The sequence below is a fragment of the Diabrotica undecimpunctata genome, chromosome 1, assembly GCF_040954645.1.
Source record: "Diabrotica undecimpunctata isolate CICGRU chromosome 1, icDiaUnde3, whole genome shotgun sequence".
NCBI classification, from domain to species: domain Eukaryota; kingdom Metazoa; phylum Arthropoda; class Insecta; order Coleoptera; family Chrysomelidae; genus Diabrotica; species Diabrotica undecimpunctata.
Window position 1 is genome coordinate 43257687 of NC_092803.1, and position 123448 is coordinate 43381134.

The 123448-nt window shown below is 32.8% G+C and overlaps 3 protein-coding genes across 3 annotated transcripts; all 3 read left to right on the top strand.

Moving 5' to 3' along the window:
- Positions 1-340: 340 nt before the first annotated feature.
- Positions 341-70359, top strand: Bcat (Branched chain amino acid transaminase). Its single transcript, XM_072541889.1, has 7 exons — positions 341-811; positions 35519-35662; positions 45840-46049; positions 59840-60070; positions 61106-61412; positions 64279-64433; positions 67706-70359. The coding sequence occupies exons 1-7, from the start codon at positions 788-790 to the stop codon at positions 67892-67894; spliced, it is 1260 nt and encodes a 419-aa protein (XP_072397990.1). The 5' UTR covers positions 341-787; the 3' UTR covers positions 67895-70359.
- A 4554-nt stretch (positions 70360-74913) lies between these two features.
- On the top strand, positions 74914-89127 carry LOC140448780 (bifunctional purine biosynthesis protein ATIC). Its single transcript, XM_072541897.1, has 8 exons — positions 74914-75072; positions 84057-84273; positions 84421-84696; positions 85092-85428; positions 85512-85760; positions 85882-86281; positions 88430-88590; positions 88944-89127. Exons 1-8 carry the CDS (start codon positions 75048-75050, stop codon positions 89061-89063), a joined length of 1785 nt encoding a protein of 594 aa, XP_072397998.1. The 5' UTR covers positions 74914-75047; the 3' UTR covers positions 89064-89127.
- Positions 89128-95086: 5959 nt separating this feature from the next.
- lwr (ubiquitin conjugating enzyme lesswright) lies at positions 95087-103931 on the top strand. The gene is made up of 3 exons (XM_072541901.1): positions 95087-95245; positions 99085-99353; positions 103619-103931. The coding sequence occupies exons 2-3, from the start codon at positions 99086-99088 to the stop codon at positions 103831-103833; spliced, it is 483 nt and encodes a 160-aa protein (XP_072398002.1). The 5' UTR covers positions 95087-95245; position 99085; the 3' UTR covers positions 103834-103931.
- Positions 103932-123448: the final 19517 nt, after the last annotated feature.

Below are 123448 nucleotides of genomic sequence, written 5' to 3' on the forward strand. Positions count from 1 at the left end.
ATAAACAGGGAAACCACCGATGAAGAATATTAAAACGAGGCACCAACATAACAACGGCTAGGATGACAGAATAGAAAAAACTGTGTCTCAATACAAGAACAAGAGAAGTAATGTTTATCAATGAAGATAAATCAATATTAGCAAAACATGATGTAGAATACAAGCTGTTTATATTAATTCTGACATAAGCATACAATACGTGCCTAGTGCTAAATACTTATACAATTACCAATAGTTCCAAAAACTGATTAACTAAAAAAACGCTAATAAAAACCAAATTAGTATTAAATGGTGTGACATTTCTTGTTCCTACTGAGTGTAATAGCAAAGCAAAGACCTGCGGTGCGAGATACTCCTTAACGACGATAAGGATAATGTATCGGAAAGGTCGTGATCCCCCATTATCATATTTCAACATTAAACAGTTTCACATCGAAATAAACTCAAGCCCGAATAACAATACCAATACGATTGCTATTCTACGTCCTCGAGCTTTTACCATTTCCAGTTGCATCACACGATCTACTCGCTGGTGTTTTGAAAAAAAAAAAGATAACATCCAGTACGCTTTGAACAATATCTATATAAATCCAAGCCGGAGTATAGGCGGCAGTATTTCAAAATCAACTGAGAGATAAACGGACTTTTTTATTTAACTAATCGTTTCGTTGGTGCGAAGACAGTTTAGGCAGGTTGAAGAGGATACCCAGTAGATTATTAAGTGCTATCAAAAAAGTGACTATTTTTAGTGTTTTATCGCTTTTTACTATTTCCAAATTTGGAAAAGATGGCCGTTATTTCATCAAAACAGGTAAAATATATATATAGTATTTTTACTACTTTTTGTTCTTCTTTAATTAGTTTAAGGAATTTAAGGAATTCTAATTGTTTGTCAATATTTACAACTTCTTTGATTTGTAGATTCATTTATTCTTTTTATATTTAAAGTATATTTTGAGGTAGGTACATCTGTAAGGGAAAAATATTAATGTAATTCCAAGGAGGTAGTGTGGATGCTAAAATGCATAATTTAAAGAAAAATTTAATTTAATAATATTTATTGTTTACTTATACTACCAGATATTTATTTATTTATTTGCTAGTGGTTGTTTAATTTTAGATAATTTACATTATTGAATATCTTTTATCGCTAGTATGCTGTATAACGCTACTTGGTGTATTATTGTATGCACAAACCTAGAAACTTTTAGAAAAATAAAATTAAAGTTGAATATGACAGTATGGATATGGAATAAGATCTCTAAAGCGTTGAGGCCAAAGAGTAGGATATCTTTAAAAATTATCAGTTGTCTCATGTTGCGCTTCATGTATTTTTCTTGATGTGGTCCACAACACACTAATCTAGTGTCTGTTTCCAAACGAAAATATTGTATTAGGCCTATTACAAAATTGATAACACATAAAACGTTTTTTTTATACTGCAACTAAATATTTTGTGTTTTTCTATTACCGAATCTTAGTAATAACATTCCTGGAACTGCAAAAATAGTGTATATACCGCCAAACTAAAGGGTTTCAATCAGTAAAACGGTTTTTGCATTCTCAGAATTTCTATTAGCGGCATTAGAGTTTCATACCGTTTTTTAATTGATTTAAATTCATACCGTTTAACCGAAAATTTTGTAACGATAGAAATCAAATTAGGAATAATTCTGGCAATCAAGTGCTATTTTGGGTTGCGTAAATATATGGAAAGTAGTAACTTAAACCAGAAACATGCACCATCCCTAAAGGCAGATGAAAAGCTCTTGCTCATATTCGAACGAAGAATTCTGAGAGGAATATTCGGTGGCATCTATGAAAACGGTATTTGGAGTAGGAAATATCCTCCTCCTCTATCTTTTCTCCTTCGTAAGGGTGTAGTGGCGACATGTAATTTGTTTGTTGTTTTGCTTCGGAGAATGAGTAACCGGTCATGTCCCTTATTTGGTCCGACCATCGTACTGGAGTTCTTCCTCTGGATCTTTTACCCGCTACGTTTCCTTCAACTATCATTTGCTCCATGCCTTCTCTTCTTCTAGTTATATGTCCAAAATATCTCAGTATTTTTTGGTTGATAGTTGTGATGAGTCTAGTTTTTATGTTAGGTTCTGCTAAAATTGAGTTATTTGTGTGATGGGCGGTCCATGGTATGCGCAGCATTCTACGGTAGACCCACATTTCAAATGTCATTATACGTTTTGAATCGGCTTTTTTTTATTGTCCAAGTTTCTGAATCATAGTTGGCGATAGGAAATATCAATGCTCGAACAAGGCGTAATTTTGTGTTTTTTTTTTGCGTGATTTTTCCAAATTTTTGTAAGTTTGGCTATTGCCGATCTGGCCATTGTGATGCGTCGACGGATCTTGTCTTCGCATCCTCCATTGTTAATAATAACGGAGCCTAAGTAATTAAATTGCCTGACCATTTCGTAACCTGCCATGTATCTTATCTCTGCTTGGTTGTTTCTGATTCTATCGATGACCATCAATTTGGTAATTTGGTTTTCTGCATATTTATTTTCAAATCATATTCCGTACTTACCGTGCCTAGCCTATTCATAATTTGTTCTAGTTCTTCTGGTGTTGATATACAGCAGTGTCATCAGCATAACGTAGGTTTTTGATTTTTCTTCCTCCTATCGTTGCTCCATCTTGCCATTCCTCAAAAACTTGACGCATAATATGTTCACTATATATATTGAATAGAATAGGGGATGTTATGAATCCCTGTCGAACTCCAGATTTTAATTTGAAATTTTTCGAAACCACATTATTAACTCTTATATTAGCAGTATTATTTACATATAGTTTTTGTAATAAATAGATTAGATGTTCTGGCGTACTCATTTCTCTAAGTATATGCCACATTTTATCCTATTTTACGGTATCGAAGGCCTTGGAATAGCCAACAAAGCATAAATATGTTTCTATGTTTAACTCTCGAGATTTTTCGATAATTTAACGAATATTAAGAATATGTTCTCTTGTTCCTCTACCTGGGACGAATCCGCATTGTTCTTGGGGAATTTGTGGTAAAGTAATTGATTTTAGTCTTTCATTGATGATGGTTAAAAGTACTTTGCTCGCGTGTGATGTCAATGCTACTGTAAGGTAATTACTGCAATTTGTCGGTGAACCTTTATTATATATGGGAGTAAACGTGAGTTTACCCCAGTCATTTCCGGTATTCCAGATCTCATTGCAAATTCTAAGCATTACTTCCGTCCCTAATTCTCCCATTTCTTTGAATGTTTCAGCTGTTATTCCATCTTCTACTTCTGCTTTTCTGAATTTTATTTTTTTTTAATTTCTGATTTCAATATTTGAGGTTCTTTTTCATAATTTCTTTTCTCTATATTATTGTCTGGGTAATTGTTAGAGAATAGTATTTCGCAATACTGTTTCCACACCGTCTGGGTTTATTATGGTATTTCCACTATTATCTTTGATGATCTGTATCTGTGGTTTGAATTCTCTCGCTAGATACTTGACTTTTGAGAAAAGTTCTCTAGTTGTATAAGTTATACACATATGTTTTTAATATAATTATTTTTATCCCTTCTGCACAAGTGTTTTATAGTTGTAGTTATGGTGCATATCTCTATTTCTTTTTGTTTTGAATTTGATGCGCCGTTTCTAAGTTTTCGTCTATCTTCTACAAGATTGAGAGTCTTCAGTCATCCAATGTTTTTTCCTAGCTGTTTGTCTTTGGGATTAGTATTGTTGAGGGTTTCAGTGATCCATTTCTTTGTGTATTCCAACATTTTGTCAGGGTCTCCGGTAGTCACTGGTAGGTCAGCTTCTGCTAATGCTTCTCTAAACTTTTCCGGGTGTTTTGGAATCAATTTTTGTCTTTTATTTGTGATTGTTTTACTGTGTAACCTAATGCCAAATTCTGCCTGTAACATTTTGTGGTCGGAACTACAGTCTGCAGCTGGTTTTGTCTTCACGTTGATTATTGAGCTCCTCCATCGTTTGGTGACAAGAATATAATCTATTTGGTTCTTGTATGGCCAGGCGTTTATCTCATTCATTTCGCTCGCCTAAGCCATGATCACCCATCGTTACTTTCAAATGGTCATCTATTTTAGTTTTTCCTATTTTTGCATTCCAATCTCCTATTATCATCATTGGTTCTTTTTTAGGAATGTTAGATATGGTTTCATGTATCAGGTGGTATGTTTCTTCTACTATATCTTCTGTCGCTTCGGATGTTGGCATATATACCTGTATAATATGCATTTTTGGCTGGTTTAGCGTTTAGAGTAATTTTGATTATTCGATCATTTACTGGAAGGTATTTATATACATATTTTGCCCAACGTTTTTGAATTAATATTGCTACGCCTTTTTGTCCTGATTTGTTAGCACCTGACATGAAAACTTTGTAGTGAGTGGCCTCCCAATATCCTTGGCCTTTTCAGTGTGTCTCAGATATCCCACAGATATCTATCTTCTCCTTGATTAGTTCATTTTCTAATATATATAATTTACCTGTCTGTAGCGGCCCCCTAACATTCCATGTTGTGATGCGGTGTTTTTTACGTAATTTTGAGTTTGATCTTCCAGTATCCCATTTCGCAGATATTGCCTGGTCGTCCACAATCACCCTGCCCGGTCGCTCATTTCACACCATTCGACTCGGAATCGATATGGCGCCGGTTGCTAGCCAGATTTCAGAGCACAGAATTTTCTTGCTTAGTAGTCATTTTATAACGCTCTCTGGGAATATAATCAGGTGGTTTCTCGTTGCCTGCCTGATCGCAGTAGAAGATATATCACAAATACAAAAAGATATCTGTTGGTAAAGACGTGATATCTCTCATAAAAATATGAAGATTAAGATGAGCAGAACATCTAGCAAGATCACAGTAGAACAATCCTCCTAGACAAATCCTTATGACACGGCCGGTGGGAAGTAGACGAAGAGGCAGGCCAAAGGTTAGATTGAGAGATGGTGTAGACGAAGATGCTAGAAAAATAGGTGTAGCAAACTGGCAACGCTTATCAACGGATAGGGTTGATTGGTGAAATAGACTTGGATAGGTCGAGGCTCTACTCTAGCGCTGTAGTATTATTGATGTTGATAATGATTTTCATTTTCGCTTTTTACAAAAATATTAGCATTATTTATTTGCATCAGATGGTTGAAAATATTAAATTTAAATTTGAAATATACTATTTATATCTATAATATTGCTTAAAATGTTTGTTACATAACAAACTTGAAAACATAAAGAGAGGTATAAAACAAGGACGTAGTTTCAACCTAGTGTGATGGGTTACCCAATGAGTACCCCCATTGGATGTGAACTGTGAAAAACATGTTTTTTTGGAGGGTTTAAAGGTGCTTCGCTTAATTTTTGAATGTCCTGAAGAACTCTTATATATATATATATATATATATATATATATATATATATATATATATATATATATATATATATATATATATATATATATAACCTATAAAAAACCTTGATTGAATCTCTTTTGAACTCTTTAAAATGGAGAAAAATCCAAAATCCCTAAAACACAATTTTTTGGATTTTTTTATAGATGGCACCATACGGAAAAATCGGAAAAAATTCAGACATATAGTTTTTGATCAAATACACAAAATTTCGGTAGTTTCATCTACTTCTAGTGAAAAGCAAATGGTTTCCTGAATCTCAGATTCAATAACGTTACTCAAAATGTAACTAATTGATTCTATTAATTCACTCTGGATTGTTTTAGATACACCGCTAAATGTCTTCGAATCAAAAAGTAAATTAGAAAATACCAAATGTACCTATTTCTTATCTGTATTTCATAGCATTTTCACGTTGGGCATTATCTAATGAAACATAGATATTTTGTTTTCCAAATAAATCTAATTTAATCTAGCTGTACCGCTGTATGTATGATCTTTCGAAATATCATGTTTCTGTAAAGCCCTCAATAATTCCTTTAAATTATCGTAAACAGATTCACACCACGGATTTTGATGTTTGCCCCTATTTATCGAAAATAAAATGCAAGGCCAACAGAAAAGTTTGTTTTTTGTTTCACTCCCGGTAAGCAATGAGTACTTGCTGTACCAATTATCTGAAAATGATCTATTACTTCCCTTACCCCCCGCACTAATATTTATAAGCCGGGACATTTTAGGCAAAGGACGCCACTTATTTTTAATATCAATTTTTTCTTCGTATGGAATAGATGAAAACCCATTTTGCAAAATATAATTTACAATATTAGATTTATCAATACTTACAGTTTCTCCCATAGCTTGCATTTTTTAGGTTAATTTACCTGAATTTTTTTACACTTTAATTAAAAAAACTTTTATATATCAAAAAACCCTTTAACCTTTAACTATTTACGGCAGTGGTAACGTATCACAGTATTACTTTAGAAAATAAAAATAAATCCCAGAAAGAAAAGCCAGTCCGTGCACTCAATATCACTTCACTACTTAAGTTATTAAGTACTTATCCAGCCCAAAATAACATTTCATCCTGCGCTCGAAAGGTATAGTTTGCGGCCAATCCAAATGAGGCATCGGCAAATTTAAATTTGCCGTACTTGGCAATTAAATGCGTAAGGAGAGAAATATATGTTTGGTTGCTCATCAACTAATATTCCGTTGATTTTTACATGTATATCGTCAAGCTTGGGATCAGCTTGCCGAAGCCCCGAAACGTGTCTTTTTAAGAATTTACACAGGCGGATGGATGTCTCGGATTTCGGATCCTTAATTTGAAAATTGTCTTACGCAGGGATCACTTAACGCTCAAATTGGAGGAATTCTTTTAAAACCCATGAATAAAATTTAATCTGATTAGATCTATAAGATATTTTTTTTTATTTCATAGAAACAAATGACATCTACTTATTAACTGCCACAATTTATTATCGAAATACTGATTAAATTAAATATTAAAAAAAATCTATAATATCTATAAAGGTGTGGGTCGGCACTGCCGACCCTGACCGACCGCCACTGCACTCAACCTACGCGTAACTACGGATCTGTAAAAAATAGACAAGTCTTGAAAGCCTCAAATCTGCGTGTGAATTTTTTGAAATTTTTAAATTTATGGAATCCCACCTAAAAAAAAATAAAAACAACAAATTGACGTTTTTGGGGGTAGGGGCTGGAAGGAGGTAGGTGATGGTAAAAAAAATAAAAAAATGGAATTCTGTTAGTGAGGGCATTTTGCCTATCTTAACGGGGGATACCCTTTAAAGAAATGGTGTTAACTTTTGTGAAATGAAAGGAATATATTTTATGATCTGATTGTATTAAGTATATTTGTTTGCAAATTTTAATTAAGTTAAATAGTCGAAGTCTGTGTATAAACCTAAGTTGTTGTCTTACTTTGAAACGTTTTGTATTAATTAAAGTTCCTAGTTTTTTTTTCCAGCAAACGTTTAGGTTTTGTTTGATAGCTATTGTTTTATTGTTGTCACTTTGATAGTAAACTGGTCAATAATGGGTAATTCAACACCGACTGATATGCTAAACCTTTGGAGATGATCGAAAGAGGAAATCTTACAGTGATGTTTCCAACATGTTTGGTAAATTAAAGCTGATTATCCATTCTACTGTGATCCATTAGAGAGAAACTGATAAATATGTTAGAAGACGAGGTCAAGGCAGAAAATATAGTGTTGCAAACATTCTGAAACATAGGTGAAACAACAATTAAAACAAGAAACGAACTGAAACAAGTTCGTGGAACCATAATATGTGAATTTACATAAACTCAATTAATGGAAGCGAAAGTGTAAAAGGACAGTTTAATTTGACTCATTCAGTTATGTACTTGCAGTCTTAATATACGATAAGTAGATCGTACATTACTTACATTCTGCAACATCTCATACTTTTCGACCCACATGTTAGAGGAAAGTTGCTCTTTATACAAGACAATGGTCAGCCGTACACGGCTAGTTGTATAACTGAGTTTATAAAAGAAGTGGAAAGAATGGCCAATAATTATTATAGGCCTGAAACTGCTGTGGCAGGAGCATAAGCCGTTCGTTTATATGAGCTTTTCTGATCAGACTTCCACGAAGGATCATCTGAATTTTTCTATATTTGGTGTTCTCTTTCTTCACAGATTGTTTTTGCTGGATTACTAATTCCCCACCAGCACAATCAATCCCTTGTTATCAATGCTAATCGATTTAAAACGCATTTACGCACTGTACATATCTCTTATTTCATTGCCTATCTGTTATGTATTTGGTTAACAAATATATGTTAACAATAGGCTTGGAACTGAAGGTCTTGAAAATGTTTATGTTGACCTAAAGTAGATTAAACTTAATCATATTGTTTTTAATATCAGAGTATCTACGTAAACTGAAAGTAAATATTTTCATTCAATTTGGGGGTGTGTTGAACATGTCAGCACTTTTATGATGTTTTCATTTTTTTATGAACCTTGGCGTTCAGTTTAGAATATTTTTGATAGATTACAACATTTTTAGTTATTTTACAACTTTTGATGTTTTTTGCTCATTTTTTCTAATTTATTTTTTTCTTGGTTTCTTATGTACATCTTACTTTTGTCTTATTTTACCCTTTTCTTTAATCCCGATACACCTTCAGTCTTAAGGATCTTTTCTTCACTGACCTTTTTATGAGAGGTGGATCTTAGTTAAGAAATTTAAAGTCATAATTGAAAATCACCAACACGACAGTAAAATACAAAAAAAGATGGTATAGTAGGCGGTACAGTAAACTGGGGCGAAGTTTCATATAGACTACAAGCCCATGGGGCATTTTTAAGGGGTCATTTACCCAGCATGATTCACATATAAATCAATACTAGAATATGTAATAACAACTTTAGAAGCTATGCCGTCAATTTTTATTGGTACAGGTGGCTACACTGGTAAGGTAAACTCACCAGTCGAGTGAGGAAGGATATTTTGGTCAAACATTTTTGTACGGCATTTATAACTTATTTAGGTAATACAAAAATAATGACCTGCGACCTAATGCCGTACAAAAATATTGGTATCAGTAGCAGGGGCAATATTTGATTTTCCCTGCTACTGATGTTTGATACCTTTGATGTTTGACCAAAATACCCCCCTTTGATTGAGAAGTTTACCTTACCTTTGTAGCCACCTGTACCGATAAAAATTGACCACGCAATTTTCAAAGTTATTATTACATATTGTAATATTAATTTATATGTGATTCATGCTGCGTCAAATGACCTCTTAAAATTTCACATGGGCTTGTAGTCTAATACTGTGTTTTCTGTATTTTCAAAATTTAAATAATATTTTTAAAATTTAATAAATTAATTTTATTATTTATTTATTTATTTATTATTTATATTTTAAACAAATTATATAATATTAAAATTATTCAATAAATTATTATGTTTGCTCCTAACGCCATCTGCTAACGTATTAACAAAGTATACGTTGTTTACTTCTGACAGACCTGTCAAATTTAGATGAAATATTAAATTAATAATAAAATATAAATAAATATCATTTAATAGTAAATATAATTATTATATAAGGTAAATAAGATGTTTAAAAATAATAATTGTATTTCTATGATAGTATTTTAAAACGAGAAATGTCATAAAAATTTAAACAGATAATTCAATATTGTTAATAATCGGATGACATTTATGACTTTTAAATTGATGACAATCGTTGCGAATCAAATGTTTTATTGACAGATATTCTTTTAATTGTTTACTTCTCATTTAATGTCTGCATTTTATTATTTATTTTTCATACAGTTTTTAATTTTATACCTGCTTATAATAAATATGTGATGACTGGAAATAAAGTCATCGAAAGTAGTGAATCGCTACAAAAAAATCGCTACAGTAAAAGCTTCGCTCCAAAAACATATTGTAAAGTTTGGGGTTTCTCTTTGATGTACATATATTTTTAAAATATATTATTGGATGATGAAATTGATGTAATTCTTAAATCAGAATTCGGGGAAACATGTCCTTTATTGATTTACACAATATTAATATTTAGAACAATACTAATTATAACCAAAATTTGATAACGTCTGTCTACCAAAGACAAACTATAGATAAACACATTTTTCAATTCATTTTGTATTATCCAAATTTTCGAGTTATTCCTTAAGATAGTGGTAAAGTCCATTTCGGCGTTCTTGCCGTGTTCGTTATTACATCATTTGAAATAAATAAATACATGTAGAAAAATAAATAAATTTAAATTTGAAAATTTCAATATACCTACAAGTTTAAATGTAAGTAATATCTTTTACAGTAGAAAATAGAAAATGTTTTTTGCTGTTGGTAGTTACAGTTGCCGCGGAAGATGAAAACCATCCTAGCTATATGATAAGGAAATTAAAATAGAATATGAAGCGGCCGGTCTAAAACTGAATATGGCAAAATGTGCATGTGGCTAAAGGTTCCAAACCAAAGCCAAAATAAAAAAAGTGAATATCTAATAGTAGGCAATAACCAAACACGCGATTTAGATGCAGAAAATAAAAGTATCAAAGGGTGTAAAAACCTGCAATTATTTGGGGGCAATTTTCAATAAAAAAAGGTTTAGTGAAGATCAAATCAGAGCAAGAATAAAATAGGGGTAAAGCAATGACATGAGTGTTAAACTCTTTTTTCTGGCAAAAGTTAATCGAAAAAGAATAAAAAAAAAACGTATTAATAGAAGTAGGTATTGTATAATGTGTTACATGGTTATGGTTAGGAGGTTTGGGATGTTACTAAAGCTAAGGTTGAGTTTACCGAAAGTACAAGCTGATTATAGCCACAAATGTCAAACATGGAACAAAAAATTTAGGTTTAGCAGTATTGGCATGTTTGTATAATGTATATGCTGTATGCTTCAAATATAAAGAGATAAAGCTTTAGAAGTATATTTTGATTATATTATGTTATGAATTCTGCAATTTTTGATTTATATAAAACAAGAATGAGTAAATATTTGTTTCTTTAGAGATTAATTGCAGGTAATTATTAGAAATTTTTTTTGATAGATTTTTTGATTGATTTTTCCCTAATCTTTGATAGATTAGGGAATATATTTGGCAATCGTCAAATCAGCAGTTGCCAGATTGCAACAGATGTTTGCAATTAATCTCGAAAGAGACAAATATTTACTCGCTATTGTTTCATATAAATTAAAAATTGCAGAATTCATAAAATAGTATAATCAAAATGTACTCTTTAAAAGCTTTCGCTCTTTATATTTGAAGCACACAACATATTATGGATTATAAAAAGTTCTCAACACTGCCAAACCCAAATATTTTATTTCATAGTAAACATAAGCTGCTATATTCAGCTTGTACTTTCGGTAAACTGAACCAAAAACAAACTTATGACGACGGAGACTGACGTTTTAAGACGTTTTAAGTTTTTATCCGCTAATTCGGTTGTGATTAATAGAAAGTCAGAGATACATCATCCACAATTATACATAATACATATACACTACACAATACATAAAAATATAATATTATATTCATTTGAAAAGTTGCATTAGGGTTGCACTTTTGAGAGGACGCAATTTTATTTTTTGATCTTGGGGAGGGGAGGGGGGGTTAGGTTAGGTTAAGAATAAGGTTAAGATCAAGTTTGTGATGTCGCCATCCGAGTCCCATGGCCGCAATCTTGGAAAGAGTATTCACGCTATATACCGTAAACTAGCAACCTTACAGAAAATTTTAAGCTACGTTATTTGTAGCAAATTAAATTTTCGACAACTTTATTCGTACCACTTTTATTCGTAAAATGGAAAATAAAAAAGTTATAGAAAAAATACTCAAAATTTTGTGAACAAATTTTCTTTTGTGCCTTATAACTTTTTTCTGGTTATTTGACAATACAAAAACATCAGAGAAATATCTACAGTTTTTCAACGAATAATTTTCACTACAAATTTGTTTAATTTCATTAATTTCTCTGGGTTTTACAGCACTCCAAAGTTGATCGGGTTCAATACTTTAAGAATACGATAAAAACGAACCATTAGTCTCAGCTTTTTATTATATATTTTTTATTTATCATTTTGTTAACATACCTATGTTATTATTAGTTTATTAACGCCCTTTTTTGACCGACTACATAAATTAATACGAAAGCTGCGCTCTTCATCTTTAAAAACCATTTTAATTTTTATCGATTGGACACTCTGATCAAAAGCTATCGAATTTTTACCGTCGAGTTGATACTTACAAATTTTATTTAAAAAATTGATTTTGCACACGTACACACATTTAAAATCGTCGGTCGCTTTAAGCGTTGTTTCTGAGAGAACGGTTCATTGTACAGAAAAAGTTTTGATGCATGTTTTGGTTCAACGTTAGATCAGCTACATTTCTTATTTGAAACATTTTTGTCTACGACGTACAGATTCTTGGTAAATCGATGTTTTCCGTTCCCCCTGCCCCTTCGAGGGGACGGGGGTAGGAGTGGCAAACTTGTTTGCATCTTTGGTGGAGTCTCAAAATTTACATTCTCAGCAAAATTCAGTTTGTTCGTATGATTTTTAGAGGTTCAGTGACATTTTCATTCCTGACGACTGCGCCTGGTATATTGTTTTCTAGGTATATATAAATCGTTGCAGGTATCACAATTTTACGAACCATATCTTGGTTACCGTTATTCCTAGAATATTTTGCAATATACTATTTTAAAGTATATTCTTTTTTATTTGGTAATACATATACCTAAATGTACAAGAAAAAAGTTAATAATGAGAAATTTTAAAAATAGCCGTAAAAGATAGCAAAAATCGTTTTGTCGAAAAGTAGAAAAAATAGAAAGTTTTGAATAACCGTATCTTGCTTAAAATTAGTCCCAGAACCGTCTAAATTAGACCATTTTAAAGATAATTGATTTTTATTTTAAGTAAATGCACCACTGCTTATACCTAAAACTGCGTAGAAAAAAGTAAAAAAGTAAGGAAAAATAGGAAAATGCCCAAAAAATTTAGTGAGTGGCAAACTTTGCAAAATGTTATCTGGGATACTTGAAATCCTAAATACTTTTACCAAATGTCATTTTGAAGAAGTTTTTTATCTGTAAAGCAATGCCTATACCTATAACTCAGTGGAAAAAAGTTATGGGGCAAAAAGAAAAATAGCGTGTCTGTTTTTTGCTTCGTTTTTTGAATATATTTTTGTCAAAAAAAAAACTATTTTTGACTTTAAGGTGACATTTGAACAGGAAATTTAATTTTGGACAAATTTTTTGTAGATTTAAATGATGTACGAAAACTACATAGAATTAATGTAAATGCACCCCTAGTGCAATTCACCCCTTTCTCAAAAACGCACCTCTTTAAATGGTAGCACTCTAACGGTATTTTTTTATATTTGGGGGTCAATTGGGTTAGGGTCCAATTAGCAATATTTTTTTGAACATGATAGCCTCTTAGAAACACAGATATAAAAGAAAATAATGACCATGATACGAAAACCTTAATTGATCACGAAGAATGAATTATTCTGTAGAAAGAAAGAAATTTAGTGGATCTGCGCATCGAAGATACATTATTTGTTTTCAAATGATAAATTGTTTCGAAACCAGCTTTTTAAAAGTATAATGCTTGTGTGGGAAAATTGCAAAATTTTAATCAAAACATAATTTTCCATAGTGTTGAATTTTAAATGACTTGAGGATCATTATCTAGTAAATTCATAATATTTTGAATTGTTAATATGCGCTAAATAATAACAATGAACAATTGGAATTTTATAAATCTAAGTCACTGAAAACTTCAATTGATGTACAATGTAATAGCTATCTTGATAAAGAGGCATGATACTGTCAAATTTAAGTTAAGTTTAAGTTAAGATAAGCAAAAATCGAAGTGAGGTTGAATAATTGCATTAAAAAAGTATAATTTTTTAGAAATATTTTTTAATATATAATTAAAATGCTCATTAAAAGTCAATAAATTATCCAATTGAAAAGCAAGGTACTTAATTATTGTGATGATTTCTATTTTATCACTGCCAATTTGAAGATTAATAGTATTTATATCAATATTTGAATATTTATATTTAGTTGTTATTATAAGATTGAATTTAGATTCTAAGATTGAATCAAAACATGCAAGTAGGGTGTCATCTGCAAACAAATTAAAGAAATCACATTTAACAAACAAGTTTATATCATTTAAATAGAATATGAACAAAAGGGGTCCTAAAACACTACCTTGAGGTATCCCAATATTAACACCAATTTCAGAAGAAGTAATATCAATCCTCACTTGTTGCTTTCTATCCAATAAGTAATATTTAAACCATTTAAGAACATTTTCTCCAATACCATAGCCTTCTAATTTAGTGAGAAGTATATTACGATCAATAGTTTCAAAATCTCTTTTTAAATCAAGAAATACTACCACCGCATAATTATCATTATCCAATTCAGACTTGAATTTACAAAGTGAAAGTTGTAGTGCAGTTTTACAGGAATGCTTTTCTAATCAGTCAGCTTTTCACACGAAACACTGACTCAGGTCAGGTGAATTCCTTAAGATTTCATTTTTATCAACGTGATCCATGACTTGATCATATATTACCAACTCTAATAATTTCTCAATGGGCGGAAGCTTAGACAAGGAAAGAGAGAGGACATGTAACACTCATTTAATAAACCTCCGAAAAGTGAAGCCAGTTTCGATGTGACCGCCATGTTTTGGAGCCTGTACGTTGCCCATTACTACCTCTGGCAGGGTTAACAGGTCTACTGATTTTTCAGAAGATCTACTGATTTCAACTTCAATTTACTGATTTACTGAAACATTATATCGATCTACTAAAAAATATGTAATGATCAAAATCATGTTCAAAAAGGAATCATTATGCCAGTGTTCAATTATAAATTTTGAAAAAAAATCTATTTATTGATATATATCCATTATTCTCAATCTATTGAAGAAATAAAATATGACCTGACAAACTTTCTGGTGTCGGTTTAGGCTACAGTCATTATTGTTCTGGAGCTATTTTCTTGTGGCATTTTAAAGTAATTACTATTTAAATGGGAATAAGCCACAATTAAAGGTTAAAGTACGTTTATTGGCGTTTCAATTTCCACTTCGGAAATTGTTCTCAAAATACAAACATTAGTGTGTAAAATACAATAATAAATACAATTAGTCAATTCCATACGATTACGTGTCCCCTCTCTTTCCTTGTCTAAGGGCAGAAGTATATTTGTAGGTCTAAATGAATCCGTCTTAATAGTATTATTAACATTTGGTATTTAAACAACTGTACTGATTTTTAATAAACTTTTAAATAAATTTTTATACATGACATATATAGCATTTTTAATATATTTATGACATATATAGCCGTACATTAGGATGGGACTAGTTGTAAATTAAAATATTCAAATTTAAAAATATATTTATAAAAATTTTTTTATAAAAATTGGTAGGTACCCCTTTTTGAAGCGGGGACCTACATATTCGTATTCAGCTAAAAATTTTACATAAGATACTCGTAGAATAGTTTTTTAACTATCCACCCTTCCATGAATACAAAAAGATACCCTGCTGCTGGACTACACATCTTTGTCTGGTGATTCTACTGTAATTTGTACGTTGTCAAATGTCGTAACTGAATTCTATATTTTCGTGTATGTTTTTTTCGTTCTTTAGAGAAGCATTTGTTAAAGTCTTAACATATCACTAATAATCCCTTATTATTTTGTTACAAATATTAATAAAACATAACAAATTTATTCTATTTATTTTCGATATATCTCAGCTCAAATAAAACGAGTTTTTTGTTTAGTCCGTTTTCAGTTGAGACTCCCAAAACAAGTTGTTTCTGTTGGTATCTAAACACACTTCGATATTATGTTACCGCCAATTCTGCTCTTCTCAATATAAAAAATTATCATTTTTACGACCACAACTGCTTCGCTAATTCGTTACAAAAAACAAATTTTTTGTCTACCTAGAACTAGGTCACTAATATTTATTTGTTCTCTGAACTCCTAAACGGGAGTCTAATAAATCTTTTAGTTTTATTGTTTTTATCATTATACAGTTTCTTCGTAAATTTATAGAAAAAGTGGCTTTTTAGAACCCACCGTTTGAGATATTTAAAGTTTGTTAAAACCGTTAAAAGTTGGTGGTTCTTTTCTTTAAAAGGTTGAATCAAAGTGGCATTCAGAGACCACCACCCACCGGTCCTCGTGCCGGACAGGTCACATTCAAGATTTGTCTCTCGGTTCTCACCCTCACCAGACTTCGTTCTCGTACCTGACAGTAGATACATCTCAAGATATGTGTAAAAATACACGCGCTCTACGTAAAGTTTCGTTCACATATCAGAAAATAGTTTAGTTTTAGTTAAATACTTTTGTAAACAACTATCTTTTGTAACTAAAGTGCAACATAAAATAAAGTGCCCTTAAATTCATCTAGCATTATTATTACCAGCTCGACTTTGAAATTGCTTCGTCGAAAATTGTTTCGACGAAGGATTATTTGATCATAGTCTACATACTTAGCCAGTTCCAACGTCTGGCTCGCTTCTTGTGTTGTAGAAAGGAGGCAATTCACGACAGCATTTTTCAAAAAAATGTTAACGAACAACTTTTTTAATTTTAAAAGTTTTTTGTCAATGCCAAACTAAGTATTCTCGAATAAAAAGATGTTGGTTAGGTTCTTTGTTGGCAATGTTTAAACGAATATATTTTCAAGTAGGTTTTATCCTAACGCCTTTTTGTGGTCGTTTCGATTTATTTTATGCATCTTTCTTGGGGGTGAACGACTCGTCTAATATAGGTTATTGTTGGGGTCATTATTACTAAAATCGTTACGTAATAATTTCAATATCTATAAATAGTGATATTTCTTATTTATACACTAATTTTTTATTGCTTATACCTTACTATCAAATTCTTTATCGCAAAAACAATGCTATTTTTGAATTATCATATGATTGTTGTAATTAAATTTCATCATTTAAATCATATGTCAAAAGTTCAACGAAATCTTTTACGTATGTAATAAAAACTGTTATCTAGATTTAGAATTACATAAATTGAAAAAATAGGAGCAAAATATTGATACAATGTTTCGGAATAAAATGTTTGTATCATTGTAAAACTGTTGTGTTTGTACAATAATGTAAATATTTGCACAAAATTATAGAATATCAAGCAAAAATTTTTGACTGTTTATGAATTTGTAACACTATTAACGTGTTTCTTCATGTATTTTCTGCATGTTAATAATTCCGACCAATATATTGTGCAAGTTTTCCGAAGTGGATATTTTGATTATCCCAATATATATTATTTTAAAATTATTTTTCATTAATTTTTTAACTTTACGTTAAAGGTAATGAAAATAACAACTATAATGTACCTAGTAGGATTTATAATAAAAAATACTGGTTCAACAGGTACAAACTACAAAAGGTATATCAGATCGCGTGGTATACTTTATATTTAAAAAGAAAAGAACGCATTTAAAAACCATAGAAGTGTACGCCCCAACAAGTACGTATGACAACGACGATATTGACAATTTTATGAAGAGATCATCATATCCCCAAAAAGAGAAGAAGGATTCGTTAAGGTTAATAATAAGAGACTTTAATGCCAAAACAGTAAAGAAAATTAAGTTCAGACGAAAGCAAAATGTTAAGCTTTTTGAGATGAATTCATTTTTTAACAAGAGATCTCAACGAAAATATATATGGTTAAGTCCCGATGGTAAAACCAAAAACGAGATTGATTACATCTTGTCAACATAAATCTATCCTTAAAGACCTAACTGTGCTAAAGCGTTTTTCTACAGGTAGCGATCATAGACTGATTCGAGCAAAGATAAGCATTATGAGCCATTTTGAGATTCAGAAAAAAAATCAAAAACAACCGGAGGTTTGACATGGAAACACTGACACTATAAAAATAAAAATATAAACAACAAATAACGAAAATATTACCAAAAAGAAAAAAATTGGAAAATCTTAACATTAATGACATAAACATTTATTCACTGACACGTTAATGAACATGGGAAAGGAAATAGCGCTTACCAAATCAAATGCAGAAATCTACATAACCCAAGAAACTAAAAATTTAATGATTAAAAGAATGTCTCCCCTAGAATAAGGAAAAAGACTGTATAATATAAAGAAGTAAAAAAAGGAAAGAAGAATATTAAATAAGTGATGGATTCGACCGTTACTTGATGGAAATTCATTTTATTTAACAATAAAACACTGAAAACTTTTGTTTTCAACATTTCCACAAACTTTATTTTAAATTATTATCACTACACCGGTTTCGGCCAGAGTTCCTTTCTCAAGTGATCTATTTTTGGTATGCGTTTACACTTTATAGTCTTTAACTGAATAAGTTGAGGAGGAAAGAACTGTTTATCCCAAGTTGGTTATTCAGAATTATGTCTGTATTTTTTAATTTGTTGATTTACATAGATTCTAATAAAGATAGCTTAAGGCCTTTATTTTGAATACGAAGAATTTGAAATTCTTCATTAAAAGAATGATTATGGTCTAGAAGGTGAAGTGCGTACGTAGAGTCTAGTTTTCTATTATTGAAATCCCTTTTATGTTCTGCTATACGTTTGATAAAAGTTCTACCAGTTTTACCGATGTCAGTTTTTGGGAAATCGCCACATTTAAGTTTGTATACACCGCTGTGTAATTGCTTTTTATTTTGGCTCTTGTTGTTCTTAATATATTTGCCTAAGTTGTTGTTTGTTCTTAAAGCTGGTGTTATTTCTTTCAGTGTTTTATTGTTAGAACAGAGGAAATAATAAAAAAAGGAGAAAGCAATAAAACAAAATAAGAATGTGAAATGTTTCAAACCACAATTCGGAACGACACATAGAAATAGTATAAACAACAAGTATGGGATAGAAGTACACAGCATAAAAGATATACAAATAATTTAAGATTATTATTCGAATCTCTACTATTTCAAACAAAAACCATCAGAAGAAATCTTCAGACAATTACAACTAAAAATAATGTCACCTTAGATCTACAACTGGAAATCAGTAAGATTGAAATTAAAAAAGCGCTGAAAGAAATGAAGCCCAATAATAACACATCTGAGGAAATAAAAAGGCGAATAATAATTGCAAACAGGTGTTATCATGGTCTATCAAAGTACTTAGCTAACAAACGTTTGTCTCAAAAAACTCGTATAAGGCTGTATAGAACACTGATAGTCCCCGTTCTCACATATGGATCAGAGGCATTTACGCTAACGAAAACAGATGAATCCGCTCTATCCATTTTTAAAAGAAAGATGCTACGCAAGATATTCGGAGCGGTCTGTGAGAACGGAATATGGAGGCGTAGATATAACTTTGAACTGCAGAATATCTACAAGCATACGTTTGGTGGTAAAGATATTACCACTATAATTAAGCGAAACCGCCTGCAGTGGGCAGGACATGTAGCCTGGGCCCCTGAGTCAAACATGATAAAAAAGATTCTAACAGCGCAACCCGCGAAAATGAGAAGACGGGGTAGACCAAAGCTGAGGTGGATGGACGGGATAACACAAGATGCCGAGAAGATCGGAGTCGGCAACAGGAAAATGCAAGCGAGGGACAGAATAGAATGGCGTAGAAAGCTTGAGAAGGTCGAGGCCCTCTAAGGGCTGTAGCACCAAGATGATGATGATGATGATGATGATGATGATGAAAGAAATGAAGAATAAAAAAACACCAGGCAAAGATAGCATTACCGTGCAGCTGTTACCGGTGACTCAAATTGGAGCTTCTTCCGCAACGGTCGAAAATGAATCTCGCAACTCAATTTCTAACGGAAAATAAAACGGATAGACAGAGTTGGCCTATTTATAGGAAGATATTTAAATAAAAAATTTACTGTTGGATTGGAGGGTGGTCTCAATTTTGAGGAAACTATTAGGCCGCTCGGAAAAAAAATGCATCTAACGAGACCTTGTAACTTCTACTAAAGAATATTTACTATATTTGTAATCAAAAATCCACCGATTAGAGCAAAAACAACCCCCAAAGGGCAATTCAGGTTTATTATGGTATTACCAAAGAATATAGACGCTTCATATTCTTTGGTATTACAGTAAGTGCCGCTGAACCTAACGGTTACTCAAAATAGATGAGTTTTAAACTATTTTCATGGGAAGTTATTTTTATGAATATAAATGTATGTATAGGGTGAAATACAATTTTGTTAATTTATAATAAAATAATGAAAATTTGACAGGCTATAATAACCGAATTTTTGACATGTGTTACAATATCTCATATATTCGAGGTGATCGAAGACATATTAAAAAAACTAGACTGGGAAAACTGTGATATTAATATAAACCGTCAATATCTAAACCATTTGCGATATGCTAGTATCTAAGCAGGCTTGCAAAAAGAGTTGAATAATGAATCAAGAAAAATAGGATTAAAGATGAAATGTGATAAAACTAAAACTATGCAACCAAAACGAAGACCTCAATATTACAGTAGAACAATCAAATTTAGAACAAGTGAATGAATATGTATACCTGAGGCGTATCAGAAAACTGAACAAGGAAAATCAGGAGGAAATTAAAAAAGAAGGAGATTGGCTTGGACAACATTTGGTAAACTCTCTTATATATCGGAGAATAAAAAATATCCTCAATATCGTAGGTCTTCGATCAGTCTGTACTATCTGTTCTTACATACAACTGTCAAACTTGGACATTTACCAAGAATAATATAGAAAACATATCTAAAACGCAAAGATCTATTGAAAGAGAGATGCTAAACATTGGCCTGTCAGATAGGAAAAGAAACAGGTGGATGTGTAATAGAACTAAAGTAAAAAACGTCTAAATTCAAGTAGCAAAACATTAAAATATTTAGAGCTGCATACCTTTGTAAGTTATTCTTTGAAATTTTCTCTGTGGATGTAAGCTCATTTAAATGTTTTTGAATGAACTGCTGATGTATATGGATTTATGCGCGAAAAGTCTTCAATAAAGGATGAAGTCGCAAAATCCTTTTGTTTTTCTTCTACAAATTGTATCCCACAAGTATCCTCTCATCATCCTATCTTCTCTCTCCCCTTAAGTACCCTTATGAATCACATATTATATATATATATATATATATATATATATATATATATATATATATATATATATTGTTATGATGTGTTTTTTGTTTGAATGATGAGCAATGAGTATTTTTAATATTATAATATATAGGGTTTTTATCGCGGTTCTCAAAGAATTAGCTTGGAAGTACTTTTTTAAATTATCTTTATTATAACTATTATGAAACACACATATATATCTAACTTAGCCAATGTAAATTTTAAATAAACTATCTTTAAATTGATATTCTTATAAAACTAATTAAATTCTATAGACAATCTACAATTTAAACAAAACTATCTTCAAAATAGAAATTGTTATGACACTAACTAAATTATATTAACAAAATTTTGTACCTTTCTTTCACTGAATGCCTAAATGAACTGTTTTCTACTATATATATAGATTCCAATCACCACTGAATGTCTTCGTACTTCAGTTATCCTTGTTTTTTTGTGAAATTACTTTTTTCAATTATCAGCTTCTACCAATTTAAGATATAGTTTTCTTCACCAGCATTTATACACCACCAACCAAACCAGCAAACAGCATTTATATTTATTCTTCTTTTCAATATACCAATATCCAATTATTATAAGTTGATTTATACTAATCTCCAACCATAATATAATTTAATTTCTTCCAATATACCTTTTTTTATCTTCAATAATTATTTGTGTATAATTATAAATGTGCATTAAATTATATGCATAATTTTTAATCTTCATTTAACTCACTATATTAAACATTTTGACTATTTGTACCTACTTGATTCACTGACTCCAACTAACTTTCATAATAAACTGCTTGACTTCTGACTAAAAAACTTAAAAAACTCTTCTGACTGCACTATCTAAAACTTTTCTGACTAAAAACTTTCAAAAACTGCCATAAACTCTTCTGACTGCACTATCTACAACTTTTCTGACTAAAAACTTTCAAAAACTGCCATAAACTCTTCTGACTGCACTATCTACAACTTTTCTGACTAAAAACTTTCAAAAACTGCCATCTTGAATCCAAATCACAGGTATTTATATCTTTTGGACATTCTAGAACCATCTCGTAAGAGATCATGTTCCAATTTGTTCTATTTCATACTTGTATGAATTTTCTGGAACAAACCATTTCGCAAACATGGCCATCTCCGGAGATCCAGAGAATTCCATTCTTTTCTATTAATAATTTTGTTTACATTTAGGCTTTTCAGATCAGAATATATAATTAAATTAGTAACTTAACATTCTAATTTAATAAAATACACATTTCAAACAATATATTATTATAACTCACTTTATATTCGTAAATATTCTTAAACGTCACTTCAGAGTATAAATATCTGTCAATCTCCGAGAGTATTTTTGGTTGCCTAAGCACATGGCTCACTTATATATATTTACAATATTAAAATACAACTTTTTACACTAATTATATGCTAATTTCTAAAAAATACCCTCACATAAATAATTTTTATTAAATTCTCTAGTATATAACTTATTTAAAACAACCAAATATCTAATATTATGTAGTATATAACTTATAAATTATTTTCTATAGACCCTAATCGTATCAATACCCCAAAATAATATTTAAAATAAATAATTTACTTATTATTTTTTTAAATATTAATTTTCTTATCCACATACCTTAGTAATTATAATAAATGAAATAATTTAATTTCCTATTTTAATTGTTCTATCAAATACATCCCTGTTCGCTGTCTATGTCAAAACAGAGAACAACAGATCACAGTTCGGCTATTCTATGGTCAAACTGTCATATCAAATGGAGAGAATAAAATATAACCTTAATTAAAAATATAATCGATATGGTGTTCTGTTTATTTATAGACAATATTTCCATTCACAAGGCTTTCATCTATATAAATCGTAAGTTTTACACTTTCCATATTATTTTTAGAAAGACATTTATAGTATTAATTCTGTATCTAACCCCAAATTATGATTTTTAGGGTACAAATTAATTTCCATATATACAAAATTCAACAAGTATGATGTCAAATTGATTCAAAATAATGAAATCTACCATCTATTTAACAAATCAAGTCTATTGAATAAAATGGATATATCAGTAAGCTGTTAGTGTTAAGTTTATAACCTAGATATATCACTACTTTTTGAAAAAATGTACATTTTTCTTGATTTATTTTAAGTCCAACTTTGTCTAATCTATTTATTATAATTTTTAGGTGTTTCTCATGATCTTCAGCCGTTTTAGAAAAAATTAATATATCATCAATGTAGTGAATTACAAAATGTTCATATTGATCCAAAATATCATGAAGACATCTACATAGAACACTGCAAGATGATTGAAGTCCAAATGGTACTAGTTTGAATTGATATACTACTCCATCTATCTGAAATCCTGTATACTGTCTACTTTTTCTTTCTAGAGGTATTAACCAAAAGCTATGCTGTAAATCAATTTTAGTGAAAAATGACATTCCTGTAATTCTCCCTAATATTCCATCTATACTCATTGGTGCTTCAAATTGCTTTTCAGTAATCTTATTAATATTCCTTGCATCCAAACATAACCTGATTTCACCTGATCTTTTTCGTACTACTACTATGGGGTTGATAAAATGTGTGTCTGCCTTCTCAATGATTCCATCTTCTAACATATCATTAATTGTTTTGTTTACTTCTTCTCTGTATTTATATGGTATTGGGTATGATTTTGTTTTAAAATCTTTTTCTTCTTTAACTTTTATACTATGGATATAATTTTGTGCAATTCTATTTTCTTTATTGACAAGTCCCTTGTGTTGCTGCAATATGGAAATGACTATTGATTTATATTCTTCAGGGCAATTTAAAACTTTTATCACATCTTCTTCTTTACAAATAAAATTATTCTTCATTATGTACTCATTATTCCTTGCTTCCAATTTTACGCACTCCGCCTCGTAGGCATCCATCTGCTTAAAATTTCCATTCCTTAAATATTCACTACAATAATTATTCTTTACATTCTTCTGGGACATTTCCCTATCATCAAAATACATTTCTTCTTCATAAACATCATTATTTTCTTTTAATAATATCCTATCAACTCTTATTCCTTCTTCTACCTCATCTTTCTGCATAAATTTAATTATTTGCCCTTCCAAAGTTACCATTTTTTCTTCATAATCTATCTTTACTTTCTTCTTTTCCAATTCATCATTTCCCATTAATATATCAACACATAAATCCTTGACAATAAATCCTTGCATATTAATTTCTTTATTAAGAATATTAATTTTAAAATTGGCTAGTTTATCAATTTCACCCAACTTCTTATTATTTGCACCAATAATTTTAATTTTTGGAATCTTTATTATATCTGATAGTTTTAATGTATTAAAAATAAAATTCTCCGAGACTAAAGTACTTTCTGAACCAGTATCTATCATAATTTTAATCATTTTATTTTTGGCCAAAGCATTTATATAAATTAAATTAATAGAGTCAATAATTTTATCCTCATCTAAAGAAATAAATTCAGAAGGTTTTTCATAATAGCAATGGCCTAACTTGTAATTCAGAAAGTTTACTGCACAAAATTTTGATTATTAGAATTGTCAGATTGTATCTGACCACTTGGATCTGATGTCCTATGTCTTTCCCTACTATGACTTCTACTCACATTCTCTTGCCTTGTACTATTTCGTTCCCTGTCTTTGCAGCTTCTATTCCTTCGAACACAATTTACCTGTCTGTTATAGTTAGGTCGCTCTGTATTTCTTCTATTATTAAAATCTTGTCTATTATTATTAGTACTGTTATTAAAATGTTGTCTATTATAACTAGTATTATTATTAAAGTTCTGTCTATTTGGATTACTGTTAGTATTATTAAAATTTTGTAAATTATTACCATACCTAGTATTAATGTTATATGATTGTCTATATTGTTGAATAGTTATTATTGTTTTTTCTGTTGTTATTATTACTTGTCATATTGCCTCTTTGTATTCTTTGAATAAAATTAATAAAACTATCTATTGTTTGAATATTTTGTACAGTTACGGTTTGCACAACATCAGCATCAAAATGTCTAGATACATTTAAGACTGTTTCATCCTCTCTAAGTGGTGGTTCTAAATATTTTGCAACTGTTATCAATTTCAATGCATAATCTACCATATTTGATTTTAAATTTTGATTATACTTTCCAAAATATAGAATTTCTCTAAACTTGGCTTGCTCTAATTCACCCCAATAATAATTTAAAAATTTATTTTCAAATGTTTGAAAATTATCTAAATCATTCTCAATACTAGCAAACCAAGTTGCTGCATTGTCATTTAATGTCATTCTAATATAATCTTTAATATCATTAATATTATTCACAAATCTTAATTTATGTTTTAAACTATTTATGTATACTCTAGGATGCAAATTTTTTATATTACCAGAGAATTTAATCCCAGTCTCATTTGTTAAATTTAAGTAAGGTCTCCCTATGTCTCTCATTTGTGAAATATCATCTATTCTCTGTTCCACATTTCTTATTTGATTACTATTTATCTGGATATTTTGTTGTATATCGTCTAATTTTTCTTCTGTGTTTCTCCTGTCTTCATTAATTTTTACTTCTAAGTTACATTTCTGTAACTCTATTTTCTGTTCTATATCTATTTTATTATCTTGAATAATCCTCTTTACTTCTGTCCTCTCATTGTCTATCCTTTTCTTGTAGTCATTCCGTATACTTTTTATTTCATTTGCTACTTTTTTCTCTGCAGCTTCAAGTTTTTTATCCATTTGTTTTTCCATTTGTTTTACAATTTTATTATTATTATCTTCTATTTTCTTTTCTAATTTTCTATAATTCTCTTCCAATTTCTGTTCCATTTTTTTCATGTCTTCTTTGACTTCTTGTGAATTCTGTTCCATTTTTTGTTCTATTTTTTTCATGTCTTCTTTGACTTCTTTTGAATTCTCTTCCAATTTTTTTATGTCTTCTTTGATTTCTTTTGAATTCTCTTCTATTGTCTTGTTCATCTGCATCATTAATGACATCAAAGCTGCCATATTGACATTTTCCTCTCTTTCTGGATTCATTTCTGCAGTATCTTGTGGAACTTGAACTAAACTCTCCTCTTGTATAGGTTGTGTTTCTACTTCCACATCTTCTTCATTCTTTTTGCTTCTTGTACCTTTCTTTCCTTGAGACATTTTGAGACTTTACTTGTTCAAATATAATTAATAATAAAATCTATTATTTTTCCTTTCTACTGATAATTAATTTAATTATATGAGAGCACTTATCTTCCCAAACTAATTCTTTTAAATAGAGAGCCACCGCGTTGGGTGCCAAATTGTTATGATGTGTTTTTTGTTTGAATGATGAGCAATGAGTATTTTTAATATTATAATATATAGGGTTTTTATCGCGGTTCTCAAAGAATTAGCTTGGAAGTACTTTTTTAAATTATCTTTATTATAACTATTATGAAACACACATATATATCTAACTTAGCCAATGTAAATTTTAAATAAACTATCTTTAAATTGATATTCTTATAAAACTAATTAAATTCTATAGACAATCTACAATTTAAACAAAACTATCTTCAAAATAGAAATTGTTATGACACTAACTAAATTATATTAACAAAATTTTGTACCTTTCTTTCACTGAATGCCTAAATGAACTGTTTTCTACTATATATATAGATTCCAATCACCACTGAATGTCTTCGTACTTCAGTTATCCTTGTTTTTTTGTGAAATTACTTTTTTCAATTATCAGCTTCTACCAATTTAAGATATAGTTTTCTTCACCAGCATTTATACACCACCAACCAAACCAGCAAACAGCATTTATATTTATTCTTCTTTTCAATATACCAATATCCAATTATTATAAGTTGATTTATACTAATCTCCAACCATAATATAATTTAATTTCTTCCAATATACCTTTTTTTATCTTCAATAATTATTTGTGTATAATTATAAATGTGCATTAAATTATATGCATAATTTTTAATCTTCATTTAACTCACTATATTAAACATTTTGACTATTTGTACCTACTTGATTCACTGACTCCAACTAACTTTCATAATAAACTGCTTGACTTCTGACTAAAAAACTTAAAAAACTCTTCTGACTGCACTATCTAAAACTTTTCTGACTAAAAACTTTCAAAAACTGCCATAAACTCTTCTGACTGCACTATCTACAACTTTTCTGACTAAAAACTTTCAAAAACTGCCATAAACTCTTCTGACTGCACTATCTACAACTTTTCTGACTAAAAACTTTCAAAAACTGCCATCTTGAATCCAAATCACAGGTATTTATATCTTTTGGACATTCTAGAACCATCTCGTAAGAGATCATGTTCCAATTTGTTCTATTTCATACTTGTATGAATTTTCTGGAACAAACCATTTCGCAAACATGGCCATCTCCGGAGATCCAGAGAATTCCATTCTTTTCTATTAATAATTTTGTTTACATTTAGGCTTTTCAGATCAGAATATATAATTAAATTAGTAACTTAACATTCTAATTTAATAAAATACACATTTCAAACAATATATTATTATAACTCACTTTATATTCGTAAATATTCTTAAACGTCACTTCAGAGTATAAATATCTGTCAATCTCCGAGAGTATTTTTGGTTGCCTAAGCACATGGCTCACTTATATATATTTACAATATTAAAATACAACTTTTTACACTAATTATATGCTAATTTCTAAAAAATACCCTCACATAAATAATTTTTATTAAATTCTCTAGTATATAACTTATTTAAAACAACCAAATATCTAATATTATGTAGTATATAACTTATAAATTATTTTCTATAGACCCTAATCGTATCAATATATATATATATTTTCTTTCAACGAAACTTTTTCTCAGAGGGGCTAATATCGATGAAGAGAAATATTCAGTAGCCAAATAGTTTCGTGAAGTTAAGCCCAAATGATTTTTTTGTGCGATATGGCGACAACAAAATATTTGATCATCTTTATAAAAGGGCTAAAAGTTTAGAAGAACTCAGACTGAAGACTATCAAAGTTTTGAGATCGATAACGCCACTTATATTGGAGAATGAAAGAGAATCAGTAGGTATTCGAGAGGCTAAAGGAGGCAGCATCTGTTAAGTTAACTTTTTTTATGGACAAGAGGTGGGAAATCTTCTAAACACTGTACCAAGCCGTGTTCCGGTAAGAATATCCTGGCGTGTGTTGGATTCAGGGTAGAAGGATCCATCCGCACGCAGTCCTCCAAGAGGAGTCATGCTCACAGATGCAACTATAGCTCCCTGCCTACCAACTAAAGTCCACCACCTCAACCGGACTACTCATGCAGTAGGTCCTCACCATACCGGTGCGTCACATATATAGCCCGTCTTTTCTCTCCCTCTCTCTCTCTCTTTCTTATATTTGCTGCCTCTAGTATTTACTTCTTTCTCACGATTTGAGTTACTGCCTCCAGTATTGCCTTGTGTTGGGTCTTTACCCTCATTGCTACCTGCATTATTGTATTTGCGCTTACCCTACTTACCTTCCTGTGCAATTCATTTCTGTCATAATTAAAAATTCTGCTATCGAATACACAGTGCTCGGTCGTATCAGCCACTCCACATTCTGCGCAGTTTCCATCCGCTAACTTCCCTATGCTTTCTAGGTAGGCCCTGAAAGAGCCATGACCTGTTATGAACCGGGTGAAAAAGTAGTTAGTGTCTCTGTCGCCGCATTTCATCCAGTCTCCAATATTTGAAATTAATACTCTCGTTCACGCCGCCCTATGCTCGTTTGTCCATTCTTCCTGCCACTCCATTATGCTGCTATTCCTAGCTACTATTTTCTCCTGCTCATCCTTCCCGTAGGTTTCCGTCCTTTCTTTCACCATCAGGTGGATGGCTAACATCCATGCGATCACTTGTATGGCCACCGTCGATGTTGTTCTGTATGTACATGTTACCCTTAGCAGTGTTTTTCTTTTTTAAGCACTTGTTGCATACCGGTGCCGCATAGAGTATAGTAGAGTAAACTACTTCCATTAAAATTCTCCTTTGGGCAGTCCCTGGTCGTCCGACATTGGGCAAAATCCTTGTCAGCGCCGAAGTTCTCTCCTCTGCCTTGCGAACCATGTAGGTACTTCACATGCTCACCAAAAGTGCGCCTCGTATCAAGGACTACCTCCAAATACAAGGTAGTTAGTCGAAGTGGAATTTAGTGGAATTTAAATTTGTTGCTAAATTAATGTTATCTAATAGTTTAAGTTTCATGTTACTACTATCTACTGGCAAACAATTAACAATAAACTTCATCTTCTCTAATAATTATTAGTAGCGACAGTAAACCTACCTACCGAAACAACAGGTGGGAGTGGATAGGTATACGATGCAGCGTTGCGAAATGTATTTCTTGTATACTCATATTTTGGCCTTCCAACCCTGTACATATTACATTACGCCATATTATTACTAACTTATTTGTTTTCTTGTAATCTATTTTCAGAAACAAATTTCTTATTGTTTTGATATAATTAACGACTTTCTTCGACCCGATAAACATGAGTAAACTGATAAGTTGATCGATTGCAGAATATCTTATGACGTCTTTTAATTATTTTTTTAAATAACCTCGCGCCAAATGATTTTTTCCGCCATCGGGTTAAGTTCAGTGTCACACCATTTGGTGCAATGAATGAATGAATTATAAATCGAATAAACGTTTACTTGAAAATGAAATACAAAGCAATGTATTCAAATTAGATTGATCGTAGCATTTTCATTTAAAAATTCGCTTCCCGAATAATAAACGAATAAGAAATTTGGATTATTACAACTTAAGTAAAATTCTTAGGTAGAGTATTTCAACGAACATAGACTTACTAAAAGATTCAAGATTTTTAAGATTCAAGAAGTTACATCTCGAAATAATAACGATGCAAGATATCCTAAACTTAACGATTATTGTACATCACCAATCCACTCTTGAGAAATAATAATTTTACCCAATTGACTTTTCTCGCATTCAAAATTTACCTTCAATGCCAATAAAAACAAACTGAAAATCGTTAATATCAAATTATAGAATCTGCATTTATTCAAGAAAGGGCATTTTCAAGAATGAGAGTTGTGGGTCCAATAGAGTTGTCTTTAATTTTAAAGCAATTTGCCGTAACTTATTGGTGACGTATTATGAATTGTAAAAAGAATGTGTTACATGAAGGATGTAGCATCACTCCATTTCCCTTTGAGCCAATAAATGTACTAAATGCATTATTTCCAAACCACTAGATAGGTCGCGCGAGACAGTTTCCTTGGCCTTCTCGGAGTAAGGCTTTCAACCTAGTGGATTATTATGGTTTTGGGGTTGACGTTGGACATATAGAACATATTCTCTGAGAAACACTTTTTATTGTTTAACTGAGTAAAAAAATATAGAAAAATATAAGATTACTCAATTACTTTTATAACTTTAATATTACATCTTAGCACGGAATACTTGATTCTCCAGTAAATAAAAAGTTAAAATTTTCTCAATAAAATCTGCAGTTAAAAAATACTCATTCATTATGAATAATTTGTTATGTTATTTGCTCTAAACTTCTACACGGTACTTTCAGGTAGTAATTTCCTTTTAGTTTCTCTTCCTTAAGGTCTTTTTATGAGCTTTACGTAAAAAAAGTCAGATGTCAAAGATTATTCAAAGTGATGCGATTTTTATTTTTATTATCGGCTACTAGGATCTTTCAGGCTCCTCGTTAGTATTCATGTCTTGTCTCTTTTAAAAGATATGTGTAATGGTCTTTGCACTCTCGTAAGGATATTATGGGTATATTTCTAATCTTTTTTGTATTCTTCCTGAGATTCTTGATTACTTTCTAGACTTCTGAAATACGTGTTTCTCTTATGGATCTTTCCATTTTAGCACTTTTACATGCATTTTTACTGTTGCTACCTGTTTCTTTACTTCTCTATTACACCTTTATAAATTTATGATCTTCATTGTAATTTGTCATTAGCCAAAGTTCATTGTGTTTTCCTCTGTATTCAACAGCTTGTTCATCCCTTAGAATGACACTCGGGTGTTACAATTCATTGGGGCTAAGAGGATTAACTCGTGTAATCAGAAGTCAGTCCACCGCGCCCCGATTCTTCTAAGACGCTCTTTTCCTGCTATCTCTGGTAACATCGAATCTGAAATTGCTTGATGGAGCCCCAAGTCTCCGCTTCAGCTACGCCCAGATCGACGACTTGGCGCTCGAGGACGTACGCCTCTCGTGCCCGAATTTAGAATTTTTTGTTAATTTTTTGGTGGTTTTCGCCTTTTTTTAATGGTTTTGTAATTTTTTTGGTGGCCGAAGCCGTTTTTTGTATTTTTTGTAATTTTTTTTGAGAAATGTCTGAAAAGAAATATCATTATTCATTGTTAAAATTGCCAGTGCTATATGCTGGGTAGTCTGCTGTTGATAGAGCTACAATTATCTACACTTTATATATTGGCCAGGATTTGCTGTTTTGGTCTTTCGTGCTTCCATTGGTGGAACGCATCATATCTTATTATCTCTCGAGTATCGGGCTTGGGTGGTCCTCTAGCTCAGCAAACTTTGTTCTCGGTTTTTCTTCCATCGTGTTTGTCACCCTTACTTGTTTCAATTCTCTGAACAAGAAACGTTCAGAAACGTATCGGGGTACGTTTACCGCTTCTCTGAAGCTATTATTATGTGCTGCTTGTATCCTTGTTTTTGTTTGATTTACTTATGTGTCCCTATGCGAGAGATGCATATGTTATTATTGGAAGTATGATGCTGTTAATCAGTCTTATTTTTATTTTTAGTCTTAATTTGCTTCTTGTTGTTGTTGTTTTTCGGATGGTTTGGTCCACATGTTACGTGAATAACGGCTTGCATTTTGCTTCTGAGTTGATGGCTATTTTCCTTTGGATACTACATTCTTTTATATTATCCAATGCTGCCTGTAAGTTATTTACAGCTACATCAATGTTTATGTGTTTAGCCGCAATTGCTGTATCATCTGCATAAAGACTGAGTAGTGTTCCTGGTGTTCTTGGAACATCGGCAGTGTATATTGTATACAGTAGAGGTTGCAGTACCGCTTCCTCTGGCACTCCGGACAGTGCACGGACAGGACTTGTCCTATCACTTCTATCCGAACCCTTAAGTTCTAGCCGCCCAAGTACGATGAAATTAGTCCTGTCGTAGCTCCGCTTTATCCATAGCTTTTTATTTTATATATCAGTCCTTCATGTCAGACTCTGTCAAAGACTTTGATTTGATGTTTGTAATTGAATATTACCTAAGCTACTAGTAGGTGATGGTCTAATATACATTCCGACCCTCTATATACACTCACATTATTAGTTTTAAGATTTGATGTTTGTTTGTGTTTAAAATAATCAATAATTGTTCGAATATTTCTTGTGGGTTAGACTTAGGCAAATATGCATTTTTTTCCGAAGTGGAAATTGAAACGTCAATAAACTTATTTTAAACTTAAATTGTGGCTTTAAAATAGTAATTACTAATTACTATAATTAATTAAAATAGTAATTACTTTAAGATGCTAAAAAAATAGCTTCAGAACTATACTTTTATAATTTAGTTTTCTTAAAAATAATTAGTATAATGTGAGTCTTAAATGTTATTTATTAAACATACTTATCCATAATTCTCCGGTAAAATATTTTTAATAAAAAAAATAATTAAGGTAGTAGTATTAGGTCAAGAGTAATTTTAAACTTTTAAAAATACTATTTATGTCGTATATTTTTCAAAGTTTTTATGTAGATCTAATAAAATTATAAATTTAATTACAGCAATTTGAATAAGCCATTTGAAAACCAATTAACTAAATAATTATAAACTATATTTTTTGTGTTGTGTACAACAAAGTATAATAATAAAAATTTCCATAATTTATTTATTTACTAGATACTTTGCTTTTGGTTCTATTCAATATAATGTCCCTTTTTTTGTAAGCTTTGACCTCCCTTTATTGATTTTTCTGTTGCTACTTTTAACCCGGTATCGGGCAAAACCAAAAATAGCTGTCGTATTATTATTTTATTGGGTACATAATCTTATATAACACTCAATAACACCCTGTGGTACAAAAAAACCGGAAGGAGACAGGGGAAAGTGGTTTTTTGAATTCGTTGCCTAGAAGCAAGATCTCAAAATTTAGTTAATTATATGTGAAGAATTGTTTAACTAAAAGACATTTTATTGATTTAATAAAAAGAACTTTACATACAAAGTGTCTAAGACTAAAAAATTATTTTTTTTATATGGCTTCGGCAGTTTGCCATACAGCCAGTTACATGATCTTTTAATCTCATTAGGCGCAGTAAAAAGCTTTTGAATTATTTGCAATCGAATAGACTAATAATCGCATAGATAAATTTAAAGTTGGGAAATCAGTACAACAAAAATAAAAAGAAGAGAAAAAATATATAAAATATTCACCTCCAGGGGCCCATCAGGACATTATAATATAGAACATACACAGGAGAACTAGGCCACGGTAAATAGGATTAAACATATAAAGGAGAGAAAACAGAGGTAAAAAATAAAAACAAATTTTTTTTTTTTTGAACTAAAGAAAAATATTACATTTGGTCAAAAAATCGATTATGCAATCGTAAATTAATCTATTTTGAGTCGCTAGGACAGATAAAACGTTAAACGGAGATTTACCGGTAATATGAACTATATTATTGTACAATAAGGTGGATTCCAAATTATATTTGGCACAACCAAAAATTACATGATCTAGGTCACCTTCTACTCCACATTCCACACAGTTTTTACTCTCGATCACATGAATTCTTGCAAGATGAGCAGGAAAACAAGCATGTCCAAATTTAGGCCTAAGTATGGTTGTTATATAACGCCTAAGTTATACACTTACCGTTGTCAAATCTTGTGTGCTTGTCGCCAGAGCGGCAAATCAGAGCGAAGATTGTCACTCTGACCGGCCAATAGCAAACAGCGTTATTAACTACGTTTTTATTGGCCTTCCGACGAAGATCACTGAGGAGTTCCGACGGAACCAAGAAATGCATAAAAATGCAGCGTATTTTCCGATCTGGATGAAGTCGATCTACATCTTGACCCCAGCTAGACGTCGTTGGCCGAGTGCTTTTTCAACGATTCTTCGTTTTATTATTACCTGAGTGAACATTTCTTCGCTTTACAAAGACTTCGCTTTGAAGACGATTCAAAAAGCCCTTTATTGTTTGAATAAACACGACGCCTTGTTAGCTACGATATTATTAGCCCACAAGAAATATAGGAACCGGCGATTGGTGACTGTTGGTGTATCTTTTGTCGAGGTAAAGAAAAGTCCGGCAACGAACGCTTCCTGGCCAGATAGACATCGATCTTTGAAATAGGGAAAGGCAGTTTGTCTTAAAGCTATGTTAGATCATATCGAACTGACACAGCGTTCCACTAGACCATCGACGGTTAGGAGTAAATAAAAGCCCCAGGTGGACTTAGAATTACTCTCAATCGGTGGACGAGCTAAAGTATCTTTTCGTCGCCAAAACCATTCGACAGAAATAATAAAAGTCCCTACGGAACTTAAGATTATTTCGGAGAGGTGGCGGTACGGAGTGAAGGGCCGTCAAAGAGTCAACACTCTGCCAACGTTCCTATATCTAGAAAAGTGGAAACTTGGATACACGTTGAGGCGTGAAGGGCCGGCATCTCTGTGGGATCCAAGGAATCCATCGTGCTCAGAATACTAGGAAAATTATTCATGTAAGACGAATATATATTACTCACGTAAGAAAACTCGCACTGTTTAAAGTATTCTGCATTGCCGGTGGCACCTTGCTGACCACAGAGCTTCCGGTGAGCTTTTCGCCGAATGGAAGTCGAGATCACATAAACTCCACTAGTAAGAGGATGGAGGCGAAAAACCTTCGCTCCTCCTCCAGAGCGGCGCTCGGAAGTCATCAAGAATCTCCGAATACTTTGGAGGATGGTCCGACCGTACGATATGCTGTTTATCCGTCAATCTAATTTCTACGTTTTTCTGTAGAATTAGTTCTTGCAACATAATTTTCTGTAGAATTGGAAAACTGCATTATAAATTATTTTACGTGGAGTCAAACCTGGAAAACCACTGGAATTATATATATATATATATATATATATATATATATATATATATATATATATATATATATATATATTAGAATGTGTTACTCCATTTTTCTTGTTAGTTTTTCGTTTACTGCCTTCTATTTTTTGTAGTATGTTAGAAGAATCTTCCTCAAAGCTCAATTAAAATATACAATGTATAAGTCATAATTTGATTATAATTGTATTGATCATACACGAATAACAATACCTTCAATAGTTTGAAATAATTTTCTGTTGCAGAACGTATGCAGGTGGATTTTAAAACACCAACACAAGCTAAAGCAGGCGGTAAGAGCCTGTTCCTTACAAGTCAAAGAAGCTCCCCAGTTAGACGAAATTTCTAACGACCGGTACGAGACAGAATCCTCAGAAGTAACGTTTAAGGTAGGAGAAGCTTTATTTAGCTATTAATATAAATATATAAATATTTATTTTCTAGTTTATCATCACTATCGTCATCATCATCAGTGCTGATACAGTCCTAGTTGAGCCTCAACTTTCCCTAGTATGTTTCGCCAGTCGTTCCCGTCCATTGTCAACCGTTGCCAATTTTCTACACTAATCCCATTCCCATTCTCGTCTATACTATCCCTCCACCTTAACTTTGTCTTGTCACTACTTATTTCTCGCATGCAGCAATAATAAAAGTTACTCTGTTTTCGAATGACATAGGAAAACTCTATCCTAACTACTTCATTGGATCGAGATCGTTAAGCGTCACTTTAATGCAGTTCAAGTGCAACAATAGCTTCGTGAGGTCCGATTAGTAAACGTTATAAGTGTAAGAAGAAGATTTAAGAAAAGAAACTTAACTCCAAGAAAACCTGAAACTGGTTCAAAATTCATTGCAACCATTGTCAAGCGGTAAATTTTGCACGATGTCTCTCACGAGACCAGAAAATGTCTTAATGGCAGTGACTGAAGACAGAAAGTGCACAAGAGACAATGTGAGAGGTGAGATTGGGTATGGCGGTAGTTCATATGATTCGAAAGTTAACCGAAGAATACTAAAATTGGGAACTCACCATCAACATTACCAAAACGGAATATCTAAGAATAAAGGACGAAGAAAGAGACCCACAACACACGATTAGAGATATAAAAGGATGTAAAGAATTTAAGTACCTAGGGACAGTGATAGCGAAGGAAGTAACATCGAAACGGGACATTTAGCAAAATATATGTACAACAGGGCCGAAATGTGGTACAAACACTAAACTCATTACTTTGGTCTCTAAAAATTAATTTACAAACAAAAACAACAATCTACAAGTCCGTTGTAGTACTTGTTTTGACGTATGGATCTGAATGGCAAAAGAGAAGAAAAAACTTAAGGTGGTAGAAATGTACTATTTAAGAAGAATGAGTCGGATATCCAAATTTGGTGCAGGCATGGTACAGGCAGGTAATGCGAATGAAAAACGAACGATGGCCACTGTGTTCCATGGAATATAAGAAAGAGAAGAGAGAAAGAAAAGCATTAGAATGGAGAGAACTGCTTTGACATATTGCTCATATTTCAATCATCTCGTCGGTAAGTTCATTTGTTAGTGTCATCGCGTGCCTTAGACTGTGAACCAATGAGCTCGTCGATGCGCATCGCCCCGCCGTTTAACGTCTACACAATTTATGATTGGCCAATTGACTTGGAAATAAACATATCGATACAAAAAAAAATGTATAAAAAGGGTGCATTTTCCAAGCCAAGGCAGTCTAGTCTTGCTCCGGCTCCTCATTTGCTTGAACATTTCTACTACCAAATTGTGTTTTTATTGTAAGATATTACCTAACCCACCAAATTGGAACAGAAACGCAGAAGAAACTTTGATTGGACTGGTCGAAGCCCTCTGCAGAGCACCTAGGCAGCAGATATGGGTTAATTCTTACCAAGAAACAAATCTCCTTATGGTGACAAGGCGCCCAACCAACAATGAGCCATGCAACTCAAGCTCACTCCGACGAGCTACGCTGAGCATCTTCCAGAACGAAAATGGTTCCACAAGCTCAATACCAACCCACACCAGCAGCTAAGCTAGACCGTAGACCGTCATGATATTCTGCAGTTTCTGACGCTGCCCAGTGCCGAATATTTCGGTGAATGATAAGTTCCCTTAGTCACGAATCCCAGAAGCAACTGACGCCCCAGAGCAGCCTCGGAGTCACGTCTTGCCCTACCGTATGTAGTTCAATGTCCACGTAGACACACGCGTACCCTCCGGCGATGATAAAACCCGGCTAAAAAACGACTATGGTTTCGATCTGACGGAAAGAAGGACGAATTCACCAATCAAAAAGCACTTTGACCGAGGATTGTACCTGTAGAAGATGACAACTACTACCAGGAAGTTCTGCTGTGGTGTGGTAACCTTCACAAACATTCTTTAGGACAATCGTGAACATATAAATATGGTATGAAAATTATTTTAACCTTTTATAAACATTTTAATTACTTTCGAATTTTTATGAGCATTTTTCAACCTTTATAAATAATTTTGAATTTTAGGAACACTTTTAATTTGTTCTCGTTTCGTGTAAATATTTTGGAACATTGTATGACATTTTTCGAATTTTTTCTGAACCTGAATAATTGACTTGGAAATACACATATCCATACGAAAGAAAAATGTATAAAAAGGATGCATTTTCCAAGTCAAGGCAGTCTAGTCTTGCTCCGGCCACCATTCCTATTCTTGGGGTTATGCTCCCCACTCGTCATTAGACTCTTTTGCTTGGACCTTTTTAGTACCAAACTGGGTGTAAACAATCTCGCTATATACCCTTCTTGATTAAATGTTACATGTTAAGCCATGTGAACATAAGCAGTTTGTTTCAAGTATACAGTGAAGTGCAGTGGATGTCATCTATCTCTTAAGCGTTATTGCCAGATATTTTTACTCGGTTAAATGCCTTTTTAATAATAGATAAAACATAGAAATTCGCAATTTCTGAGACTTTTATTATAATACAGTACTTATTAAACTAATTAATCTAAATTGTGTTCATTTCTTACATTTACTGTATATATTATGAATACTCGTATTGTTGGACTTAGTCTCCTCATTGTGTTATACCTATTTTTGTCGAGAACACTTGTACGAGTATTTCGAGGGAAATTATATGGATTAAAAAATCACTTAATTTAAATGTGGTTTTAATTTAGTTAATTAAATAATGATACATAACTTTACGGTTTTTGTAAAAATAAGTCAATTTATCATACCTTCCGTTGACGTCACAGTGCGGCCTTGTATACATTAAGTTTTTTTTGGTAACAATGGGTTATTAAACTGGGATAATAACAGTAAAGTTTTTTGAAAAAATTACTTATTCAAGTTAGAATTGGAGTAGAAGCGTGTATTATAATTTTTTGCAGAATTGATTCATAGATCACATAATTTTGGCATAGTCACGTTGTATTTGTAAATGTTGATTATGATAATGTGAAGAAATGTATATTCATCCACTATTGATCAAAACACTTGATTATTACTGGAGTGGGTTGAAATTATTAGCCAAATAATGAAAAAATACAAATAGGAGTATTACTATACTACTATTTCTACTATTGCTATTATATCAAGTTGGAGCATTAAAATGGATTGTATTAAAAAAATTAAAACAGTTTACAGAATAATGTAATTGATAATTATAGAGTTACATTATCAATTTAGATTATACTCGATATTGCAATAAAAAATATAATAATAAAAAATAAAATAAAATAATATGAGAACACAACGGTGTACTAATAATGGAAGGACTCATAACAGAATTGCACTCTAGGAAAAACGACTGCTGAGGAAAATTGAGTAATTGCTTAGGGATATTGGACAAATTATGAAATGCGTTCGAGAAGTAGGAAGTTGAAAATAATCAAAAAGCAGAACAAATAATTCTGGACACTTCAGGACATTCACAACATGACCCAGAAAATAACATAGTTCAACAATGCCTGGATATATTAAACAAAAACTCTCCGTTCACTCAGGCCGCCCACGGAGATACAAAGTTAGTAACAACCAAAAATGCGACAACACACTGTTAGAGCGTTCAGAGAACGCGTTTTATAGGAAACTCAATTCCTCTATAGAAAATGAAAATAAATCGTACGTATACAAGCCAAGAAGAAATTCATGAGTTTTGGGAAAATCAACTTTCAACGCTAGTTACTCTCAACACCAATGCTAGATGGATTGAAGATACGGCGAAAAGCTGTCAACACTACAGTAATAATCCTTAAGAACCCTTAACCAATGAATAACTGGATATCTCCTGAACCAGTAGGAGTTCAAAACTTGTGGCTAAGGAAGTTTTGGGGTATTCATAAGTGCCTATAAGCATTTATTAATCATACATTCATCATTCCTAACTCAGGGAACAACTAATTTAATATCAAAGGATCAAAATAACTCATAATAATCTTCTTCTTACGGTGCCCTATCCAATTAGTGGATGTTGGCGACAATTCTGGCATACTCCTCTCGGTCTTGTGTGGCTCTAAAGACTCCATGGGCATCGAGCTTTGTCCAATCCCTTATGTTTTTAAGCCATGAGTATTTCCCTCTTCCAATGCCCCGTTTTCCTTCTATATTCCCTTCCATAATAAGCTTTAAGAACTGGTACTTGGAATTTCTAAAGATATGACCCAGATAAGCAGTTTTTCTTCTTTTTATTATCGGCAGCAATTCTCGTTTTTTGCCTATTCGATTTAATACTTCTAACTCATAATCAATTGAGTCATTTTTAACCAGGCATACACCATAAAAGGGAACCTTTTTTCTGCCTTCATTGACTACAAGAAGGCCTTTGATTCAGTACCTCATGAATGGCTTTTATATATATATATATATATATATATATATATATATATATATATATATATATATATATATATAAATTGAAAATATATAAATTCGATGATAACATAGTGACCTTTTTAAAATATATAATGATGGAATAGAAGACTAAAATTTACTTTCAAATCCCTGGTGAAAACAATATCAAAACTTCAGTTATCCCAATTAACCGGGGCGTTTTCCAAGTAGACTCGTCGAATCGGCTTTGGTTCTGTCTAGTGATGAACTCACTATCTCAGCTATTGAACTCCTGAAATAAATGGCTTCCACTCGAAACCACCTAGTATGCACTTTAGACTAGACAAGTGCCGAGTACTAAATATAGTCAGAAGAAAGGATCAGCCCGATATGCAAGAGAGTCAAAACATCGAGACAATGGTTGAAAACGATATGTAAAAATATCTCGGAGTGAAGCAAGCGCGAAAAATTGACCATAAACAAATGAACATCGAACTAAGTTTCGAGTTCGTACAAAGAGTGAAACAAATAAATTAATCGTAAAAATTTATTTAAGGCATTAAATATGTACACCTGTTCTGCGCTTAGCTATTCATTTGGTAATATAAGGTGGTCAAAAGCGGATATAAAAAGTCTTCAGCGGAAAGTAAGAACACCTCTCACAAAGACACAAAAACATCATTAATGCAGTGCAGTAAAGAGAACAACATTACTGCGGTATCTAAGGAGAAGAGGACATGGACATAAGTGAGCAACTGGCGACAGAGACATCTACTTTACATTGCTCAATTTGCGTAGTACATAACACAACGTCGCTTAAACTGAGGGAACAAGAAATACGCATAAACAACCTGTCTAAGCAAGAAAAAATGCGCACCTGGATGAGTAAACCTCTAGATGGACGAGATCTCAATGAGATCAGCCAAGAATATATCGAGAATACAGCATCAAACTATTGTTTGACATCAGGAAGCATGTTTCCAGAGACAGAGGGTTTCTTACTTGCCATTGGATCAGGTTATTCCAACTAAGAATTACCTGAAATATATTGTCAAAGACTCTCACAGGTTCAAAATGACAAATGCCGATATGGATGTCAAGCCCAAGAAACCATCCAAAATCTTACCGCACTGCGCTCACATGCCAACCAGAGGCATAATAGACCGGATCTTATACTAGTTAATAAACTTACTAGGCAAACAACACTAATAGATATGTCGATACCTAACAGCAATAATCTGCGTGTTAAATACAACAAAAAGATCGTATAGAGATCTGAAAATACAAATAAGGACGCAGGAGCAGAGAATGGAAAGTACCCATATCTGTTCTGATTTCTGATTCTTTTATTAAACCTTTGTTTTATTCCAGATATTACTTCGTTTCCTCTTATGGAATTGACATCATCCAATAATATGAGTGGTTCATTTTGTTATACTTCGTTTTCCGCTTGTGTTTGGAGCCCATCATAGAATTTATCTTTATCTTTTTCAGGTTTGCAATCTTCTGGTGCACATATCAATATTACGTTTATAATTTTGTTGTTCGCCTTCAACTTTAGCAAAAGTATTCTTCGAGATACATGCCGATAATCTTTTATTTGATACTTATCTTCCATTTTGATCATTATTGCTATACCTTCCTTTGCTCTCTTTTGTTTTGGAACCCCACTATATCTTAGTAAATATTCTCCTATTATCGTTTATCCTTCGCCTTTCCTCTTTGTTTTATGCAAGTCGCAGATGTCTATTTGATGTTCTCTTAACTTAACTCCTTTTCTTGATCTCTGTTACTAAGGTTTTCTATGTACCAAGTAGCTACTCTGACTATATTTTTCGTTTTCTAGTACGTCATCCTCTTTGTCGGTTTTCTGAGCATTTGTTAATTTATTTATGTATGGTAAACTGATAACCTAACCCTACTACCATCCTCCTTTATCCAAGCTTGAGACCGGTAGTAACAGCTGATGAGCTACTCAATTCACTCATCAGCTAAATTCCAAGAACTGTAAACCAGAGTGTTTGACGGAATGTATGTTTTCTCTACATTTTTATTGACAAGACACAACTTCATTTCTTTTCCTCTACAAGACTAATTGATACACCATTATACACTATTCACATACATGTGAATGTTTTCTTATACAGTTTCCATCACAAAACTTCTCAATATATTTTATCATATGCTTTATAAAGATCAATAGATGTAATATGAAATTTTTTCTTTATTACTATATTTTCTCATTGGCTGCTTTGTAATGAACAATCAAATTCATTAAATACATAATAATATAATATTTCTCAAGAATATCTGTATGAAGCAGAGATAACTCGCATAAACTGTGTTAATTTGTCATACTTTCTGCGTTCCGGTTCATTTCCACCAAAACAAAAGATAATTCTATATATTTTGATCAATGACCTAAACAGTTGAAAAACAAACTTGGTAATTTTCCATAAATATTTTGATGAAGATGAACATGTTCTAGGTTAAGACTGTGAAGACTACTTAGTGAAAAATATATTTATGTACCAAGAAGATACTAGTACAACATTTGTTGGACATTTAAAAATTGATGTTTTTGTATACGTTTTACATAAAATTGATTAAATATATAAATAAATAGAAATGAAAAAGGGATTAAAGGTACACAACACAAGAGGTACACATTTTTAACTTACGCGAGCGAAAACTAACTATTGAATAAAGGACAAAAACAAAAAAGAAATATAATGGCTATTATGTCCAGTAAAGGAAGAAAAAAAGCTGAAAAAATCTCATACAGATATTTCAAGGTTCTAAAAGGTATCTATATGAGATGAAAAATTCGTGAAGACGTACAGCTAGCTGATATTGGTTTGTTTTTTTTTGTTAAAAGTGAAAAAATTTTTTTTTGTATATAACGTTTTTTATACATTCTAGAGAAAAATGGTAAAATAAAAGTTGTAGATCATAAAAGTTCTCTAATTTTGAGGGTTTCCAAATTAAAATACACACAAATACACATAATTGACCGAAATAATTGAAAAAACTCATTTTTTTTTGTAGTAATTTATACATGTTAATAACTTTGTTTTTTGCTTAATGACATGTAATATAACTACTAAAAATTATGTCAATTACTGAGTTGTTAAAGTATGCCAAATTTCAAACAGATCGACCAAATAGTTTAATATTACTAGTTTTTTCCATTTGTTTATCCCTGAGGGTGATTATTTAAACAACTGTACTTGCCGAAACAGTCACTCTAGAGGTTATTTTTAAATCGCAATCGATTCTTAAGGGTTTGAAGTTTTTCATTTTTGGGGTTTATTAGAAAAAAATTCAACATTTTATTAAATTTGTTACTAATAAACAGTTTGAAAAAGAGCTTGTAAACATTTATAATAACTTATATATAATAACTGATATTTTTATGCCACACGATTGTAAGTAGGCTCAATGAAAAGCTGGTAAGAGAACACACTTTCAAAATAAACAGAACCTTCTTTAACAAATAACAAGAAACAACTATCAGTACCATCAATTTAACGGGTTATAATTTTTCTTACTACTGTGTATTCCATCTATAAGTTGGATCATAAAATTTAGTTCTTTGGTTACAATCTATTCAATTTTCAGCTTTTAGTTAATAAACAATGAAAATATGATTTAAAGAAAAAAAAATGCTATCTTGTTTTCTATTGGTCATAGAAGTTTCTGTTTTTTTTTTTGGAAAGTGTGCTTTTTTACCAGCTTTTCATTGAACCCACTTACAACCGTGTGAAATAAAAAATGTCAAACTTATTACAAAAAATATTTATGAGTTAAAAAGTCAAACTGTTTAATAATAAAAAATTTAATCAAATGTTGAAGTTTTTTAATATACCTTAAAAATTAAGCCTTAAAGAATCGATTGCCATTTACAGAATACCTCTAGAGTGACTGTTGTTTGGACAAGTACAGTTCTTAAAAATATCGCTCTCCGGGATAAATAAATTGAGAATAACTTATAAACTATGTGGTAGATCTGGTTAAAATTTAGCACACTTTAAGAACTTATTAACTGCCCCATTTTGAGTAATTATATAACATGCCGTTATGCAAAAAAGAAAGTTATTAATATATATATATATATATATATATATATATATATATATATATATATATATATATATATATATATATATATATGTATATAAATATATATATATATATATATATAAATATATATATATATATATATATATATATATATATATATATATATATATATATAGATATTACTGCAAAAATAAGGGTTGCAATCATCTCGGTCAAGTGTTTATGTATTTCAATTTGGAAACTTTCATAATTAAAGAACCCTTTTTGATCTAAAATTTTTATTTGAACCATTTATATGAACTGTATAAGAAACGTTTTATAGGCAAAAAATATTTTTTTCGCTTTTTAAGATTGTTTTAAGAGTGTGTAAGATTTACCCTTCATATACCTTTAAAAACCTTCAAATAAATTGGGAAATCAAATCATGTAATCAAAAATCAATAATTTACACAATTTACAGAAACAAATTTAGTTTATGTCAATCAGGACAGATGACACATTGACTGACAATGATAGATTAGTAAAAAAGGTATGAATAAGTAAGAAAGGGGGAAACAATGTAAACAAAGACTTAGAAAGAAAGAGTTGTATAATCATTAATAAATTAAATAAACTACAATTCGATAATACCTACACGTCTCTCGTTACAACCTCTTCGTGAAATTGAACTCCCTTCGTTTTTATTTGCCCTATATATATATATATATATATATATATATATATATATATATATATATATATATATATATATATATATATATAAATATTTTAGCCCTTTAAGCTCTATTCGGATTGCCGAATATAGGCCTCTCCTAATTCTCGCCATTCATCTCTGTTGTTTGTAAGACGTTTACACATTGGTCCTGCAGTTTTTTTTATATCGTCGCTCCAAAGCATTTGCGGTCTTCCTCGTGGTCTTTTTGCTTCATATGACCGCCAATTCCCGATTTCTTTATTCCATCGGCCATCCTTAAGACGTTCGTTATGTCCAGCCTATTTCCATTTCAGTGTTGCTGCCTGTTCGACAGCGCAGACCCTATATAATATGTATGTGTATACTTGTTAAATTTAAACACTTTTAAATGGCATAAACACTATGCCGCAAATGAAGAAATTCTTAGAGCTCTTAGAATTCTTAGAATTACGCGTTACTTTATGCGTGCTAGTAATGATTTAATTTAATGTCAATTTTGATAGGTGTAAAAATGAAATAAGATTCAAAACTGAGAAGGGTAGGCACCAATATTTTTTACCTGGATGAAACATGAGTTAAAGACATTTTGTAAGAAACGTTTGGCAGGTTACAAATGCTCGTCAGGCATTTACTGAAGGTTTATCTACTTAACTGGATTAAAATTTCCAACTGAATAACGTAGTTTGATTAACACTTATTAGAGAAGTTAAAGGATGTGTTGATTAAGGCGTGTTTTAAACTCTACGAAAGAATACCTACCATAATAAAAAATTTCTTATGATATTTTCGAAGATGTAACCGAGAGAAACAGTTAAATTGCAAAACAAACCCAAAAATACGTGGTTATTCCATACTATTCCACATAGATCTGTCTACCTAACATTAGTGACTAGTCCATTTAATATAACAAATCACTCCATCCGTTTTATCATCCGTAATTTACATTATTAACTACTTTTTTTTCTTTCAGTATGAGGATCTCTCCACAAAACTAGCCGATCCTGGGCGACTTCGGATGAAACCGGATGTTAGTGAGTTAAAATTTGGACATTTCTTTACTGATCACATGATGAAAATATACTACCACGAAAAACTGGGAGGCTGGCAGAAACCTAAAATCGTACCATTTGAAAATCTTCAGCTACACCCTGCAGCAAGAGTTCTGCATTATGCTATGGAAGTAAGTGGGATTTCTATCTTCAAATTGTGAAATGAAAGTAGAGGAATCTTTTATTGCAATAGTTGTTGTTTATGGTATCTGTTTTCCTATATTATCTATCTTACTTGGGTAAGGTTTTGTTCTAATCATACATTTGCTTCACAATTTAAATTCTGAAAAAATAATTTCTATTCACAACTGCATTCATTAATTTTTAAAACCATAAAATTATACTTCATACCAATCACCATAGAATTGACACTGCAATTGCAAACCGTTACTAATCATGGAAAGGAGGCCAAGATTCGGCAGCAGAGGAGAAATATATTTATACCACGAGGCCTCTCAAGTCGTAAACATGCGAAAACCTCTTGAAGAAATCCTAAAATAAAGAAATCTAATTTTAGAATGTGCACATGGAATGTTAGAAGTCTATTTGCGGCTGGGAAACTTGACAACGCAATTCAAGAAATGAAAAAAATGAAAATAGGCCTACTGGGAATCAGCGAAGTGAGATGGCCAGAGTCAAGATCATGTAAAAAGGACGGAAGTGTATTATATTATTCCGGTAACAGCACAGAAGACCCGCATCACAAAAATTGTGTAGGTATATTAGTAACATCAGAACTGAGTAAATATGTGACCAATTGAAGAAGTTGAAAGAAGTTGTTTAATCAGATCCAAGACATCTTACAGAAACTTAATAAACACGAAATTGTATATAATATAGGCGACTTCAATGCAAAAATTGGCGAAGGCCGACGAGGTCAGAGGACAACCTAACGATCGAGAACAGAGATTTTATGAATTTTGTAAAAAAACGATATGATCACTGCAAACACCTGGTATAAACTACCCAAGTGACGACTATACACTTGGAAAGCTTAAAACGAATTCAGCGACAAAACCCAAAAACCAATGTACTTAACTTTGACGATATAAACATAAAATATAACATTAAAAAAGAATTTAACAATAGAATAAAAAACATCGGAGAACAACTAGAAGATCCAGAAGAACTATGGAGTGAATTTAATAACCAAGTTAACGAAATCTCCACAAACAATCATTATAGAAAAAACTGAATCAAGAAAAATAAATGGATGACAGACGACATCTTGAAATTAATGGAACAACGTCGACTGATAAAATCTAATGGGAACAAAATATAGACACCTGCAGAGAAGAATAAAAAAGGAGATCAAATTAGCCAAATAAAAATGGATGAGAGAAAGGTGCGACGAAATGGAGGATGTAATATCTAAACACGACTTATTTAATGTGCATAAAAAACTAAAAGAAATGAGTAACAGTTCCCTCTGTACTCGTTGACAATAATAACAAAATTATTGTAAATGAGCACGAAATAAGAAAATAATGGCAGCTGTATATATCAGAGTAGTTTGAAGATGACAGGAATAATATTGCCGAATTCTACCAAAACTGTACTGACGGCCCAGAAATTATGAAATGCGATGTAGAACACGCTATAAACAATGCTAAAATTAGAAAAGTTTGTGGTTCAGATGATACACCAACTGAGTTGCTGAAACTAATAGAGGATGGTAACATAAAAGTAGTAGTAAGACTTTTTAATTCAATATATAACACCGGAGTGATTCCCACAGATTGGCTCAAATCCATCTTTGTAGCAATACCTAAAAAAACCCAATGCGAGATAATGCTCAGAATATCGATTGATTATCCTAAGGAGCCACATTCTTAAAATTTTCCACTTCCACCAAAATACTTCACAACAGAATTAGACGCAAATGCGAAGAAGATCCCGAAAATACCCAATTTGGTTTTAGGCATGCTATCATTACATTAACATCCTATTACAAAAATGCTGTGACCAAAGAAAAGATGTATTTGCATGTATCGTGGACTTCGAAAAGGCATTCGATAAAGTACAGCATGTAAAATTAATGCAAATACTGAAAAATATCGGAATAGATGACAAGGATATTCGTGTCATTAAAAATTTGTACTGGAGTCAAACTGCTATCGTAAAAATTGGAGATAACTACACCGATGAAATCTCCATACAACGAGGAGTCACACAAGGTTGCATTTTGTCGCCAACATTGTTCAATGTTTAATCGGACCAGTTATTTAAAAAGGCACTTGAGAGACAACCATATGGAATAAAAATCAACGGGGAACTAGTTAATGTGATTAAATATGCAGACAATACAGTAATTCTGTCAGATAATATTGAAGGTCTCCATTTTATGCTTAATCGTATTCACGAGGTAGGGGAGGAAATGGGGATTAAAATAAACTCAAACAAAACCAAATTTTTAGTGTTTAGTCGTGACCCACAACCCGATGCAAAGCTTCAATTAAACGGAGTCCAAGTTGAGAAAGTTCACAAAATGACATATTTGGGAACTGTAATAATGGATCAACTAGATCTAGAGATATAAATAAAACGTAGAATAGCAAGGACTAAAACTACTTTTATGAAAATGAAGTCATTCCTTTGCAATAATCATCTCAGTTTAGAACTAAGACAAAAAATGGTTAAGTGCTGTGTTTGGTCCGTACTTTTGTATAGTGCAGAAGTGTGGACGCTAAAAGTATCGATTTTGAACAAAATTGAAGCATTGGAAATGTGGGTTCATAGACGAATACTGAAGATACCTTGGACAGCAAGGAACACTAAGGAAGAAGTACTAAGGAGCGTCAACAAAGGTAGAGAACTGCTAAAGACTGTTAAACATAAAAATATGTCTTATCTGGGACATATATAAGGGGAAGTCGATATAAAATATCACAACTGATCCTTAAAGGCAAATTAAAGGGCCGTAGGAGTGTAGGAAGGAAACGGGTTTCGTGGTTGAGGAACATTCGTGAATGGACTCGGGTATCAAATGCGGAACAATTATTCCATATTGCAGAATATCGAGAAGCCTTCGCAATGATGATCGCCAACGTCGGATAATTCTGATATGGCACGCGAAGAAGAAAATTAAACTATACGACAAGTTGTACTGAGTTGAACCATCACTTTGAGCCATCAAGAAGTAGACGTGGTTATTTGACTTCCATTCTTTTGAGGTAGTGTTGTCAGCTAATTATTGTTTCTTGCCAGGGCCAAACTGGCTCATAAAAAAGATGCCAACCCAAACTCTAAACAAAGGCGCCAACCTAAACTCTAAAAAAAGTCGCCAGACCCCCTTTCCTAAGCTTTTTAAATCAAACTGTTTGAAATCCTATTGCATGTATGTTTTTTTTTTTTATATTTAGTATGATGGCCTTGGCCGAGCCAATTAGCCAGACAAATTTAAAGACAAACAATTTTTACAATCAGAGGAATTTTTTACAATTAGAGGAATAAACATATAATCATCCGTACAATCTAACATGCAATTAGTAATAAATTACAACTTATTTTTTAATTCTTTTTCTTTTTTAATTTTTTTTTTCCTGCGCTAAGACATAACCCGATTCAACATCTCGGAGGTTTACATCTTCCTTTTTTTGCATGTAAAGTAAATCAATATTATTTGTGAATTTTTTTAAGATTAATTTTAATTTATATCCATAAAATAATTTACTATTCTTATTGGCAATAAGCCATAATTTCACTTTAAAATAAGTTTATTCTAACGTTTCGATTTCCACTTTGGAAAATTTTGAATTTCTGACAAAATAAATTTATTTTAAGGTAAAATTGGTAAAAAATAAAAGGATGTTAAAAAAATAGCTTCAGAACAATATTAAAGCGAGGAGTTTCTCACTCTCCCTTTTACTTCGTTATACTCTTTTGTACTCCCGGATACTCCAATAAATTTTTAAAAAAGTGTGAGTAATTTTTCAACTTCTTCTACACAAGAATCTACTCGTTCAAACAAATTTAACAAAAATCATGGTGGTTGGTGGTCAATAGAAATCACTTTCTGAATTTTTTCAAATTTTTAGGGGTGTCTAAAACTCCATATAAAATACTTCCGAAAATGTGAGTACTTTAGTACGTTAGTAGGTACTTTTAAACTGAATAAATCCTCTCTATTGATTTAATAAGATGAACTCATGAAAATGCGCTTGAAGATTTTCGTATATTCCGAGAGTTTCGCTTTACAACAAGTTAAATTTTGGATAGTTTTGTTGCATGAAACATGTAAATCGTATTACTTGTGTTTAAAATGAAAACATCGTATGACAAAGTACCTTTACCTGTTCTCTAGTAATGCGATTTGTCTTCAATGCTCCAAACACTTGTATTACCATATTGCATGATGTTATATTTATAGTCTGTCAGACGCCATCTGGCTGTTAATGCACTCAAATATGTAACTCGATGAATGAAGGATTATTTGAACTGCCAGACCTACTGTTCTACGTTCTTTCCCGCCTTTTTTAATTAATTTCACGTAACTTCTATGATTTCGGCATGTATCCTTGTTACTGTTACTTTCAAAAGTTTCATATCAGGAATGACCAAAAGCCTTTATTATTTAAAATTACTAGGCTCAATTTTTTTGTTGAGTCCTGTATATTATAAACCATTTATACAAGTTTGCATATCTGATCTGCAACTAGTTATATCCTATTACCTAAACTAATACCACATTTTTGAGTTTTTCGATCGTTATTGAAATTAACTTTAATATAAATTAAATCGTAGCGCATTATTTGCCTTGATGAATACAGAAAAATACAATTGAAAAATAATGTTACCACTGATATCTTTGAAGAGTTTTCTTCGATTTAGTGAATTTGCAAATAGTTTTTTTACTGCAGAAATTAAATTATGTCGAAAAACTTTTCTCGTAACCATATCGATGTACACTTTTTATTAATTCCTATCACTCCGAGGGAACTTACAGCAAACATTAAAATTTCAAAAAATACATCTCCAGGTATGGACGGTATAAACTACCTCATCTTAACAAATCGTCCCGAAATTGCTATAGATTATCTATGCAAAATGTTTAAGAACATTTTATTAAAAGGAGATAATTGTCATTCTTTTAAGCAATTTCTGGTCATTCCTAAGCCTAAAATAAACGATCGTACTACTTTAAGACCTATTTCTCTGATGTCATGTCTACTAAAAACACTTGAGCGGATCCTGAAAACTAGATTGGAATGGTGGTGTGAAAACAAAGGCATATTCCCGGTAGCTCAGTTAGGCTTTCGGAGAAATAAAGGAACCATCCACTGTCTGTCACAATTAACTACTGATATCCAATTGTCCTACTCAAATAATAATTAGTTAGCAGTGCTAGATAGATATTTTGGGTGCATATGATAACGTGTCATTTTAAACCTACTTCTCGAGAAACTAATACATATAGGAGTCCCAACTAGATGTGCACAGGTATTGGTTAATCTATTTGTTAATACATAAATATTTATTCGGTTCAATAATGAATTGATTGGTCCAAGGTTAGTTTATCAAGGTTTGCCGCAGGGATCTGTGCTTAGTCCTCTTTTGTTTAATCTATATACTATGGATTTACATGGTATGGGTATTAATTATAATATTTTACAATACGTCGATAATTTCGGTCTTTACACTTCTAAAAATTCTTATCAGCAATGTATTGATTCAATAAAACGGATTATGTACAGTGCAAAAGAATACTTTCTTAACCAAGGGTTGGAACTTACTTCGAATAAATCCACTGTGGTGTTGTTTACTTGTCATAGCTTACCTAATGTATCCAGTATTAGAAGTGATAATCTAAGTATACCTACCTGTCCAAAAACACTATACTTATCTCGGCGTCACACTTGATACCAAACTAACATGGGAAGAACATATTAATAACTATTGAATTAAATGAAAAAGCCTAAATGTTTTAAACGTAGGCAATCGTCGGCAATGGGGCGCTGATCCTAAGGATAACCTTATGTTTTATAGGGGATATACCAGGTCAATTCTTGACTCTATGGTTGCTTTTTTTATGGATCTGCTACAAATAATAGACCTAAAAAAAATTAGACTGAATCCAGTACAAAGCTTTGCGTTTGGTTTTAGGTGCACTTAACTCTATCTACACCTACTGAAAATCTATAAGCCGAATGTATGGAACCTCCCTTACATTTAAGACGTCTTTTTTTAGTTGAAAAGTTTATCCTTAAATGCCAAGGTAATAACCAAACCTACCTATTGCAAAAAATATTCAAAATGTCTGTGTCTAACTTAGGTGACAAATTGTAGCATAACAAAAATTCTCTAACTTTAGTTATAGCATTTCCTAATGTTTCTTCCTATTTAGAAATCTCAACTGAAACTAATTTCTTCCAATCTAATTTCAATAGTATTTATTCCCAAACCAAAGTATATTTCCCTACTTTTGATGATAACAACGCCATTCAACTTCAGAAGCAACTTGCCAAATGTGATAAGTCATATAGTTGGTTGTGCGGAATATATCCAAAACAATCAAGAACACATTATGTTTAAATTAAACCAACAATGTTCCATTTATTCCGCAGAACGTTTGCAATATATCAAGCTCTGGAATGGACTTTTGAGAATAAACTATCTGATCAACAAATAGTAATCCTATCGCATTCAAAATCTGCGTTGTCTGCTTTAGATAATTCGCATAAGCATATATACGAAAACAGTATTATCGTTAAAATTTTAGAAAATTGACTTAAGTTACTTAAAAAAATAGATCAGTCTCTTTCATTTGGGTAAAGCGACATGCTGGTCTCTTCAGTCTCTTTCTATATCTGCTATTTTCAGCAGAACGACTAAATACATCTTTTTTTTACCTGTTTTGATTGTATATTATAATATATAGGTTATCCAAGCGTTATTTTTAAATTTTACGAGTAAAACTTAAGCCTCAAATATATTGTTCGTATAAAAAATACGGCAGAAAAGTACTGAAAATAGTTATGACTTATTACGTATAAACTAACGAAAATAAACTAAAGCAAATTTGTTGTAGAGCTACCTTAGAATAACAGAGACACATAGAAGCGACATAGCCAGAGAAAAACCCAACACAGGTTATTGTGTCTCTGTTATTCTAGGACATAAATAAATAAAATAAACAAAAAAACTTTTTGTTTATTCTAAGGGACTTTCGGCCCTCGGTAATAATGTAATCTTTCATTCTGTGTTTGAATTTTACAAAAATATTTGTTAGTTTTCTCAGGATTCCAAAAAAATGTTAAAAAGCATTGGCCCGAAATTTTGCGTCTACGCTCTTAAACGAAACAAAGAAATTACTAAAATGCTCAAACTAAAAATTGTTGGAAACATAATTAGACCGATAATTGGGAAAATCTTAAAATTCCAACAGAACAAGACTTCAAAATTGCAAAAACATGGTTGCAAATAAACAAACTTACATTAAATTATGAAAAAACTAAATAGGTACTCATCTACTTTTTGTAGGCATCAGGCATCATTTGGTGGCATCAGTAAATTACCTTTTGTAAATAAAAAATAATTACACCATTAAGAATGTCAACAAAAGTCGGCCCTGCAGGTAACTATTTAGTGCAATATTTCATATTTATTGAAAGTCAACATAAATGCTCAATTTGATTTAAGAGCGTAGGCGCAAAATTTCGGGCCAATTCTTTTTAAATGCAATCATTTTTTTTTCGAATCCTGAGAAAACTAACAAATATTTTTGAAAAATTTAAATACAGAATGAAAGATTACATTATTACCGAGGGCCGAAAGTCCCTTAGAATAAACAAAAAGTTTTTTTGAATGAGATATTTCAAATTAAAAATCACACTAAATTTTCTCTTTTTTTTTTTCACCCCTGTAACTTATTAAAATAAACATTATAGAAGTTTTCAGGGACTTTCGGCCCTCAGTAATAATGTAGTCTTTCACTCTGCGTTTAAATTTTTCAAAAATACTTATTAGTTTTTTCAGGATTCGGAAAAAATGAATGCATTTAAAAAACATTGGCCCGAAATTTTGCGCCTACGCTCTTAAGAATTTATATTGTGTGATATGCCCACTGACTATTAATTTTCTGGTTGTTAGCTGTCATTGGCGGCTTGGCCACGTAACTTCAAAGGACTGTCGCTTCTCTGTGTTGGGTTGTTCTCTGGAGCTACTAAGAAATTCTTCATCTCAGCATACAGGGACTTTCGTGAAATTCAACCAAATATTAATTAGCCATATAGCCCGGCAGCTTAAGCTTTATACACAAACGCTGATACTCGTGTTTACTGAGGATAACAATAATTATCCTGTCCATCATAAGGACTCCAAGACAGATCTCCAACGATAAACATCAAGTATAAAGTTTCCTTATACAAAAGCCCAACCCTCCACCCCTCTCATGATATATGCTTATGATATCCTTCTTGATATCTTTCGCTAAAGGATCTGCCACAAACGCGCTTTAGGTCCTGCTAGACATCTTTAGGAGAATTAAATTTTATTTCAACAGATTAACTTGCCAAAGTTGTCAAAATTCTAACTGTAGCGACAATATTAAAACCGGCGATTGTGACGCTAAAGCAGAAACATCTTGAAGGTTTGTTCTGCAGTTTTCTACACGGGTTCCGCAAAACAGTTTAAAAAAATATGTGTAGGTATGTATCAAAAAAAATTATTTCAGTATGTGTTAATTTGTATGATTTACCAGTTAATTTATTAATAAGAAGACAATTATAATTTTAATTTTACAAATAACAAACAAGAGATAAAATAAATAAAACAATATCATGAAAAAAACATACTGACAAGAAGGCGTAAAGATTAACTACACATAGATCCTCAATTTTCTATCTGTTACAGTTAAGTCTATGGATATTTACACGTGCATCAATAATACCTGGCAAGATAAAACACATACTTTTTATATAGCATCATTCTCTTCCACGCATGAAAGTAAAGACAAACCAGCTACTGACTGCTATTAAGTAGACACAATTTATTTTTATGAACGCTTTAGACTCAGTACATCGAAAAGAGGTAAAAAAGACTGGGTTGTTTATCACCTCAAATAAGGGCATTTTGTTTATTAACCTACTCATTAAGCCAAAAATGGGCCTCATCTGAAAACACAATTTTTATCGAAAACAGTGGATCTTCTGAAAGCTTATCAAGAGCCCATCGACTGAAACGGTGACGACTCGGAAGGTCAGTTGGCTTCAGCTCTTGCACTAATTGAATTTTGTATGCTTTTACATCAAGATCCTTACGTAAAATACGCCAAGTTGATGCATATAACAAACCAAGCTGTTAAGAACGGGGACGAATCGATTCTTCATTATTTTCGAGTACACTATCCGTTACCGCCGTTAATTTTCTTCAGTACGTGGTGAATGTGGTCTATTTGGTCGCGTGGTAACCAATAATAAAAACTGGGTTTCACACTTACTAATTGTAATTGTGTAATGAAACACATTCCTCACAGAACTCCTATTTTTAAAATACAACTTAATAATTTCTAGACCATCTTCTAGAAGTCTTTCCATCATGAAATGTCAAACAATACTGAACAAAAGCGAAATGTCAATTTGACAGTATATATCTCCAATCAAATCCCCACCAAAAAGTACCTCTAAATGAATCACCTTTTATATTAAGATAAATAACTTTTTAGTAAAACATTTAACCTGTGAAGCGTTTATCAATGAGCTTCAGGTTAAAGTTTTTGTTTCTACAAGTAAAATATCCTTGAGTAGATTATTAAAAGATTTGGGTTTAAAATTTACAAAAGGTGGTCATTGAAGGGCTTTAATTGAAAGAACTCATATCGCTGCACAACGAGCGTGTTTCTTAGGTAAATACATGGAAAACAGAAATATTGGACGAAACGTGGATTTTTTCTTGGGGAAATAAAATGATGTCGTGGCAGGATAACAACAGCAGACTTGTACGTAAACCAGGTGGTTATAATGGAAAAATGTTTATTGTGGTTTATGCCGGTTCAACAAAAGGTTTTATTTTAGACGCCAGTTTGTTACTTGTTCCAAATCCTTGACTGCAAATTATCACGGTGAAATAAATATTACAATATTTACTACATGGATAAGTACACAATTGCTTCCTAATTTAGAACACCCATTTTGATTGTCATCGACAACGTACCCTACGATAGTGAAATCATGAATAAACAACCTTTTGCAAATGGTTAAACATTAATTAAAACCAGAATTTTGGAAATTGGAAAAGATAAATCGACAAGAAATTAGAGTAGAAAATATGTGTAACATTAATATCGAACCTGTAATAAGTAGCATGGGAGATAACAGTTGAGATTCTAAAGATGATAAAAATGAAATATGAGAGACGAAAAAATACGTTCAATATCTTGCAACATTATTATTTGAGCTTAATAGTGTTTTATTCTTTAAATAATTTTAGTATTACCTATGACATCAATACAAAATATTATTGTATATTTATTTATATTTTTATAAATAAATTGTTTATTTATTTATTAATCTAAACTGATGATATTAAAAGAATTTATTAAGGTACTTCTAATGTAGCTATAATTCTGCACCAAAATTCTAAAGTAAAATTAACATTTTACATGGAACCATGGACTCAACTGTATTTGTAAACATTAAGAAAAAAGTACGATAATGCAAAACATATTGAGGAAATGAAACAGTAAAAAGTCCAAAGCTATCAAATTTTTGCAGTAGGATGGATCTCAATGAAAATTTTGCCATTCGATTCGTATGAGTGTCAGGAAATTTTGTGAACAAAAATGCTATGGAAATGAAAACTGCATTATTGAACAAGGAAAATGCATTTTTCGAAGTGATGAAAAATAATTAATTTTTATATCGGAAATAGCTGAAGGAATTGAATTCAATATTACTACTCAGGGGTTGTTCGGCTCACTGAATACGAATATCATGACGGCGATGGTCTTCGACGCACCTGTTGCCCAGGATTGGCCGTTATCCTCAAGTTTTGTGAAAATTCGATACAAAATTAGTGCAAATACGTTACTCAGTGGCCATTGGTCGCTGAATACCCATAGCGTGTCGACGATGGTATGCAAGGCATGTAGTGCCCACGAAGGTCCTCGTCTTATAGAGTTTTGTGAAAATTCAATACAAAATTAGTGCAAATTCGCAAATTCGTTACTCGGGGATTTAGAATCGCTAATCAAGAAATTCATGACGATAATGGTCTCCGATGCAACCTGTACACAGGATGGGCCTAGTTTTCTGGAGTTTTGTGTAAATTCGCCACACAATCTCTGTGATACCTTTTGTCCAAGGTTGATCTGTCATGAGAAGTCGTCTTTTGAAGTTAATATGAATTAGATACAAAGTTAGTCCAAACCCTTGGACTTGGTAAAATAATAACCCGTCTTTACAGCTGGATTTTTTTTATGGTCAATTTTTTTTATGTCCCTATTTTATTTCGGAATTATAGATTTTGTGTAGGATATATTTCACCACTAATGATTTTTTAAATAATGTTAGAAATTACTTAATGCAGTGTAAATAGAGAAAACATTGCAATTTATTATCTCACATTCATTTATGAAGGATATAAAGGAGTTACCAACACGAATATAACGTATTTTCAATTAAAATTGTAGTTTATTTTCAATAGCTATAGTACATAGTATAGGAATTTCACAAGAAAATTGTTCCAAAATAATATTTCCTAAATATGCTAAAATCTGAGTGTCATCTGATACTTATATTGTCACCGTTCTTAGCTTCAACTTAGTAGTACCTACTCACTAGTTTACCTCACAGAATTAGCGACCACATCCGCGCATGAAATGCACCTCCAACACGAAGATCTTACGACTCTCGTGGCGTAAAATCAGATAATAAATACTTTTGTCTTCTTCTGTCGACGCCCTGCTCGATTATAGTACATTGGCTATTAAATTTCCTATACTAATTTTGTTGGCGGCGGCTCGAAAAAGGGATTTAGAGGATGTGTTAAATTATTCTCTCAAGTTTCTAGGCAATGACGTTCTTCTTTAACCTGGCTCTCTTTTCTGTTTATTTTGCCTTGTATTATTAAATAAAGCAAATTATATATCTACATATGGGTGACGCACACATCATCCAGCCTCAAGAGTCCACTGCTGAACATAGGCCTCTTCCTCATGTTTCCAACCCCGTCTATCTTGCGCCGCTCTCATCCAGTTTTTATATTTCGGGTAACACCAAAGCAGATTATTTTGCTAAAGAAGCGGCTTCAAAAGGATTAGAAATTAGTTGGCTCAATAAAAGTGATTTAGTCTCGCTGCGTAAACAAGAATTAAAAGAAAACTCTGAAACTGATTGGAATGCTCTCTATAACAGAAGTAACAACCTATATACAAAAATTCACCCTAGAGTATATTCAATGTTTGTTAAATGCCTTGTTAATCATACTACTGTGAAAGCCTATCTTCATAGATTTAATTTAAGTGAAACTGAACTCTACGATTGTAATGGTAACACTGACGATATCAATAAGTGGATGTTCGGGTGCAGATATAATGATGCTGCTATTAAGTATCTATTGGAAAATCTAATAAAAGAACAAATACCTCTTCCTCGGAGTCAATCTTCTATTTTATATATCTCTCGTCGTAATATTAGGCTTAACCAAATTTTTTGGGGATATTTAAAAAGGACTAAAAGCAAATTTAGGATGGAATGTGTAATGTGAATATATAAATCTAGCTTTGCTCCCTCTGTCTATCCTTATGTTATATATTTACCTTCTAGCCGTTGCCTGTCTTGTGTTGTAATAAAGTCGCTATGAAAGGCACCTTAGCGTGAAAAGTATCCCTATATTATGTAATCCCTTGTTGGTACTAAATATTCACTTTAATTTGGTTAGGGCCCTGAATGAAAATATGGTTTTTCTTGTTAATCTACTGATTCTTGTGATACTGATGTTTACAATATATTTTTAATTTGCGTTTAGGCGGAGTACTATTTTGTTAACAAATGCAATAGGTCAATAAATCATTAACAAACTCAAGTAGCCACATACATTATCGTGGCTGAATGGATCAAGTTATCCAAAGCCATTAATTAAATAAAAAAAACTTTCCTTGTATTTATTCTACATCACGATGTAAACCCTGCATTTGTCAGATTGTATGTATCATTTTGGCTACAAGACTTGTAAGCCACTCATATCCTTCCACATATATCTTGCTACATTTGTAAGCACTAAAAAGACATATTTAATACTTTCTGGATACAAAAAATGTAAAGCATTGTTGTAAAAAGTCGCTATTGTCGAAAGATTGACAGTTGTAAACTTTATATTTTCAAGATTATCATTATCTTTGATTGGTTGTTTCATCTAATAAAACTCACATATAATTGTCATTGACGGTTACTCTTTATTTATTTATTGCCTTATCATATCACATGAAGTGTTAATTCATGTGATATGAAATGTTGGGTATACTTATTTGGAAAAATTTTGAGTTTTTATTCTTCAGTTTTGCTAATGGAATGTCAAAAGATAAAGAGCTTTACACAAATATTCATTAAAAATACAACGTTTGTTTCCACAACTACAGAAAACCTCTGGTAACAGTAACTGCTCTTGTTGCTTTTTTCTGTGCATCTTCACTTTTGATACATATGTTTTACAGCATTTAAATTTTGGTACTGTTATTTTTAAGAAACTTAAAACTTTTTAGTTGCAGATATCCATAGATCACTAAATTTACAAAACAAAATTTTTTCACCAGTACTAAAATTTTCGGGAAATTGATCATCTTGTTAAAATTATTGAAAACTTTCGTTTCTGGTCACGGCATTTCAAACTTTACTCAAAGATTGTATTGATAGCGCGGCTTCATAAGTCGTCAATAGATCACTAGGTCAAATAGATCAAAGAAAACTCAAAATATTCTTTATTTTAGCTCTTCGAGGGGACCAAAGTATATAGAGGAGTGGACGGCAAATTGAGGTGGTTTAGACCAAATCTCAATATGGCGAGAATGAATAGATCTGCTTCAACGCTTGGTCTTCCAACCTTCAACGGCGATGAATTGACCAAGTGCATAAAAAGGCTAGTACAAATCGACCAAGAATGGGTACCACATAGTGAGAAAGCCAGCTTGTATATTAGACCATCCTTAATTGCTATTGACGTAAGTATTTATCATAACTGTGTATTTTAAGAAAGTTTTATCAACAATGTCTAAAATACTGGTTAATGTGTGAATTTCTTTATGGTGAGAGGTTACCACATGATCCATGTTTGTAAAGAGAATTACATTATTATGACCAATAATACATGCGATGAGGTCTAAATGTTAATTAAAAAAAAAACGAAATACATGTGCGTAGGAGAAGTTGAAAACGATTAACTTTTAGAAGTTGGTAAGGTAATTTCATAATATTCCGAATAAATGTATTTAGGAGCAAAGATGGAAAGAAATGGACGCACTAAAACAGAAATCGAATTATAAAAGGAAAAAAAATAATAGGCGAACTGAACTCATTACTCTAGTCAAAAAAATCTATAAACAGAAAAAGATTTAGCTATATAACAGTATTTTTAAATGCGTTATACTTTATGGAAATGAAATCTAGCAACTCACTAAGAGAACGGAACAAAAACTCCTTGTTTTGGACAAGGATTTTTGGCGTAGATCGGCAAGTATATCGAGAAGGATGCACGTCACAAATGAAAGAATAAGACAAATCATGGACAGAATAACCAAGATCGTAGAAGATATACAGCAAATGCAGCTTGTTTGGTACGGACATGTAGAGAGAATGACAGACCATCGCCTATCGAAGTTAATATTAGATTGGTAGCCACCTGAGTGAAAAAAAAACGAGATGACTTAATGGAGTCCAAAAGGCAATGACACAGAGAGATCTACGACAAAGAGACTGGGCCGGACTATAAAATGGACATTATTATTATTATTACCAGTAATAGAAACATATGCAGAAATATAATGAGGTATACTACTTCGTATACTCGGTTTCGGCGTTCTGAGGTCAGTGTACTAAAAGTGGGTGCGCACCACACAATAACCGCATTGAGATAAAAATAGAAATAATCATGAAGTTTAACATTTTCAAAAATGTGTTAGATTAAGTAAGGACCAATATCGTTCAAAAACAAAATATTTTTTTTATTTCGAAAACTAATAATCGATCTCTTCATTCAGGGAACCTTAGGTGTAGCTAGAAGTGAGTCCTCCCTTTTGTACGTTATCCTATGTCCCGTAGGATCTTACTGGTCGGATGGACAGGATGACTCTGTAAGGCTATACGCTGATCCCAGGTTTACCAGAGCATGGCCAGGTGGCTGTGGAAGCAGCAAACTGGGATCAAATTATGCTCCCACTATTCGAATACAGAGTGATGCTCAGAAAAGAGGTTTGCAGCAGGTGTTGTGGTTGTATGGACCGGAACACTATCTTACAGAAGTAGGCACTATGAATATTTTTATTATTTACAAAGACAATAATGGAGGTTAGTAGTGTTATTATTTATCAAAAATACTTAATATATTATTAATCAATTATTAAATATTTGTGAATCAAATAATTGTGAATTTGTAATTGCGAAAAGAGAAGGAAATAAAAAGAAGTCTATCATCATTCCGACTTTACAACCCATATTTCTCATGTCTTCATCGATGTTATCAAGGAACCTTGTTCTGGGTCTTCCTCTTCTTCTCTGACCAATGGGTCCATAAAGGAGCGTTTTTCCAGCTGGGTCATTTTGTTCCCTCCTCATTACATGTATTATCAACCTCAGACGTCCTACCTTAATATGTTTTACGATATCAGGTTCGTGGTATATTCTATGAAGTTCGAAGTTGTATCGTCTTCTCCACACTCCATTGTCATTCACTGCTCCATACATTCGCCTTAGTACTTTTCTTTTGAAACATCCTGTTTTCATTATTTTTTCTTAGAGGCCAGGTCTCTGAACCATATGTTAGGATTGGGCGTGTTATAGTTTTGTAGAGTTTTATTTTTATATTTCTCGATATAATTGTGGATTTACGGAGGAGATTGAGCCCAAAATAGCATCAGTTGACCGTGCAAATTCTGCGGTTTATCTCTCTCTTAATGTTAAGGAGCTCTCCCAGGTATACAAATTCGTTCACTGCTTCGACGTCGTTTTCTATAACGAGTGGTCGTAGGATTTGTAGTTGCGTGTTTCCATATACTTCTACCTACTATTGGGGCATGTGCATTGATCAAACAAATAAAAAGAAGTCTATAAGATAATACGAGACTTACTAGATAAGGAAATAGATGAGAGAAGCCGGAAATTCAATGAGATCAAGAACATATAAAGAAAGGGTATATCAACATCTAAGAAACAACAAAACCTCTGGGAGTGGCAACATAACCAGCATAACTGCAGAATTCGTAACATGTTGCGGATAACAGCTTTAAGGTGTGATACAATCGTTGGTAGAAATCATATGGGAATCGAAAAAACTGTCGAAGGAATAGAACGAAGGCAGAAATAACCCCAATCATAAAAAGGGTGATAGTAGTGTGCAAGAATTACAGTGTTATCACGCTGTTAAACATAACATACAAGATACTATCAAACATATTGAGATATAGAAATACCACATGCTAAAGATAACGGATAACCTCGATGGCTATAAGTGCGGTTTTCGACCAGGAAGAAAAACAGTAAATCAAATTTTCGTAGTGGACAACTACTAGAAAAGCGTTGGGAATTTAATAAAGATGTGCACTAGTTGTTTATAAATTTCCATAAAGAATTGTGAATGGATGGCCATGGAAAGTGTCGGGGACCAAGAAAGATAAATAAATATGTGTTGAAAATTTAACGACAAATGTCAAAGTAGGTAAATATAGTACGGAAAGTGATATATTTTCCTACCAAATGCCACTATTACCTCGGAATAGGATGAAAACGCGCAGACTTAAGTACCGAAATAAGGATATTCTATTAGGTACTTGTAAAGTGGTATAGACCAGGAATTACAACATTTACATACATTACAAAATCATTTATATAATAAGACATACGGCTTAAAAGTAAACATACGAAAAATGAAACACATATAATTAGGAGAAATGTAACAGGATCGACTGCTTCAAACCGAACAATATATTTATGTCAATATAAAGAATAGGTACAATTATTTGGGACTGCAGTTAGCACATTTTTTTTTAATTATACTGCTTTTTTTGGAACCAAAATATTTAATAAATAAAGAATATTAATTATTAAGAGTATAGTACGTATACTAGTGAGATATGATCACTAAAAGAAATCCGAAAAGGAGAGTAAGAATGTGAAAATAGATTTTTAGAAAAATCCGCAGAAAGAATGAAATGATAGAGGATACGAAATGAGGGGATACGTGAATTCATGGTAGTCAAACATATGGTAATGGATGATATTAAAACTAAACAACTAAAATTGTATGGGTAATTGTTGTGCTTTATATAAGATAAGTTTGTTCAACTAACATCTATTAATAAATATCATTTTCTTTTCCTCCATATTTTCTTCAGTTGTGGATTTTTATTCATAAAACTGAGAGGTTCGTGACAGTGCCTTTAGAAGGTTCCATCCAAAGTTCCTTTATGTGAGAGTCTTGTTCCCAGTTAATCATCTAGTTGGTGTTCTCCAATACACATAAGCCTTTTTCAAATTTACCTTTAATCCCCATTTATTATATTTTTCAACCAACTTTATTATCAAATATATCAAATCTTCGTGGTCTTCCGAAATAACTGTTTGATCCTCTGCATAGGTCAAGGTGTATAGAATACTTTCGCGGTACTTTAGAGAATACTTGAGTGGCAATCCCAATGTCCTACATCTTTGTTTGTATTAATTCAATACTTGTTCTAAGAATTTTTAGAATAGTATTAAAAATGGACAACACTAACAACACGAGTAGTCCTTTAGTAGGAGTAAAGCCGTCAACTAAATTTTGTTGCTACATGTTAATATTTCATTCTCCGCAGAGCGCTCTAATAGCTATTATTAAGTTAATGTTAGTAAGTTGTTTATTGCCTTTTACAGCTTATTTACAGACACGCTGTCGTATTCTTTTATATCTCTAAATTGAAGAAGAAGAAATTGAAGATGTAATTCTTGGTCATATATTAGCATTTTTCAATTGAGGTATTGTAAATAGATGGTTTATTGTTGATAGTCCACTTCTGAAATCGGCTTGTTTTTCTCACACTTTGCTTTGGTTTTCGTTTATTCTGTTAGAAGTTAAATGCTGAAAAATAAATGTTTTGGCAAGACCCGGGGTGTATAAAACGTGTGGTAAACCACAGCTGTTTGTAATATTTTAAATAATATGTGATTCCATCGATTTCAGAAAAAGTAATGGTAACTCCACCCTTAAATGATCTCATACTTCCCGGAGTTACTAGAGACTCCTGCCTTGCCTTAGGACGACAATGGAAAGAATTTAGAGTCGAAGAGAGAATGCTCACAATGAGGGAAGTGGTTGCTCTTCAAAAACAAGGAAGGGTAAGTACAAGATTACAACATTATAAACTTTTGCATCTACTAAAAATACGTGGCAGTTAAATTATGAGATTCATTTAATGAAAAGAAAATTAGCCTGTTAAAATCTGTAACTGCCAAAAACCACAAAAAGAAACTATATCAATATTTATCTAGACCAGTCCTTGTTCAACAACCAGAAACAGATATGTACTAGAAGTTTTTTCAGAGACACTTTTTTTTGTACAATACAAAGCAACAATTTGTAACACAATTTCTAATTGATCTTTTTTTGCAATTTCGAGTGTCTTTCTTATCAATAAATAAATCATTTTTTAAAAAACCAAAACCAAATCTGTTATGATTAGGTATATACCAAATGTTAAAAAAAAATAAAGCTAGCTGTCAGATGTTAACATTAAACTTTAAAACAGAACAAATAATATGACAGCTAGACCACGCCCTAAGACATATAATTTTAATTATTACAATTTTTTTAAATTGTTATGAAAGAAATTATTATTAAAAGTGTTTATTCTTCCTTTAAATGTTCAAACAAAAAAAAGTTAACTGAATTGCACTAAAGTTACTTTAAATTTTCTGGGGTTAGGAAATGGAATTTAAACTCTCTGCCACTCGAACAAAAACTGCATCTCACATTTCGAATTATGTTCTGAAACACTTCTTAGGACTGACTATTTAAGGTTGAAATTGGGACACTGGACTCACAATTTGAAGCTCCGGTTCTTAAAAAACCTGGAACATGTGGGTACTTTTTAAATTTATTGCAAACGCCGTTCTACAAACATCTCTTATGAGAGATGGCTTACAAATAAAAAACAGTGATTACTCGTTCAGAACTGACACATTACATTGAGTAAAAATCACTTTTCTTCACAAATTTGCCGGTTCCCTCCCACCAAACTAAACGACGTCTGTTCTCCTAAACCAAATATTCAAACCTCACTTTTACTGTAACTGAATTATTAACTGCCACAATACACTACATATTTTCCATGAAAAGGGACGAAAAACAAGAAAACATTACATCAAGAAAAATTTGGACAAACGCTGAAGCAACTACCCTGACAACGGCCTCAGCGAGAGTGTCGCAATTATCTTTCCCGCTAAACTTTCTCAGCGATCTAAATGGATGTTTATTTGAAACTAAATATCGAGCATACACTTTCGATCAAAGAAAATACCAAATAATACGCGCTGTGAAATATAAATAAACTCTAAAAATGTGTTTATATCAACTCGTCGACGCAAAAGGAAATTGAAAGAATATTTTTCGGTGTTTTAACTTGTACGAAAGGAAATAGAAATACACTAAAATTATTCTTGGATGTTTTAATACATATATGAGGGATTTCAATATATACCAAGGAATTTACAAATGCTACATCCTAACATATGGTTCAGAGACCTGGACGCAAACAAAAAATAATGAGAACATGTTAGGATGTTTCGAAAGAAAAGTACTAAGCAACTCTATGGAGCAGTGAATGACAATGAAGTGTGGAGAAGACGATACAAACTCGAACTTTATAGAATATACCAGGAACCTGATATCGTATAACATATTAAGATAGGACGTCTGAGGTGGATAGGACATGTAATGCGGATGGAACAGAATGACCCAGCTAGAAAAACGCTCCTTGATAGACTCATTGGTCAGAGAAGAAGAGGAAGACCCAGAACAAGGTTTCTTGATAACATCAATGAAGACATGAGAAATGTGGGAATACGTGCTTGGCGGAGAAAGGCGATGGATAGAGACTACTAGAGAGAAATGCTTTAGTAGGCTAGGACCCACGCAGGGTTGTAAAGCCATAATGATGTTCTTTTCATTTCTTAGCGTCAATACTATTGCTTTCAGTAGCTGTATTTGCTTAAGACCCATCACGTTACAAAGGAATTGTGCGGAATAAACCCTTCTCGTTAGCCTTATTCAGTCACGAACATACTAAGAAACAAAAAACATACTGCTAAACTTACATCCAACGGGGAAGTGACCACCCAAAAAAAACCGAACACCGGAATGAAAAAGGAAAATTAACAGCCGTCAAGTTCAACGACAGAACCTGGTCCTGAGTACCTCGTACCCACCGGGCCTCCTGCAAGATGTGTCAACGCTCTCTAACAGAGAAATTGTAACAACTTTGTAATACTTTATTCATTTGAAAGGCTTCTCGATGCCATTATGTATGGAATATAACATCGTTCAAACGTTCGCCGTGGCTTCACTGGGTGGCGCGCAACCGAAATGTCCAATTTTGTATGATTGCGGCACATAAATCAGGCTAAATTTGACCGATGGCATCGATTATGTTGGCTGTGTGGGCCGCTGTGGTTTGTGGCTTATTCGCATAAACCTGCTATTTAAGAAAACCCCACCAGAAAGAATATAATCGACCTATAGCGCCCTTCGTTGACGATGATGATTTGGCCAACTACGTTCTCAAATAAGTATGGACCAATGACGTCGCAAGCTCAAAATCTACATCAAACAGTGTCTTTCTTGGAATGCATTAGACGCTCTTGGATCTCACCTAGATTAGTTTCGTCTTAAATTTGAAAACCCTGTTTTTTGGCGTACCTGTTAATCCAAAAATGGGGTTCATCGCTGAAGATGATTTGTAGATGAAAATTAGAGTCAGTTTCCAACTGCTACAGAGCCCATTTAGCGAACACACGTCGTTGTCTATGGTCCTTTACCTTCAGCCCCTGAATGGGTTAAATTTGGTACTAGTACAGAAAAAATTCGATATGTTGTGGTTTGTGAAAGGTCGAGGTCTTGTGAGCGACATGAAACCGACTGCCTCGGATTCTCCTGCACACTTTCACGGACAGTGGCGATGTTTTCGGCAGATCTTACATTTCGTCGTGATTGAACAGGTATTGGTAGATTGATTATTGAGCTAGTAAATTCAAATTTATCCAACACACTACGAATAATCCTCCCGGTAAGACGATTATGGCGACCGTAAAATAGCGAAGCGCGCGGATCGTTGCCTGAATAAAACACCCATTTTGATGCAACAAGTGTATTATTTGCACATGTTGTTATGCACTATATCTGTCAATAGTGATTTGGCAAAACACACTGAATAAATAACAGCCAATCTGACAGATGTAGTCCCAACAATATCCAACTGTCTGTCCAGCTGCCAACTGTCAAATTTCGAATTCTCAAAGAGAGAAGCAGTGATACTACCGATTTTAGTTTTATAACATTTATACCTAGTTTACATAATGCAACAAGGTAATGATTATAATATTTTATTTTTCAGCTATTGGAAATGTTTGGTGCGGGAACGGCCTGCATCGTTACGCCCGTAGCGTCCATTGAGTTCTTAGGTGAAACTATCCCCATCCCAACCATGCAACAGGACAACCCCATCTACAGGAAACTTAGGGACTACCTCTCAGCGATCCAGTATGGTCACATCGAGCACCCGTGGGCCATGCCCATTGACTAGCATATATATATTTATATATATTAATATATATTTATATATAGTATTTTTCTCTTATGACTGTGGTATATTTTGTAAATAGTTTTTTGTTGACTTAATTTATACTTTTTATACATTTATAGAACAGTTGTTTGTCAACGAAAACCAAAGTAAAGGAAATGTAGACAAAGACTATAATGTCTTGAAACATTTAGATTCAAGAATGCTTTGGTCATTATACAATATGACGGCTTGTGTGAAAGATCTGACAGAAAGCAACAGCATTTTTCATTCTAGACTTATTGAGGAAGAAGTATGCACAAGCTGTATATTAATTGCTTGTTTTTGATTGGCGGTTAAGATTTATTGATAAATGCCTAAAAATCGAAAATGACCTATTTCACTATACTATAACTATTTCATTTAATGAACGTCTGTACTTTAGAAAAACAATAATTGTTCTGAAAACGGTTTTATTTTGGTTTCTGTATTTAAACAACTGAAATGTGTATGAAAAACGTCCCAAAATTGAGGTTAGGTGACTTAAGAATTAGCGGTAGGTTGAAACGGTTATGTACAATAATTATAATTAGATTTTAAGACAAATTTTGAATGTTTTTAATGCTAAGATCTTGGTTGCTCATTACTTAACCAAATTTGGTTTCTTTTTTGATAGTTAGAGTACCAATTGGCAAAAATGGTAGATACTCTCTTCAAACTTTGGGTATTGCTTCATTAGGCCGAGTCTGACATGGTTTTCCTTCGGTTCTGGGACGTTCTTCCTCTAATTTTCCCGTAACATTTCCCCGTCAGGCAGGAAAATCGGTAAACAAGTTCCGGGAGACAATACATTCTTTTAATTAAATAGCTTAAAAATTCTAAGAACAACATGAAAATTAAATTGTCTGATGATAAATATTGGTTCTTCATTCAACGGTCTGAAGACTCGAACATGTTAAGAAAACTACTGTGAAAATTTCATAGATAACCAGCTATTTTTTTCAGGATACTTTCATTAAAAGCAGCAAAAACAACTTTTCATATTGTCTGGCGGAACTTGTTTTCCGATTTTGCCGTCTGACGCGTGAAAATTTACAGGTAAATTACAGACTTAGTCTAATGAATCGGTACTTAAAGTTTGGAGGGAGTATCTATCATAAACTTTTTTGTCGACGTTCACTCTAACTATAACAACCACATAAAATAAAACGTTTTTTAGTTTGAGTACATCTGATGTCGATTTTTAAAAATAATTTTTATGGAATTATAAAAGATTTCTCATAATTTTTAACTTTTCTATTTATTGATTTGATTTGATACGATCAAACCGAATAAATATTCTGATCTAATCTCCCAGTTGTCCCATCGGTAATCAGTTTCTCCTCACAATTGCCACTATTTCATTCTATTCTGTTCTAAGAACCTTTTACATTTGTCATCTCCTATACAACCCTTAATATTGACCATTATTATGAGAAATTAAATAAGTGGTATTAAATCTCAAATAAGATATTGCATATGAAGGCAATTGTTTGGTTTTACTTATTTTTACCAGTTCATCTACATTAGATGTTATTGCAATCCAGAGGATTCAAAGCAGTCTTCATCAAAATGCGAGATTCATCGAATGTAAGGGGAACATTGTACTAAAATCAATTAGATTGGTTTAATGCATTTATTATTTAATAGCTTCGATGTACAAGTTCATTCGGAAACCAACTTAACATACATATATAAACTCCTAATATTTCCCATTGTTATTATTATTATCTTTTCGATAAGTGTTTCACATCTGTAAAATTTATTTCGACTGACTTGCCTTTTGCTTTAATACCATCTATTTATCTCGTCTCTATGTATGTAGTTTGTTCTTCTTTTTGACTTTAGATGTCTAATGTGGTATTTATGTTACCTTCATCTGTCTTTTAGGTCTTTACAGAGTTGGTTCCCATTCAGTAATCTTTCCAACCTGTACGTCCTTCCAAATTTTTAAATGTGCCCTTATTATCTGTTTCTCTATGATTTCTTTATTTTGAATATGCCTCTTTATACGAAGCTTTTTTCATTCGATATTCAAAACTTTGTCTTGTTTCCTGGAATGCTTTATTTTTACCCGTTCTTTCTGTTTCGTTGAATTCTAGAAATGATTGAAACATTTTTTGAGCATAATGAGGATCAAAGATAAGACAAATGTCTTGTTGGACTGTTTTGACAATAAAATGTTTTTTATTTATTTGTTTTTATAATAGTGAAGCTTGTTTATACTGAAATATATTTCTAATGTAAAATAAATACTGACTGATTGTTTTCCGTGAAAAATGGAGTACGTAGGTAACATTACAAACGATACAAAAATAAAATATTTTTAATCAATTACCTTGTATTTCCATAATTGTTAGTTAATTTATTAATAGGTAATCAGTCAGTATTTCTGTGACTTTTTAGCGAATTTGTATTTTCTCATTAAAATAAATTATTTTATTTTGTCATACGTTGTTTTATTATACTTTATAAAGGTATCATTTACACATGGGTCATACTGAACCTCCTTAAACTTAAAAAACTTATGAAGCATTCGAAAACTAATTGATCCCATACATCAATTCAACTAGGTATTATAAAATTTTTGAAAAGTAACACTTTTGTAAAACAAGAACTTTTTGTTCTTATCCCTATGGATCCATGAAAACTATTATATGAATATTGTTTAAATTAACGATATAGAAGAAAGTGAGCCTGCTGTACCCGCGGACTGTTGTGTACCCACGGACAGTTGCGTTGGAAACTATCAATACTTTTAAATCTCCCGCCAAGCGTGTCATCTTTGTCTAATGCTACGTGCAAAGCAGATGACTATAAATTTACAACAGTCAAAACTAAACAGAAACGGTAATTTAAAATTTTTGGTTTTTGTTGTGAAAAGTAATGTTTTAGCAGATTAGTAATTATTTTATTTTACTTAGATTATACTTCATATGTATCGCTACTTATGTTTTATTAATTCGTTGTCGTTTTGAGCCCACAAAACGATAAACGTTGATGTATTACATAGTATAGTGTATTTTACATTATCGCGGCAGCTGTTATACCTGCGGAAAGGATACAGTGACGTACCCGCAGACGTCCATAGCATATACAACATATTAGTTTTTTATTTATATTTTAGCTATGCCTACGAGCAAGATTGACATTAACAAAAGTATGCCAAGTTCGCAGACAATTTACCTTGCATCTCGATGGGACATCATCGCTCGTTGCTGGAAAAAATATTGAATTTCCAAGTCCTCTATTGTAAAATATGTTAAAAAGTGGATTGATTCTGGTGTAATACCTAGAGGTTACAAGTAAAAACAATAGTCTATATAGGCTACTTACCAAAAGATTTAGCCCAGGAACAAGTGGCTACCGTGATTGATACTGAAACCCATAAATTTCCATAGTAATTAGTCTGTACTCTTATTCATAGATTTAAAACAAAATTATGATTGGAAGAGGTGTTTACGGTCGAAGAAGAAAAAGATCTCTGCCAATATGTTAAAAAGGTGGCGCAGATGAATTATGGACTGACGCTGACAAGGCGGCGAAAGCTCGCGTATGATTTTGCCAAGACTAACAAAAAAAATATCCAAAGTCATGGGACGAGAGCAGGTTGGCGGGTGAATCGTGGTTGCGACACTTTCGTAAAAGGTTTTTGTCACTTTACCTTCAAAGCCCTGAACCCACAAGTCTCGCAAGAGCAACTGCATTTAACAAATACGTCGTATCAACATTTTACAGGCCTCGATGAGACGGGAGCGGCAAGTAGCTTCAATGACTTCAGCAGAAAGGGGCATTAATGTCACGATCATAGCTGCTGTAAGCGCTGTAGGAAACCAAGTAGCTCCACTATTTGTGTTCCCTAGAGTAATTTTCAAGGATCATACGTTGAATGGGACACCATCTGGCTCTAAAGGTGCAGCAAACGTTAGTGGCTGGTCTAATAAAGATATCTTTCTTCAATGTCTACGTATTTTATAAAAAACGTCCGGCCCAGTAACGAATGTAAATAATTACAATTAGTGACAATGGACAATCACGTCAAACCCCACATCAAGGTAGAAGCCATTGAACTTCTTCTTATGGTGCCCTATCCAATTAGTGGATGTTAGCGACAATTCTGGCATACTCTTCTTGGTCTTGTGTGGCTCTAAAGAGTGCATGGGCATCGAGGTTTGTCCAATCCCTTATGTTTTTAAGCCATGAGTATTTCTTTCTTCCGATGCCCCGTTTTCCTTCTATCTTCCCTTCCATAATAAGCTTCCAGATAAGCAGTTTTTCTTCTTGTTATTATTGGCAGCAATTTAAACTGGCAGCATTGAACTGGCAAAGAGTAACTACATAGAGTTGCTAACTCTTCCACCTAATACAAGCCACAAACTGCAGTCGTTGTACATCTCAGTTTTCGGTCCATTTAAAAGGTACTACCGTGAGGAGATAAATATTCACATGAAAAACCCAATATACGCCGGAAAACTTATTACATTGTACGACGTAGCAGCTTGCATTCGAGAAAGCGTTTTTGTTTTCTTAATCAGGAATTTCTTAATCAGAATTTCAGAAAAGCGGATTTCTTAATCAGGAATTAACCCAAAAAATTTTTCAGCTTCTAACTCCTATGTAACTAACAGTCCGAAGAAGGAGCATGAATAGACGAGCAGAAGCCACAGTCTTCCAACATCACAGATAACACCTATGGACGAGACACGAGTAGGCAAGAAGGAAAAGAATTCTGACGTCACTTTCAATTCAGAAAAGGAAATGGAGTTACCTGGAACTTTATTTATGTCACCAGACAAAGTACTTCCGTTCCCTAAAGTGCTGGAACCTCGAAAGACACAACAGGGGGTAAATAAAAGGGACAAATCTTTAATACTCATTTCTACACCTCTCAAACAAGCGATTGAGGCAGACCGTGATCTTAAGGGAAAAAAAACAGAGAAAGATAAAATCCCACGAAAAAAACATACTTGTATCTTTAGTTAAGAAGAGGAAGAGGACATAAAGTTCTCTAGTGGTGACAGTGATCTCTATGAGGAAACTTCAGATGAAGACGTCATTGACGAAAAATATTATTTTGACACTGAACCCAAGCCTGGAATCATGGGTGGTCGTCGAATTTATTGGAAGAAAAAACAACGTTCTCCTACGTTGGGGTTGTGAAAGCCGTTAACAACAACGAAAGGTTTGTGGTTAAATATTTAAAATTAAAGAAAAGCTCTTTCCTGAGATTACGGATGAAGCAGTTGCAGATAAAAAAAAACATTAAGAAAGTTATTTATGTCACCAGACAAAGTACTTCCGTTCCCTAAAGTGCTGGAACCTCGAAAGACACAACAGGGGGTAAATAAAAGGGACAAATCTTTAATACTCATTTCTACACCTCTCAAACAAGCGATTGAGGCAGACCGTGATCTTAAGGGAAAAAAAACAGAGAAAGATAAAATCCCACGAAAAAAACATACTTGTATCTTTAGTTAAGAAGAGGAAGAGGACATAAAGTTCTCTAGTGGTGACAGTGATCTCTATGAGGAAACTTCAGATGAAGACGTCATTGACGAAAAATATTATTTTGACACTGAACCCAAGCCTGGAATCATGGGTGGTCGTCGAATTTATTGGAAGAAAAAACAACGTTCTCCTACGTTGGGGTTGTGAAAGCCGTTAACAACAACGAAAGGTTTGTGGTTAAATATTTAAAATTAAAGAAAAGCTCTTTCCTGAGATTACGGATGAAGCAGTTGCAGATAAAAAAAAACATTAAGAAAGTACTAAAGCCAACTGTTATACGAAGAGGATATTACACTTTCCTTAAATTCCCAACATTTTTAACTTTGGTTTAATAAAAAATAAACAGATTTGTGATTTCTTGTTTAATTTCAATCCTGTCCGCAGGAACAAAGTTACAACACGGACAGTTGCAGCGTGTTAAGAAAACCCTTACTCATTAAATTGCACTGAGAATTAGCGATTAAGACAATTTCTATTATGTAGTCATTAAGTCAAGCGATTGATTAAGCTTTTGCATCTTCTTTTAATATTTGAAACAATGGACTAAAAAATAAAAAAATTGAAAAGTGTCCTCGGGTACAGGCTCCACTAAGTACTTCGTAAAATATTTTAATTTAGTCAAATGTTTATGAAAACAAAAGATAGAAAGCCGGTACTCAGTTCAATAGTTTTGAAACAGAAATAAAGGTACTTAAATAACAACTTCAGAAGCATATACAGCCCGAAATCAAGAAATGCTTATAAAAAGAGTATAAAAGGTAAGAAGATAGTTAATTCTTGTATAATAAATTGTCCAAATTGTCCCAATAGTCAAAGTAAAATATATTTTGAATAAGAATTTAAGCAATATAAAACACGATATAGTGAAGTAGTGTCATTATTTTTATGTAGTTCATTGCATCAAATAAGAGAGCACGCTGAAACCTCTTCCAAGCATATTCAGATTTGTCGTGATCATTTATAATTAGATATATCCTGGTTATTATTCTTAACGCACTGTTAATATGTTCGTGAGTTAATCTGCTACACTTTTTGTTATAACTTAAACAAATTTTCCGGATTAAAAGGTTCTCTATGTAACTGTTTGCATACAAATTGAGAAGTTGTTTTTGCAAAATAGATTGTTCTTAATTAAAAGAAACCTGATATAAAAAAAGGACAATAGGTACCTACCTACACAGTCTTATAATTAGGAAGCGTATAAATAATAGTCAAGCAAAAACTTAAAACCTAATTATATATATATATATATATATATATATATATATATATATATATATATATATATATATATATATATATATATATATATATATATATATCTTGTTTTGATAATTATTCGTTTAAGAACTTATTATGGCAAATACATATTTTGAAATCAATCAACATTTTCTGACACACATTATTAATACAATCTGTGACGTTAACATGTACTGTTTATCGTTACGGGAGTACGTATCACTAGCTATTTCCTAACGTGTTTATTCGAAAAGTTATCTGGTGTGACCTCTTATAAGCGACTATAATTATAGAAGTTTCTAATCTTCAAAAAGAGTTATTTAAACTGTACCAGTGTTAAAATCAGCTACTCGTAAATTATTTATTAGTTAAGTGAGTCTAACTGTTTACAATGGCAACAGGTAGTGGAAAAATCGGTAAGTTGAGCAACAGGTATCATACTTAACCTAACTCTTTCAATTAATTAGCACAAAATATATTAAATTTGTTTGTTATATTTTCTACTTAGATTAAATGTGTTTAAATTAATTAGAAGTATGGCAGTAGAAGTTTACTTCTATGCCAAAAAAGTACTTTTTCATTTTAGTTCAAACATGCGGCAAATTTGTTTGTTTGGGTGTGTCTATGTTACCACCAGACGGTTAATTATACTATAAAAACATGATTTATTAGGGAGTTTTTGTAACCACCTAACGTAACGTATCTCCCAATACGTAAAGAACTAACGTAACGTATCTCCCAATACGTAAAGAACTAACGTATCGAAGAAGATGAACGTTAAATTGAGATTTAAAGTTCTGCACTCTACGTAACGATGGTGTTGCCCTCATCGAATTAGTGATTAACTAATAAATTGTCCAGTGCCAGTCTTGTCCTTGTCATTTAACCCTATTTTTGATATTCAAAATAAATAACAAATATTTTTTGAACAATTTTTAATTTTTGAGATGGACGCGATATTAAAAGTAGGTGCCTTTATTGATGATGAAGAAGACGAAGACATTAAAGATGCCCTTCTTCTCCACATGTCTGATATAAAATGTAAAAATATGTTTCGCTTTTGGATTAAATTCCACCTTTCTGGATGGTCGTAAGGGTTCTTGCCTACGACTTCCTTCAACAAGAACAAATTATCTTCATTGCTGAAGTGAAGTCGTTTTCTACTGCTTTCCATTATTTATAAAAATCAAAACAAATATACTTAACCAAAAATGTGAAAAAACACGTACCACGTGTGCTTATGAAATGTGGATGTTGAAATTGAAATTTTGGTAATCGGGTAAGATCCCCTTGTGCATTCGGTTATCTTCGGCTCGATAGGAATGCGTATGAACGTAACGTACCAGCCCGTTACGTTAGGTAATACCAAGGAATATAGACGCTTAGCGTTTAAGCGCTTAAGCGTCTATATTCTTTGGTAATACGTATCTAGATACGTTAGTTCAACCATTAATGCGCATGCTTATATGTCAAAAAGATACGTTACTATACGTATTTGTTTGCACAAAAAATCTCTATTGTAAACTTATATTGAACTCCTAACATAGTTAAAAATAAGACAAGGGATCATAGTCTGCAGCCTTTTGTTTATCGCTGCGACGAATGACATTGAAAGGACAAAAGATTACGCTGCCTGACAAGTTAGTTAACATTCTTTGTGTTCGGGATACCATATAATAGAAATTACCTAGAAGTGAAAGCTCTAGTATTTATTGATAGAAAATTTAATACTCAAAATAATATTTCATAAAATACCTAGTACCCTAGTACTACCACCCACTCTCAGATGCCGCCTTTGAAGTTTGTCAGCACGCGAACGCCTTGTTTTAGACGGAAACATAGACTCGAATTGAGAAATTTGTGACAAGCTACGACAGAACTGTAATTTAAACATTTGAAATACTTAATTTAATCTATTCTTCAACTAAAAGTAGAAATAAAATATTGCATATTATGTCGGTAGTTGCCGTAAATAAATTAAATCGGGTTAATTTGTCTATGCACACCATATAAAATGTCACTGAACAGCACTGGTTCCGACTAAAACATGGCTGATTCCGTCTGCGTAAACGAGATGCGCGTACTTATGTTTTCAAGCAGAGTGGGCATTCTGATTGATTTATTATTGTGTGGTACTACTTAGTAGTTAGTTTCATAACTCATAGTACCCTATTATGTTGCTATAAAATATAACCGAAATTCAAGAAGTTGACTTAAGCTTTTGATTTAACTTATATAAATTGGATTATGACACATAGGCAAAGATTCACCGGATCAAATATAATCCTATTATGAGTGAGAAATCATATTTAAAAATATCCATATCATAATATTGATAACCTTTTGTGTTACTCATGTATTTTAGTGAGAAAAAAACAATTTCTATTAATTCCAAAAAGGTCTTCTGCAATGTCATTTAATCCTTTTACAAAAAGTTTTTCACTGCCATTTATTCTTTCCTTTTTAAACAGAAATAGCCTATTTTTAATTAATGTCTTTTTTGGTATTATTGTCAAATTCAGACCAAATATTAAATTAATATTAAAATATACATAAATATCATTTGATAGTAAATTTAATTATTAAGTATATAAACTAAATTATATGTTTAAAAATAATAATTGTATTTATATGAAATTATTTTAAAACGAGAAATATAAAAATTGAAACAAATGATTTAAATTTGTTATTAATCGGATGTCATTTATGAGTTTTAAATTTTGACAATCGTTACGAATCGAATCTTTTAGTAACAGATATTCTTTTAATTTTTTACTTCTCATTTAAGTAATGTCTATATAAACGAATTGATCGCGAGTAGTGAATCGATGTAAAGAACCGCTATTTTGTGATGCTATCCGTGATGTCGTCATCTTGTGGCGCTAGTTCCGTGATCTGACGCTCGCCTCAGCATTTTACTGTAGAGAAAAAAGTAATACAACGCAAGTATAGAAGCTTCGCTTCAAAAATTTGTTGACAATAGAGTTCAACAAATGTTTAATTATCGTAATAACCCAATCGATATTAAATATTAACTATTTCTCTGATTTTGGATATTGAGTATTTGCATATTATTAATTTTATGCTCCAAAATTAAGTTCAAAGGTTTGACAGTAGGGTTTTTTAATTTTAATATTTGTGTTTTGGCTAAATACCGTTGCCATGAATATCTGTTGCATACATTTTTTCATATTATAACTGATGATTTTGATAGTATTCGGTTTTTATTTAGTATTTTTCGGAATTTGGCAATAGGAAAGAATTTTGAATGTGGAATTGAATGCGGGGAGTAATGTATATATTGCGAATAAGAATGTGAAGAAAATTATTAATAAACTCTCTAGTATACGGTGTATAAAGTCTATTCCATGAATACACGACTGTTTTCGTATATTGATTTCGTATAAAAACAGTTATATTTTCATCGAATAAACTGTATACCTAATATAAAAAAGCTTTCATGAAACAATCAAACTAGAGTAATAATTATGGCAATGGAAATGTAAGTTACGTCAAGGAAATATTATATATTAGTTTTAACAAACTATTGAAAATCGCTGATCGCACTTCTTGCTGATTTTTTTGCAAGCACACCAAATATTTTCCAATCCTAATAGAAATAAACGGAAACATATATGGCTGATGGCATCACAGTCACACACAGAGCAAATATTTACTGCATTTAGATACTGTTTTGTTCGTTTTCCGTTTTGTAAATTTCTTCTTATTATTCTTTATTCTTATTATTTATTTACTTTGATTTTTTTTAAATATGCCTTAAATGCAACCTTAACCATAACCGTAATTTTGGTAGCCTTTGACTTGTCTATAAAACAAATCGGAAGTGAAATTCGATGCTTTAAAAGGCATAAGAGAATGAGAAAATAATTTCAGTAACGATTTGTCTGGCTTTTAATAATTACAACTAATAATTTATGAAAACATGTTAGGGAGAAGAAGAATTTATGAAAAATAAAAGAGATATGTACAAGTGACTATATCGATAAAGTGGTTTTTGTGAATCGCCTATTCTTATAAAAAAATATCTATTCGATAGCTGTATTTTATAGTTACAATTGGCATTTGATCATTGTGAAATACGTTGGGAAGAATTGCTTTAATCTGGTCATTATGCCTAGAATGAAAAGAGAAGAAATGTTCAATAACCTAGCGAGTTTATAGGGGGTGAATTGTGAGCTTACGTGAGGCCAATTTGTCCATTAGCGAGAAATAGCCATGAGGGTATGCAGAGGTATCAATATGGTGGTAATTTCTTGTTGGGTGCTGAATCAGGAAAGCCGAACACAAAGAGCTAGAGTTACATGACGAGTCAGAAGGACGGCCACACACCAAGATATTTGCCTTAGGTTTTTGTCTGTCCAGGGCGGCTTCACGTTGCTTCAATTGTAATCTAGTGGTTTGAAGTAAATGGACGACCTATTACAATGCGAACTGTTTATTAGAAAATCAGAAGATTTGAAGTTACTTTATACCGTCCTCAATTTTTCCTACCTCTCAGTCACAGGTACTGAAGTGGTGGATTACCTTGATGCAGAGAACAACTGAATTGGGACCTCGAATGGAATACTATTACCTATCTTTAGTGAGAATCAAAATTCTGTTTGACCATGGATAATGGCCATACAAGGGTGGTTAAAGACGAGATCCTCAATTTTCTATATAAAGACCTTTGGACCACACTGTTGGAATTATGCCTATGCTATTACTATTGCCTATGGAAACAGACCGCTTTTGGTGTTCATAAGAGGCAAAATGACCACCATGCGTTACATCCAGGAGGTGGTGCATCCACATGTTCTGCTTTATATATCCATCCCACTTGCCCATTTTGAAGACAATTGAGTCGATTTTTTGCCTTGGTCCCCTAAATCTCCCGATTTTTCACCCATTCAACACGTGTGGGACATTATGGGAAAAAGTTTACTCCATTTGCTTCATCATTACACCACCGACTTTAGCGGCACGAGCTGCAGGTAGCCTGAGTATGCCCAGACATATTTTTGAGTGCACAAGACATCGTGGAGATCCAGCATATTAATTTTTTTACATTTTTTCCAACAGTTGGATTTTTCGAAATTTTGATCACTTACTTACCTAACCCTAAGTGTTTACAAAAAATTGTTTAATAAATTCAGTATTACTATTTGTTCTATTTTGTATGTCACTTCTATTCATTTTTATAACTAAATCAACGAGATGTGTGTTTTTCACCAAATATATGCAACTTGCATTACAGTTTTAACCGCTTTTTTGCTTACGCCAACTTGAGATTTTGTTCTCCGTATAAAAAAATATATTTTTCTCAAGTCTGTGTAAGTTTTCATGTCAAAAATCTTGATGACGGTGATGATAATGATGAAATATACTAAAATTATCAATTACTTGTAAGCTTCTATGACAAATTCATTCACAATAATATATCTACCGTAATAACATTATTTGTAAATATTTATAATAGTTGAATTGATAATATTGTGGAGGTATTTTGTAACTTTGATAGTTATTTTTAAAAAGAATGACACAGATTTATCAAAAATATTAAGAACTACAAGAACAAAACAAGTTGCATAAGAGATTAGACGTTTCTTGATTGTTAAATACGTATTGTAGCTTTTCTAAGAAACAGTAAACAAGACATTTTAGCAACTATCGTGTTTGGTTGCTATAGTGACAAAATACATGGAATATTACATCAGAAATTGTGAAAATATGATAACTTACATATGATAATTCTGTTGTAACCAAATCATAATAAAATTAAAGAGTTTTGAAAACGTTAACTTATCTAGAAAGGTTTAAAAATAATGTTTTATCGTACATTAGAAGTGCAAAAATATCTTCTTTATTTTGACCAACTTTACAGTAATCTACTAATTTTTTTCTCAACATTAACGACAGTTGTGATCGTGACAATAAAATACACAAGGCGAAAAGCTCGGGTTCGTTCGGAAAATATTTCCATGAGATTTTTTTGCATAGCCACTTTCATGAGATACCCCAAATAAGGTTCAAGAGGTCGCCCAGGAGAAAAGTTGTTCAAATTTTTTTTAACAAATTGTTACATTTAATTTTTCCGGTCCGGACAATTTTTTTATTTTTTGGATCATTCTGAACAAAATAGGTTTCTTGTAGTTCTGTAAACTTAATCGTTTTCGAGTTATAAATTATTTTAATATCTACGTTATTATTAAGACACTCAGTAATCTTCTTTTGGGAGTTTTGGGAAAAATTCTGGTGATTTTTGTACTCTTTTAATTTTTCTCTAATTTTTAATATTACTAATTATAATTTCAGTAAAAAAACGAATCAGATGTAGTTTATTAACAAAATAAAATTGCATCAAATAAAACAAAAGTTTAATTGTTTATTTTTTAAACGGTTTAGTGGTTTGTAGATTAGTATTTACAATTAAGTTTTTAATCAAAATTAATGAATACGTCCTTGCATATTTCATCCATTAATAAGTTTTAAGCTTTGTAATCGTGAAGAACGACGAGGTTTAAATAAAAAATATAGTTAAATAAAAAAAATTATCTGGCTAATTGGTCTTAAATAACACAGGGCCAATGATACCGCTGTCTGGAATGCTTACAGTAACAGAACTACAGTATTTTATCCAATGATAATATCGCTGTTCCGGAAGTATAATGACACAACTGTAAAATTTGGAAAAATGACTTTATTGTGTTGGAGGGATCAAAACTGTATGTTCTACATATTTGTAAATCATCGTAACTGTACTTATTTCGCTTGGCTAAAACCAGTGATTTTGTAAGTACAATTATGAGGATTTAAAAATGTATAGAAAATGCAGTTTTGATCTCTCCAACAGAATAAAGTCATCTTACAGTTGTGTCATTATACTTCTGGAACAGTGATAGAGAGCCATCGAAAAAAAAATTACAGTAGTCTGTGCAATAAAAATAACGCGGTTTGTGATTTTAGTCACTTCCACAGACTGACATATACTTAGATCAGGAAAGAGAGGGGACAGGTAACGTTCATTGTTCATTCATTTAATAAACATTCGAAAAGTGAAGCCATTTTCGATGTGATCGCATATTTTGGTGTCCTCGCGTTGCTGATTACTACCTCCCGTAGGGTTACCAGGTCTACTGATTTTTCAGTAGATCTACTGATTTCAACTTCAATTTACTGGTTTACTGAAACACTATATCGTGCTACTAAAAAATATGTAATGAGAAAATCATGTTCAAAAAGTCAAAAATTATTGATACATATCCATTATTCTCAATTACTGAAGAAATAAAATATAACCTGGCAACTTTTCTGGTACCGGTTGGTGCCAATTTAGGCTTCAGTCAATTCCATACGATTACGCGTCGCCTCTCTTTCCTTGTCTAAGGACATATTCATAATATACCAACTTATTTTTTACAATTTTTGAAGTGAATACTTCTTATCGCCGAGTATGATGTTTTTGCACGGGTCCAAAATAATGTTTAGCATTTAACAAACGACATTTTATTTTTCATAACTTTTTTATAACAACTAGAGAACTCGATCGATTGACTAATTTTGATTGAAATATTTGTAGAAGTCCAAGGAAGGTTTAAAACGTGACTAAATATGAAGAAATTGTAAGAATTGTAAAGAAAATAGTAAAAACAACAATTTTATTTTCACACACAAACAGTTAAATATACTCCTTTGGATTGACGTCAATAAAACCGTGGCTATCTTCAAGTCTATTTACATTATAATGAAATATAATTATATAATCAAAATGAAGTAATTATACATAAATACAAGATAGTAGTGAAAATGTAAATGATGAATAAATTCTACATTATATTTAACAAATTTTGAAAATTACAAGATGATTAAACAAAATTTCAAATTTTAAAGAACTTAAATGTGTGGTGTTATTATAAAACAATACAAACAATTCAGTAATAATCAGACATAAAATTTCATTCACCCACATAATATAGTAATAACGCGCTATAGGAAGTATTCACTTTTGTCGGCTATACAGTCTGTTTATATCGACATTTCTGATTTGCAAAATGGCTGAAATGTCAACCATCGGCATTTAAATGTAAAATCTATAACCCACTTACTTGCGATTTTTTTGATGACTCCTTATAATCCGTTAATACCATCATCATCATCATTCTGACTTTACAACCCTGCCTCCTCAAGAATTTCTCTCCAGTCGTCCCTTCCTTCCTCCGCCAAGCACGTATTCCCATATTTCTCATGTCTTCATCGATGTTATCAAGGAACCTTGTTCTGGGTCTTCCTCTTTTTCTCTTAACCAATGGGTCTACCAAAGAGCGTTTTTCTAGCTGGGTCATTTTGTTCCATCCGCATTACATGCCCTACCAACCTCAGACATCATATCTTAATATGTTTTACAATATCTGGTTCCTGGTATATTCTATAAAGTTTGAAGTTGTATAGTTTTCTCCACACTCCATTGTCATTCACTGGTCCATAGATTCGCCTTAGTACTTTTCGTTCGAAACATCCTAACATGTTTTCATTACTTTTTGTTAGAGTCCAGGTCTCTGAACTGTATGTTAGGACTGGACGTGAGTACTTATTTTCATATACTTCGTTTTGTTAGTGTTTATTATTAAATCCTTATTGTAGCTGATTCTTTTAATGCTACATACGCCTCTCGTACAGCGTTTTCCGTTCTCCCAACAATATTGATACCAACAGCTTAGGTAAGGATTTGCACTGATTTATTATATATTGAACGTGTATTGAACCAATGGTTTCAATTTCTGATTTGCAAAATGGCTGGAATGTCAACCATCGGTATTTAAATGAAAAATCTATAACCTACTTACTTCCGATTTTTTTGATGACTCCTTATAATCCGTTAATAGCATACCCGATAATAATATCATTTCTTCAAGAATCCTGTCAACATGTATCTGAATGCTAAAACCCTTCTTCCATATCATGTACTCCCAGTCCTTCTCTAATACCCGAGCTTCTTATTTTTATCACGACTTAAAAATTTAATCCAATGGTACGAAAAATTAGCTACATCATTATTTAGAGCTGCTGTCAATAAGACCATTATTATTAACGGATTAATAACGGTAATTGAACTAGAAGAAGAAGAATGATGGTTGCCGGTTTGCATCGAAGGTTTCATAGAGGTTTGATTGTATCTTGTTGATTATGATTAAGCTCTTGAACATCACCTCCCTGTGGTATGTCCACATTAATTTGCACTTCCTCAAATAACAGGTTATTGTCAAATAAAGTGACTGTTCGTTATTAAATTTTTATTGTTGCGTTATATTAACAAATACCAAGAAATATTTGAACAAAATAATCTAAAAACCAACAATAACCACTCTCTACAATATTTTCAACTCTTTTTTTTATTTTTTAGCATTATTATCAGTATCAAACAAACTAGGCCTTGTTGAGCTAGGTAAAAACTTACACAGTCTTGGATTCACTTTAGTTGGTAGTGGAGGCACAGCTGCTATTCTTCGAGATGCAGGTCTTAAAATCAAAGATGTCTCAGACGTATCAGGAGCCCCCGAAATTCTCGGAGGAAGAGTCAAGACTCTACACCCTGTTGTCCATGGTGGAATTTTAGCTAGGTAAGTATATACATGCCTATACTTTACATATACATATATATATATACATATATATGTATTACATATATATGTATATATATATATGTATATATATATATATATATATATATATATATATATGTTTTATCAAACACTTTTATGTTTAAGATTACTGCCTTCAGACCAAGAAGACCTTAAGAACCAAAAAATAGAAATGATTAGAGTAGTAGTTTGCAATCTGTATCCATTCGTAGAAACTGTCTCAAACCCTAAAGTAACACTAGATGATGCCGTAGAGAACATCGACATTGGCGGTGTGACACTTTTGAGGGCAGCAGCCAAAAACCACCAAAGAGTTACAGTTATTACCGATCCCAATGATTACAGTAAAGTCATTAATGAGTTAAGAAATAATCCAGAGAAGGACACCTCATTACAAACCAGGTAAGCTGCTATATAGGGGTAAAAGTCAGTTGAAGAAGTAGATATCTCTTATATATATCAATTATGTCATCATTCGAATACAATGAAAACTGTAATTATATAAAAATTAAATACAGATTGTACTATTTAATTCTTTATATTTAGTAATATTCTTTACTTTTTATTATAAGTATTATTATATCTTTGCATATTCTGTATCTGTGGTATCAATTTTCTAATGTCTTTTACTATATTCCATAATGGTCAATATTTTAACTAAATGGTTAATATATTTTTAATTTGATGTAGTTCCCGTCATGAAGTTTCCTTTGTTTCTCCTGTTGTGTGTGTATAAATCTTGTTAAACGCATATAGTAGTTTGAAAAATAAATGTAGACAACTCCTTCGTTTTTTAGGCAAACCTTAGCCTTAAAAGCCTTCACCCATACTGCAGAATATGATGCAGCAATTTCTGACTATTTCCGAAAAGAATTCTCCAGTGGCATCTCCCAATTGACCTTGAGGTATGGTATGAACCCACACCAAAAGCCAGCACAGATATATACAACCTTGGAAAAGCTACCTCTTACCGTAGTTAACGGTTCTCCTGGTTTTATCAATTTGTGCGATGCTCTAAATGGTTGGCAGCTTGTGAAAGAGTTAAAAGCTGCTATTGGCTTGCCCGCAGCTACTAGCTTCAAGCATGTTTCGCCTGCAGGAGCAGCTGTTGGCGTGCCTCTCGATGAAACTCAGGTTAGTGCATCTACTTTATTGCTAATACTCCAAGAAATGAGTTTCAGCTCCCTCTTAATAGCAATTTAATATCTTTATTTTAGGCAAAAGTCTGTATGGTCGATGATTTAGCTGGAAAACTAACACCATTGGCAATTGCCTATGCCAGAGCTAGAGGTGCTGATAGGATGTCTTCATTCGGAGATTTCGTAGCTCTTTCTGATGTTTGCGACCAAATCACAGCTCGTTTGGTCTCCAGAGAAGTATCAGATGGTATTATTGCTCCAGGATATACACCCGAAGCATTAGAGTTATTGAAAAAGAAGAAAAATGGAGGCTACTGCATTTTGCAGGTAGGTAAATATTTTAATTAAGGAAATACAAGGCATATCGCATTAATTACTAATAATTCACTTATATATCAGTTTTGTATGATTTTTTTTATAAAATATAACAATTTTTTTTTAATTTCAGATCGATCCAAGTTATGTACCTAGTCCCATCGAAAGGAAAATACTATTCGGTTTAACCTTAGAACAAAAACGCAACGATGCTGAAATAAACAAATCAGTTTTCACCAATATCGTCAGTGAGAATAAGAATCTTCCCGAATCTGCCGTAAGAGACTTAATCGTTGCTACTATCGCTCTTAAATACACACAAAGTAATTCAGTATGCTACGCCAAAGACGGTCAAGTTATCGGAATAGGCGCTGGGCAGCAATCTAGAATTCATTGCACCAGATTGGCGGGAGATAAGGCTGACAATTGGTGGTTGAGACAACACCCCAAAGTGCTGAACATGAAATTTAAGAAGACTGTGAAAAGGGCCGAAATCTCAAATGCCATTGACAACTTTGTTAATGGATCAGTAGGTGAGATGATGTTTTTTGTATTTTGTGACAGCTTTCATATATCCCATTATCTATATATCCCATTCTTTAGCGTAGCCACTTCCTAGGGAGTAGGCTTGGAAAAATTAGCGCGGGAAGAAAACTTTTAAGATTGACTAATTAGTAGAATTATGAAAGGACCTGAGGTGTGGCTTAATAAGGAGATGGCAACATCTCCGGTGAAATACACTACTCGTATACATAGGTCGTTCGATCACGAGGCGGCAACTCTAACGGTATTCTTAAGCCAAGTGCACGGTGTGCGTGTGACGTTTAGTTGCATTGTGTCGTTCGTCAGTTTCGTGCTTTCAGATAATCTGCTAGCGTTTGTGTGCTTCGTTTCGAGCATCAACTTACCTCCAGCCTGATTCGATTCGAGGACACTGCCAGGCCGAAAGTTTGACTGGGGCGATAAATTTGCCAAAGAATAACTCAGGAAGACCAGCTCCTCTAGGTCAAAAACCTCGCGTAAAGCAAAAGGACAACAGCTGGTTTGATATTGATGTGTAGTATGAATAGGTACTGCGAAAACACGACCTATCGCTCTTTTTAGATTGAGGAGTTTTGAGCAAGTGTCAGAAAAGTTCAAGTTGTAGCGGTCAAGGGTTTATAGCGAATCGTTTTTAATCCTTCGATGCCGGCTCTTCTTACCATTCAACATTCATTTCAAACGTGAGTTGGGTTACACCGTTTTGGGACTGGTTAGTTTTACCCTATTGATGACTCGTCGTTGCGATAGTAAACCTATTCAGTACGAAAGGAACTGCAGGTTCGAAAATTTGGTTGACGCACTTACTCGAGCGAATAATAGCGCGAAGCTATCAGAAGGCGTCGAGTGCGATTATATCTGAACGCCTCTAGGGGCATATTCTTTCTAGTCAAAGGTGGCAACAATTTCTCTTGGGAGTTCTGTTGAATATGATAACGACGTTGGTCCTTGGGCTACCTGTTGCCCAGGATGGACCTCGTCTCCTAGAGTGTGTTAATTTCATTCTAAATCAGTCGACAGTCATTATTCGGGAGTTTTCGAGCTCACTTAATATGAATATGATAACGATAATGGTCCTCAAGCTACTCCAGCGTGCCCATGGTGGACCTCATCTCCTGGAGTTTCATGTTATTTTCATTCGAAATCATTCGAAATTCATTATTCGGGGTTTTCTAGATAATCTCTGAATATGAATGGAGTTTTATGACATTTTTATTCGAAATCAGTCAAAATTCATTATTCGGAGGGTTCTTCGGGTTGGTGAACACGAATATTACGACGGCGATGATCTTCAAGGTATCTGACCTCCAGAGTGACCTCGACTACTGAAGTTGTATGTTATTTTTATTCGAAATCAGTTGAAAGTCATTATTCGGGGGTTTTCTAGGTCGCTAAATATTAACATTATAATGGCGATGGTTCTCGACCTACCTGTAGAGGATGGACGTCGTCTCCTCGAGTTTTATGTTATTTTTTTCGTGGTTGCTGAACATGAATATTTCGTTGACAAATGACCTCAGAATACCTCATGCAACTTAATATAAAACTACAAAAAATTATCCAAAATATTATTTTTTTAATTTGGCGCTTTTAAGCAGTTGGTAGCACTGATGATGTGCCAGGTGATACATATTATAATCTCCCCTGTAGTAGCTCTCGCCTTTTACTTTCACATGTGCTGTTATACTTACTAATTCGCTCACACTATGTAGTGCACAGATATCTTCCGATTAAAATGCGTTTTTTTTCTCCTCGCTCTATTTCAAATTATTATAATAGATATTATAATAAAATAGCTTGTTTTGCAATTTAGCAGGTAAAAATTGTGCTGGGTGAAAATTACACGAGTATGGAGATCTATGAAGAAAATCAATTATCTGATACAGAAGAAAATGAGGAAGAAATCAATTTGAATGATACGATCATTTGTTAATCAGTTTTTTTAATTAGGAAATTTTTTTTGTATTTATATTTAAGAAATCATATTTTAACTCTTATTTGATACCACACTTTCATAAAAATCTAAAATAACCAATTAACAAAACACTTCAGAAAACGAGCTCCACGCTGGGCACCAAACAATTATTATTTTGATATCTTGTTTTATTTAATACGATTTATTTTAAATTACAATTTTTTAGGTAAAGATATGGATAGATCCCTTTTCGAATCAATGTACGTAGAAGTTCCTCTCGAATTAACGCCAACAGAAAGACAAACATGGTTGAGCCACTTGAATGGCGTTGTTGTATCTTCGGATGCATTCTTCCCTTTCAGAGACAATGTAGATAGAGCGCGACTGGTAAGAAATAATTTTAATGTCTAAAAGTAACCTGTCATAACCAATAATGTTATATTTCTGCTGTAATAATTTTATTATCAAACTAATGTTAGTTGTGTTAATAAATAATGGCAAAATCCTTTTAAAAAATTACTTTCGATACCAGTGCTCGTCAGCTCGGAAGAACCAGCGCACATTCTCATTTTCATACCGGCCTAACCTGAACGGTGTTGACACCGACCACGGCATAAAACTTTGAATATCACCCATCGACTTCCCGACAATATTCGGAAATACTAAATATGTTGGTTCTTCCCAGCTGGCGATTATGGAATGTATTAACAGAATGAAATTAACATACATTACTATTTCAGAGTGGAGTCTCATACATTGGCAGTCCATCAGGTTCCACGAATGATGACGAAGTTATCAAAGCTTGCAATGAACACAAAATCGTCTTGGCCCACACTAATTTGCGTTTGTTCCACCACTGATCTGTTAGCTATATACATTACGTACTATTTTTATAAAATGTTTTAATAAAATATCTTTTTGCTATTGGTTTGTTTTGGCTTAGCTAACAAAACTTTCGCCACAAAAACTTTCTACAAAAATTCCAGAAATGCTTTACAAATGAAATTTATTAATGTTGTATTCAAAAAATAATATATCTGAAAATAGAGTCATCGAAAAAAATCGAAAATAAAAAAGGAGTGAAATCGTCGTGCCGAATGACCTCACATTTATGGGTTGACATTGTCAATGTAAAGAAACATAGACGTAAAAATAAACAGCGTGAATGAGTTTTTAACTAAAAAACGAGATGTCGCACTCAAGGAGGGAAAGCATAACTTCCTTATCGTTTAAGCTCGGAGTGATAATTTTTAATTTATTTTATATTTTGACTTTATTTACTACTACTACTACCATGTAGTGCCGTAAGAAGTGTGATAAGAAGAGTGATAAGAAGGCTATGCTTCCAAAAGTGCTTGCCTAAAAAATTAAAAATACATGAAAAAATTATGTTTTGTTTTCAGGGAGTTACAGATAGCACTGGTTAAAAAATACAGCTAGAGTAGTGTACACCTACAAAATATTGGTGGGTACCATTTAACTTGACGAAGAGTTGCAAAATGGGTATTTCTAATAATTATATATATACAGATAAAGCCAAAATAAAATTGAGTATATAAATTACATGTATTCGTTGTCGACTCCACTCCAGTTCGTTGGCCAACAAAAGGTTTTCAAAGAATTATATTATAAAAATCAAATACTCGAGTGGACTGCTGGATTCTAAACTATTTCCACGCAATGCGTCTTCCATACAGTGGCGGATCCAAGGGGGGGGTCACGGGGGTCATGACCACCCCCAAAACAAAATTAAATATCCATCAAATAATCCTAAAAAAAATAATTTAAAACCCATCAATCCTATAAGCAAGAAGTCAAGAGTTGAAATTATTCGGACTCATTTATTCTAGGGGTAAGTCTAGAATTATACGCAAGCCTTTTTAAATTGCTCTTTAAAAAAATCAACAATTCTAAATTCAGTAATACCTCGACTAAGACTCCCACGAATTCAAAGTTACCCGATTTTCAAATTTTGTCAATTCGTCATTTGAGTGCCAGATAATCGTTCGATTATCGATGAGATAGAATTACCGCCCACACATTATTGCTCATTCAATGTACATGACATGACTTTTCGCACGAAATCAGCACCTTTTTATTTTGTATTATTCAGTTTTGTCTACGAATTGGTTGTTTGTAATTTGAATATGTATTATAATTGTTGACACTGTGTGCTACATTTTATAATTTTCTATAATAAATATCAAAGTGAATATTGTTGTTGCATTAGCTCTGTCTGATACGTTATGTAATCTGTGCCTTCTAAAGCAGAAATCTGAATTTGGTTTCGAAAATTAGTTTACGGATTTATTTATCAGATGTCGCTATTGCGTCCAGATCGAAGCCATTTTAGTGTTGCTTCTACTATAATAGGAAATATTGTTTTCACGGTCAGAGCGTTTGTGAAATACCGCTCCGAAGATCAATTTTAGGGTGAAATACGTATAAGCGGATACACAGACGCACTATAGGTGAAATCAAATCTTAACTGTCTTTCCTTTTATAAAATTATATAATATTTACTTATCTTATTCTTATAGTATTTTTAATCACTGAACTTTTATTTACCACTCGTTGCCGGCTGTTGTTGACAATTCGTGAGAAAAATTTCAATACCGAATAAAAAAATATTTCACTCACTTATAGCCTAATATGCCGAATTATAGAAATAACTATTCCTTAATTATATTATGTTTTTTGTTGAATAAATTAATTTAAATAAAATGCTGTTTACACTTATTCTTAAGGTTTCTTCTTCATTACGGAAGGGTGGCTATAAATACAGAAAATTGATCTCTATCTTGAGCTGTTCTTAATATCGAATGTGTGTCCATATGCCTGTCGAGTCTCTTATATTCTTCAGCCAGGAATATTTTTTTTCTTCCTGTACCTCTTTTTTTCTTCTACTTTCTCTTCCAGTATGAGTCGTAGAAAGTTATATTTTTCTTCTCTGTAAATATATCCTAGATAACTCGTTTTTCTGTTGTTTACAATATTTAGGAGTTCTCTTTCAGTCCTCGTTCTTCTCAGCACCTCGTTATTGGTCACGTGCTTTGTCCACGAAATCTTCAGCATTCTTCAAAAAACACATTTCAAAGGCTTCTATACGCTTCATACTTGTAATTCCGAGAGTCCATGTTTCCACTCCGTATAGCAATAAGGAATAAATGATTGTTTTTACAAATTGATATCGGTTATAACGATAAGATAGAGTTTATTAGGAATGTTAAATACATTCATTAATGTTTACACCAAGATGGAGGGAAGTTGCCAGGAATCGACAGGAGTGGCGACTTCTTTGTGAGCAGGCCAAGATCCACAACGGATTGTCGAGCCACTTATGATGATGATGAATGTTTACACTTACATTGAGTTATTGCATTTAAATTACTTAACTTTGGTTTGTACTTATTTATCCTTGGTTTGTTCTTGATTTTGTAGCTATAGGATAGGTGGGTTTAAATTAATTGTCTTTAAAATACCTAGCTTAAATTGACAGTCCTTGATTTATCAGTATTTATATTTTAATAACTTTTCTTTGGTTTAATAGTCTTGTACACTTGATTTTACTGTCATAGAGTATGTGGGTTTAAATTATTTTTTTGTTTAAGTTTAAGACCCCTTAATATTGTACCCTTCTTTGCACCCGTAGGGTATTTGGGTATTAATAACTTCTCATTGGTTTAATATATCGCTTAAAATAATTATTGAGAAAATGGTTCCCTTACATGAGGCACAAATCATATCAATCGTAAAGGTGCAAAAATCTAAATCCTATATCAAAATCTAAATCCTGTATCAAAATCACCCTCAAGACCCATGACCCCCCTAACAATAATTTCTGGATCCGCCACTGCTTCCACATCACATTTAACCACAGTATATTGCTTATAAAGAATAGCAATATACTGTGATTTAACAGAGAGCGGAGCGGATATCGGCCCAGTCAGTCAGTCAGTTGAGTCAGTAATCATTTAAAATCGTTGAGACACAGTATATTGCCAAAGAATAAAGCATTAAACTGTGTTTGGGGTATGGATGTACTTGGAACTCGCATATTTTTACGTATCATCTATTAGCTTTCGGAGGAAAAATTGTCTTCGCGACGCAACGTTGCCAGTTACCAATTGTCAACAGTACGGGCAGGAAGATTATTATAGTACAAGATATAAGAAATTTATTAAACACAAAACTCTAAATACATAAAATTTTAACAATATTAAAAAAAGTAAAAGCAATTTTTTAGAATATAATAAAATTTATACAAACTATTAGCCGAAATTAAGATCAAGTTCAGTATCATCATCCTCGTCCCATATGTAAGAATCTTCGGACTTTTTTTGTAGGTACGTGTCCATACATCGATTGTGTACATCCCAAATACATTTGCTTTGACGGCTCAAATATTACGCATGTACTATTGTTTTCTTTTATACATTGGGATTGAGGAAAGTATTGATAAGCTACCGTTAACAGTATTTGTAATTAATCTATTTTTTTGTTATAACTAAGTTATGATGCTTGAGAACTGTTAGTGTGAAATTTTATCATTTGTTTATGTTTCGCCCTATTTTCATGAAGTTTCAATACCTGAATATACCTGAATCGTCTTCTGTTCCCAGTAGCAGTAATGCATTGGTTAGTGATCAGTAAAGTAGTGTCTGGGGGCTCGGGAGACTGAGACCTCGGAAGCCCTGAAGAATACATCAAAGAGGATGTCGAAAACAAAGAGGAATTACACAAGTGTAGCTTTAAAGTTTTATTTCAATACTGTTTGCTTTGGTGGTACAAATTCGACTAACTATATCTATGCAATTATAATATTATTATTATGATACTCCCTACATTCCTAGACAAAAAAGTCGTAAAAATGAATTGACTCACACCAGCGCTCAGCTGGACAGACGATACGCTGATTAGGGAATTTTTTAAGTAAACATATTAAGTAGTTATTAGACACAACATTTACAAGAGGATTTTAGAAATTTTATGCGTATGGAATATTATTATTCTTTTTCTTCACTTGCTCTGTGGAAATATTCATTATATTTGCAATCGCTTCATATCCATTACTCCTTTTGTTAATATCCCGATACTCCTTGAGTTTAACATTCCACAATCAGTCGAATCATCGGTAAAGATTAATAAACTGCTCCGTCTGTTCTCCAGAAAATCTGAGTTCTGCCATTTTCTATTTGTAATTTACACGTGCTCTCGTATTGCTACTCGGTTTGCGTTCAACTGCAATCCGTACTCATATTAATCCAACTGGCAAAAGCATAGATAAATAATATAGTGGCAAAAGGTTCCGAGAAGGCGTTTATATTTTCGAAATGCACTCCGAGTAGAGTAACTCGCATACGAGTACCTACTCTTAAATGTAAAGCCGGCTTTACACAGCTGATTTACCACAGCATATTAACGTGTGTATTAAAAACGGCGTCAGTAGGTGTGGCTAACGATCATACCAATATGGCGGTGGGATCAGGGTCGGACTCAATAATATTAAAACTACTATACAAATGTGACTAGTTATTCAGAAGATTTAATTCTAATAATAAACACTAAAAACACGACATATTATATATAAAGATAAATTAATACAGTCAAATAACAAGTTGTATCTGAGAGAGATAATAATATAAATAATATTTTAAAGAGTAAAATGAATATTCTGTATGAAATAAAAGAAATACATTCATTTTACAACTTATATACAAATATTTGATAACTACAAATTAACCGACACTTAAAAATTTAGTTCAATTAACAAAGTTAGAAAAGTTATTAAAAAAACAAAATTGAATATCTGCCGAATATCACAATGGAAATAATGTGTAGAAATAAAAATAATTATGTTTCAGTAGTTAATAAGAAATTTTAAGATATTTAGGATAAAGATATTTGAGTATTCTCAAGAATAGCACGATCTACCTTACTTATAAGATTTTTTATGAATACTATTAATTTATTCTCTGAAGTGCGGGCCATTACTTTGTTTACATATTTGTATACTAACCTCAGAAACGTTATTACTGAAGATTTTTTATTAACATTGCTTCTGCTACTGCAACTACGTTGAAAACAAGAAACCATTATATAACCATAACTAAAAATATTCGAAAAACAACAAACGTAAACGATCATACACGATCTGTCAAAACGATCATACCAATATGGCCGAGGTAAGGTCGTTTTTAATCACGTGATGCCCTCTCCATAGATTCTAATGATATTTTTTTATGTTGAAATAATGTATCTTTAAAGTTTTTTGACACAAATAGGGCTAACTTGAAAAGCAAAAAGTTAAGCTCAAATTTATACCACATATGCGGTGTCCTCTATCAGCTACATCAAAGTATACATCAAATTATAATTCCTCATCGTCGTACTCAAAAGTTACCAGTTATAATTTTTTATTTTTATGCATAAATGTACACAAACATGAAAGTTATAGAGAAAAATAAAATTTTAAATTTCAACTTTAACTCCCTGGATCTTTCTTAATATCAATATTTTATTAAAGCGAGTTGACTTAAATCGTAATATTTTAAAGTTTAGAATCTACTGTTTCCATTATTTGTATAATTACTTAAAAGGACCACCCTGTATTTATTAGGTCCGTTTCCAATGACGTAGAGTTTCCAGATTGTCTTACTACTTACAGCATACTGCATACTGTTGGATTCTTCACAAGTTTTCATTACCTGATTAAAATATTTCTATTGGCCCAATTGGTATACCATATACCACACAGAATACTCCATCCCAACGTTCCCATCCGTTGGGATGGAGTATTCTGTGGTATACCATGACCAATAACAACTGGCGATAATAGTGGTCTGGTGTAAGCATTTGTTACGTCGTTACGTGTTACGGTAAAATTTTTTGTTCTGTTCTGTCTCTTGATGGCCTCTTGTCAAGCATTTTCCCTCGGCTGTCGGCTCTGTGATTATTAACTGTGATTTGTGGTTGTAGTCGGAAATTAATACAGAATCTTCGAATTTAGTGTAATCGGTAGCTTTACTCGTTACATATCTAAGTAAGTTATATTCTCAAATGTTTTACTTAATTATAAGAAGAGAAGAGACATCTTTATAGATAAATTTACCTTGTGAGCCATAGGCGTCCTAAGGTGGTTGCCCGCGTTTTACATCGGCAAACGAGGTAGCATGAGAAATATTGCATTGTGCTGATTATGTACTTATGTTTCCTAATTTTAATAATTTACATACAAAGAAAATGTATAAACAATCGTCACTGACAATTAATAGTTGTCAACTGGATGAAAAAATTTATAACTATTTGAATGTAGCTAATATTCCTGTTTTTATAAATTTTTAGTTATTAACTTAGTTACTTAATTGTGTAATTCTATCACAAGCGTCTGCTGTTTCCGTTGTTCTAGATGTAATATGTATTTGGTAGCAATATATGCCATTTGTTCCGGTATAAAAACAGTATTTAATGGCAATATAAACTGTTGAAAGTTCATTTATATTCGTCAAATCCAGATATTTATATTTTTTATTCTTGTGATACCACCAAATCTCAATACACCCATATACTTTTTATGTAGATCAATCCATGTATTATGTTTCTAATTTTTTCAGTAAAGTTTTAAATTAGAACATTTGAACCCTACAGGAAGAGCTTGATGAAGATCCATGTTCACTGCATATAATGAGACTATTATTTTGAACTGGATAACTTCTCATTTGATGTTGACTGAATCCATATTTTGAAACTTGTGAATTAAGTATTTTATGTATTAGTATAATAGTGGATTTGCTGAGCTGGGTAATATTTTGACAGTTATTGTCAGAAAAATACAAATAAAAATCCCTATAGTCTTATTTAAATATCATATTTATATGTGATCAAGCTACAATTGATTGTAATTAAAATTGCATTTTTAACTAACTAAAGTTTGATGTTTTGATTTCCACTCTGGAAATAGTTCCCAAAAAAAGATTATTTTTAAAAATTCTGGGAAATATAATGATATAACCAATGAGTTGTTGATAGGTTATGATATACCTATCACCACTCACGATATTTCCTAGAATTTTTAAAAATAATCTTTTTTGAGAACAATTTCCGGAGTGCAAATGTCATACTTTAGTTGGTTAAAAACGTAATTTTAATTACAATCAATTATGGCTTAATCCCATATAAAATATTTAAATTATACATGCCACAAGAAAGCAGTTTCAGAACCCTAGTATCTAGTATATAGTATCTTCGCTTAGCTTGGTAATATTTTGACAGATTCATTATCAGAAACATGCAACACAAAAATTCCTAGATGTCACTATTAACTGATTTAGCACCAATGGTGCGAAAACGCACCATTTAGTTTTGTTTAATTTCCAAACTCATTTTTTCTTTACAAAAATATTTTCTAAATATCTGACATTTTCAATCCTTCAACACAACTTTATTTTTAGTGTAGTAATTTTATTGGTAAAACCCTTTTGTGGTGCAATAAATTAAAAGTTGATTTTTTTAACTTATTTGTACGGTAATTGTTATAAAAATTCAAAAAAAATTTTGTTAACAAATCTTGTGTTTGAAAATAATGGTTCAATAAGGAACCATTGGTGGAATTAAAACTTTGAATCCTGTCTGGTCAGGAATTTCAAGTTAACGCACATGCAGTTATTTCACTGCGCACATGTGACTCTGATTTGATGGGATATTTCTTTATTATATGTGTTAGAAAGACTGGTATTGTGGTATTCAGTTTTGTTATAATCTAGGGCTAGGATGTTGTGTAGTGTTGTAGACAATATGTTGATTTGGCAACATAACTCTAAAAGGGCTAAAAACTTTATTGGAATTAATAGCTTGGAGAATCTCAGTAATAATGATAATGGGGTCGCAGAAATAGCTATAATACCTTCGGACTGTGACGAATTGACAGATGAAGAAATAATAATTGATAATGATGTAACAGGTAACCTATTCACTATTTTTTAGTGTCATATCGTCTATTACATGACGTTGTAGGTGACAATGAGATTCAAGTGATTGCCGGTACATTTGAGATTTCTGCAAAGATACCGTCCTTCTGGAACCTTCCATAAGTAAATCTGAAGTTGCTGGCTTTGTAGACATTCCTATTCCAAGTCAAAGGATTTATTCGATGTTGAGTCAACAACAAGCAAATCAAATAAAAAATGTCAAGTATATACGTTTAGTATAAACCCCTTATGAATGTTTCCAGTTCCAGTTTCCAGCATGATGAAGTTTACAATCTTATGGTTAATTTTACCTAAAATATGCCCATGATAATAATTGTTACGATTTTCATTTAACAAATGCATCAATGAAAAGGTTTTTTATGAATACTCATTTTTACAAGATATCACACCTTGCCACAAATAGATATGTACTAGAGCAAGGACCAGGATAAGAATGTGGCATTCATTAAGAACTGCATGAGCAGAAATACATTTCAGTGTATCAAAAAATGTATTCACGTAAGTGATAATATAGTGTTACACAAAAATGATAAATTTGCAAAACTTCACCCCTCTTTGACATAATGAATTGAAAATTCCTGCAATTTTCTATTTTCGCATATAATTTATCTATAGACGAAGAAATGGTACCCTATCTTGGAAAAACTCTGTAAAAATGTTTATAAAGGGACAACCTGTGTGTTTTGGGTATAAATCATGGTGCCTTTGTTCATCTGATGGATAAATATTCCAGTTTATCCCCTACAGTGGTGCTAGCACAACAAAATCAGATTTAGGCTTGGGTGCTGATATAGTATTAAAATTACCAAGTGTTTTAAACACTCCCTCTGGAGAAATTCCATTCCACTTGATATTAATTTTTAACCATGATGATATTGAAATTCTTAGAAGGAATAAAGAAAGATATTTAACGGTACTTTTAGGGGTACGAACCCTGCACTACCTGCCTACATAATTTGGATATTATCAGTCAGTTCAGAACAAGCTATTGCAAAAGTCGGTCGCAAAATATCGTAAGCTAAACTCGCTATATATAGCTCACAAATACTCTCTTCGCTTATTAATATATCATAGGTATTTGTAACTAAGTAGTTACACTCGCATCGCAATATTCATAAAAATTATCAAGCCAATCATTTATAGTAACTAGTGTTTTCTAAAACCGCAGTTATAGTTTTCATATAAACAGTTAATCTATTCAAACCAGCAGTGTTGCTAGTAAATCGCTTTAAACATAGAAACGACATTCCGCTAAGCAATTCTACTTGTAATTATATATAATAGTGAAAATAGCGTCAGTGAAAAGTGTAGTGAAATATCCCATATCACAGTGTTTTCGGACAGATATCAGAAATTGCTATTTATTAATCTTAGCATTAAATATAAGTTAGTGTTTAATCTGTTTTTCATTCCAGCCTCCGGGCTGGTGGTCCTTTGTCCTTTAATTCTTTAAACGAGTCTGTTTTCCATTCCACCCTCTAACCAAAGGGTATTTTTTTACAACTTCTTTTCATCTTATAAGCTGTTCACAATATTGAAAGAAAAAAGAATTTATGCAGCTGGCACAATGCGAGAAAAGAGAATTAAAAATTTTTAATTGATGTATTAGTTTTATTTTGTTGAAACTGCATGTGAATAATTTTTGACTTTTAAGTTACAGTTTGGTTATGAGCACATATTGGTTTTATATTAACTTCCAGTAAGTCAAAATTTGACCAACATAGCACAAAATTAAGTAGTTACTTAATTTACTAGACAGTTGAGACTGACTTCAGTGAATAGAGTATAACAGTTATAGCAGTTAATTTTATAACTAAAAATTATATAGTACATTATAGTAACTATTTTATAATAAAGAGACTGTAGTCATCAGTATTAATTTTCCTACTTGCAGAATGTCTGGTATAGCAGGGGCTCGTTTGACTGAAGAGAGAAAAGCCTGGAGAAAAGATCATCCCTTTGGTTTTGTAGCCCGACCATCCAAAAACCAAGATGGTACACTTAACTTAATGAATTGGGAGTGCTCCATTCCTGGAAAAAAAGGGACACCATGGGAGGAAGGACACTACAAATTGAGAATGCTATTCAAGGAAGATTACCCCACTAGCCCACCCAAATGCAAATTTGAACCACCATTGTTCCATCCCAATGTATATCCATCAGGTAATGTTTAAAGACTATAAATGCCCTATGAATAAGTAATTAATCATGGACAGTATTTTACAGTCTTTCCAATAATTCCTTATTTTTTTTTTTTCAGAATTATGATTCTATATTATTATTCATAACCTATTAATAGTCATCTGAGAGGTTTTGATGTGATAACTTATCAAATAAACAATGTCCCAAACAATGATATGATTAACAGTAAATAAGAATAGAGGGGAAAAAACTTTAAGAACAAGAAAACAATACTGTCAGTCTTATTTCTAAATGTAAACAAGTTTTTTTTATATAAGATTCTTTTATTCTTACCATGGATTGCCAGCTACACAAATGACATAAATATAAGGTGTATGGACACATCTAAAGATCTGATGTTTTGTTTGATGAAAGGCTCACTTTTTCTGAGTATATTGCTTGTGTGTTTTGTGGGAAAAGAGCATGCTTAGATTTATTAAATGTAATTGTATTTATTTCTCAATAAATACATCAAAGACTCTATACTTTTTTTTGTCAGGTTTCTTCCCGAGTATGCATAAATTATTTGATCTTACTTGTATCTAAGCTATTCAAATGCCATGACTTATCACTCTCTCTCTCTCTCTCTCTCTCTCTCTCTCTCTCTCTCTCTCTCTCTCTCTCTCTCTCTCTCTCTCTCTCTCTCTCTCTCTCCAATGGCGCTACAGCCCAAATCGGGCCTTGGCCCCCTCCAAACTATGCCACCAACCTTGTCGGTCCCGCGCCGATCTTCTCCAGCTTCTCATGTCTAGCAGATTTTGCGGGTCCGCTGCCACTTCATCCTCCCATCTTTTCCGTGGCCTTCCTTTTAGTCTTGCACTCTGCATTTTACTATCTACGGCTCTTTTCGGCAATCTTTCTGTCTCCATTCGTACTACATGACCAGCATAACGAAGTCTCTGAAGTTTAACGAATTCTGAGATCGGTGTCTCTTTGAACAGTTGGTAGAGTTCATGGTTGTACCTGGATCTCCATATTCCGTTTTCGTTAATACGTCCAAATATCTTATAGTTTTGTAGACCCTGATTTTCGATCTCCAGTGTGTGTTTTTGGAGCGGAACACATGATCAAGTGAAAAATAAGCTTTGTTTCCCTATACTATTCTTCTTTGGATTTCTGGTTCTTCTGTTCCATCCGTGTTTAATGAAACTCCTAAATATGTGAAACTTTCTACCGTTTCAATATCGTCCTCTAATTCAACTGTGCGCCTGTTTCCCCTAGCTCTTGCCTGTGTTAACTTTTTTGTCTTTTGAATATTTATTTATAGTCCGGTCTCTTTTGCCTTTGTTTTTAATTGTGAATATATTTCTGCCGCCTCTTCTGTTCTGCGAGACATGATGCTGATATCATCGGCATAGGCGGCAATCTGTATTGATTTATTTGTTAGGAGATTACCTCTTCCTATATTCAGCTGTCTTATCACATATTCCAAGGTCAGGTTGAATAGTGTCGGTGCCAGCCCGGCTCCTTGCTTTAATCCTTGGACTATTGTAAAGTTTTCAGTGAGCTCATTTTGGACTCTGACAGTTGCTATTGACGAATCCATTGTTGTTTTTACCAGTCAGATGTAGTTTTGGGGGATATTAAAGCTCTGCAATATTTGATGTAACTTGTTCCTATTAAACAATCTGAGATTTGCCGACGACACCGTTCTGATCGCAGAAACACTTGAAGAGCTACAGACATTGGTGAATAAGATAGCAGACTACAGCGAAGAATATGGACTATCTTTGAACATAAGGAAAACTAAATTTATGGTAATATCGAAATCAACACAAAATGTCCAAAATTTATATTTACACAATGAAATTATCGATCGAGTTAGCAAATACAAATATTTAGGCACTTTTATAAATGAAGACAACGATAGCTCAGCAGAAATCAAAATAAGAATAGAAAAAGCCAGATCCATATTCACTAAAATGAAGAGAGTGTTGTGCGGAAGAGATTTGAGCCTTGAAATGAAACTTCGCCTGATGAGATGTTACGTACTTTCTGTGCTGTTCTACGGAATGGAGTCATGGACGTTGAAAAAGATTGATACCAAAAAATTAGAGGCATTTGAACTGTGGATGTATCGCAGAATCCTGAGAATATCATGGACCGAGAGAGTCACAAATGTCGAGGTCTTGAGAAGAATGAATAAAGAAAAGGAAGTCATATTTACGATCAAAAAACGAAAACTGCAATACTTGGGACACATTACAAGAGGCGAAAGATATGAACTGCTTCGAATAATTATGCAAGGGAAAATAGCAGGAAAAAGGTCCATAGGAAGAAGACGAAACTCCTGGCTAAAGACTCTACGGGAATGGTATAGCTGTAGCAGCAACGAATTGTTTCGGTCAGCAGTTTCGAAAATACGTATAGCCCTGATGATCGCCAACCTTCGGAACGAAGATGGCACTTGAAGAAGAAGAAGTTCCTATTAATTGAGTCGTAGGCTTGTTTGAAATCTATGAATATGTTGTGGACGTCAATGTCGTATTCCCACGATTTGTTTAAAATTTGTTTCACTGTGAATAGTTGGTCATTTGTAGATCTTTCTTGTCAGAAACTGGTTTGATATTCCCCAACAATATTTTCAGTTAGTTGTTGGAGTCGTTTGTTTAGTATTTAAGTAAAAATGTTGTACGCCGTGCACGAGAGGGTTATGCCGCGATAATTTTCTCATTTCAGTTTATCCCCTTTTTATAGATTGGGCATATAATCCCGGTTTTCCAATCATTAGGGATCTTTTCATCATTCCAAATCTTGTTCATGAGCATATGCATTTGTCCTACTAGGTGATCGCCACCTAATTTATATAGCTCAGGGGGGACGTTGTCAATACCTGGAGCCTTATTGTTCTTTTGTGCTTGTATTGCCTGTTTTACCTCTTCCATCGTTGGGGGTTCTATATTTTCGGTGTCTCCCTCATTGTTATGCATGTTCATATGCTCTTCATTTTCTTGTGTCCCTAAAAGAGTTTGGAAATAGGTTTTCCAGACTGATTTTATTTCTTTTGGATCAATGGTTATTTGCCCTTCTTGATTTCTGCATAGATTTTTTCGGGGTTTGTATCCTTCTCTTAAATTGCGTAGATATCTGTATGCCTGTCTTATATTGTTGCTTTGAAGATTTTCTTGCATTTTCTGTATATTGCCGTGACTTATCAGTAACCATAAAAATCAGGTTACTACGATGTTATATATTTCCTATACTGTTGTTCGGAGTTGAGTTGTGGACTCTCACAGACCCTACTTGCAAGAAAATTGAAGCTTTCGAAATGTGACTTTATCGTCGAATCCTGAAGATATGCTTTACCAACCACGTTACTAACCAGGACGTTTTATTAAGAATGCACAAAAGAAAATAATTTTTAACCACAATAAAATATCTAAAATCAAATACCTCAGTCACACCATGAGGAATAGCGAAAGATATGGGTTGCTGCAATTAATTGTACAAGGAAAAGTAGAAGGAAAATGAGGACCAGGAAGGCGAAGGATTTCCTGGCTGAAAAAACTATGTATGTGGTTCAACACAACAACCAGAAATCTTATCAGAGCAGCAGGTTGCCATGATGGTTGCCAACATCCGACACAGATAGGCACTACAAGAAGAAGACTTATATCAGACTCACAAGGGCCAGATAGAGAGAGCACAAATTTTTAAGATTTGCTGCATTTAAAATTAACTATTATAGGATTGCTGATAATTATCATAATATTGATTGATGATTAAAAATTAAATGAAATATCCCTATTAACTAATTAAGACATGTTGATTTGGCTTTCATTCTTTTTCTTCACAAATTTTGGCTTGCACTCTACTATTGACAAAACATTAAGGTTCATTTGTATTTATATATATATATATATATATATATATATATATATATATATATATATATATATATATATATACTGTATATTTGTGTTAAAACTTACATTTTATTCTATCATTATATTAAAATTGTAAAATTGGGGTCCCGGTAAATTTTGTAAAATAAAATAAGGAAATAAAAATTTTATAGTCCAAGACCTCACTGCAACACTATGTTCATAATGTAGTTAATCAAACTTACATTTTTACGTATATTTAAGAATAGTAGAATACATTGATAACAGGTTGCCAGTCAAAAAGTGGCCGCAAATATTTTTAATTCAATTAATGGTAATTAATTTTTGAATAAAAATTGATTACATACATTATTACATAGATAATTACTAAATAATCTTTTATATTTTCAACTTTTGTTTCAGGTACTGTTTGTCTGTCGCTATTGGATGAGGAAAAGGACTGGAGACCTGCTATTACAATCAAACAGATTCTTTTGGGCATTCAAGACTTGTTAAATGAGCCAAACGTGAAGGATCCTGCACAGGCCGAAGCTTACACCATTTACTGCCAAAATCGCTTGGAATATGAGAAGAGAGTAAGAGCTCAAGCTAGAGCCATGAGCCACCAAGAAAGTTAAGTTATTAATTAATTGTATGTGTGAAGTTTCTTTTTTAATCATTTCATTTAAGACATATGTATTAGGGTAAATGTAATAAATTATAAGCTTTATCAAAATGGTTTTTTTATTGCAGACTTTCGCATATAATAATTATTATAAACAGTATTAATCAAGTCATATGAGATATGAGTGGTTTGGCAAAAAATAGTTCACATTGACTCCAATAGAATTAAAAGTGTCAGGCACAGGAAATTTTATCATTAACACGTTGCATGCTAATCACGCGTATGAGCGTCAAGATATCGCTTCAGTCATATGCTGATGACGCACGTGTGAGTTTTTAAGATACCTATTTTTTGTATTGTCTAGCATAAACACCCTTGTGTATAAGTTTACTTTTTGAAAGAGTTTGTAGAGGAAACTATCTGTTTCCTCTACAACCTGTAAGCTAGTTATCAAGAGGTTCTCAAAAACAATTTCTACCTTTCCTTCTACTACCAATAGTTCCATAGTTCCCGTTTTTATGGCTAAAGTAATTTAGGTATTCCCGGTTTACTTTTTTTATTAGCCTGTCGTTTATATAAAGCTGTTTCAGAAGTGACAGGTTGGTCCTGCCAGACCGGCCACGATATTTATATATACATAATGAGAATTACTCCGTCTATGTCCTTATTATTTCTTTTTCTCCTTTTAGAATGTTTCCATTACCTTCTTCAATTTCACTTGTGTTTCGGTAATTTCTTCTCGGGTGCTGTATTAAATCAAATTATTTTCGATTTGCTTCGTAAATTGGGGTTAAAAAATAATATTGTTTCTGGTAAAATTATTCAAAGAAAAGCAGTAGAAATTTCAAGTGAACTAAGCATTGATATGAAGGCTTCTAGTTCTTCTACGCTTAAGAAATTTTGAAAGCGACAAAATAGTTGCTTCAAATTTATATATCACGAAACAGCTGCGGAAAATTACTTAGTAGTTTCTGATTGAAAGGAAAAACTGCTCAATTTATTGAAGCGATACTCACCACTAGATATTTTAAGGCAGATAAGTCGGGATTATTTTTATTTCGACGAAAGCATTATCTAACATAGCTTATACCCTAAGAGAAGACATGATCACTGCAAGTAAGGCTTCCAAAGATGGACTCACAATAATTATGTTTTGCACCAACACTATAAAAATAAAAAAGAAAAGCCACCGGTAATCAAAAAGAAAATCATTTCTCCAAGTACAAAAACTAATTCATAAAATTATTTAAATTTAGATTATTTTTATTTTGCCATATCAAATTTATTAAATTAATATATTTTCTAAATTTAAATTAACCTTATACTATTTTTTGCTAGACTTTTTTATTTTGGATAATTATTGCATTATTAGAAAAGATAATGCTGATTATCACAGTCAACAACATAAATCCGTATCTATTACAGAATTTGTACCTACATAATAGGTTGCCATGCTTTTTAGTTGTCAAACTATTGATGTTTGTTAAAATAAATGCAAATAATAATTCACATTGTAAAAGATCAAAATATTATAGTACTGATCAATTATATAATATATTAAATAATAATTCATCTAGTGAAGATGAATTCAGTGAATTCAATAATAGTGTAATTCTGTCAGATGAAGACACAGGTATGTTTATTATAAAGTACAGATATGATACCAATACGAAATTTGAGAAATGAATTCAAAATTATGTCATAACTTCATTTGTATACATGTTTTGAAATTATTATTTCTAATATATCAACCTTTTAGAATATTATCAACATAATTATTTTGGAGCATTGGATTTTCTTGTACAATTGCTTTATTTTCTTTTTTTTTTTAGATATTGAAGAAGAAAATGATTATTCTGGATTGGTTGAAGCGTTACATGGAAATGCAGGTAGGAATGAACATATACAGGAGGAGCCAAATTTAAGTGGGGATTCGTGGAAAGACGATCTTATTGGAATGCAAAATTTTAATTTTACCAAGTCTTCTGGGTTATTATAGTAATAATGAAATCATTAAACCTGTAACTAGTGCAAAAAATCTAGGTTTAACTTTGGATAATCGCCTCAAATTTACAAAACATATTAACACCTGTGTGAGTAAAGCATTTCTCAGTCTAAGAACAATTTACCATAATCGCCGCTATCTGTCATACAAAGTAAAAAGAATATTGTGCGAAAGTCTGGTACTATCAAAATTTAACTATGGAGATGTTAAAAAATTTATTAAAATCCTTTGTAAAAGGTATATATTTAAATATATACCTTTTACAAAGGATTTTAATATATGGTATACAGCTAAATACAGGAACATAAATTCCTTGTGGATTATGGAGATGTTGTGTATGGGCTTTGTATTAGTTCAGATGACAGGAGAAGAATTCAGGTGGTTCAAAATTCGTGTCTTCGTCTGATCTGTGGTGTAAGAAGACACCAGCCTATTTCTCACAAATTAAAACATGTAAAATGGTTGAACATGGAAAAGAGAAGATTTCTACATGCTGCTTGTCTTTTCCAAAAAATTATCAAAAACTCTCTACCAGCATATCTTTTTAAAAAAATTATATACAGAACTGACATACATAATGTTAATATAAGATATAAAAATACAATTACAGCTCCGCCACATCGTACAGAACAATTCAAAAATTCATTTACATATCAAATATCAAAAGTATATAATGGATTAGCTAAAGAATTCAAATTAAAATCGATTATATCTTTTAAGAAATCTCTTAAATCTAAATTGCTGAGTAACACATGTGCAACTATTTGATGACCTGTTATGAAGTATGTATAAACTGTGTGATAGTTTTTGGACAATATTTAAATGTTAAATGTTTCTATAGGTTATGGTTTTTAATTGATTGTTACATAACATGCAAAAAAATATATATATTTTTTTTTCTCTTGCTTAAGATGAAAAGCAGAGGTACTGATTTCTTGAAATCAGCACCAACTGATCTTCGGCATTTTTTCTTTCTTATTGTATTTTATGCATATATAAATCATATATTTTGTGTATTGTATGAATTTGAAGGAAAAATAAAGACCTTTATTATTATTATTATTATGTTCCAGGGACTGGTCTTCCATATGATTTTTGTTGCCTTCTTGTAGAAGATATTTTTTTTTGAGATGATAGTGCAGGAAACAAATGTTTATGCCGAATTGTTATTTTTATCCGGTGTTGCAGAACATTCACGTATAAATCAATGGAAGCCTGTGTCTGTTAACGAACTTAAAACATTTTTTGGACTTACATTGCATATGGGAACATGGAAAACCAATAGAATCCAGGACTGCTGGAACACTGCTTTTGTCAGAAATCCAGAAGAGGATATAATAGAAGATAAACTCTATAAAATTAAACCACTTTTAGATTAATTCAATAATATAATGACTGAAATATATCAACCAGGAAAAAATCTATCCCTTGATGAAAGTATGGTATTGTGGCGTGGTAGATTATCTTTTCGAATACATATGAAAAGCAAACGTCACAAATACGGATGTGTAAGTAGTTTTAGAACTAATGCGAGATAAACTTTACGTTGGGCATTCTCTTTTTATAGATAATTTTTATGGAAGTGTTGATTTAGCAAAAACGCTTTTACAAAACAATACCTTCTGCACAGGAACTTTAATTTCCAAGAGAAAAGGTAACCGTAAAAAAGTTTTAGAAGCTAAACTAGCACATGGACAGACAGTAGGGCAACACGAAGATGGCATTTTAATAGGAAAGTGGAGAGATAAAAGAGAAGTTATGTACATATCCACGGAATTTAAAAATGATCTTATCGAAACTGAAAACAAAATAAAAATAAAACCCCTACCTATATCCAAATATAATGAGTTTATGAGTGGTGTTGATCGCAAAGATCTAATGCTCGCTTACTATATATGTGAGCGAAAGACGCTCAGATGGTATAAAAAAATAGGTATTTACGTATTTCAAGTCTTGTTATTAAATTCCTATTATTTGTACAAAAGTTATACTCCATACACTGGTAGAAAAATGAATTTATACGAATATCTTTTAAAAAATTCTGAAAGAGTATTGGTTACTCCAGCATACAAACAACAGGCAAGCACAACATTTTAAATGTTGATAGTAAAGGTCGGATAAACAGAAAAATATGTAAGATATGTTCAAAGAATAATTTAAGAGAAGATACGATATTTGAGTGCTGCTTCTGTCCTGAAAATCCTGGCCTTTGTTTTGGAAATTGTTTTGTACAGTTTCATAATGATAATAATTTGTAATTATTAATATTATTATTATAATATGTTTTGTATTAAAATTTCCAATAAATGTTTCTTTTAACAATAATGACTTTCTTCAATTTAAAAATCAAAGACGCATATGTGAGTCTCTTAGTGAAACATGAATGATCTAGTGCTGACGACGCCTGTGAGCTTCACGCGTTAAAAAAGACAAAATTTAGCAAAAACTTTATAAATGTATTCTGCCAACAAGAAACCAATCGCAGTTATAACGATTTACAAAAAAAAATACTCTCAGCACCTATCAATAGCATAGCGTTAGGCTTTAATCATGTGACGTGTTAAGGGATGAAAGGGAAGTATAAAAACAGATGAAACTAAATACAGAGAAACACATAAAAGACTAATAAGAAAGGATGAACGAACGCTGTAATGAATTAGAGAAACTACAAAAGAAGCATCATATTAACTAGCACAAGAAAATAAAGAAATAATCGAACAATTATAACAGATAATAAGTGATACATTAAAAACACTTTAAAAGAAGAATGGGTAAAGTACATCTAGGAATTCTTCAAGGACAACAGAAGTCCGAAATATCTCATGGTAGGCCCTGATGACATATATGTAGAAATGTTAAAACTCTTTGATGGAGAAAGTCTACTATATAGAAAATATAGTAGACGAAATATACTACATCAACTTGTTAAAGTTTATGAAACAGCAACCTCCCACAAGACTGCTTGGAATCAATGTTTATTCCAATACCCAAAAAGAATGGGGCCAATAAATGCCCTCCTTTTAGATTAATGAGGTTAATGAGTCATGTTCTTAAAATTATCTTGAAAGTTATTCACCAATGAATATACATAAAATGCGAACAAAACTTAAGTGATGAAAAGTTTGAGATCCATTAAGGGTGGGGAACCAGAGAAACCCTCTTTAGTCTTACAGTGCTATTAAAAAAATGCAAAAATCGGACAAAAGATGTTTGTGTTTCATAGATTATGAAAATTCGTTTGACTTAAGTAAAACTCAGTGACCTACTCGCTAGACAAGGGTGAGATATACCGGGTGGTGAATCGCCAAACGGGCCATAGGAAATGGGAAATTCTAAATTGTTGAATTCCTGCGTCCCTAATTATTTTACATCAAAAGTCATAAGAAACTATTTGTAGAGGACTGAAATCTTTATTAAAAACAAATGTTAAAATTGTTCTACGAATTAAGCGTACTCCAAAATTTTGCAAAAATATACATTTTTCAGGCCACCCCTTAAAGTCAGGTCACGCGCGGTACAAGAATGTGTATGACATGTTGCGTTTGGTCATATTGATGTTTCTGATATTTGACAATATTTGAATTGTCAATATTTTTATTTTATAATTAAATTAAAAACAGCAAATTTTCACAAATAGTACTACCACTAGTGAATAATAAATATTACTGTGTAAACAATAAATTATATTCTTTACGACGCAATAAAATTGATTAAATCTACTCAGTTCACGAAAAATCGCAATAATTGTATTCTGGCAGTGAGATCAGGTTATACAACAATTCAAAGAATTTCACTATATTGTTCTGAAGCTATTTTCTTGTGGCATTTTAAAGTAATTACTATTTAAATGGGAATAAGCCACAATTAAAGGTTAAAGTACGTTTATTGACGTTTCAATTTCCACTTCGGAAATCGTTCTGAAAATACAAACAGTAAATTAAACAAATTTTTTTTTTTAAACAAAATTTGTATTGGTATCCGAATTCCATGATCAGTAATATCTTTTCTATTATTTGTTGTAGTCATGCTAATTGTGCTAGGGCTATTCTTCGAGTCTTTAATGCCGTGCTTCCTCGTTGCCTTCTGCATCTTTGTGCCGTTGACATTTGTTAATAAGTTCTTCCATCTTCGAGACCGATTTACCAATCTCAGGATAAAAAAATGCCCTTCTACTTATCAGCTCATCTGCTTACGAGTCGTTGGCTTATACCGTTATGTTTAAGAAGAGTAATGATGGTAGCTCTGATGTAATAAAAAACTTATTTACTTTTTACCTTGGTTGATCACATTTTGTCAAAAGTTCCGTACCTATTCTGTATTTTATTTAGTAGTTGTTTAGCTTTAGTTGCTTTTATTTAATTGTTAAATTTGAAACTTTTGTTGCTTGTAAGCGTTCTTCAAATTTTGGTAGTTTATAGATACAATTTTTTATGATTGTAGCAGCAGCAATGAGTTTCTGGTATTAAAAGAATACCAATAGTTATTATTATTTTTTTAAATATTTCAACTTCTAGTGCTTTCTGCTGAAAATCTTTGGCATTTTGTACAGATATGCGTAAGAAGTTTTCTTCTTTTCATTCTTGTTTCCAAATATTGGCAATCATTAGAGACTAATAATTTTATTTGTTGCTGCTCTTGGTTTATTTGAAGAGTCTCTTGGTGGATGCTGCAAACCAGGTCCTCAAATTTTATAGCCGCCAGGATATTTGTCTTCTCTCGATGCTTCTCTTTACGTGCACTTTTTATTGAAGTAATTTATCGTAGGTTTTATTTTTCATATCTAGTTTTTATTTCCTGGGAATGATCACTTTTTCATTAAATACTGGGCATAGACGTGTGCGTGTCGATATTGATTTTATTACTCTCTCATCGGTGATAATTTATATATTTTTAATTATTTTCGTACTGAATATCTTGACTTTTGTTTTGTTGATGTTGTATATTTCATTCTTCTTCTTCTTCTTTTGGCATCATAACCCTGGATAGGTCTTTGCCTGTCTGGCTATGTCCTTTCCTTCAGATCTCTCTTGGGCCCTTCTCCTCCATTGTCTATATTCATGATTTTTAGGTCGTCCACGTCATCCAACCATCTCGTCCTGGGCCTTCCTTTTTTCCGGCTTCCTACCGGCTTCCACTGTAATATCTTTGTCGTTTTCGTATCTTCTTGTCGCTGAACATGTCCCAGCCATGACAGTCTTTGACTTTTCACAAATCTTACAATGTCATACCTTTCATTCAGTTCATTAACCTCGTCGTTTTTCCTGATTTTCCATGTGCCGTCTTTATCTTGCACCGGGCCATATACTTTTCTCAGTATCTTTCTCTCGAATGTTCCGAGTTGGGCTTCCTCTTTTTTCGTCATAACCCCGGTTTCACAACCATAAGTTACTACGGGTCTAATCAAAGTTCTGTAGATAGTCATTTTTGTTCTTGTGTCTAATAATTTCGATGTCATCAATCTTTTATTAGCATAGTATGTACGATTTCTACTGGAAATAGGAAGGACTTCTGTGCCCAGATATGTGAAGGCATCCACACGTTCAATAGTATAGTTGTCCATTGCTATATTATTTTCATTCTCAGGTGTTCTTTTGATGCTCATGAGTTTTTGTTTTGTTTATTTTAAGCCCTCTTTTTTGTGCTTCATGATCAATTTCCTTGAACGTTTCCATTAGTCGTATCTTGCTTCTACTAATAATGGTGACAATGTCTGCATATGCAGTAATTTGTACTGTTTTGGTATTTATATGGCCGGTTACATTGGTTTTTCTGATGACTGATTCAAGAACTGGGTTGAAAGTGCGTTTCCCTGTCTCACCCCCATGTTGATGTTAAACAGGGGAGACTGTTCTCTGTCTACTCTAACTGCGGCTTTTGAACCCTGCAACGCCATTTTTATGAGGCTGATATATATTTTTTGGTATACCTAGATTTCGGAGGTCTCCCAGCATTTTGTCTCTTTTCACACTATCAACAGCTTGTTTAAAGTATATATACATATTATATAGTTCTATGACGTATTCATAAGCATTCTCTTTTATTGTTCTAAGTATGAATATGTTATCTGCAGTGGCTCTATTTGGTCTGAATCCATTTTGACAATCACCAATTATATTTTCGGAGTATACTGACAATCTAGTGTAGATAATGCCAGAAAGGATTTTGTATATTACATTTAGCAATGTAATTGGTCTGTAATTCTGGCATTCCCTCTTATCTCTTTTTTCATATATTGGCTGTATAAGACCAACTGCTCATTCCTCCGGCATTTGCTCCTTGGTCCATGCCAAATTTACAGGTAATGGATTCTTCCCCAGAGTTCGGTTCCTCCATATTTCAACAATTCTGCCAAAACTCCGCCCGTTCCTGGCGCTTTACTGTTTTTTAGTTTCTTTATTATTTGAACTTTCTTCATAACTCGGATGTTCAATGTGCTGCTCCGCCGTAAAATATATTGTCTCGTTTTGATCATTATTTCCATCTCATTATAATTTTTTATTTTCCTGTTAGTAGTTCTCTGTCCTTGTCTTTCCATATTGTCAATTTTGGTCTAAATGACTGTGTGCTTTCTTTTATAGCATTTTCTGCTCTCGTGTCTGTTGTTATGTTCTAGGATTTTGAATCCTTCAACATTCCATTTTTTAATTTGTCTATTTTTCCCTTTTGCCACTGACGCGATTTTCTGCTGCAATTTTGCCCCCACAAGATAGTGATCTGTCAGAGTTCGCCCCACGATACGTTCTGACATTAGTTATGTCTGTTGCCCTTCTTTTTGATGAGGATGTGGTCAATTTGATTGGCTTTATTGGTTCCTGGTATTTTCCATGTTCCTTTATGGATATCTTTTTTTCTGGAAGTTAGTACTGACAACTACATAATTATTTTTTTGACTAGTTGCATTATGCAAACTATCTTTCCCAAATATGTTTACGAAAGGTTTTTCTTCCCCAGCTTAGCATTAAAGTCGCCTAATGTTATAACAGCATCGAGTCTTTGTATTTTATCACATACTTCCTGAAGTTCTCCATAGAATCTTTTAATCTCGTCTTTATCAGCCTCTTCCGTCCGTGCATATACATTAACCATAGTCACGTTATGCGTATATATGCGTTATGTGTAAATGCGATAATGGCTTTTCGCAGTCTTTTGGTTACTATAAACCCTACTCCTCTTTCACCTTGTTTCATTTCATTTCCGGAGTAGTATAGTGAGAACTTATTTTTACGAATTTCTCCCTGGCTCTTCCATCTGATTTCCTGCAGTGCCAATATTTCAACCCCGTATTTTTCAATTTCTTCTGCCGTACTTATCATAGCTCCTGTCTTTAAGAGGGTTCGCACATTCCAGGTTCCAAATTTTAAATCCATAATCATGTTCATTTTTCTTTGCTGAGTTCGTTGTTGTGAGATCCGTTCATTTGTTTCATTAGCCATTGTATTCGCAACAATTGAGTTTTACAGGAAAGGGTTGTTAGCCCTTCGCTTAAACCCCTATTCATCGGAGGACCTAGGCTCCCTTCTTCGTCAGCCCTGACCCCACCTTCCACTGGGGTTGGTTACCCAATCTCCAGTGGGATTCCTCAGGTTACCGGTGTGTAGCAACTTGGAGGTGAAGATAGGAATTGAGTAGGAGAGGCTGAGTAATGCTAACAGGATACGGCATCATGTATTGCGCTTCATTACCCCTTTACACACCACCCCCTTGTATATTTCATATTTTCGACTAATTTCAGAGCAACATTCAGATTCTGCTAGAAAATGCAGAGAAAATAACTGATAATATTGCCTACAACTGCAGTCTAAGTGTTTGCCAATGCCATAAATACCTAGAACGGGTCTTTTTAGAATCTGATCAGGCCGCAAACGTGGCTCCGAAAGGAATCGGCTTTCTTAGAATTACTGATCAGTTGAATTCTAAAATCTACAATCTTGTAGAACTTCAATCATTTTGTTCTGGTTCACTTTGTTAACTTTGCCACTTTGTATACGTACGTGTAAGTGTTTTTTTCTTTTATGGAAGCCGTCTGTTCTACGACGGTCGTATTGTAGCCAACTTACTTATTGTACATCTTTCATTAACATTACAAGTCCTTGGGACGGTAGATCTGTAATATATAGGATCCTATTTGGAGCAGAGATCAAATCCGATACCGGGTTTGTCTCTCTGCTCCTTCCCTTTATATTTATATTTGTGGACACAGAAGGGTCACTCAAACCATGTCGAGACTATAATTAGTCCGGTTTATCAATTCTTCGGAGCATAGCTTAGGCAACACTTTTCGTCCCGTACCATGCATCCCATGGACAAGATGTTTGTACACCTCAGGATTGCAGAACTCGGTATTCAAATCACAAATCTAACCATATGATAATATAGTTGTTGTGCGGCTGTCTGATGATTGGGCGATTGAGCATGATGTATGTGAGCATGTGTGTTGTGTATTTTGTATATGTGTATGGGGTTTATGTGACATTGTGTATGTGTGACATTGGGACGCGAAGTCACACAGTCTGTACTGCATGACGTGAAGTCTGAGCCAGTATAGAGCTTCCCCGGTCATTTCAGAACGGGACGGTTATTAAGGTTTAATTGTTTTTCTTGTATTTTCCCCCTCTTAAATATTTATTTCTTTTACTGTCTCATTTGGGGTTTCTTGCGTTTTTCGCAAATGTTTTTACTCCATGGTATATATTGTGAATTCATGTTTCTTTTACATTGTTCACTTTCCACATAGGTACTGACTTATGTTAAGATTGGACTTAAGAAAAACAAGAGTATGTTCAGTTTTATATACTATTTTCTTCTCTGTAATATGTATATTTTATGGAGTTCATAGTAATGGCTGTCAATTTTAAATTACTAATAGAATAAAAAATAAAGAAACGATAACAAGCGATTTAAGACAAATTTTCGGTGAATAAAAATATGATTACGTTGGACTAATAATAGACAGAAAAGCAGAGAACCAAGCTTATGTAGATTACAGGAAATATTCAATATATAAACGTATAAATTAGTGTACTGTAATATTTATTCATACCTGTTAAAAACAGTTTGTTAACGTTATCATAAATTTTGATTAACGGATAGGAAGAAGTTAAATCCTGCGAAACTCTGTCTCTTACATGAGCCCTCCTCTATAATATGATTTTAGGAGCACTTATTTCATGAATTCAACATTAATCAAATCTATAAATATAAAAATTATTCATTTGAATCCGGTACTTCGATAAAGACTTTTTATGGAATTTCGAACTACTATTTTCCAAATAAAAATCACAGGTTAGCAATTGCCTACAAGCTACTACACTTTCTCGATACTTCCTTCACCAGGGACGGACTTGAAGGAAAATCCTCTTAAAGTAATATTCTCAATGGATTTTAAATTCTCGATTTTAAACTTTAAAGTAAGTAATACCTTTGGACACTTTTACAAAATGACATTGTATTAACAAGGAAGCAGTGTTTTAATCAATTCTATTATGTTATTCGAGAAGACTGGTAGCATAATATATCGAAAAACTGGAATGAACGGCAGTGGCGTAACTAAGGGGGCGGGGTAGGCGATCCGCCATGGGCCTCTGACATGTAGGACCTCCAAATCGGCATAAAAATTATAAAATAAAAATACACGTTGCAGTCACATAAACAGCTTATTCAAATATTGAATAAGCAATGATATTATAAATGCACTGGAAAGTGATGGATGGGATCTACAATTGTGTAGGAGTCAAGGCTATGATAACGAAATTCACTATATTAGGCATCCATACAAATGTCCAAGCAAGGATCAAGGAAAAAAATAGCAAAATCATGTTTGTGCCTTGTGCGAACCAGACTCTCAATTTGTGTGCAGTTCATGCATTTGAAATCAATCCTAGCAGTGTAAAGGTTTTTGCAACTTTACAAAGTGTATATAATGTCTTCTCGTAATCTACACATAGATGGGGATTTTATTGGAAGTTATAGGTGTACATTTATAAGGGGACATTTTGCAAGAAATAAACAGTCCAGAGAGGTACTTACAGACGGCGTGTTTAGGCCTTAAAAACGTCGTAATAAAACTCCGAAGTTTTTTGGAAGACAGTTGATATGAGTTGGTTACGAAGGCTCTCCAGTTTGCTTCAGACAAATGTGATGAAATGGGAATGGGAATCTTCCTTAAAAAAAAGTAGGAGACGTTTAAAAAAGATAATGTCTGAAAAACAGCCGAAGATGCCGGACTATCTCTCAAAAATGAAACTAAAAGATATATACTTGAATGTTTAGACAAGCTACACCAAGAACTTCAAACTAGAATGCAGAGAATGGAGACTGTATTCGAAAAATTCAAAATCGTTAAGGTGGAGTATTTACTTAATGATTGTGACACAGAATTCGATAAGCAAGAAATTGTTAATTAAATCAAAAGACTTCGCCACCATATAAAAGCTGCAAGAATAAATGAAAAAGAAGAATAACAATTTTCAGAAATAAAAATAAGAAAAAATGAAATGAAAAGAAGTATGAATTAACAAAATAATCTTGTATTATCAATGTTAAACCTTGCTTTAATGTCTGGATAATGAATAAATCCAAACTTTTTAGCCAAAATTTTTAGCATATCATAGGTATAAATTTTATTATATTTTATGTTTAAATTTCAAACATGTCATATTTAGGTAGTTACTATTTCCTATGTGGAGGCAAGTCTTGGCTTTTCCTTATATTGGGGAGAGGGGCCTCTTCGGTTACTTCCGCCTCGGGCCTCCTGAATTGTAGTTGCTGATAAACGGTCTTCTAAACTGGCTGAAAATATTAGTAAGATTTTATTAGTGGAACTAAAAAAACATCAATTCAACATAGAAATTTGTCTTATGGTATATGTCAAACAAAAACTTATGCTATTATGCATACAAGCTAAATGTTCAATGTGCAAAAACAATTCCTTCAAATCTTAAGTTTTTGTTGAATGGTGGAGAATAGTTCGTACTTTGTAGTATTATGTTAACTTTTATGATATTTTAATAATAAATTAATTATTTCTTTTGTTTTTTATACATTTCGAGCTTATAAATGATTTTTTCATTAAAAATATTATCAAGTAATAGACGTCATCTTGTATAAGTGACTAAAATGTTTTAAATCTGAAGATACACGATAACGAGGTACTACCGAGGCAAGTGACAGATAGGCAAGACCGAGTACGCGACCGAGACAAGCGACATACGCAAAACGTGCGTCTATACTTCAGCATATCAGATGTAGAAAAAGGGCATATAATAGATTCAAAACTATTCTTTTAAAAGCTACTGGTAGAAGGCTAACGTTTCAAATGAAAAATAGGAGGTTTATAAATTATATATTTAAAACTAGGAGCAAAGAAGGATTCTCTATTTTTTAGAACGATGGCATTCTTGCAGGATTCTACTTGAGGATCAAATAGTGATAGGTTCTTAGCCACTAAATCCATTAGCAATTCGTCTTCCTCGATATTAAATTTTATTTCGAAAGTTATTATTTGTAATAAGAAACCATTTACCAGATAGGTGACAATCATTTGTCGCTTGTCTCTGTATCGAGCTGCAGAATGACCTTAATATTAATAGCATTGAGAGTAGACATGAAGAGACCACAAACGGTCTCGCCTATCTGTCGCATATCTCGGTCTCCTGTCTCGGTCTCTTTTTTGCGGAATGGTAACTTTAGCAAATTTCATGAAATGCTATTGAACTATTGTGGGATTAATTGACCATCTCACATAATACTGTCAAATGATAGAAAAGCTTGTAATAGAAGAAATATAGAGGAGACAAGGTTCACGCACTCGTATGTTAATTTACTCTTTATTTAGAACGTGGATAAGGAACAACAGAAAAACAGAGAGAGCAAAATCCTTGTTTTAGATTTTTTAAAGCTTCTTCAAGAAATGGGATACTGTATTGTAGTGTATTGGGAAATTTTTTTAAAGATAGACGGCAGAGGTACCGGAGATCGCGGCGGGCCCTTTTTGCATTTTTTCTTTTTGAATTGACTTCGTAAAGTTGTTTACAGAATTTCTTCTAGGGCGGTTGGATAGTTAATTCAAACAATAACTGAAATTCAGAATATCTCATAAAGCAAACGGACTGTATTAAAATTAGTGGTTTTTCTTTAGCAAGGCGAAGAGGATAGCTGTGACTATAACCTCACCTAGGACAACTATGGTTATGAAATGGGATTGGAAAGCAAAGATCTGCAAGTAAATAATAATTCATCTGATATGCCAAATACCCATTTTAGCTAGTAATAACTTTCATGATATGAACACAAGCGAGAAAAATTCGGAAATAAAAGAAGGAAAATTAAATGAACAACACATTAGAGATGATATGGGAATTCGGATTGACAAGTACACCATGTAGCCTCTACATTATACAGACGATCTAAACTCATAAATCACTTTAGATACAATACTGTTCGAAATATTATAGGACCAATAAAGTAAGTAATTTTGCAAAAAATATAATATGAAATAAAACAAAGAATGATGAGTCAACTGTGGAGCGGCTGGTGATTTGCCGATTGAGCGTGGTAGAGTTCTCATTGTGTGAGTCCGTAAGTCTGTTTCATGTTCAATCGACAACTCTGCAGTTAATTACATAACTGCAGCCCCTTTTTATATTTTTAGTTGATTCTCGGATGATTATTTGGTTGGTCTATTGCTCTACATATCCATAGGGTATTCCCTATCAGGTGGTGTATTAAAGAATTCAGATTTACAGTCTCAAATTGGTTCGGCAACGCAAATCTATAATTGCGTCTTAAGAACCGCTCACTTGACTCACTCACCCAAATTTGGAAAACATCATAAAATATGTTGAAAAACAACATACTGTACTGTTAAGCGGCGTTTTTAGACATAATACAGACATTCGATTCATCAACTTGTATGCGTCCACTGCTGGACATAGGTCTCCCTCAGCTCTTCCCATCTGTCTCTGTCTTGTGCTCCGTTCGGCTCGCGGAGATAAGAATACGGCCGAGGTCAGAAGGCCCTGCCTGTCGTAAGAGGCGACTAATGGGTAGGAATCGAGAGGTGGAGAGCCGTCGCCTGAGGTGTCGGGTTTGTAGAAACGCACACGGTCGCTTAGACGACACGGTCACCGGTCTACATTCCTAGTATCCGAGACGAGACTCTCGTGGGACCACTCTACTCTCATTCCAAAAGAGCCTGGCGAGGTTGAACGAGCTGGGCCCGTACATACCTCTCCTGGCCTAGTGTCAGGCGTGGTGTGGGTGCCCCGGCACGTACCCGTCGGGAGATTCCAGAGTGGTAGAGGAGAGATCCTCGTGCGAGGTGAAAATTCCTCTGCCTGCTTCGAATATCCGCCCGTGGGTGGGATAACGGATAGGTGAGGTAATCGCAACACAGGTACTACGGGGAAGGTGGAGCCCCATAAAACGTTTCTTGTATACGTGGCATGGCACCTTCACTTTGGTGTTGGACTCGTAGGGGCAGTGGATTCGTTAACGGTCGTATAGCCGACAGGCCAGGTAGACCAGGGTCCTGCCAAATTTTATTTGGAGGGCACAAAGCATAGCAATGTCTCTGTCTTGTGCGGCTTGCATGCAGTTACTGCTAACACGCTTCAGGTCGTCATTCCATCTGGTTGGTGGGCGTCTTCTGCTCCATAGTGCTTTTTGTCTTGGTCTCCCCTTGAAAATACGTTTTGTCCATTGGTTGTCTGATAATCTGGCGACGTGTCCTACCAAATTCAATTTAAGCGACATGAGTTTTTCGATGGCGTCTGTTGTTTTTTTTCTACGAAGTATGTCTTCGTGGTGTACTATTAAGCGTGGTGTCAGACAGGGATGTGTTATGTCACCGATGTTGTTTAATGTCTACACTGAACCAGATTTTGAGATAACGTTAAATAATCTTTGCGAAGATGTTAAAATCGGTGGTGAAATTATTAATAACATCAGATACGCAGATGACACCGCCATAATGGCAGAGAGCGTAGAAGACCTTCAAACCCAGTTAAACGCTGTGAACAACGAATGCACTGAAAAGGGCTTAACAACCAAAGCAAAGTAAACAAAATGGATGGTGGTCGGAAAAATGTCTGGGTAGTGGGATTGACAGCATGGATGAAAGTGACGAGGAAATTTCGACTAGAATAGAAATTGCACGAAAAGGCTTTATTAACTGGCGTTCTGTATTGTGCAATAGAAGTCTGTCATTGACCACACGTCTAAGAATATTAAAGTGCTACGCCTGGTCCGCTTTGTTCTATGGATGTGAAATCTGGACAACACAAATAAAAAATCTTAATAAATTAGAAGCGTTCAAGTTGTGGTGTTACCGTCGCATGCTCAGAATCCCGTGGACAGCACACATATCTAACGAACACGTGCTAGAGACCGTGCACAAAGAGCGAGAATTGATCAACAGCATCAAAATAAGAAAGGTCCAATACTTCGTCCTATAATGAGAGGACCTAAATATCGCTTACTCCGGTTGATCATTTAGCGCAAAATCAAAGGAAAACGCTGAGTCGGAAGAAAGCAACTGTCCTGGCTGTATAACATTAGACAATGGACAGGTCGAACGGTCGAAGATTTGTTTTATCTAGCTGCCGATCGAGAAACATGTCATCAGCTTGTTAATACGACAGTAGCCAACGCTTGAAAACAAGCACACAAAGAAGGACAGGATTTCTTCGTTTGGGGTTCGGTCTCTCAGAGAGACATCCAACATCTGGCGCTTTATAGCCCTCTGAGTCACGCGAATCGTATTCACTACCTTTTTTGTGAGTGTTAATGTTTCCGCTCCATAAGTGAGTACAGGTAACACACGTTGGTTAAAGATTTTTATTTTAAGGCATATGAACAGGTCCGATTTAAATACAGTTTTTGCATATTGGCCTCATAAATACAATTAGAAAACTTCTTCGAGGTAACCGCTTAATCACCCCACATTTCTAGCTAAAACATCGACAATTCTTTCTCAGCACGAAAAATACTCTAGCGTCTGTTCAGTCTAGACGTTAGACGTTAGACGTCTAGACGGTCCGCTTTGTTCTATGGATGTGAAATCTGGACAACACAAATAAAAAATCTTAATAAATTAGAAGCGTTCAAGTTGTGGTGTTACCGTCGCATGCTCAGAATCCCGTGGACAGCACACATATCTAACGAACACGTGCTAGAGACCATGCACAAAGAGTGAGAATTGATCAACAGCATCAAAATAAGAAAGGTCCAATACTTCGTCCTATAATGAGAGGACCTAAATATCACTTACTACGGTTGATCATTTAGCGCAAAATCAAAGGAAAACGCTGAGTCGGAAGAAAGCAACTGTCTTGGCTGTATAACATTAGACAATGGACAGGTCGAACGGTCGAGGATTTGTTTTATCTAGCTGCCGATCGAGAAACATGTCATCAGCTTGTTAATACGACAGTAGCCAACGATTGAATACAAGCACACAAAGAAGGACAGGATTTCTTCGTTTGGGGTTCGGTCTCTCAGAGAGACATCCAACATCTAGCGCTTTATAGCCCTCTGAGTCACGCGAATCGTATTCACTACCTTTTTTGTGAGTGTTAATGTTTCCGCTCCATAAGTGAGTACAGGTAACACACGTTGGTTAAAGATTTTTATTTTGAGGCATATGAACAGGTCTGATTTAAATACAGTTTTTGCATATTGGCCTCATAAATACAATTAGAAAACTTCTTCGAGGTAACCGCTTAATCATCCCACATTTCTAGCTAAAACATCGACCCTTCTTTCTCAGCACGAAAAATACTCTAGCGTCTGTTCAGTCTAGACTTTAGTTCCCCCGGGGCAGCTTAAATTAATATTATTTGTTTTAAAGATCAACCTAATACTAAAGATGAAATTGGAAAATGTCACACTAAAACCTCGATAATTATTACTTCTTGTTTCTATTTTTTTTTTTTCATTATTTAGCATTAATATGATCAATTTTCTATTCAGGTGAAATTTTTGTTCGTTTAAATAGTTTTTATAACTTAAAGTTTGTCTTGTAATATATATATATATATATATATATATATATATATATATATATATATTTCTTTTTATGTCTGAGACAGAAGCCGTCTCTGTACGTTACGTAAAAATGTTGAAAAGTGGGTGAACTTGAGGTGACGAAGCCGTCCGCATGTCCATATAAATCTATCTACCCACTCGTTTTGAATGAGGTGAGCATACTCTCTTAAAGGGCCCATGTATGGTAATATGGCATTGCGTTCAAAAAATTACTGGACGAATTTTTTTAAAGGTGCGATTTATATCTTTTCAGCAGGTTGTCGAGACGTAATTATGATCATGTATCGACAACGAACACGAGACGAGGAATATTTGAGTAATATACATACTAAGTTGAAAAATCCTTTTATGAAGACTCAATTTTTCCAGTTTACCCTCCATATTACAACTCAGGAAAGCAGAAAAGGAAATATTAAACATGAAATTATGCCGAAAGGGAGAATACGAGAAGGAAAATATTTAGAACGAAAGTAGTAGAAAAAACCTAGCAACAAACGACAAAAAAAACCCCAGAAACGAATTGTTAAACATATCCGACAAGGCCGCAGAGGACAATGATTTAGAACTTAATATACCGTAATACAAAATATAACAGAAACATTGTCATGAAACACTAAATAAATAAGAGACAAGTAGATCAAGGACTATCTATTTTTCCTAGAACATGATAGATAGATAAAAAGCAAACATAGATAATCTACCGATCAATCGAAACAAAATTGATAATAAACAATCTGTAGAAATGCGTAAACCATAGGAATAAAACTTCCATTAAACAAAAAACAAATATCAAAATAAGTATTACGAAATAGATTAAAACCTGCACTAGATACTATAATGAGAAAAAACCAAGCGGAATGCCGAGCGAAATACTCAACCATAGATTACAATGTAATCTATCTTTCTCAAAGTCTACAAATATGAATATCAATGGCTTGTTGTATTCTGTAACTTTCTCTATTAGGCATTTTATTACTTGTAGGTGGTCATTCGTTCCAAAGCCACTCCAGTCTGTTAGTAATTATTCTCATAAAGAGCTTATATAAATGGCACTATGGCATAATGGCACTATTCCATTTTTCTGGTGTAACTCCTTCAAAGAGGCAGGCATTATAAAGGGTTTTTAAAGCTTTTATGACGCATTCGCCTCCTAATTTTAGCATTTCACTTACAATGCCATCTTCTCCAGGTGATTTGCTGTTCTTCATACCTTTCAACGCTGATTCGATTTCCTCTTCGATTATATTTGGAAGTTCCTCTGATCCTTGATTTTGTATGGCTGGGATTTCCACCTCTGGAATGTGAGCATCTCGACGATATAATGTTCTATAGTACTCTTCGATACTTTTTTGAATTTTTTGTTGTTCATACACAGCATGTCCTTGTCTATTTTCTAGCTTATAAATGTTCCTGGTTCTTGTCTTCAACTTTCGTTTTAGAACTTTAAGGCTTTTGTTTTGTTCTGTGGTATTAGTTGTTTCTTTAGTGTTAAAATCCCTTATGTCTTTCCTAACAGTTTTTGAAATGGTTTTATTTAAATTCCTCAGCTCTGCGATGTTCACTGTCTTTCATTTCCCTT

What these genes read in the sequence shown, in the direction of transcription:
- Bcat (XM_072541889.1), top strand. Translation starts at nt 788, where the DNA reads ATGGCCGTTATTTCATCAAAACAG. An exon ending in CATCCTTAATTGCTATTGAC is followed by an intron (nt 60,071 to 61,105) that starts GTAAGTATTTAT and finishes CTCTTCATTCAG; the next exon opens with GGAACCTTAGGTGTAGCTAG. An exon ending in CTCTTCAAAAACAAGGAAGG is followed by an intron (nt 64,434 to 67,705) that starts GTAAGTACAAGA and finishes TTTATTTTTCAG; the next exon opens with CTATTGGAAATGTTTGGTGC.
- LOC140448780 (XM_072541897.1), top strand. Translation starts at nt 75,048, where the DNA reads ATGGCAACAGGTAGTGGAAAAATCG. An exon ending in AACAGGTAGTGGAAAAATCG is followed by an intron (nt 75,073 to 84,056) that starts GTAAGTTGAGCA and finishes TTTATTTTTTAG; the next exon opens with CATTATTATCAGTATCAAAC. An exon ending in CATGGTGGAATTTTAGCTAG is followed by an intron (nt 84,274 to 84,420) that starts GTAAGTATATAC and finishes TTTATGTTTAAG; the next exon opens with ATTACTGCCTTCAGACCAAG.
- lwr (XM_072541901.1), top strand. Translation starts at nt 99,086, where the DNA reads ATGTCTGGTATAGCAGGGGCTCGTTTGACTGAAGAGAGAAAAGCCTGG. An exon ending in TCCCAATGTATATCCATCAG is followed by an intron (nt 99,354 to 103,618) that starts GTAATGTTTAAA and finishes CTTTTGTTTCAG; the next exon opens with GTACTGTTTGTCTGTCGCTA.